Source organism: Jatropha curcas, chromosome 2 (genome assembly GCF_041381405.1).
Source record: "Jatropha curcas cultivar XTBG-Jc1 chromosome 2, XTBG_Jcur_1.0, whole genome shotgun sequence".
Lineage (NCBI taxonomy): Eukaryota > Viridiplantae > Streptophyta > Magnoliopsida > Malpighiales > Euphorbiaceae > Jatropha > Jatropha curcas.
In genome coordinates, this window is record NC_143152.1 from 1,252,406 (window position 1) to 1,380,399 (window position 127,994).

The following is a 127,994-nucleotide window of genomic DNA, read 5'->3' on the forward strand; positions in this document are numbered from 1 at the left end:
GAGTATTTATTATAGGTTATGCATATGTTTATATGCCTAGAGAGCAATTGGCCGTTTCTGTGTGATTTGTGTCATAGCGTCAAGGTCTTATATTTGAGCTGGACTTTGAATAAGTCTATATATACATAAAGAGATAGTAAAGAAAAAAAATTACTAGTTAGAATTAGTCTATCGGTTACAACCTGACTGGACTCGATTTCATGTTGATAAAGCCAATGCAGGTAAATTTATGTTGTATTTATTTGAATAAGTCAATGCATATGCCTTTAGATTAACATTTGTTTATATTAGATTTATTATAGATTTTCAAAAAATAAGATAATATATTATGCGGATTGCCAAAAATGCATCTTTACCATTTGGCAACAGTTCATTTATTAAGAAATTGTAGGAAATAATAATTGTATTTAATAAAAATAAAGGTTAAATAATATTCCTTAATTTTATCAAAATTGCAAATAATTTTGAACAAAATAACTTCAAAGAGACAACATAAAAATTAATGGAGAAAATATATAAAAAAATAATAATAATCTCCTGTCTATGTTCTTAATGTCCTTACGCGAAGTTGACTTGGACTGATTCTTTCTTTTGGATTCAACCAATTATAAGATGACATAGACCGTAACTATTTTTGTCTTAATTTGCAAAATCATTTTTGTTTCATATTATTGACTCCACAATTTCGTCGCAGACGCGTTTTCATTCATTTTTATTGACTCTATCATATTATATTTATATTTATAAATATATTGTTCGACTTATAAGACCATCGAAATATTTACGCTCACCAACAGATCGAAAGAGAATTTTTTTTTTTATTGCAAAAGAGATTTAAAAGAATAAAATAACACAATGAATTATATAATACAGAATATTTCTCATTAGCTCGTTAAATAAGTAAAAATTTTTGTGACGCAAAGGACTCGTATTTGAAGCCCCACTGGATTATCTATCAATGGCAAAAGTAGGAAGTGGCCTTGTGAATGCATGGACTGGCTTTAGAAACTTCTATTTTTATTTGCTGATTTCTTCACCCTTGCCGTATGGTTCGGGCGGAAAATGATTTTGGTCTTTCAACGAAAGATTTTGAGTAATCCATGCATTTAATTTATTCTTTTTTATTTTTTTGGCATAATAAAAAGACATATAAAATTTACGAAATGTTGAAAATCTCTCATGAATTATGACTCTTCAGAATTTAAAATTTCATATGGAAGATAAGACTTTGTCAAATCTCTTATTTAAATGAATAAATTTTTTTTTAAAATTTATTGATTTACAAAAATATCATTATACTCGTAAATTTATTAACACTTATATCAAACAATATAATTAAGTTTTACAAATTTATAGAATTTTAGTAGTTCAAAAGAAATATAAACCTTCTCTGAGTTAAAATTATTCAATTTCAATAGAAAAATGAATTATGTTATCGCAATAGCAATTTTTATTTCAACAATCTCATTACCTTTAATAAATTTCATAATTTTTAAAATTTTTAATCCAAAACACTATTTTTGATATTCTACATTGATTGGAAATTAAAAAATATAAGTAATGGAATATCACATTAGATGACAGAAGAATTGACTTATGTTAAAATTTCATATCTGTAAACAGCATATAAGTGATGGAAACCAACTATCCAATTGGTTACTGACTAGCCATTTTGATAATGACTGAATTTGGTCACAAACGCAAGTTTAATTCTACACACTCAAACCCCATTGTCTTATGCCAATTCCTTTTTATTAGTTAAAAATTATAACAATTGCCTCTATAGGAAAGTAAATTTGTTAGCAACCTTGTAAAATATTGTATGCCACGGAACATAATATAATAAGTGTAGTTCTCTCTTTATTTAATAAATTAATAAAAATTCTTTAAATTGAGATGACTCGAATTTATAATCTTTTACTTCCAACATCAGTGAAAATACCATCATACCTTCATAGCATTAATGAATAGTTAATAAAGAGTCAAAAAGTATAAATTTGTCTTTGAAATTTACGCTATTTACCTTGTGACACCTTTAAATTTGCGAGAACCTATCATGCTTATGAAATTGGATATTTTAATAGCAATCATACACATTGTCCGAGTAAAAAAAAAAAAAAAAAAAAAAAAAACCATTCATACTCTTATTTGTCTAAATTGTTTTTGTTAGATCGGCAAGTTGGTGGGTTTGGACATTGGTTTTCTAACTTGCGGTTAAGTGCAAACAAAGATGAGAAAACGATTGATGGGTTGTCTTTCACAACATTAACGTGTTGGATGTGATATTTGCAATATCTATCACGTCTTCCTTTATTTGGAAATTTTTACTTTTGACTTCGAACAAAGAGTTCAGAAACAGTAAATCAATAACAACATTTAATGGATCTTATAGTGTGTTGATTGATGAGTTTGAATTTAAATTTGAAATTTGCTGAAATTGCTAGTGGTTTTGAATAGGACTAAGTTAAGATTGCTTACAAAACATTAATGAATAATATGGTGTCGTTTTAGGGATGAGAAACAGGTTTACCTTGTCCTAGAGGAACTAATTCTTGTTATCCATTTGTTATGGCCTTTCTTTCTGTTTCCTTTATCCAAAATCCGTAAAAATAAGACGAGTTTGAAATTAAAAGATGTTGGGCCTTTGTTTTGTGTTATGGGCTGGTCCTCTTTATAATTCAAAGATGTTTCCATAATTGGGCCTTTTAAGTAATTTTCAATTTCACTTCAATTAATGTAAATATAAATAAGGAAAATACTTGCATATGGCCTACTCAAATTCATTATCATTTTAAAAATTGGCACTTTTTTTTAATAAAATTACATTAATATTCTCTTCGTGTGCCAAATTTTTTTATTAGATTAGCTTAGGAGTCTTCTGTTTTAACCTTATCCAACCATTTATTCGTTCGAACAATAATAAAATAAATTTATTGAATATTTATCAGACTTTGCAAATTAAATTTTGTCTAATTAGAAAATTTTATTTTTACTTTTAGATTTAATAATTCAATAAAATGAAAATACAAATTTATCTCTTATAATTATAAAAATCTTTTAATCATTCAGTAACAAGCTTTTGATATCAAATTTTAATTATTATCTTCAGTTATAAATTCAAATACCTTCTCTTCCTCCTATATATATATATATATATATTTTTTTTTTTTCTTAAAATACTAATCCTTCAAACAGAGTCAAGAAGTTTAGTTTTTTTTTTTTTTTTTTGGCAAAAGAAGAGCAAAACAAAAAGCAGAAACCTATCTAAAAAAACTAATGCTACAAGCGTTAGTCCAAAGAATCAAAAACAATGAATTAAGACTAGCTTCTCAAATGAATAAAGAAAAATGGATGACATGCCCCAATTTAGCCAAATGATTAGCCGCAGAATTAGCTTTACGAAACACACGATGGATAGAACAATTCCAATCACGAGTCATCAACCTCTGAATATTCAAAATAAAAACAATGAAAGGATGAGTAATAGATAACCCTGAGCAATAGAGTCAAGAAGTTTCTTTATTTCAATATGGATTCGTCTACTTTTTTAAACATGGAATAAGACCTCTCAACTACAAAAGAAAGGAATCAACATTACATGTGAAAAGAAAGAATAAAGAATGTTCTTTTAGGCTTCATTTGCTTCCAAGAAATTATTTTCTTTTGATTTTTTTTATATATTTAGAGTATTTAAGAAAATCAGTGGATTATTATTGAAAAACATTCTATTTTTTAAGAGAGAAAAATATTTTCAATTTTGATAAACTTATTATAAAAAAAAACTCATAAATACACACCAATTGATCCAACCACCGGTCACAACTAGCATCATGATTAATAAATTTTCTATATTTTTTTTCTAATAAATAAAGTTTGATGAAAATGAAACTTGAAATTTAATATCATAACATTTTAAAGAAACGAGAGTATGAATAAGATCACAATTAATTGATAAAAAATATTTAATTTTACAAAATAAATTAAAAAGAAAAAAAGTTGAATGGCACAAGCAATCACAAACCACAAGAAATGGTTACTAAATGATTGACATATTTTAAGATTTTCTTTGAAGTGTTTCATACTTCAGCAAACCAATCTTAGAATCTGCAATATTATAGGCCAGGAATCAGTCTAACAAGCAAGATGTTACGACTTATTAAATATAGTAATATAAGATTTCATTTAGTGAGCCATAACATAATATAATTAAAAATAAATAAATAAATATACATAATAAACATATATTAAAAATATTTTTAATTATATTATATTATATTTTATTACTGTTTACAAACAAAAGTAAATTTTTTAAATTATGTAAAATTATATTTAGTAATAAAACATTTATATTGATAATAAAAAAAATCATACTATTATTCAATTAACAATGAAATTATTAACATTGCTTGTCACTATTTCATTTACCAAATCTCCTAAATTATTGTTATGACTATTTATTGAAAACACCATAAAATAATTATTGCACCATTGCCAAGATATTACAATTTCTCTCCTTTTCTTTTGAATCTCAAAATTAGTGTCATTTGTAGTTGAAAGTGACATATAAGTATTTACTTTCCTGCCACTATTTGAAACCATTAAACTCAATCATAAGCCACCATTGTCTTTCACATGATCACACCTCTTTCTTTCAGCTACCAAATTGGATAATAATGAATTAAAATTATCCCAAGTTGCATTTTATATTTTAATACATTAAATAAAAAACATTATAGGGTTATTCCAATGAGCAAAAATGAAAATGTTCCTTTTTTTATATTACTTAGGGAAGAAACTTAATGTTGATTATAAATTAAAAAAGAGCTTTATCAATTTAAATGATTGAAATAAGATACTATAAGTATGACTATAAAATATATGTAATATTTTATAAATATAAGTATGACTATAAAATTACTTGGAAAGCACGTTTAATAGCCTGCAACTTTTAAAGCAGTATTTAGTATTTTGATAGAGCTAAAATACTATCTTAATTAATTTTAGTATTCGGTAATACAATATATGTCTTTAGTGTTTAGAGGTTGAGACACTGTTTCATTAAATTTTATCTTCATTAATTTTATATTTATTACATTTATATTCATTACTTGTTTTTAACTTGTTACTTGAGTTTATACTTTTTTTCTCGTTTATATTAAACAGCTAATCAAACAGTTATATTTGCACCGAATATTTTTTTTCTAAATCGCTATATGATCAAGTAACCACTAACAGTAAATATTTAACAGTTAACTACCGGTAAAACAATCGATAGTTATTAAAATAGCTAAAAATTAGAATAGCTAGAATTATCGAATACCCCGAGTAAAAAAAAAAAAATAATAAACCGGGAACAATTTTAGAAAAATTTTATTTGTTAAACCAATGGTTTGTGCGACTAATCAAGTTAAATTACAAAAAAATTGAATAAATAATAGCAAAATAGGGAATTGGGATTATTTGAGGACTAAGCAACTTATTAATGTTGCTTTTGGTTCTGATCATTGCTCCTAATTCCGCAAAATTAACAGCCTCGATTGCGGCAACTTTGCCCTTTCAGGTAGGTGGACCCCGTATCTTGATAAGATTTGCAATGATACGCTCATAACTAGCGCGTGATTAACAAACTCAAACGGCCAAGTCACCGCTGAAGATGCCACGCAACTACGCAAGGAAGACGAAGCTGGGTCAAGAAAGGCGTGCTTTCTACGGACCGTACGCTGCATTAGATATGAAAATGAAAAGCGAAGAAGAAACATCAGAGCCTGCCACCTGCAGCTACACTGGAACATCCTTTGTCCACATTTATTTTTTTAAAAACATACTAGTAAAAAAAGCATATTGTTTGTTAGTCTTCCTGTCTCTCGAGAAAAATGTAAAAAAAAACAGAGGTCTCTTGATCAGTAACAGTAAAATTAAGAGTTAAAAATATTAAATATATATGAAAAAACTTATATTAAATATAAATCTGTTATTAGTTTCATTCGAATTACTATAATGACAAATCTTTATATTAAAAACTTAATGACATCAGCAACATCTAAGCTAATTTTTTTTTAAGGGCATTAGAGTCTTTCAGCTATATTGAACATTTTCCGAAAATTGAATGCTCCAAGTATTGCGGCTTCTCTTTAAATATTATAAAAATTTGATTTATGTGGTACCTTTCATGCTAAGAAAGCAAAAAGAGCGCGGATAGGGAAATTATTAAAGATAAGGTATTTTGATTCAACAATCAAATTCACACTAAACAAATTTTAAAGGGTATTTTCGACTTTCTATTCTCATGCTTAATTAATGATATTAATTAAACCAAATAGTTTGCTTAATCCAATTTGGAACTTCTGTTTATTACTTATTCACCACCTCGCTCTCTCTCTCTCTTTCGTATCCTTTCTGTCTTGTCCTTTGTGTGTCACAGTTCACTTCTCTCTCTTTCTTTCTCTTTGCTCAATGCATAAAAGAACGAACCACCGTCACCACCACTACTCCGATCTCTTTCTTTAGAGCAAACTACTTATTCAACAACCAAAAATGCGGGCTTCATTGCCCTTCTTGATTCTAGCAGTGCTAGTGTCTGTGTCGGTGGTTAACTGTGCCAGTGTTCTTCCTTTGGAAAGAATTTTTCCTTTGAACCATCCGGTCGAACTCGACCAACTCAGGGCTCGCGACCGGGTCAGACACTCCCGTCTCTTGCAAGGTTTTGTTGGTGGCGTTGTCGACTTCCCAGTTGAAGGCTCTCCCGATCCATATCTTGCTGGGTAATTTTATCTTATTTGATTAATTTCTTCGTTGGTTTTTTTCAACTTTTTTGAGCTTTCTTTAATGGTTTGGATTTTAGTCAAGTTTCTTTTTCATTTTTTTTTTTTTTGCCTTTTCTGTTTAATTTTTATCAGCCTGTTATCATTTAATGCTATTTGATGAATTTGCATTGATGGTTCTGTTTGGAAATTGTTAACTTCGACTCAGGTTTTTGTTTTCCTTTGCTGGGTTAGCATTTATTGAACATCATTTTCTATTTACGCATTACGTATAGACATGCCTAACCTTCAAAATGGTATGGGTATTGTTTGTAATTTTGCACATTTATAATCAAAGGTAGAGTAAAAGCTGAGAAAAAGGAAATGGATTTTGGTTCTTATTGGCTTGAGTAGGCAAAGATGGATTCTTTACTTTCTTAACAGTTTCTTTGTAATAAAAATAGTAATGTCTTTGTGAATTCAATGAGTTTGGTATCATAGAATTTATTGTGATTTTTATGATCTGAAATTGATTGGTTTTGATGTTATTTGTATCGTTATTGACTAATTTTGTTTTCGCTGTTCTTTCTTGCGGTGCCCTTTTCACTCAGGGTCAATGGATCTTCAAATCCCTTGTAATATATCTGTCTTGGTTCTCCTCTGTTTTTGTGCTGTTTGACGCTCTCTGTAGGATGAGACTGGTTACTTTTGTTTTTTTTTTTTTTTTTTAGTGCTTAATCGTTGTGATAGACCATATTCATCAATTCTTTTTTTTTTTTTTTTTGGTTTGTTTAGACTCTATTTCACAAAAGTGAAGCTGGGCTCTCCTCCAAGAGAATTCAATGTCCAGATTGATACAGGAAGTGATGTCTTATGGGTCAGCTGCAGTTCCTGCAGTAATTGCCCTCAATCTAGTGGTCTTGGAGTAAATCTTTTTCCTTTACGTTCTTATTAGCTCTTGTACCTGATGGAATTCTTGTAGACTAAGAAACTCATGTACAACTTTCGTACTCTGCATTTAACAGGTTCAGCTCAATTACTATGATGCTGCTAGCTCAACAACTGCTTTGCCAGTCCCATGTTCACACCCTATTTGTACTTCAGAAATGCAAACGACAGCAACTCAATGCTCTCCGCAGAGTAATCAGTGCAGTTACTCATTTCAATATGGAGATGGAAGTGGGACGACAGGCTACTATGTATCTGATACATTTTATTTTGATGCTGTTTTGGGAGAGTCTTTGATTGCTAACTCTTCAGCAGCTATTGTCTTTGGGTAATATTTTCTAACTCGTACAAGAGTTGGAGCTGCAATTAAAGGGATTAGTAATCATTTCTACATTTCACTTTATTATTTAATAAAGTAGATCATAAGGAGATAGCATAGAATTGATATGTTAATTTAGTTGCATCAATGGACTTCATAATAAGCCATGGTATTAACCAACAATGTGAGTAGCAATTTCAGCACTAAATGACCGTCTTTTTCACATGATCCATTACAATGTTATAACATGCCACCTAACTTTTATCTTATGTTTCTCTTAGATTATGTTGGACAGATTTTTTTTTTTTTTCAATTTTTTGTTACTTTTAATCTTATTGTTCTGGATGATGGTGCTGGAAACAGATGTAGCACCTTCCAATCTGGGGATTTGACTAAGACGGATAAAGCAGTTGATGGAATATTTGGGTTTGGCCAAGGTGATCTCTCTGTCATATCACAGTTGTCATCCCATGTGATAACACCCAGAGTGTTTTCTCACTGCTTGAAAGGACAGGGGGGCGGTGGTGGCATTTTGGTTCTTGGTGAGATTTTGGAGCCGGGCATAGTTTATAGTCCCCTCGTGCCATCACAGTATGTTCCTCATAACTTTTCTACCAGCCTGCTTTGCTTTATTCTTTGCTTCCAAATATGATCTTATTTTTGTGAAGCATTCAATTCTCACATTATCTGCACTTGGGGTTGCATTCATGCTTTCATGATTGATATGTCATCTCCTTATGCCTGTTTCATGCGATAGGCCAGATTTGGACTTGAGAGACTCATAACCACTACCCAGCTCTTTACCACGCAAGTTGTTCCTCATTCATTCAAACCTATTATTCTGACAGTCACAAGGTGGAATTACACTATACTGCCTCTTTTGTTTTGGCAACTTTAAAGCCTTCTCTTGGTTGTTTCATTTTGGCGGATTTAACTTTTCTTTAGCTCATTGAATTTTGCAAGGACCTTGAGAAAGGAATATTATTTCTCATGTTTTAAGGTCATATCCACCATAGAGAAGACTTTCTTCTGTGTCAGTTAACTTGTATAATGTTTTATTTTTGGTTGGGATGCATTGAATTTAAGAAAAGGGTACTGAAGCCCTTATATTTGGTTGTGGACATGAGATGCCCATTTGTTATAGAACTAAATCATATAGATAATGTTGGATAGCAGCCTCGGTGTTGAAAGTTGTATTAGAGATAATTTTCAACACTCAAGTGATGGAATTATGTAGTTGAATACCACATTGGGGCTTTTCATTTCTGTGGCACATTCTCTACTTTATGAGGGTATCCTTACTTCTTCATATAAGCTTGCCAATTCTTTGGTTTTTTTTTAAGTGCTAGCATAACTCTGAATATTTTCAATGTATCATTTTGTTTTTCACTTTTCTAGCACTTGTATTCTTCTTGATTTGCAATGCTTCAGTTACAATTAGAAAATGTGAATATTAGTTTTACAGTAATTTAACTGCTTTCTCAAAATCTTCAGGCCTCATTATAATTTAAATCTGCTGAGCATTGCTGTCAACGGACAATTGTTACCAATTGATCCAGCAGCATTTGCAACATCAAATAATCGAGGAACTATTGTTGACTCTGGAACAACTTTGACATACCTTGTGGAAGAAGCTTATGATCCTTTTGTCAGTGCTGTAAGTAATTTGCTTTTAATGTGCTTACAAGTTAATTGATTAAGGGAATTAGATCAAGGTCTACCATTTTGAACGAAAGCTCTGAGTTACAATAAGCAGTACTGCATAATATTGTACTTTTCCATGTTGATGGGTTAACTCTTTAGATGAATGGAAAATGCTGAAACAAGGCTGTCATTTATGATGAGGTCCAGCCGTCCAGGTTTACAGTTATTCTGTCAAAAGATTCAAGCTGTGTGGATAGACAATAGTAGATTAATTAGCAGATATTTTTTTCAAATGGCTTTCATCTTGCTGTGTTTGTGAAGTCTATTTTGCTTTTTGTGTTCGCAGATAACTGCTGTGGTCTCACCATCTGCAGTTCCCACAAAATATAAAGGAAATCAATGTTATCTAGTCTCCACCAGGTTCATTTATCTATCTTATTTCAAGTAACTATACGTAGTTATGCTTGACAGAAGAAAGGTTTTCTGATCCTAAGGCTCCCCCCAAATTCTTCCCCTGGAGAACTAAATAGAACTTATATTATTTCCTGTGCAGTGTATCTCAAGTATTTCCTCCCGTTAGTTTCAATTTTGCTGGCGGTGCATCTATGTTGTTGAAACCGGAAGAGTATCTTATTAGTCTTGGTTCCTATGTAAGTTGTTCCGCTTTTCATCTTTTTATTATTCATTTTCTCCAACTATTGAATTAGAAATGCTTTTATTGCTTGCTATATTAATTTCATTTCAGGAGCATAATAGATCACAATTTTGTTGTAGCAGGCTGGTGCTGCAATATGGTGCATTGGTTTTCAGAAGATTCAAGGAGGAATAACAATTTTAGGAGGTTAGATACTGGATCTGGACTTCTATCTATGACCGAAGTGTACTAAAACAGGTTGGGGCTAGATTCAATTGGCTCCAAACCCAGAATAGTAATATTCCGACAGCAATATATAGCATGTGACAGAGTAGTAATGTTTCAACAGTTTGATAATTTCATTTCTTGCAGTTGCAACATACTTATGTTCTTTTCCATTATTGAATCACATATCTTTTCCTAAGTAAGTTGCAGGAAGAAGCTCATTCACTTGCAGCTTTTGTTTACAAGCAAAAAAAATGAAATATAATTATACATTTCAAAATGCCATTATTCATATCTTTTAACTTCTAAATTGTTTCAAGTATAATTATCTTGTTGGTTTCTTCAATTTGCAGATCTTGTCCTAAAAGATAAAATTTTTGTGTATGATATAGCTCATCAACGGATTGGATGGACTAACTATGACTGTAAGTACACCTATACCTTTCTGTCTGTGGTGTATGAATCCTTGCCTATCCCCCTATCAGCATGTACCTCTGATATTTTTTATTCTCATCTGTCAGGTTCATTATCTGTGAATGTCTCTGTACCTTCTAGCAAGGACTTCATCAATGCAGGACAACTGAATGCGAGCAACTCGGCAAGGGACATGCTCTTGAAGCTGATACCTCTGGCCATTATGGCTCTCCTAATGCACATATTAGCATTAGTGGATTTCCAATTTTTGTAATTTAAGCCGCAGGTTTGAAGTTCTATTCTTTATGGTATTGGAATTATTGGCCTAGCTGGCTTTTATTTAGCGGTCGGCTATGCATGTGGATTTACTTGGATTACACTTGTAGCTGTTCAGGCGTCTATTCTTCAAATGGGGGAATTCAGCTTTTTTCTTGTAAAGGGAAGGCTGCTGGAATTGTAAATTATTGATATCTGTGATATTGGGTTGGGTGCTGTAGTATTATGTTGTTGTTAAGTAGAACAAAACATTTTGTCCCAGGAGAAAACAAGTCTTCTATGGTGACAACTTTTGGGATAGATAGAGATATATAGAAATGATAGTGTCCATGCTAGTATGTTTCTTTTCTTATTTGCTGCTTCTTTGTTACTTCTTGGATAACTTTAGAAGTGTTAATAGCTGTATGACTTCTGTTGAGGATTGTAATACCTTTTTTCTCTGATTAGTGATTCCTAAATGAAATGCACAAAAGTTGTGAATCTATCATATTTTGCTTTTTAGCTTTTAGTGAGTTAAAAGCCATTATGTTGTTGTATTTGATGATGGAAGTGATCATATTGTATGGATCAAATCAAAAGGAGCTACGAGAGATGCAACATGGACACTCAAAAAGGACTTTTCCTGCTTCGAGGATCATTATCTTTTGTTGTTTAGGTTAAGGATTGTCAATTTTATGCTTTGTCGTAGTGATATTAAATGATTTTCTTCTTCAAAAAATTCCATAAGAAAGTATTTTAAAATTTTTCCAAGACCTATATTTTGTTTTGTGTTGGCATTAATTTGACCAGAGCAGATTGAGAACAAGGGATTTCATATAGTTGCTTCCAATTCGTTTAGAATAGGATCACATTTCTAAATTGGGGTATGTGAGGTCTACATAATATACGACCGTACCATTTTAGACATTTTTCTCTCGATTTATCTCTAATTTTTGTTACTTGCACCTTTTGTCTAATGCGATCATTTCTAATCTTGTTCATCTCTTCACATACCCATCTTAGCATTCGGCATTTGCATCCGCATCTTCGCTACATTCATCTTGTTAACGTGTTGGGTATTCAATACCTAACATTCACTTCCATATAGTATTGCGGGTTTCACCACTCTTCTACAACTTTTGTATTATTTATAGAGACTTAATATATTATTTCACTCCCAACTTTAGGTTTTATTGCAATTTCACTCCGATTTAAGCATTATATCAATTTTACCATGAACTGACTTTTTTTTTTACAATAGCACTCTAAATTATAATTAGAACTTAAATTGTGGTAACTCATAAATTATAATAGACTTATTTACCTTTATTACTTTATTACTGTGGTAACTCATAAATTTTACTATCAAGCTCGCTTGTGGTTTCATTAGCCCACTGGCTTGCGAGCCTCATTTCAAAATTCAAAATTTGACTTATTTAAATTGACTTGGCCCAGCAGCTCATTAGGTTGTTAAATAAATTAGAATGTGTTTTATCTAAGCCCACTTTCAAATAGTGGTAAGTTTCAAATTCAAGTCTTTGTCCATATTTTTTTTTATTTCTATTTAATTATGTATTGACCACATTTTCTTTAAATTACATAGTCAGGACAATAAATTTTTCTATATAAAAAAACCTGTTACATCTTAAAGGGAAAGGATGAAAAAAATTAACCAAATTGGTAATATAAATTTGGTGTTTTGTCTTTCCAATTAGTATGTGAATTAATTAGCAACTAATTAACGTACGAATCCATCACCAAGTCCAATTGTGGAAGGAAATTTTCAAAAGAATTAATTAGCAACCTAAATAACGTTTGTGGATGGATATTGCCAGTAGGATTCTTGCTGTTCTTGCACTCTTGTTTGGTTCATCCTAGAATTGAAAATGGAATCCAATTTTTAAAGTAAAAATGGAATTCTCTCTATTACAATTATTTTTTTCAAATTAAAGAGTCAAGATGAATAATACTCCTATTATGTAGTCTGCAGAATTATTTTGACCAATTGGTCATTCAATGAATTAATGAGATATACTCAACTTTTGATAATTAGACCGCGTATTGTTCAGGTTATAGTTCATCTGTAATAGCTAGTTAGCAAACAGTATCAATTACTATGGTAATATTTTTTTACTTTGTGGAGAAATGATAATACTATTATTATTAATATTAATTATTAATTATTATTATTATCATATTATTATTAGAATGCAAAAATCATTGGTACATAAAAGGACACGTTTCCGCTAAACGAGGCGAGTAGTTTGGTTGAAGTCTGGCTATAAAATATGCCGATAAATACTGTAAGACTAGTGTGTGAAAGTTTTTCTGGTACAACTTCGACGCAGTCTTTCAGCCCTTATATCAGGGCCCCACTTGTCATTCTAATTCTATTTGAACGTTTTCTTTCGCACGTGTGTATTTTTCTTTTTCATTCGCAAAATAGGTACGTGTCACCTTAGCAGGCAAAGGCTTTTTTTTTTTTTTTTTAAAGAGTTAATTTAAGTTTTAACCATTTACCGGTTCATCAATTGCTAGCCGGTTGCATATATTTCCTTAGAGAGAAAAGGTATATATTTATAAGGTGTCAAGCTTGATGCTTTTGTGCCTCTTCCATGTTTAATGTAGTGTCACTATATTTAGTCATTAGTGGGCCTCTATTCATGTTTTTTCTAGTTTAAATATTTCCTCCGACTGGTTCTTTGATATATATATTTTTTTTCATTTTCTTTGAAATCTAATAAAATTAAATTTCACAAAATCAATTTATGGATGAAAAAGATTAATGTATGTAGCTCATCATATGAAGCCATTAGTTTCTAATACTTGAATTAATTTTTTAAAAAAATAATCATGATTTTTTTATCAAATTAATGTAAACAAATATATTCTTTAAGTAACTTAATTAATTTTGGTATACATAAAATGAATTTTTTTAGACAATATACCTAAAATGATCTAATTATACATCAAAAGATTACTATGGTAGACTAATGGTCATAGACTCAAAGTATGCTTAAACGTAAGAAAGCAAATTATTTATTATCAAACGGATGTAGATTGATTTTACCTTTTGACTTATAAGTTCAGAAATTAATTTTACTTGAATATTATCTGGGCCGAGTGCAATATGAACGAAAAAAATCCCATTTATACATAATTCTTAGTACAAATATATTTTAGAATTAAAAGAAAATACCTTTACAAAATCAAGATAGCAATATTAATTATTTCATTCTCATTTCACCCTTATTTATTTTATTTTCTTTTGATAAATTACTAGTATTTTTTTTTTTTTTTGTATGGAGTTGAGGTGGTTGAATTATTTTAGGAGGGAGAGGAAGTAATATTTTTTTCAGAAAGGAAACTGAAGTAGTAAAAGGTCACTCCTGTGTTTTTCGTTTCAACTGGAAGTTATAACGACACGCTGGAAATGCGCGTGATAGTTTCTCAAGCTTGAAAAGCATCCTAGCAGCAAACGGCCCAACCTCCCGCGCCCATGCAAAATCCCCACACGCCACACCAGAACACACAACGCCACACTACACACCACCATCTCTCTCTCTCTCTCTCGTATCTCATTCTCTCTATCTTTCTGTAATCTCTCGAAAGGAACAATTTCCTTTCTTTCCATTTCCTTTTCCCTATCTCCTTTTCCTTCCTCTCATTAATCACTCGTCATTTCTCTCTCTCTCTCTCGTCCTTTTATAACCCCAAAAGCACTAACAAACAACAGAAACAGAAACGCCACTCTCTCTCACTATTTTCTCTCTTCATCGGTCTCTAGACTCTTTACGTTCACTCTGTTGTTTTTCTCTTGCGTTTTTTATTTGTTATTTTGGAATTTCGGTAACTGCATTTTGTTGAACCGGAAACTGTACTAATGGCGGTTCCTTCGACGGTCTCGGCGGCCGGTACGGCGTCGCTGTACGTTGGGGACCTGCACCCTGAGGTCACTGATGGCGTGCTTTTTGATGCATTCTCTGAGTTCAAGAGCCTTATTTCCGTTCGCATATGTAGAGACTTGTCTACTGGCAGGTCTCTCTGTTATGGTTACATCAACTTTATCTCTCCACAAGAGGGTAATATATCTCTGTCCTTGTATATGCAATGCTTATTATCATTATCATTATTATTATTATTATTTCTTTTAGAAGTAATGTGATTGATTTGTGATTGTTGTTGTTTTTGTGGCTTTTGGAATTTTCTGTTCGGTTCACTGGAATGGAATTGGAAAATGCTAAGTTATTTGAGCTCGGATTTTGTGGTTTTGAGATTTCTGTTTGTTTGATTGTTTTTTGACTTCTAAAATGTAGGAGGAACAGGAATTAGAGGTTTTAGGCTTTATTAGATTTTTTTTTCTCAATTGTGAATTGTTCATTTGATTTATTCTTTGTTTGAATTTTGGCTTTTTGCAAGTGTGTAAGTTATGTGCCTGTTCAGAAAAATTTTGGAGAGGAACTTAGTTATAAGCTAATTTTATTTCTTATCTATTAATTTTTCGAAATTTGTTTCTGAGATTTATCATCCATATGTCTCTGTTTGATTGTTGGAATTTCTAGAAGTGGTAAAAGTTCATTGAAAAAGAAAAGGACTATCGCTACATTGAACTTTGTACTACCATATATTAACAATTAAATTAGCTTGGTTCGTTAAGTTGAATAAAATGTTTAGTGCTAGAAATATGTCATATGTGGAGGACTTTGGAACTTGTGGATGATAGAATATTGCTGATGTATTTTTGTTTTTATGTTTTTATTTTATGGCCTTCATCATGGATATTCTCTGCTGATTTTGTTTAAGCCAGTAAAGCGAAATTGCATTTCTAGTATTGGTAGATATATTATGAAGAACTAATCATAACCTTTGCTGATGCAGAAGTATTAGGTTGTTTGTCTATTAAAATGTTGTTTATTTATGAAGATATGTACTGTAATGTAGGTGTTTATTGCTTTCTCTGCAGCTGTACCTTTTCTCATCTGTTTTAGTAATATTATATATTATATATTTTAAGGCATCATTCATAATGAAGTTTTCTGACAAGTATGATGAAGAGGAGAAAGTTTCATATCTATGTTTCATCCGTCTTAACTTAGAAGGAAATATTTTGAATTTGTTTAAATTGTTCTTATTTAATATTGCTTTCTCTGATTTGAGTAGCTATCTGGGCTATTGAGACAAAGAATCACACTCCCTTGCTTGGAAAGTTGATGAGAGTCATGTGGTCACACCGTGATCCTGATGCAAGAAAAAGTGGAATAGGAAATGTGTTTGTTAAGGTATCTCTCTTTTTCTTTATTGAAGGTACTTGGAACTGAGCTACTACTCCAAGGTTCCTCCTTTTCCTAGTGTAATTTTGAACAGAAACTAATTGTTTGGTTTATACTACAGAATTTGAGCGAGACAATTGATAATGTGGGGCTTCAGGATTTATTTCGTAAATTTGGGACTATATTATCTTGCAAAGTTGCCACGTTTGAGGATGGAAAGAGTAAAGGCCATGGCTTTGTTCAGTTTGATTCAGAGGATTCCGCAAATTCTGCTATTGAGGAGCTAAATGGTTCCATTGTTGGTGATAAGCAGATGTAAGTGCTCCTCTTTTCTGTGTGCCAGGTCCAAGGATTATTTTCCTATTAGTTTCATTGTGGTTTGAATCATGGTGCAGATATGTTGGAAAGTTTGTTAAGAAGAGTGATAGAGTTTTGCCTAGCCCTGATGCTAAATATACAAATTTATATGTGAAAAACTTGGATACTGAAATAACGGAAGAGGTTCTGCTGGAGAAGTTCTCGGAATTTGGGCAAATAGTTAGCCTGGTGATTGTAAAGGATGAAACTGGAGGCTCAAGAGGTTTTGGCTTTGTCAATTTTGATAACCCAGATGATGCCAAACACGCTATGGAAAAAATGAATGGAACAGAACTAGGTATGTTGCTTTGACCTTAATTGAGAATATGGAACAATTTCACAATATTGAAAGATCTTTTGCTTGAGTTGGTAGACAGTTGTCTATATGTTCTTTTGATCTGGTTTTTTGCTTATGTGCGTTTTTTCAATACTTCAATGTTGGGATTAGTTACTAATTCTAATTTGTATGCCCTTTTATGTTTCAATGTGTCTTTTGAGTAGGTTCAAAGATTCTTTTTGTAGGAAGAGCACAAAAGAAAGCAGAGCGTGAACAAATTTTGCGGCGCCAGTTTGAGGAAAAGCGCAACGAGCAGATCTTGAAATACAAGGTAGGGCTATGTTATTTGTTCCTTAACCTAGGACAACTTAAAGATTTCAACCTGATCATCATATGGTTCAAATGTTGTGTGTGGCTAGACAGCAATCAAATCCTTTGTCATGCAACAAAATAGCTATAAATGATCAACTTGGGAAGTGATCTGATATTATTAGAGAATAAATCTAGGTATGATTAAAAGTCCTATAGGAGACTGTTAAATGTAATGAAGGAAAAGTATTTAATTTTAGAATTATTATGATAGGATTATTTGACAAATCAGGAAATCACTTGTCGGGGTTAAGTCAGCTGGAGTTGACATCAGCTTGGAAGAAGCCAATATGTTATAAGACTGAGAAGAGAAAACATGACAGGAGTTTTACAATCCTATTTATAGACTTTTACTATTCTTGATTTAGAAGCTTCACAAAAAACTTATTGCAGTCATTACATAGCTTCAACTCAAGACAACGGTGATCTCAAACCTATGCATTCCAGATCTCTCCTAACTACTACAACACTATTATAGAATAATACGAAAATGCAAATTATAGAAGTCATGGGTGAATAGTTGTTCTACATGACAAAGGTTGTCTCCGTTCTTCTTTTGAGCAAGTAATAACTATGCTTGAATTGCAGGGCTCAAATGTATATGTGAAAAACATTGATGATGATGTTGCTGATGAAGAGCTGAGACAACACTTCAGTCAATGTGGCACAATTACATCTGCAAAGCTTATGAGAGACGATAAAGGGAGAAGCAGGGGGTTTGGATTTGTATGCTTCTCCAGCCCTGAGGAGGCCAATAAAGCTGTGAACACTTTGCACGGTAAGTTGAGAAGCTTATAGAAATGTTGAGAGTCCTGGATATGTACTCTGGTAAATTTTATATTCAGTGCCAGTCTTATTAGAGAAATTATGTATCCAACCTGCAATTTTGGTTTCTATTGATTTATGGTTTACTCTCAGGGACAAGGGAAAGAAAGAATTGTGACTTTCTCTCATTAACATATCCTCAGTTTTTGGGATGAAAACAGATATCATGTGCCATTAACTTTAACTCACAATACATTTCTTTATCATGTTGTACTCATTTACTATGCATGATGGTGAAAGAAGATGAGCAATCTATGATTCCAAAGGACCCAGACAGTTAATATTCAGCTTGCTTGTGCTCTTAAGAATTTTACAGGTTCGTGGACACTGGTCTGGCAGATTCTTGTGCTCATGACCTCAAGTTCAATATCTGTGATATATGAATTTTTGCAACAATTATGTGTGTCAATAGTGCTTCTGAAACATATTTAGGAATGAGGCCAACAATTCAGAAGTATACCTACTGTTTTATGCTACTATGAAAATTAATTAAGCAGTTTCTAATGTTTGGTTTGTTTATTCTACAGAGATGAGGCAGGAAAACTTATTGACGTGATGATGTGTATAAAAATGTAAAATTAAGTTTTATTAGATTTGGAAACTTTAGGAATTGTTCTATTGTATTTCAGAATGGTGCTTTCACCAGTGTTTTTCTTTTATTACAATGATATCTAATATGATTTGATATTAGTGAATTCTCTTTCTTAGAATTGCCTATCATATCTCTTGCTTTGGCATTCAACAGGACACTTGTTTCACCGGAAGCCATTATATGTGGCTATTGCTCAAAGGAAGGAAGACAGACTAGCACAATTGCAGCTGCAGTATGCTCATCGGATGGCTGGATTAGCTGGACCCTCCAGTTCTGTTATTCCTGGTGGATATCCTCCCCTGTACTACGCAGCTCCTTCTGGTGTTGTTCCACAAGTACCTCAAAGGCCTGGGTTGATGTACCAGCCTTTAAGCATGAGGCCAGGATGGAGTGCTAATGGCTTTGTACCTCCAACCAGACCGACCTTTCAACCATCACAACTTTCAGTTGTAAGTGTTTGTTCTGATCTACTACTCAATAATTCACTATTAAAGTTGCATGCTCTTTTTTCTTCTTCTTCTTTTTTTCTAATTTCCCTATTCATTGTTGTATTGTTTCCATTGTATAAAGAAGTCTCTTTGCTGTACACTCTTCATTGTACAAACAAGTTCTTCTTTGTTGTATCCTTTATTTGGTGATCAGAACTACTGATATTTCTGGGGCTCCTCGATATTTTTCTTACAGACGTCTAATACTCAAAGACAACACAAGCAGAGCAGAGGGAGGATGAATGGACATGTTTTTCCACAGGGTGGTAATCACTCTATCCCATATATTCAACAGCCTGGGCAACCACTAACTTCATCAAAAGATTCAACCAATCAGGTTTCACCCCTTTTTAACTCCTATTTATATGCTCGAGTTTTATGCTGGCTTTATGTTCTACTGGATATTGTAGTTTTATCAAATGCTCTGCTTAACTCTTGACACTTATTATCTTTAGTATTGGGTTCCTGTCTAATAGATAGCATATACCTGAAAGAACTCCATACTTCCTTGGATGAGATGGTGAGATTATGAAACAAATAATGATAATTTTCAGTTTTTATGACAAAAGACAGTTAGAATTTGTTCCTTTAGAGGAGCTGGCAGAAAGGCAGAGTGAAAGTCAAAAACCATAATTTTAATAAACACTGAAAACCATGAGTTACTCCATTATTTGGGTTGAGTAAATGAAATGCATTTGGTTTAGTCATTGCAATGCCATATATCTGGCATGTCTATCTATATAAATTCCTCATGGTCATCAAATTGAGATTCGAATTGAGAATAATAATTCTTGTTGTTATCTATTTCAGACACAGAAAAAATGGGGCGTTACAGTTATAATCGAGAATTGAATCTAATAGTAAGATTCAATATAACTTGTTAGAATTAATTAAAAATAAAACATATACATTTATGCATATGTTTCTCATTAATTTTATCAAAAGATACTAATAATCTAATTGCAAATAATGTATTTATGTAAATTTCAATCCCAAATCATGTACTAAACATAAAATGAAAGAGAACCTAATGACTTGTATAGTTGCCAAGTTCAAAATATCAAACAATTAAGTTAAAATTTTAAAACAAAAACAAAGTAAAATTATCAAGCCATTAAATTTCCTATCCGAATCCATATCCATTTATTATCATTTCCAAATTCAAGCATTTCATCATCTTCATCTTCTAATATAACTACATCCTCTTGCTCTTCTTCTTCTATATAGACTTTTCCACTTTTTTGTTGGGTATGAGAATTGTTGGACATGAGAATCGACTCGAATCATAAGATTTGAATGATTCATGCTTAATTTTGGTTTGCCCATAAGATACGAATCATTCAGCATGAGAATTGAATTGTATGATTCGAGTCGCAAATAGTAAGATTATGATAACACTGCTTTTTTCTTAAAAAAGGACAGGTAATATGCATGCAGTATCAATGCATTAAACCCTAATTTATAAGCCATTTGTCTGCAGCGTACTGGGCAGGCTAAGTATGTACCAAATGGCCGAACACGGGAGGTGGGAAAAGGATCTGGAGTCTCTTCTACTGTTCTCAATTCTCTTGGTCCTGTATCTGAAGGATCAGAGATGCTGAGTAGCATGCTTGCTGCTGCATCACCTGAAGAGCAAAAACAGATTCTAGGGGAGCGGCTTTACCCACTTGTCCAAAAGCACAAGGTAATGTTGGTTACAATAAGTCAATAATGATTAGTTCTGGAACGCATCTTGAAGTTCATTTTTTTAAGCATCTAAAAAATTGTTTGCCTTTTGTTCCAAGATTTTCTCCTAGTTTGCTAATTATTACCAATTAGTTTGATTTTTTGTGCTTTTAGCTTCCTTTAAGCCAACGAGGTTGTGGTCTACTAAGTAGTAAATGACTCAAGGCTGAGCCTTGGGAACAGTGGTCCTAGATCTAGTCTCATTATTGGTGATTATTATTTCTTGTTAGTTCTTAGTTGATAATACGTTTAGATAAGTAGTTTGTGGAAATGTATTTTGGCGTATTCTTTATTATGATGTACATGTTGAATTTGATCTTTGGGAAAAGGATAAGGAACTGGTTTGCCTTTTGGGGCAGCCAAGTGGAGGCTCTCTGATGATTATAAGAGATGTTTAAGCTCTATATAATACAGTCCACGTGTCCTTTTGGAATTAAATTAAAACACACGAGGGATCCTTCAAATAAATTCCTTAAGTTATTTTGAATTTGTTCTCAGATACTAAGAAAAATCAGCCTTTTCTCTACCAACCATAAATTAAAGGCACCGTTTATATCTTTGGCTGCAGCCTGATCTTGTTGCAAAGATTACTGGAATGCTTCTGGAGATGGACAACTCAGAATTACTTCTATTGTTGGAGTCCCCGGAGTCTCTAGCTGCCAAGGTGGAGGAAGCTGTGCAAGTGCTCAAGATCTCAAAGACAAAAGTATCTGGTCAAAACACCCTTCATCCGACGACTTACCTCTCTGCTGAGGTTGCAGTCAATTGAATAACGGCAGTTAAAAATCTAGAGGTTATGGTGCAGCTTGGCTCCTCCAGAGCAAAATTTTTGATGCTAGACATTAGTGAATCTTCTTCTCTTTTTCTGGAGTTAAATAGTACATTTAAAATTTACAGTTCAGGATTTTATCAGTTTCATGAAATATTATGTTTTGGTCCTTGTAGAGGTCTACCGGTAAGAGAGGTCCGAAAACTCTCTTATTGTGGTAGTAACATTAGTAGCAGAAGCAAGAAACAAGGTTTTTTTGAAGCCAATTGCTCTTGCAGTTGAATTTATTATTTTATTATTTTATTATTTGCTTTTCTTGACTGGATAGTTTTTCCTGATTGCTTCTTGATGTGTGATACTTCTGTTGCACAAACTCGTGCATCAACCTAGAAAAAAGGCACATTTGAAAATGAAGATCCACATTTGCAGGTAGTTTCTGAGATGCCTTGAACTGAGGTAGCATTTGATTGCTGCTAGGGCCTGGGAATGTAATTTACACTAACTGGAATTGCTTTTTAAAAGTGGATTCTTGAATATGCGGATTCTGAGAATATGATACCGTCTTGTTTGGTTCCAGATTTTGTTGTAGACTGTATTTTCTTTTTCATTTTTGAGAATGTGAAAGTGAAAGATAAGTGAAACTATGTTTTGATTGTTATGTACCATCCAATTTGTACTAGACAATAAAAACATGAAACGATTGTGGCGTCTATGCTTAATACTAAAATAAATAAATAATAAGCAAATAACTCCCACACAATACATATATGGTCCACATGCCTGTGTTGTGTGTATGCTGTTTTCTAATAAACAATGTAAATGTAAATGAGAGTTATTAAACGACAATGCCACTTGAAGATCAATGTAGTCTTGGCCGAGGTTCCAAAACCAAAATCGAACCAGAACAAAATTGGTGATTTTGGTTGTCTATATAAGATAGAGAATTAATGATAAGTTTGGTTTGGTTCAACTACAACAAGAACTGTGGGACCGATAAGTTCCTACCGTTTTTTTTTTTTTTTTTTTTTTGTTTTTTTTAAATGAAAACGCTCGTTCTTTTAAAAATAATTTAACGAATTTCAATAATTTCTTTAAGAATTGTAAAATATTCAATTAGGTAAATAAACAAATTAGTAATAGGAATAAATTAAAAATAGACTTCTAATGTTTTTGAACGAGGTTTAGTAGTTGTTATATAATTTAAATTTATTATTTTTATATTTGTGAATTTTGATTTTTTTTAAAAAAAATGAAATAATTAGATTTGTACTCAATTAATTACTTAGTAAATTAATAATCTTAAATTTCTTTGAAATTTTGATTGAAAATAGAACTTCGACCAAGGTTCGGTTTGAAATCAAAACCGAAACCAGAAACTCGGAGCTTTCTCTCGCATTACAGAAGACGCATAATCACGAAGAAAGCTCCTGTCTCTCTCACAAATGGGGAGTAACAAGAACAAGGATACGTCGTCGTCCTCGAAACGAAGGAGAAGAAAATCTGACGACTCAGACTCGGACTCAGACTCCTACGAGTCAGATAGTCATGACTTATCACCAAGGAGAAGAAGAAGTTCTAGCAAACGCCGAGAGCGGAGTCGAAGCCGAAGGAACCGAAGTTATGACGAAAGCGATAGTAGCGGTAGCGATGATCGTGGGCGGAAGAAGAAGAGCTCGTCAAGGAAGATTACAGAGGAAGAAATCGCCGAATATCTCGCGAAGAAAGCTCAACGAAAGGTAACATTTGCATTCCTCTAAATTATGTTTGTTTTTTCGTAATTTCTAGGGTTTTTTTTTTTTTGTTTACTGGTTTTTGATTTTTCTTTCAGGCTATGAAAGTTGCAAAGAAATTGAAGGCGCAATCTGTTTCTGGATATTCTAATGATTCAAATCCTTTTGGCGATAATCATCTAAGCGAGAAGTAAGTAGTTTCAACCTCAATTTGAACTCGCACTATTATGAATTTAATCAAGTTAGTAATAATGCTTTTAACTATACTAAATTGCAAATTAGGGGCTTGAAAAGTTAATTATTGTTGAATGGAACTGAAATTATCTGTGTTGCAGATTTGTTTGGCGGAAGAAGATTGAACGAGATGTCATCCAAGGCGTGCCGCTTGACATGTTTTCGGTTAAAGCTGAAAAGCAGAAACAGAGAGAGAGGATGGTACGGATATATTGAATTGGTTGATTGTGGTTTTTCATTCATTTTCTACAATTATTGGGTTCTAAATAAGCCATGTAACTGATTGAGGTTGCATTCTATTATCTGATAAGATATTGCTATAGTGCTTTTTTTTTTTTTTTTTTTTTTTTGAAGAAAAGATTTTATTCATAGTGATTAAACATAAGTGATTGTTTCTCAAGAATTTTTTTGGTGGATACCATAAAAGTTTGTGAAATTCATTTACAAATCAAATATTTATGTTATGGTATAAATGAAAGTTTATTTGAAATTCCACATTTTAATTCTTTGGAATCAGTTGTGCTTGGACTTAATTCTACCAATTTGGTAGAATTTGCAAATGAATTCTGAACTTAAAAGGAATATAACTACTAAAGCTAATAAATCCCAAGTACAAGCTAGTAAAGCTACATATTTAGAGTGAATTCTACTGCAGACTCAAACGTGAAAATTCATTTCCAAATGAAATGAATTCTATATGGATTTATTCCAAACACTCTAAATTAAGCTTTTAATGTTGCACTGTTTTCCTGATGTATTTAGTCTTTAAATATTATGAAATAGATAATGTGGTTGGTTTATCCACTTCTAACAACCTTAATCAGTAAGTTGTTTCAGTACTGCTATAATTCAATCTGGTCATGTTTTTACTGCTTGTTTACCAGTGTGCATATAGTTTGTATCATGAGGCTTGGTACTATTTCAGTACAGAGATCATGCCTCAGAGACTTGGCAAAAAAATAGACTTACAAATAATGGCAGTTCATGCTGACAAATTTATGTCAGTTGACAACAATAAATTCTATTGGTTGTTGAACAAGGTGTTTGTGTATGTGTTTGGCTGGTTATATTAAGTTTATCGTCTGTAGATAGCATCTGTTAGTCAGTGATCGCCTATATGTAATATCTGTGTGTTGGATGATTTTCTTATTTCTTGTCATGTCCCTATCATGGCTCTTCAACTATGGGGGATCATCTATGGCAATGAGTATGGTGTATCTGTGCTCTTGAAACACACTGGATCCTAGTGATGTCATACTTCATATGATCTCAAATGCTTCAATTTTATCATGCAGGCAGAGATTGAAAAGGTGAAAAAGAGAAGAGAGGAAAGGGCACTTGAAAAGGCACAACATGAGGAAGAAATGGTAAGCAAACCTGTGGTAAAGCAAAAATTTTATTATTAGAATCTGTTGGCTAAAAAAATTAATCTGTCTTGAAACTAGCAAAACTAATTCTTAATGATGTATTATGATCTCCGTTAGTAGTTGATGTTTGGATGTATTTTGGTTTATCAACTGTATTTCTTTCTGTAGGCATTGTTGGCTAGAGAACGTGCAAGGGCTGAGTTCCAAGATTGGGAAAAGAAAGAAGAGGAGGTACATTGCTAGCATTTCATTTCTACTTCACTTTTTCGTTTTTTAGTCATCCCTGCTTTGCCATTTTTCTGTTATTTGTTAGTATAAGATGCTAATGAAAGTTCAATCTACAGTTTCACTTTGATCAGAGCAAAATCAGGTCACGTATCAGACTGTGTGAAGGGCGAGTGAAACCTATAGATATTTTGTCTAAGCACCTTAATGTGTCTGATGATTTGGATATAGAAATAAATGAACCATACATGGTTTTCAAGGTAAATGTGGAATACATATTTTTTTCTTCTTTGTGCAGTTTATTGCCTTTCCTCCTTTGCTACAATGAATGACCAGTGATAGCAATTTTGATTATTATGTGGTAGCTATTGTTCTTCTATTTGTTTTTAGTTATGATTATGATTAAAGCTTACTTTAGCTGACACTAACTTGTAAAGATAATTATCTTGCAAGAATGTCCCCCATCAAGCTGTATCTAAGTTTTGTAGAACAAAGTTTTTAATTTATTGATGAATTATTAGGTGATTAATTGTTTTTAGCTGGCTAGATATGGGAAACTGGTTTTTTCTGTCCAATCCAGTTATTTACACAATTATACATTTGCATAGACTACTTTCAGATTTGAGTAAATGTGTTAAATATTTTCTTCCAATTATTCACTCTGGCGCTTTTGGTGCATCATGCAGGGTTTGACGGTAAAAGAGATGGAAGAGCTTCGTGATGACATAAAAATGCATCTGGATATGGATAGGGCAACTCAGACACACATTGATTATTGGGAGGTACTATTGTTTTCCCTTTCTTCACTTGTTTTCATTGATGTTACTATAGTTCTTCATTCAAGTTGTAATGTGAAATATCATATTTGACTTTTTCCCCCCTGCCCCTCTTTCTCCGCATTCTCTTTCTCATGTTCAAATGCCTGCACAGATTTCCATGTTGCAAGCTTGATCTGTTAGATATACTTGACTAAGTTCTCAGTTTAATTGATCAGAAGATACCACCTGAACATTTATGAATAGCTCGTTGGAGAGCTGTGGCATTTGTTTGAAATTGTTGATGTTGTTCTAGAATTAAATAACGGCTGGACACTAATTTAACGTGCAATTTCAACAGGCACTTTTGGTGGTTTCTAATTGGGAGCTAGCTGAAGCTCGGAAAAAGGATGCACTCGATCGGGCTAGGGTGCGTGGAGAAGAGCCTCCTGCAGAGTTGCTTGCAGAAGAAAGGGGTCTGCATTCTAGTATTGAAACAGATGTTAGGAATCTCTTGGAAGGGAAATCTTCCAGTGAGCTTGAGGCATTACAGTCCCAAATTGAGTCACAGATGAGCTCTGGCACCGCGAAGGTAGTTGAGTATTGGGAGGCTCTTCTCAAACGACTTCAGATCTACAAGGCAAAGGTACTTTTTACTTGAATTTCCAATGTACATTGCTGTAATCGCAGAGTTGTTTATAGGTGTTGTCCTTACATTGAATTGGTGCAATTACAGGCTTGTTTGAAGGAAATTCATGCTAAGATGTTACGCAAGCATTTGCAGCGCCTTGAGCCACCTTTAGAAGGTCATGATAAGCTGGAAAGTGATCAAAGTGTGAGGCCTATAGAGGAGGACAGTGAACATGATATCAAAGGTATGTGCTCTTTATTGTTTTTGTGAAATGCTGGTTTCTTTTTACATAGTTGGACCAAGCTTTGGTTAACCTTGTTTGGATTGTATAGATGCCGAAACATTCTCTCCAGAGCCTATGCCAATGGAAGAGACTCATGAGGCAGAAGAAGCAGGGTCATTTTCTCCTGAATTGCTACATGGCGAAGATGATGAAGAAGCAATTGATCCTGAAGAAGATAGAGCCATGCTGGTAAATATTGTAACAGCCCCAATGTTGAGCATGCAAGTGCAAAACATGCTTCTTGGTTGGATGCTGACATTTTTTATTATTAATAGGAAACAAAACGAATGGCTGTGCGAGAGGAACAGCAAAAACGAATTCAAGAAGCCATGGCATCAAAGCCACCTCCACCAGATGAGAACTTTGAAATGAAAGCCATGAAAGCTATGGGTGCCATGGAGGAAGGTGATGCAGTATTTGGATCTGGTGCTGAAGTAAATCTGGATTCGCAGGTACCTAATTTTGACTGTTTACCTGCATTTTAAAAGAGGGACCGTTCTGTTGTGATTTGTCTTTAGAGTTGTCTTCAGCTATCCTAACACGTTGATGTGGTTGCCAGGTATATTGGTGGCATGATAAGTACCGACCAAGAAAGCCGAAGTATTTCAACCGTGTTCATACTGGATATGAATGGAACAAATACAATCAGACTCACTATGATCACGACAATCCACCGCCAAAGATTGTGCAAGGATATAAATTCAACATCTTCTACCCAGACCTTGTTGACAAGACAAAGGCTCCCACTTATACCATTGAAAAGGATGGAAACAGTGATGAGACCTGCATTATAAGATTTCATGCTGGGCCACCTTATGAAGATATAGTAAGTTCTTAATATCAAATAGCAATTATGCCTCATTATTTATGTACTTCTTATCATTTGCTGACATGTAATGGTATTACAGGCATTCCGGATTGTAAACAAAGAATGGGAATACTCTCATAAGAAAGGATTCAAGTGCACGTTTGAACGTGGAATTTTACACGTTTACTTCAACTTCAAACGCTATCGCTACCGGAGATAAACCTTCGTTAATTTTGTGGTTTTGTTCTCTACTGTAAATTACTCCATGAAATTGTATGAAACAGTCGCTTGATTCAGAGCTTGTTATAACATTTTTATTTTACATAGATACAAAAGAGAAACCTTGTTTAGTGAACACGGGAACAAATAAATTTGTTACCAATAATTTTATTTGAGGTTAATTACAAAGACGTCGAAGATTAATTTAGAGTTGAAAGGAAAACTAATTAATCAGCTGGGCCCTATTGATTTTAACTTTTTTTTTTTTTTTTTGACATATTTTTATGCTCGGGCTAAGGTGGTATTTAGGTTTTTGGTGGAACATGATTGCTTTCTTCTTGCAATTTACTTTTTAATTTCAATTTTACTATTGATAAAGGGACAGACTAAGCACATCGTCCCCGATGGGAAGGGGAAACCATATGGTAAAACAACAGTAATGTACTCAAACTCTCGAAGTATTGTCTAGGGTATGAAATTAAAAATTACAAACGTTGTGTTTGGAATGAAATTTAGGATTTTAACATGTTTTAAATTCATATTCATTGATTTCACTAAAAAATTACTTTGAAAAATATAAACTCAATCCCAACCAAATCCAATAGCCATTATTATAGTTGCCGCACTTGAGAAAATGTGGAGGAATAGAAGCATTATTGCAGGAGCCAAGAACCATCACTAAAATATTTCATATTGCTTTTTGACTAATCCCATTCCTAAAAGTTTCTTTTTATCTTAATCTTTGTGTAAAATAACAGTCTCTTCTAATGGTATGTGTTTGTGTTTTATTGCAACTAAATCCTAATGGGTCAATTTTGTACTCAGCAAAATCACATTGCACTGTTATCTTGTTCTTACTATTTTCATCCATTCACCAGTTCAAAACTTCAAATTCATTATTTCTTGGTTACAAACAGAGTTTCCTTTGGCCAATGGAATCCATTTAGTGACACAATTTAAAAATTTTGTTAAAATTATAATACCCTTGTGCTGAAAGATTTTCCCATCTTTTCAAGACTCCAAGAAGCACATTTACAGCACAACACAAAAACATCTTTAAGCCTTATAGATGGCCTGAGTAAAAATATACAAACATAAAAGCTTTCTGCCACTGAAATAATTTGTAGCAAAGACCACACTTAAACATAAAAGCTTTCTACCATTAAAATTAATTTGTCATTGCCAAATTGGCTAATAAACTAGAGAAGAAAACAGGAAACGTAAAATAAAGAAAGGAAGGCTCCCCACTTAGATTTGTGGTGGAAGAATATGCCGTAAAAATCACAATAAGTGCACTTTGATGTTGATCTGCATCATTTGAGTAACACCCACATACATAGATCATAGATCACATATTATTACAGAATATGGAAGGAAAGAAAACCAAAAGAAAGGGAGAAAAAGAAAATCCAGTAATGCTTTTCCCATTTCAAAAAAGATGACTTGCTTTTTCTACACGGCTAGCAATTCTTACTAAATTCCAACAGATTCCAATTACCACATTCCAGAAATTCCTAATCTTTTGGATCAGTTCATACTTTCTGCACAAAGTAAAGAATCTCATTCCAACCTTTCTTGCTCGTTTTCCATCCACTCACATCCATTCGGAATCTCCTTAGCTTCTATTGGCTACACAAGATTAGAGTCCTTGGTCCCATCATTTCAACAGCTTTTCCATATTCGCAACTCCTACTTTGCTACTTGAATATTCAAAGACCATAATCATCCATGACATAATATTTTAACTGTTAATTACTCTGGAAAACATCATAGGTTATTCATATACTATCACTGCTAACCTCATTTGAGACCTTAATTTTCTTGATCTACCATCTGAATTATGCATTCAAGTCGTTGAACTACATCTTTCATGGTAGGTCTATCTACTTTCCTCTCCCGCAGACAAGCTAAGGCAAGCTCCGAGAAGAGCTTTATGCTTGTTAGTATATTATCTGAGGGATTCTTACTGAGTAGCTGCTGATCTGTGACTTCCATGATAGCACCATTTTTTGCTTGTTGGCTCACATAAATAGCTAGGTTGACATGGTCTTCATCTCGTAAGAAGTCGATGGCTTTCTGGGAAGTTAAAAGCTCAAGCAACACAACTCCATAACTATACACATCACTTTTATCAGTTAACTGGTAGTTGCAGTAATATTCGGGATCCAAGTACCCTAACGTACCTTGAGCACAAGCTGAGGCATGGCTCAGCCCTGGCTGTGCCAGTCTGGAGAGACCAAAATCTGCAACTTTGGCATTGTTGTCATCGTCCAGCAGTATATTTGTTGACTTTACATCTCTGTGGTAAATGGGACTGTATGCTCCAGAATGCAAATAAGCCAATGCTTCAGCAGTTTGCAGAGCTATTCTAAGCCGTGTCCTCCAATCCAGAAAGGTAGAAGACTTGCCGTGTAAATGGTCATAGAGTGTTCCATTAGAAATGTACTCATAGATCATCAAAGGCTGCTCGCCTTCAACACAACAACCCAAGATTCTAACCAAGTTCTTGTGATTGACTTGAGTAAGTATTCCAACTTCATTGAGTATTTGTTGGGTGCTTTTGACATCTCCTACTTTTGCAGACTTAATAGCCACCACAGTTCCATCTTGAAGCTCACCTTTATAGACTTCTCCAAAACCACCACTCCCCAAAACCCTGTCTTTGGAGAAATTATTTGTAGCTTTCTTTACTTCTTTCAACTGGAACATCCTTGCTGTTTTCCCACCATTGCTTGATCTTAACATGTCTTCTCTTGCTTTGGCAAGCTTCGCTTGTTTAGCACTTGTCGAGAACTTGTGTAAAATAAGTACAACAATTAATGCAGCTACAGAGACAAAGAAGACTACCCCTATCGAGACCTTTAAACCGAGGATAGCCTTCCTTTTATACTTCTTTTTCTGGCAACTTCCCCGAATATGGTTCCATTGGTAGCCCCTATTGCAAAGGCAACGAAATAGGCCTTTTGTATCAGCAGGTAAACATTTTGAAGCTCCAGAGCAATCAAGCTGTGTCCTACAAATTGGTTCAAATGGAGAAGCCCATTGAATTTCCAGCCCCTCTTCCCATTGACTTGCAGGCTTTTCTGGATCCAAATTAATGATGCTTCTAAATGCTTTACAACCTGAATTATGAAGTCTTATCTTATATGCAGAAGGCATTCCACCTGCAATGAAGGTGCAGCAGGGGTCAAGACTGCTGGCACACTGGAGTGATCGATTTTTGTCAACATGTCCGGAGCTATCCAAGTAACTGTGACAAAGACTAGAAGGAGTGCAATTGAGAGGAGAGACAAAAAGCCGGGGTGAACAGTTGAAGAGGAAGATTGTGTTTGATGAAGTGACATTAAAAGGGAGTGTCGCGTTTAACCAAAGGCCCTCACTCACCTGCATGTCTTGAGTAACACATGTGCCAAACACCCATGGTGATGGTTGCACAACCATGCGTTGAAATGAGGCCATAATTTTAAGTACAAGGTAAGAACTTCCATTCACAGTATCAAAATAAAGTTTATGAGATTGGGGATCACAACGGAGATGATAGTTTGGGTCACCACAATTGGGACTTGTGCTTAGAGGATATGGAACTTCAAAAGCGCCACAGTTTGGGCAGGTCTTCTGGGGAAAACAATAGCGGCTAAAAAGAAGTATAAAACAAATATGGCAATGAAGGGAATACATTTTTGGAGTAGGTTTAGTTGTGATCATCTTGCTTGCGCAAGAGGAAGATCAGTGGAGAGTAGTGGCGCGGAGAGGAATGTAGCTGGGGTATATAAAAGCCTAGAAGAAGAGAATAAAGTGGATGAATGATAATAATATGGAAAGTGGTTGCAGGAATCTATCTGAAAGTCTCAACCTTTCGGCATTTATTGGATTGGTGGATTCCTCTTGTATGAGGTTCTCAAGCATGGAATTTCTAGCCTTGTCCTCTATGTAAGAGAAGCTCTTTGAAGAAAAAGCTAGGTATTGTCTTGTGGCTCTTCAAAGTCTGCCCTTTGCACTACCACCATTTCGATTTCCTTTCCTCTAATAAACTTACATGTGGATGGCACACCCAAGGGTTACTATAATTGGCAAAAGGTGTCGTGGGATCCTCCAAAATGTGGGACCCACACACATTTGAAAAAGAAAAAGAAAATAAATTAGTTTTTTGTTTGTTGGAAAAAAAAAAAATAAAAAGTAAAAAAGTTGGCAGAGGTTGGCAACTCACACACGGCTCTCACATTACCTCTCTCCTATAAATAGGAGAGGATTGCTTCATTTGATACACAACCAACCGAGAGAACCATCTCAGCGTTAGAGAGTTTTTTAGTTTTAAGAATGGGTTCTTAAAACTAAGGGTTTAGAAAATAGTGAAGATTATCGGGGTGTTTTTGGAAACACTTGTGAGTGCCACTATTTGTATTACTCTCTTTGTAAGCCTATTATTTTTAACAGTAGAAGAAATATTCGAACTTGAATGGGCCAAATTTCATACTCTAATGTTCCGTGGACGTAGCCCTAAACAGTTGAGGGTGAACCACGTAAATTTCTCGGTGTTCTTATTTTTTATCTGACATTTACGGAAATTATTTAATTTTTACAGTAGTTATTATTTCTGGTGGATTCGATCGTCAATATCTAATACGAAATTATTGGAGGTATATGTGGTAATAGTAATTTTATTTTACTTTTACCGCAGGCATTTTTCCGCGGGCCCCACTCGGGATCAGTATAATCCGAACAAAAAGCATGCACAAAGATAATGTGCAATTAAACATAAAATAGCATCTCTTTGTTAATCACAAAACAATTAATAAAGAGCATAGAATTTTAGATAAAGACATATAGAAAAAGGTACACCGAAAAAAATGAAGAGAAAGAAAAAGAAGAGACCGATGAAGATAATAGAAGAAATAAGTCAAATGCACCATAACCAGAAGGAAATGGATAATATATTTGTCATCCTCATCTTCTTCTGATCACTTTAAAGTTCTCAAGGATAAATGAACTGAACATCTTTCAGATTTAAAATATTTGAGATATGTACTATGACATTAACATTCTAACTCTTTTACACTCAATAATGAGTAGCATGAAGCTACATGCCAAGGAATAGGAGAAAACTCATAAAAGAGTATACAATTGTAGAATAAGGTAGAAAGTAGTATTCATGAAGTTTGTAAACACACTTACAATGATATCAGGAATGTGCTATCATTCTAAGCGTGCAGGTTTCCTTGCCTTCAAGTGCCTACAACTGAAAATATGTTCGTGGTAAAGTTTGGATCAGGACAGCTATCTGGTTGTCCTATATGGCTCTTGGCTTCTACTTGCTTCATCCCGGTTAACAATTGCATTAACCTTCAATAATTTTTACACTGGACCTGCAAAATGAATTAATGGCTTAGACTAACTGCCTAAGTGATGTCAAAAATTATAGTATGCTAGGAAATAGAATATGACATTTCCCGGCTCAATCAGGAATGATAACCATTTGGGCTTCTATACTTACCCAAATGGGTTTTGTTTGATGGCCAGCAGTTCAACATCTAACTGCATTTCAAAGACATAATAATTACATAAATCAGATATCAACCAAAAGGAAATAGCAAATGGTTGTGCCAGAAAAATCTGGACAAAGACAGATAACTCAATCATGCAACATCTAGGAATGGACAAAAACTTCATTTCCCTTAGTTAAATGCGATTAAGGAAACAAAACACTGGCTCGTGAGTGAGAAAAAACCCTTTGGAACAAGGAGACTATAAAAATATTTTGAAGTTCCTGGACCATTTCGTATCATTTAAATTAAAAGATATCTTGTCATAAGATAGAAGCTTGATGGAAGTTGATTAAGTCACCCTTTTACAGAAAATCATATTATAAGCCAGCCTTTTTATAGAATTGACCAAGTTGAAAATGCAGCTGTAGACTGAAAGGAGCAAATAACATGAGCAAAGATACAGAAATGGCTATTTCTGGACAGACAAAAGAATGATTTGCATTTTATCAAATTACTAGAACATAATTGATTGAGATGAAAAGTGGTGATAAATATAAGACTGTTATGCCAACTTTAACTGCATAAATATTTCTTCGAAAAATTAAAGCCATAGCGATCCCATCTTTTATTATTAATACTGAACTAAAGGAATGTCAGATGCCAGGATATGAAAAAGGTTGCATTGCTCAATTAAAAGATAACATTAAATTGGCAACCAATAAAGAGTTCTCTGACAAGAGAGACCTTCAAAGAATCAATTTTACAGTTGCAACTTGTACCCCAGATTCAAGTGACTACTAACTATGAATGAATTGTTTAGAATTCTTCTCTGCTATAGATGCACAATGCTCCTTTTCAACTAAATTCTAGAAAATAAGTGGCAGAAAAGAAACCATAATAAGATGTTGGCGCTCCTATATATGATTTGTTATCACAATAAGAAATTGAGTTTTCAGCATTCTCTTTCTTTTCTATGGCTTGCTTTAGGAATCAAGCATTGAACAACTAAATTCAATAAGATGACATGCAAATGACTGCTGCAGAAAAAGAATGGAAGCTATCAACTTAATAATTTTTAAATAGTAAATCATTTAACTAGCCAAACATCATTTGTTATGACTCAGATGCTGCTTTTATTTCACTAATTTATGAGTTGCGGGTGATCAAATTACCTTCAGATACATAAAGAACCAAAGGTCCATTTATTTTCCAGGTGAAATTTAAATATATCTTTTATCTTAATAAAGCAAAGGAAAGCATAAACCATTTACCTCTATTATTGCATTTGGAGGAATTTCCTGAACTCCCTTACTTCCATATGCTAGCTCAGGAGGAACTATTAATAAGCGCTGCAAGATAGTTATTATTCAAGTATGTTATTCACTTTTAAGTTTGCTATCAATTTTGAGTCAATATTAAATTTGGCGGTCATCGAAGTTAGCTTACTTTTGACAGAGAAAGCAATAAAATTCCACCAACTCCCTTAACTATGGTTTTCTCAACTCCCTTACAGTTCTTGCCATACAATTGTATGGAACAAAAATGTCAACCACAAATCATTGAGACTAGCATATATTTATTTTTCCTTGGAAGCTTACAGTTCAGAGGATATATCTACATGATTGCTACGGGCCAAAAGAGCAATTTCTTTAACTCGCACAATTCTTTTTTCCTTAACTTGTAAAATTTTCATTAATGAATTACCAAATCCCAAATGACTGCTTGATCTCTGAATAACTCCCATTTATATCATACACAGTATTCTCAATGCAAAATACCAGCAATATATATATCAGAAATTACTCTCACCTGCCCTCCTACACGCATTCCTTCAACGCCAAGGTCCAATCCTTTAAGGACTGTTCCCCTCTCTGATTGGCCCACATCAAATCCATAAGGCTACAAGAATTCGACAAAGGGAAAGAACTTAGAGAATTTATATCAGAAGATGACTGAGATGTTGATGCTATACAAAAACAGGTGCCTATTAAACATGTTTGTAAGTGCACCACTATAGTGTAGATTTACCGTTCCACCTCCAACACCCATTCCTTGTCTGCTAGTCATGAATGTGATTCCCTTCCATTTGGCAACATAGTGGACCTAAAACAAATATAATTGCATTAGCCATGTTTGGATATTATAAGGTAAGGTAACATACAACCACAAATACATGATATTGTGATATTTGAGTAAGGAAAGAAGTTGTAAGTTATTTCTTGGATTCATAATGCAAAAAATTCCATTGAAAGATGTTTGACAATTTGACTTGGGATGACTTAAAAAGCTGAAATTTATACACCACAACCATACTGCAACCCTGGATCCCTTCTCAGCCTTGAGTCCACCTCCAACTTTCAAATCATAGTACCTGAAGAATTTCTTCATCAGAAATTGCAGAATCATTGTTTACAAGGAAAGATAGGTGCATAAAACATAAATAAATATTCTACACTTGAAATTATATATCAGCAGCAAGCAGAACAAAAGCTTGTTAGATAAAAGTAAGACCAATTTATCCAGTACCATCATATGTTGATTTATAAAAATCTTAACAATTTCTAGCCGAAAATTAGTCTTTAAAGTAACAAAAAAAAAAAAAAAAATCTGCAATTGTATCGTCTAAGCTCTAGTTTTCTTTTTTAATTTATCAAAAAGCCAGAACTAGTCAAGATACAATGCTTCACCTATTTGTAAGATTTCATAGAAGGTGAGCTACTCTTTAATGTTTGGAACAAAAGGAATCATAATGAAAATGTTTAAACCAGAATTAAAACTAAACACACAGTATGAAGGACAGTGAATTGTATGTACTAACTTCAGACCATTGGGGAGGGTTGTGAATTCACTCTCTGGTATTTTTGATGCTCTCAGCTGCAAGGAATCAAAAGATTTGCAACATTAGTAACCAATTTTAATTCACTAAATATCTAGTGAGCCAAAATCAAATGTAATATAATACAATAAAATGCATTTTGATTATATTACATTATGTTCCATTATCACTCAGCAAACGTGGCCTAACATTAAACAGATCACCTCAAAGAAGAAGGACTTACAGCTCTTCTACTTGTGCTAGCAGCCTCAGCCACATCACAGGCACGAATTCCAGCAGCTGAGTTACAATTAAAACATGTACACTAATGAAACTGAGATAATGAATTAAGTTAAAGAAAAAAAATAACACAAAGCCACAGGTAATAGGACAATAGGATTATTAATAATCACATAATATAAAAATTATTCCAAATATTCAAACTTTCCACAAAATGAATTCTTTTCAAATGCAATTCTAGTAATAAATTTCAAGACCCAGTTGGCCAAAGTGGAGTAATTCAATGCCATGGAAAAAAGAAAAGGAACGTACTTTAGACATAAGCATAAGCAAAATAGAAAGGCAAAAAGTATGTATAATAAACTAACCGGTTGCAAGTAAAGTAGCAATCAGTGCCCTCCTTCCTTCCAGTGAGGTTGGTTCCATAATCTCGTCAGAGGAAGACAATGTGCAGCGACATGGCATTACATCTAAACTCCGGATAAATGATCTCCTCCCTTCAATTCAAAACAAATTGTTAGCTTTTTAGTGAATCCCAAAATATGCTTATGCATAATATAAAAGAGAAGGAGAAAGATTAATTACTTCTAATGGCAGTGAAGAGGAGAGGCTTGTGGATGAGATAAGGATTGTATTGATGGCAGGAGAAGAGGCAAAGTTCCATTGTTGGGTTGGTTAAGAGTGACAGTTAGGAAGTGAAAGAGAAAAGAGAAAATTAGTTGCTTTGCTCTATTTGGTTTTGCTAATCCTAGAGAAAGAGAGAGAGAGAGAGAGAGGAGGATAAGTTTGGTAATATCATCCACATATCAGCCATTTTAGGATGTATCTTTTGTTCAGAGACTGAATGAGGAAGGTCCAATTAGAAAGATGGGTCATACCAAGTATTAATATCTCATATTACCAAGTTTTGGCCCAAACAACAAATCATATCATTCAATTTCAATAAAAATACACTTTTTATTTATTTATTTAATTGCATATGGTATTGTTGGTCACTATTTGTTATTTGAGAATTAAAATTTTTAGTCATGTACTAACATATTCATGCCTTAATTCTTGGGAAACTATCATAGAGAAATAAGATCATATAATTATTATTAGCCCTAGAAGAAATATGATCCATTTAACATTATTAACCTCAGAAAGGAAGCAGTTTCACGTACTGCATGTTACTGTGTTAAACCTATTTACAGTAATTATTTTCATGGTGTTGAATGCATAAAGTACACTTTTTCTTATTTAAGAAACATAAACAGAATTAAAGAAATTCTTGATTAAGCACTAGAACAAGACCGTCTTGCATGAATAAAATGATCTTGCTCTGCCTCTTCTGAAACAGAAAACCTTCCAATGCATTTGATTTCTTGCTGTTCTTTCTCATCTGGCTTTAATTTCATATGGTGATCATTCCCTTCTACCCATCTTTTAATCTTATGAAGTAACTTTTTCCTTTTTGAACAACCTTGAGCTTGACTTCTTGTTCCCGCATCAACGAAGGATTCATTTCTTTTCTGCTCTAATCCATAATTGCTAATCTCCCCACCAGCTGCATCAAGTTCAAGTTCCAAACTTTGCTCTTTTTTCTCCTCCATTTGTTGTTCTTGTTCATTACTTCTCATCAACTCATGCCTTAAGCATGCATTAGTCCATCTTAAATAAGTAAGATCTGCATTTTCAGCTGCTCTGTCTCTTCGTAGTTGTTCTATCTCATTTACAATCTGTTTGTGATCTTCCATTGCTACACTTTCTGCATCAACCTGCAAAATAAGCAACCAAAAAAAGTATTTATTAAGATTATGCCAAAAAGACCTTTATTTAACTAGCAAGGAAAAATATAAAATTAGACCTTTGCTGTTGAATTTTCTGCAGCATTTAGTTTTATCAGAAGTCCATTCTTCTCCTCCTGCAATTGATTGACAATATCCTGCAATTCCCTAACTTCATCCTCCATTTTCTTAATAATAGTTGTTCTTGTTTCTAGTTCATCATAAAGTTTCAAGATTTCTCCTTCTGTTGCTTCAATCTTCAAGTTCTTTTCTCTTATAACACGCGATTGATCTTTCACTTTCCTTGAAATCCTCTTTGCTTTCCTTCGAAGAATCCCATTTTCCATTTTTGCAAATTGAAGTTGTTCAAGAATTCTTAAATACTCTAAAACAAGATTATGAACTCTTTCTTTATCTGCTTCAAATAATGAAATTTCCCTATCCAAGAATTCAACATGAGCACTTTCCAATACTAACATGTTCTTTATCTCAATTAATACAGATTCTTGCTTTTTCATTTCCTGATATTTAAGAAATTGTATTTCCAGGTCTCTCTCTCTCTCTTGCAGCTCTTCAATTTTTCTTTTAAAGCTTAATATTTCTCCTTCAGAACTGAAAAACTCATTAGAACTTGTGATAGTTTGCTCTTCATTTTCTTCTACAGAATTATTATTAACACCATGATCAAAATTTTCTTGATGATCTCTAAATTCCTGATCAGAACCAATGGTTTCTAAGGAACTTACCTTGGTTTGAACAGAAACTATACTTCTTCTTGATATTATCCTAGCAGAAACAATACCAGCAATAGATAGAACCAAAGGTATTCCAGCTTTCAAGAACAATGGCTTGATCATTGCCTCTGTCTTTGATGATGAGCTCTCCATGATTTCTTTTTTCAACAAGAACTGCTATAATCAGAAGAGCAAGAAACTCAATTATATTTGGTTAGTTGAAAATGGAATTTATGGCTTGTTTTTGTTGTATAAAAGAAAATTATTTTACTAAAATTTAAAAATGTTTCCAGGTTCTTTTTAACTTTAGGAGTTCATATGGCTTTTCCATTCTTTAGAGGGATAGTGGGATTGTATTGTAGCTTTTTGACTACTATTCTCAATTTATTTTTTATCATGGAATTTGGAATCTAATTCTTTTTTTGGTGGAATTAAGCTGCTTTGAAATGATGATGGTTCCCTTCAGACAACGCAATATTATGTTAATATTTTCAAATCAAATATACCTTGTCCATAGATTAATCTGTAGACCAAGCCCATAGATTAGCCTTCAAGTCAAATTTTTCTCTTGTTTCTTTTCCTTATGCCTAAAGAAAGAATATTATTAATATGAGTCGCCTCATTGAACATTAAATTTAATAGAGTAATAGCATAATAATGAATCTTATATATATATATATATATATATATATAAGTGTCCATGAAATTGTTTGATCATATAAAAATTATTAGCAATAAAAATTAATGAGTGATTTTTTTTTTAAAAAAAAAATTCATAGGAAGGCCCAATGGGATTGAATTGAATTATATGAAACAATATTGTCTCATATTTATATGAGATGGTCAAGAATGATTTCACGTCAAATGTCCAATTACTTACACGTTGGATCGTATTCTACTATTCTTGAACTTGAATGGGCCAAATTTAAGAGCCTATGCAAGCCCAAGCAAATAGAATTATCATATGGAGAACTTAGGCCCATTTTTCGAAATGGGCCGAATTGGATGGATATTGGACTTTGACTTAAGTCCAACATTTTCTTCTTTTTTTTTTTTTTTTTTTTTTTTTTTTTTTTTTTTTTTTTTTTTTTTTTTTGAGAAAGGAGTTAAGTCCATTACTTTACCATTAATAGGAGTTGGGTAAATTTATTTGATTTAAAAGATTTAAAATTAAAATTAGGAAAGTATGAAGTCTTAGAAACTTTACAAAATTTGGCCCCCAAGTCCTGAACATTTATTTGTTTATATTGAATTTTTTTTTCCATTTAACACTATTTTATGTACATGACTCGATATTGAGCTTTAAAGCCTTTGTAAAATACATGGTTATGTATAAAAAATAACACCAATTGCTTATTTCTAACAAGATAATTTTTACAATAAGATAATTTACAAATGTTTTAAAATTTACTAGGGGTGTGGAGCAACGGCCTCCGTTCCCCTAATTTTAAAAATTTTCTAAAATTTACTTTATAAAAATATAGAAAATGTTACTTTTTATTTATAAACTAATAAACTTTTTTAATTTGAATTTTTTTTTCGCTCTCCCTGTATATTTTTAATACTTCCGCCACTGAATTCCTGAGAAAAAGAAAGAGTCAGCTTTTCCCACGCATGCATGCTATTGTAATTGGTAGATTGCTTGCGTGTCAGGTAAGCAACTCCACGTTTTGCATAAGCATTTTAACAATAGGTTGCCTTGCATGATAGGTAGGAAATTTCTGGTTGCTAAATATTGTTTTAGTGTTTATAATGTGAGGAATATTAATTTTATGTATATATGAAATTAGAGGAAAAAAAGTGAAATTCTATTCTTATACATAAAATTAATTAATGTAGTATTTCTATGTCAAGTGAAGCATTTCACGTTTCTAGATTAAAGGAAATTAATCTTTCTGATCTATTAGTATTAATAAATTAATTTAGAAATGAATTTTTCTTATTTAGTGCGTTTATGTTAATTTAATTATATTTGAAAAACTTGGAATTAAAATTTTATTTATTTTTATTTATTGAAATACCCTTGACATAATAATTTATAAGAATAAATAATAAAATATTGATTATATTTATCTTATACAAAACAATAAATATACAGTACCAAAACTATGTGGGTCAAATATTATTTTATTTTAAACTTTATATTAAATATAAATTTTAATCATAAAATAGAAGGGTATGAAGAAAATGGTAATTTTTTTTTATAAATATTTTGAATTAAATTCATTTAGAAATTTCACGTTTATTTACGTTCAAAATATGTAGAATTAAAAATTCATAGAAGTGAACTTTTTTTTTTTTGGTTTCAAACATAAAAATTTGGTTCTTCTAAATAAGGATTTAGTGTTTACAATATCGGTAATAATAATATAAATATATATGAAATTAGAGAAAAAAAAAAAAGCGGAGGAAAAATGAAATTTCATGTATATAAAACATTCTATTATTTCTATGTTAGGTAAGGAAATCAAACTCAATCAAACTCCTTAAAGAAGAGTAATTTGAATTAATGTTTAACTCATTTTTTTCATCTTAAATTTGATTTAATTCTAAAGTCAAAGGTGAAATGAATTTAACCAAAATGAAATTATATACAAGGGTGAGTGTTCGGGTTGATTGAATCAAAATGAATTGAACCATCTCTGACCAAATAAATTTTAGACAAAAGCAAACCAAACTGAATAGCATATATAATATAGAATTAAAAAGTTAACTAGTTCAGTTTGATTTTGATTATTAAATTTGAAATAAAATCAATTTTGAACTTATTTTCCGAGCCAGTAATAGTTGAACCGAGTAAAAACAAAATTCAATCCCCTTTGTTAAAAATTAAAATTGAATTGATCATCTATAAATTAAACTAAATCGAATTAGATCAGTTCAGTTTAACTTTTTACATTTTTACTGAAATTTACTCACTCTTAATTATATAAAATCCACTCAATACTTTTTAATATTTATAAACGACATATAAATATTAAAAAAATTGTGTATTTAATATTAATTTCAATATTTATCTTAAAAAAGAAAAAGAAAAGAAAGTCCACCTATGGGTGGGTTGTGGTAAAAAGGAACATATTCAGAAGAATTACTTGATTTTCATTATTTTTACAATTGTGAATTGAATTTTGAAAACATAAATTACTTATTTTAATTAGTATGGAGAGGTTAAAATTGTCTTTTTGATTTAGAGTTCAATAAACAATTGAGTGGGTGGTGGTGGCTGTTGTCGTATATTCAACAAAGAATCAAACATTTTTAGGAAAATAATTTAATAGTAGCTATCAATAATTTATTCCTTCGTCTCTTTCACTGAATTTGTTAATACTGAATAGGCAGATGCATTCACCTCACTTGTTTTTCTTTTTTTTCCATAATAGACTTAAGCTATTAATTTGTTTTTGTTCACGTGATGCACGTGATAAAATTTTTGTGGAATAAGGCAAGTCACCAAATTAGGAATTTAATTTTTTCAGCAATACAATTAAAATAATTTTAAATATTATATTTTTAATAATTTACATTTCGCTATTTACTTAAAAATTATTACTTTTGTCTCTAAATTTTAATATTTATTCAACACTTTATTTCTTTTAATTTAAGTTGTATTTTTCATCAATGGTGTTACATGGATTGAAATTATTGATATTGAAAAATATAAATTTTGTATATCAAGGTAAATCTAATTTTTGTAATTAACTCAATATTTAATCATTTTTTTAATCAGCGATTGGAATATTAATTTTATTCAAAAAAGAATAGAGATAGAAAAAAAATTATCAAACCTGAGTAAAACTACACCCAAGCAAACAGGCTAATCTACCCACATCTGAGCTCAGAAAGACAAAAGAAAAAAAAAAAAAGAACAATAATAATAACAGACCTAGAAAATATTTATTTTAATCACTTAATCAGATTAAAGTAACAATAGATAATATTTATTTTCAAAAATATTTTAATTAATGTTGAGACCACACATGTGATGCACTTGCAACTCCAAAAGAATATATTTTGATTGATAAATAATAATGTGAACATCAAGTACAAATATACAATTAATTATTTATTTATCAATAATTGTTAGTTATTGACTGCAAAGTACAGAAGTGAAATATTAAATTCAAAAATTCTGAACACAACAGAATTTTACTATTTTTAATTGCAAAGGATTAGCACTCTAATCACAAAAAAATAATACAATGTGACTCTCGAGTCTCGATTTTTTTGTCTCACTTTACATATTTTGTTAGGATAATTTTTTATTATGACGGGCCGGATCCGGGTCTAGGGCAAAAACATTGTGGCCTATTTGGACCGTAGTACCCGGTTGGATTTGAACTTAGACATAGCATATGCAAGCTCGATCGAACCTGACTAATCCTTGCACTTGTAGGGCGGAGTAGTATTTGGTTCCATTTACAATTCGGTCAAACCGAATGTTTCACGTCCACGCACATGCAAATAACATTGGAATTCATATGAAGGCAAACTTAAACGGGTCATTTTCTGATTCACATCAAAAACTGCCCCAACAACGGCGAGGAGAGACAACAACCTAAGCTCTACCAAGGTGGAGGATGAGGACCATTATTTAGTGTTGGGATTCTAACTGATTTCGAGTGGGGCCCGCGAAAAAATACCGGTGGTAAAAGTAAAACAAAAATTATTATTACCACATATACCTCCAATAATTTTGTATTGGATATTAACGACCGAATCCACCAGAAATAATAACCACGGTAAAAATTAAATAATTACCGTAAATACCAGATGAAAAATAAGAACACCGAGATTTACGTAGTTCACCCTACAAGTGTTATGGGCTATGTCCACGGGACAAAAACTCCGAATAATTCTTCTACTAAAAATAGTAGGTACAAAAGAGATTACAAAAATAGTGGTACTTTAAGTGTTTTCCAAAACACCCCAAAAATTACAATCCTCACTATTTTCTCTCTTTCCCAATTTTGGGAACCTTTTCCTAAAATTTTCTACATTCAATTGTGTGTTCCTCTTCTATTTTGTTTTTGTACATAGTTTAGGAATATCCTTCTCCTAACCGAATGGATGCATTAATCATGCGTCCATTTTTCCTTCCTATTTTCTTCATTCAAACATGTGTGGGTCTCACACGTTTGAATCTCTTCTTTTTTTTTCTTTGACCAACAATAAAAACGTGTTGTTTTATTATTTTTTTTCAAATGTATGTGGGTCCCACATGTCGGAGGGACCCCACAACAATTCTCCCCCTTCCGACTACATGGTGGAACTCTCCGTTCTTGTCGCTTTGACACACACATTGCGTACATCAAACTTCCGACCGCTGAAAAATATGAAACATTTGACATATCTCATTTTTCTTTATCCGTTGATGGGTATGATTTCTTACTCAACTTGAAGTGAGCGGCAAGCGGAGTGCTTATTGGTTTAGCATTCTTCATATTGAACCTCTCTAGAACTCGTTCAATACATTTTTTCTGTGATAACCATAACCTGCAGGACTTTCTGTCTCGAATAATCTCCATTCCGAGAATTCGCCTTGTCGATCCCAAATCCTTCATGTCAAATGCTTTTGACAAATCACTCTTTAACTTGCTAATCATGTGTGCATCTGATCCAACGATTAGCATATCATCAACATATAAGAGAAGGATGATAAATTTACCATCAGCGAATTTCTGGACATATACACAAGGATCTGCATCTATCCTTTTGTATCCTTGATTCACCATGAAAGAATCAAACTTTTATACCATTATCGCGGTGCTTGTTTCAACCCGTACAAGCTCTTCTTCAAGCGACAAACCATATCCTTTTTTTCCCTTGACCTTGAAACCTTCTGGTTGTTCCATATAGATTTCTTCCTCTAGATCTCCATGCAAGAATGCAGTCTTTACATCAAGCTGCTCCAACTCAAGATTCAAACTGGCTACTAGACCTAGCACAACTCGAATAGAACTCATTTTCACAACTGGTGAAAAAATCTCATCAAAGTCAATACCTTTCTTTTGAGTAAAGCCTTTGACAACCAATTGAGCTTTGTATCTCACTAGGTTGCCATCATCTTTCTTCAGTTTGTACACCCATTTGTTCTTGAGTGTTCTCTTCCCTTTTGGAAGTTTCACCAACTCATATGTGTCATTCTTTTCAAAAAATTCATCTCTTTTTGCATGGCCTTTGTCCAACAATCTTTATCTTTGCAAGATTGCACATCTTGGAAGCTCTCTGGCTCCCCCTCATCAGTAATCAAAATGTAATCAGAACTAGGATACCTTGTAGATGGTTGGCATTCTCTAGTTGACCTTCTTAACTGAGGTTCAACTCCTTCTGGTGGAATGGGGTTCTCTAGCTCCCCCTGTTCAAACACCGTCTGCATCACTGTTATCATCTACAATTGTCTCTTGATCCCCTATGACTGGCTCTTCTTCTTCTCGTTCTGATTCTGGCATTCCTCCTCCTGTGGCATCATCTGTAGGAATGCTTCATGGTGTAATGTCAACAACACCATCACTTGTGGATTCTTCACAAGTTGTATCTGCCACGATCTCATTCTCTTGGAATACTACGTCTCGGCTCCGGACAATTTTCTTTTTCACTGGGTCCCACAACCTATAGCCAAACTCTTCGTCTCCATAACCAACAAAAGTGCAAGGAATTGACTTGTCACCAAGCTTTGATCTTTGCTCCTTTGGAACATGCATAAATGCCTTGCAGCCAATACCCTCAGATGAGAGTATGAAATATTTCTACCTATTTAGACCTTCTCCGGGATATCAAAATCCAGAGGTGCTGAAGGTAGTCAGTTGATTAGGTAAATAGTAGTATTGACAGCTTCTCCCCAAAATGGCTTAGGTAAGTTGGTCATTTTGAGCATGGATCTGACTCTCTCAACAATGGTGCGATTCATCTGTTCAGCAACGCCGTTGTGTTGAGGCGTACCGGGAATTGTCTTTTCATGCCTGATACTGTGCTGACTACAATAATATCTAAACTCCTTAGAGATATACTCACCACCATTATCCGTGCGCAAACACTTCAATGCCACTCCAGTGTCCCTTTCCACCATCGCATGGAATTACTGAAAGTGCTTGAATACTTGGTCTTTTGTGCGTAACAAATATATCCATGTTTTTCGTGAGAAATCATCAATGAAGGTTAGAAAATATTTACTTCCTCCAAGTGATTCTACCTCCATGGGACCACATACGTCAGAGTGTACAAACTCCAACTTGTTGTCTCTCCGTCTAAAGCTTTTCAAAAATGAGACACGATGTTGCTTCCCAAATAAACAATGATCACAAGGGTTTATTTTACCTTTGGCTAATTTATGAGGGACTTCTTAGCCAACATATTCAACCCTTTCTCACTAACGTGCGTTAGCCGCTTATGCCACAAATGTGGTGAAGCATCATCTACCACTGTATTCAGTTGTCCCGCGCATATTATTGCGTGCGTCTTATACAACGAGCAACATAATTTTCCTCTCGCCACCACCAAAGACCCTTTGGTGAGTTTTCAATTACCGTCACCTGTATGATGGTGATAGCCTTCCTTCTCCAGTACACTCACAGACAACAGGTTCAACAGAAGATCGGAAATATGTCTTACATTTTTAAGTGTTAATGTGCACCCGACACTTGTCTTTATGCAGATATCACCGATTCCCACCACTTGCGAGACACTATTATTTTCCATTTTAATAGCGCTAAAATCTCCTGCTTTATAAGTGAAAAAATATTACCTTTTTGGAACACAGTGGTATGAAGCACCAGAGTCTACTATTCGCTCGATATCTGCATCTCCAACATGACAGCAATCTGCATCATGAGTGACTAAAGTCACCTCACCATCTTCTCCTAAGACTGTAGCAGATGTATTTCTGTCATTCTCCTGTCTTCGATTTGCATGCTCCTGTTTGAGTAAATAACAATTTCTTTTGAGATGACCCTCCTTACCGCAATGGTAACATTTTCTCATCTCTCTGGACTTGGTTCTACCACTTGACTTTACATGCCCTCGACCTCTACTCTTGCTCCGGCCCCTATTCTCTGTGACAAGGGCTTGTGAACTGGTACTAGCAACATCTCTTCTTTGTAGTTCTTCATTGAATAATCTATTCTTTACTATAGACATTGTTATCGCACCATTTGGAGCTGAGTTACTCAATGATACCACAAGAGTATCCAAACTATCCGGTAGAGATCCCAACAGTAGGCATGCTTGCATCTCGTCATCTAAGGACATACTGCTAACTTCTAACTCAATTACGAGTCCTTCAAAATCGTTTAGGTGTTGTGTAATTGATCGTCCCTCTGACAGCTTCAAGTTCATGACTTTACGAATCATGAAGACTTTTCCTTGAGCATTTGTACCTCGTACATATTCTCTAATTTCTTCTAGAGAACGTGGAAATCTTTTTCATTTCTCACGTGATTGTACAGGCTAGCATCTATCCATCGGCGTATTGTACCCAATGTCTGCTTTTTTAATTTCTCCCACTGCTTTTGTTTCATTTCTTCCGGTTTTGCACCGTCACCTTCAATTAGATCGTACAGATCTTTGCAATTGAGGTAGTCCTCCATTCTGGATTTTCACATTGAATAATTCGAATTCGTCAATTTGATCATTGCCCCGTCATTAGCTATGTCGAATTCTGTATCTGACAAAAATTTACTATTCACGAAATTCACTATTCATGTGAATAGTAACTTTGTACAAAATTGACGGAATTTACCAACCAAAGGCTCTGATACCAGTTGTTGGGATTCTAACTGATCTCGAGTGGAGCCCGTGGAAAAATACCGGTGGTAAAAGTAAAATAAAATTACTATTACCACATATACCTCCAATAATTCTGTATTGGATATTGACGATCGAATCCACCAGAAATAACAACGGTAAAAATTAAATAATTACCGTAAATACCAGATGAAAAATAAGAACATCGAGATTTACGTGATTCACCCTTCAACTGTTATGGGCTATGTCCACGGGACAAAAACTCCAAATAATCTTCTACTAAAAATAGTAGGTACAAAAGAGATTACAAAAATAGTGGTACTGCAATTGTTTCCCAAAAATACCCCAAAAATTACAATCCTCACTATTTTTTCTCTTTCCCAATTTTAAGAACTTTTTCCTAAAATTTTCTACACTCAATTGTGTATTCCTCTTCTATTTTGTTTTTGTACATAGTTTAGGAAAATCCTTATCCTATTTATAGGAGAAGGGGACGCGTCGTTAACGCATCCACCAAATGGATGCGTTAATCACGCGTCCATTTTTCCTTCCTATTTTCTTCATTTAAACGTGTGTGGGTCCCAACGTTTGAATCTCTTCTTTTTTTTTTCTTTGATCAACAATAGAAACGTGTTGTTTTATTTTTTTTTTCTTTTCAAATGTGTGTGGGTCCCATATGTCAAAGGGACCCCACAACAATTAGTGCATATTAACTACGTACATTGGGTCTGTTCGTTTGTAGCTGTTAACTATCTAATTTCTTAATTATCATTTTCAGTCTGCTAAGTAAAATTAGCTATTAGCATTTTAGTTGTTAGCTATTTTGAATAGTTTTTCATATAACGCTAAAAGCTAAATATTACATTACAAAAGTTAATTTTTTACAAAACACTACTTTAATCTTTAAAAACTAGTTTGAACATCATTTTACTAAACATTATAAAGTACAGCGAAACGCTAAAATCTATTTAAAAAGTTATTACCGAACACATGCTTCATCAAACGTTAAAAAGAATAACGTTTTATAATTCGCTTATTTATAAACGTTATACACCAAGCACTATTAATAGTAGAAATATAGTTGTTCTTAATTTTTGTACATATATATATATATATATATATATATATATATATATATATATATATATATATATATATATATATATATATTTTTGTGTAAATCACCGGTATCTGAAATCTATGATGAGGGACATACTAATTTTTATAATTTTATTTTAATTAAAAACCAAAATATGATTTATTAAACTGATGTGTTGATAAATATACTATTCATTTTAATAAATTTTGTATGTTATATGTTTAAAGTTAAAGAACTAATATTAAATATATAAACAAACTGAGTAAGAAAATTATTCTTAAACTCACCCAAACACAAATAAAAATAGCTAATACTTCCTCTATTCTTTTCCATATATGTCACGACCCATTTCCGTGGGCCGGACCGGCACTAGGACCTGGGTGGGCTTAAGGCCCCCGAAGCCCGTAGTAAGCCTAACTTATTTAAATTTCACATTCTATTCATAATTATGGATTCAGGCCCATTAACTTATTATACATATGCATCCAAAAATACAGTTCATATATTTAATATGGACTTTTATTATTTATTTACAGCCCAACTGGAATACAATTGCGGAACTCTACCTTTACATTCACATCGTTATTTCTATCATTAACAGTCTTTTATAATAAGTGTTTCCACTCCATAGGTGTGACATCCTACCGAGTCGAGTCTTAGCATAGAGTCGAGTAGTCGAGTTGAGTCGAGTTGAACCAAACCCGGTTGGGGTAGAATGGGTTATAAGTGGAGTTACTTGAGTGAGAGAAAAAGATCAAAGTATAAAGGTTAGGATTTATTTGCACTAAAACATACAGCTTGGGTCTTTAGTAGTCACCTGTTAACAATTGAGGTACCATTTAGAACTTTTACACACAAAGTCATGGATCTTTTAGAGCTTACCCGTAATACCCATTTCACTTTCCCATTTTCATGTTTATCTTCATCTTCTTCCTTTCCTCTTCCACCTTACTTTCAATTTTAATGGTAGTCAAGCCTTAACTTCAACTTCTCTTTTATCCAAGTAAGTAAACCTTCTTGAAGTTCATAATTGAATCATTTGGTGTTATTATTTTAGAATTCATAAGAATTCTTATTTATAGGTGAAGGGAGTTCAAAGAGTGTAGAAAAAAGAAGCTAAAGAGGAGCTCAAGCTTTTGGAGTAAAGGTTTGATATCTCTTGTTATTTACCATTTTCTTTGCATGAGAAATTGTGTGGTGTGTTGCTAATGAGACATATTGCTTTATGTTGAGTGGGAGGACTAGTAATGGTGAGAAAACAGGGGAAAACAGGGGAGGTATTGAACAAATGAAGTGAATATTGAGTTTATGTTGAAACAGGTTTTGCTGGAAATTTTACCAGTAACTTCATCTTGAATTTGACCCCATTTAATGATGGAATTAGGAAGTGTCATATAAGAGTTATTTGTTCCTTTATGTGTTAGCTTTACATGGGTTTTTGAATCATCCAAATCGGAGTTGTATATTGAGAGATATGACCAAAAGAGTACAGACAGTGCAGGCTGGAAGCGCGCGCGCGAATTGCATGATGAGTTCGCGTTGCCTTCTCGCGCTCGCGAATTTGAACTACGCGCTCGCGACTTGTGCACGCAAACTCTCTGACTTTCATTTGGCACATCTCGCGCTCGCGACTTTGAAGTGCGCGCTCGCGTACTTGGCCCTTGGCCTGTAAGCGCTCGCGACCTTCATCGCGCGCTCGCGAATTTGGCCTGGGAACTCACTGTCTCTCATTTGGCACTTCTCGCGCTCGCGACTTTTAAGTACGCGCTCGCGACTTGTGCCCGATAACTCACTGTCTCTCATCTAGTGCATTACGCGCTCGCGACCTTGCAAGGCGCGCTCGCGACTTGTGTTTTCATGCACTTTTGGACTTCTTTTTCAATGCAATTGTATTTCTTTGCTTCACTTATATGCCTCCAATCATTTTAACATCAAATACAACATTAGAACATGTATCAAAACAACATGCAAGCATGCAAATGATGTGAAATCAAATATACATCAAATATACATTAGAACATGAATTAGTTATGACCTATTTATATGATGTTGTGTTATCTTATTGACATACCAACATTATGCTCCATTGAGGTTAGGTAGAACCATGTAGATAAGGCTATGTCGCGACATAGGATAGCAGATCTGCACCTCATACAGTTTGATACTCCGGCTACAGGCCGTTGAGTGGATATGATTATATATGGGCCATAGCAGCCAAGCATACAGTATTCATCCAGTTTCATACAGTTTTTCTTATCACTTCGGTTTCACTATAACCTTATGGAGCCATACAGATATCTTGACATAACATTTCATGAAGTATATAGTATTACAAATAGTACAAAAGATAATCAAGGTATCATGAAAGTATCATGATGGGTGTGCTTATATGTGCCATATGTGTTTACATGGTTCTTTCTATACATGTATGTGCTTAATTGTTTCTTTATATGTTGAGATATCCACTGAGCTTTATTTGCTCAGCGAGTTACCTGTTTAACTCGCAGGTTCTGAGTTTGGTCAGTAGAGAGTCAGCTTACAACTGCTGCAGTTCATCTGTAGAAGACTCAGTCTTCAGGGTAGCTACTCATTTTAATGTGTATCTTTGTCTACCCTTTTTATGGCATGTACAGGGCACTCAGTTGGGCCCATTTCATTTTGTAAACTAGTATCATGTTTTGTAAATTAAATTACATTATTTTTGTATATAACATCAGCAAGCTATTATATTCAACATACATTATGATTTCAGCATGTCAGAACATAAAGTCAACCAGTTTGTAACGTCTCGACTCGGTTTATTCGGGTTTACGGGTGGACCGGGAAGGGGTGTTACAATAGGGGTTTCCTTCCTTTCTATTACCTGGAAAAAAAAATAGGTAGGCAGGGGTGAGCGCCAAACTCAATGAGTAGGGTTAGATAACCCTCTCACCCCACACAATCACACAAATGCTGAAATATTTTATTAGTCACCGAATAATTTTATGATCATGCAATGTCACACAAATGACAATACAACAGCAATCACAGTTATTATCACCTTCATTTAATCACATCACGTGGAAATTAGTCAATGGCACCACCTGAATCCCCAACGAGCCGTCCTCACACATGGCTCGCCCTCTCATACATGTGCACCAGGGAGCCGATCCCCCATACGGCCAACTGGTCTAATCCTCACTGACCAGTCCTCTCATTGTTTTTCCATTCTCTCTTTTCTTTTCCATACCAACAGGAGGCAACCCGGTGGTCTCCATCCAATCTAGATCATCAAGTGCTCACAACAGGAGGCCACCTTGCGGGCTACAATCAAATCTAGATTATCAGGTGCGCAACAACAAGAAGCCATCCTGTGATTTTCCATATAATCCATATCATCAGGTGCACACGGGGGCGCCGATCTCCCATTTTTCCGGCCAACGGTCAAATTCCATATCATATCATATTCAGGATCCATATCACAGACCATCCTCACAAATCCATGGTGGTCCACGTCATCCCAATTCCACACAAACAAGGCACAGTATATTCATAGCACAAGTAATCAAACAATTTTTAATATCAACAAACAGTGCATCATAATATGGCAATTCAACAAAATAATGCATGATAACATTTAGCCGTGAATGCATGAATGCAGGCGGATGATACTAGTTATCTAACACTACTCACAGTTCTTTATTGTCCTTTAAAAGGACTGCCTTTTTAGCCACATGCTTCCAGCTTTTGTCCTCGCATTTTGGTATTCTATAAACCTTTAAAATAAACAAGAAAATTCTAAATAAGAATTTTAATTCAAACAATTATATTTCACATTCATTTATTTATTTTGGTTACCGGTCATTTAATTCACTTGTTATATATATGCATATATATCTGAGTTCTCTCATTTATATAAATAACTATTCTAATTTATAACCTTTAGATAAAATCTCTAATTATTCGGTGAGGAATATTGTTTAATGATAATTATAATATTGTATAATATTTCTTAATACCTAAAATTTTAATCGTCACTACTTATTAAGAATATGATTAATTTAAGTCTTTATTAAGTGCTTTACTGAAAATTCGGCAGCATTTCCTTTACAAACTGGACTAGCCAAATTTTACATAATCCACATGTCAACACATAGCCCATCCATCGGTCAATTCACATTAACTCATTTCGTCCGCCATAACCATCATTCATTCTTTCATTCAATTCATAGTCTATTCATCGGGCATATTCTTAATCAAATTAAATTCTCATTATAATTAATTATTCTATAACTATTTACTTACTAATAAAATTTCTAAATTTTACTTACAATATTATTAGCTAGAAATTTATTTATTTTTTTTGAAGAAAGCTGGAATATATTAATCATCCAAACTTAAAATAGATATTACAAAGGGAGGGAAATCATGTGACCACTCCCCCACATTCGACAATGTTCTAGATGCTTGGGCAAGCCCATGAGCAACCTCGTTTGACAAACGATAAATGTGCCTAAACTTAACTTCACATCTAATCCGTGAAGAAATCTGACAAATAGAATTGATAATATCACCAAATACAGTACCATCCAAATAAGACTTGTCATTTAGTGCATTTATCACCATCAAGTTGTCACTTTCGACAACTAATTTGCTCCATCCTTTTCCTTCCAGCCAGCTTAAAGCTTCTTTGATATTTCAATACTGATCTTATAGTTATAATTAATATTCATGGAATATATTTAACAATATCCAATTTAATTTATTTAACTACTTAATTAAATTTATTAATTAATTATCTCGGGATTTATTCAAAAATTGCAAATTAAGCTTTAGAGTGTACCGATCGAAAATCGAATTTGATTTCCGTGATCCGCGCGAAGAGGAGAACATTCTGCCTTTGAAGTCCTCGCCGGAGCCTCGCCGGCCGGTCGACGGACCGCCGCCGCCGCCGTGCACGGTGGTCGAAAAATTCAAATCTTCACCAAAATTAACAAACAATATATCATTTTATTCGTTTCGATGAGAGGATCACTAATATGTATTCAAATCAAGGTGGGTGTGAACTATTTGGCCGAAAATTGACCGGAAAGGTTCGGTGATACCCATTTTGGGTTTTCCGATGCCGGCTATTACAGTCGACGAGGAGGCCACCAAATGAAAGAGGAAGAAGAGAGGAGTCGATCAACACCTACCTCGACGCCTCAAGTCATCGGAAACGATGGGAAATCGCTGGAGAAGTTGTTGCAACGGTGCTAAATGTTTCGGTTGAGATTTCTCTCAATCCGGGCTCAAATTGCGCAAACCAAAGTTTAAATAGAACTCCTTGCGACGAGTAGATATTTTTAGAGTATCTATTTGCCGAATTTGACTGCCGGTGGTCGGAGAACGAGAAGAAAAGGGGAGGGGGATTGTTGAGAGAGGAGAGCGAGAGAGAGAGACCACTGAGTCTCTCTTCTCGTTTCTCTTTTCTTTCTTTTTTTTTTTTCTAGAATTTTCTAATTGGTGGATGGGGTTTGGGTCGATTCAAGTCTGGTTTGATTTAAATCATGGTTTTAGCTTGGTTTTTCAATTGATTTATGGATTTTTCATCTGGTTTTCGAAAAATTAATTTGATTTTTGGGTCCGGTTCAATTTATTTGATTATTTTGTTCAGTTCCGTAATATTTTCTCAATTTATTCATAAAATATTAATAACAAAGATATTTAATTTTAGGCTGATTAATTTATATAGTAGTTACATATATATAGACACATTTTTTTTTCGATTAACAATTAGTGTTCCATTTTTTATTTTTCATCGAAATTTTAAGTATTACCCAAACGAAAATTCTAAATAATATATTTTTGGGCTTGGGCCCAATTCGTAAAACTTTGGGCTCAATTAGAATTACTCGGTCTTAACAGCCCATATTATCATAAATCTTGATTTTTGATTTAATGAAAATTCAAAAGTTTTGAAAATAAAAATTCGGGGTATTACAATATATCTCAAATTATAGGTCGTTTTCTATTTTAAGAGTATAATTATTAGAAACATATAAGTAAAATTTATTATTAAATGGAGTATTAAATAAATTTTCTTAATTTATATAAAAAAATATAAATTCTTTTTTAATTATTACCGGCAATTATATCAATTTGAAAATGAAAATTTTCGCGTTGGAGTTACTTTTATTATAAGAGTTTTTACCAATTTAGTAAATTAAGAGATAGATATTTCCAATATATAAACTGTAACGTTAATTTGGCGTATTGGACGTGTGAACTGTGAACTAATAAAAAAATAGTTTTAATAGAAATAGACAAAAATTAAATAAAAAAATAAATATTGTCATAACACTTAAAGATAAGTAACACTCAAACCCCAAACCAAACAATATAAAGCCCAAAACGGCCCTTTTATTTTTTCGTATTGGCAGCTGACTAACTTTGAATTCTTAAAAATAGTTACAGAAACAAAAGCCTCCATTTCTCTCACTTCTTTCTTTTTCCATAACGAAATGGAGGCTCTCCGCCTAACGCCGTCGCAATCGCCAATCCTCCGTCCAAACCACCGGTTCGAATTGGCTCCACAAACACTCTCTCGATCTCACAGGAATCCATTTAAGTCGTTCATCAATGCCGCTATCTCCAAACATACGGCAGAGGTCCCTCCTCCAATGCCTACTACACCATCGCCAGCACGGCCATCCCCGACCTCTGCCGCCTCTACTGTTTCCTCTCCTTTGAAGAAAGTTTCTCCCAATTCTCTCCAGTATCCGTCTGGTTACCTCGGAGCTGTGCCGGACCGTACAGTTCAGGATGTGACTAATGACATAATAAATGCTATGGGATATTTGACCAGTATATTGTCGTCTAAGGTTTATGACGTGGCGATTGAATCTCCTTTGCAGTTCGCTCCTAAGCTTTCAGAAAGATTGGGGGTTAAGGTTTGGCTTAAGAGAGAGGACTTACAGCCGGTAAAGCTTCCATCTTTTTCTATTTGTTTCTAGTTTTGTGACTTCTCTCTCTCTCTCTTTCTCTCTCTCTCTCTCTCTCTCTCTTTCTTTTTTGGTTTTGTTTAGGTGTTTGTAGCTCAATGTATTTTGAATTGATTCTTTTGTTTTTGGGAAGACAAATATGAAATATTTGTTCTTGTTGTTGCAATTTTGATTATAGTTTATTTAGTTACTTCTTGAAATAATATGAAATATTTGTTCTTGTTGTTGCAATTTTGAGTATAGTTTATTGAGTTACTTCTTGAAATGTGATAAACTTTCTCTTTTTGGGTTTTTGGCAGTTATTGGAAGGATGCTGTTTTTTTTTTTTCCCTGTCTGCAAGTTTTGCCTAAGTTGAATGATCCTTGATCATTGTTGGATGGGAGCTTTTGTCTTGAGACAATCTTTTGACGACTATATTTCGTATGTCATTCTAAAATTTTCTACTGAACTAGAGTGTCTTATTTAGCTGTTTTCCGGTGATTAATTTCAGTGGTGATAGCATTTGGTGTGCTCTACATGGATTTTTTTTTCTTTTTTAAATTTGTATTGCTCTTGCTTATGAACTTGTATTTCACTTTCTTACTTCAAAATTCCTTTTCTGATTGGAAATGTGCTCAATTAGTGGCACAATGTGAGGTTAAATTTTCAGATTTGTTCTTAATTTTAGAAAATAAGCTGCCTTCATATGCTGGTTGCATTAGAATCAATCTGTACTTTTCATGCATTTTATGTGGGATGGGATTGCTGTTTGACATTTGAGTGGGGAAATATGCATTTGCTGATAAGTTCTTCTACTGTTTGTTTCCATAATCTGGTTCTCAGGTATTTTCATTTAAGTTGCGTGGAGCTTATAATATGATGGCAAAAATTCCAAAGGAACAGTTGGAAAGAGGGGTTATCTGCTCATCAGCTGGAAACCATGCTCAAGGTGTTGCATTAGCTGCCAAGAGACTAGGCTGCAATGCAGTGATTGCTATGCCTGTAACTACTCCTGAAATCAAGGTACACTTCTTTCAATTGCATTTTTATCCTTCTATAATGATTCCATTAATTGAATTGGACTTTTTCCCCTCTCACAGTGGCAATCTGTTGAGAGGTTGGGTGCTACTGTTGTTCTAGTTGGGGATTCTTATGATGAAGCACAAGCGTATGCAAAAAAGAGGGCCAAAGAGGAGGATCGAACATTCATACCTCCTTTTGATCATCCCGATGTTATCATGGGACAGGGAACTGTTGGGATGGAAATTGTGCGTCAGATGCAAGCCCCACTACATGCGATATTTGTGCCTATTGGCGGGGGTGGACTAGTAGCTGGTATTGCTGCCTATGTAAAGAGGGTTAATCCTGAGGTCTGTTGGTGATTACGCTAGAATTTTCATTTACTGTGTTATTTTTGAATTGTTCAAAATGCATAAGTATGTTGTAAATTATGTGGGCACTGTACTTTTCTACGCATATTGATTCTGGGAGAAGTTTCATGGGTTCTAGGATTTTTGTATTTATGAATACCATTAACTTGATAAACAAATGCAGGTAAAAATCATTGGGGTGGAACCCTCTGATGCAAATGCAATGGCATTGTCCCTACATCATGGTGAGAGAGTGATGTTGGACCACGTTGGAGGTTTTGCTGATGGTGTGGCTGTTAAAGAGGTTGGTGAAGAAACTTTCCGTTTGTGCAAGGAATCGATAGATGGCGTGGTTCTTGTAAGCCGTGATGCAATTTGCGCCTCTATAAAGGTAAGGCTTCATTCTAGTTCCAAGGTTTGCACGACTCTCAGGCTACATTTAGTGCACGGGGTGGAGTAAGGAATAAAATAGAGAAATGAATGGAATTAAAATAAAAATAGAAATTCCAATTCCTATAATTGATATGCAGCATGGAGTGGGAATTTTGATTTCATTCCTTTGTTTGGTTATAGCAACGGGGGAGGAATGGAATATGGAATCATTGAAAAAATCCAAAATAAACATAAGCAATAATTTTACTATGATTTGATTTATTCAATGAAAATACATGAAAATTATATATAAAAAAAAAAATTTAATTCCCAATGACTTTGACTTTTGTTTTCTTCTCTCACATTATTTTTTTAGGTTTATTTTCCTCTAATTTGTTTTTTATCTTTTACCACAGATAAAATTTATAAATCAATATGATTTTCAAAATAATTTTTTATGAGGTTATTATTATTTAAAAATGACAACAAAGTTTATTGTTCAGCATATGAAAAAAAAGGCATATGTGTTTATTTGAAAAAATGAAAGGGATAGTAAGCCATTTGATCAATTTCGATCCCCTCAGGAATTTCTACTCCTGATACATTTCTTTCTATTCCTAATTCCCCTCATTTATGCTGGTGAATAATGGATTGTGGAATTGGGATTCTCTTTGCCTTGACTTCCCGTCTTGCATTCAACTTACCTTAATTTACTGAGACATATCTGGAAATTTTAGTCCTCTATAGAACAGTGTTAACCATAAAAGCTGGCACAAAAGAATTGAATCGATAGAGAACATATTTCATGTGTTGCAGGACATGTTCGAGGAGAAAAGAAGCATTTTAGAGCCAGCAGGTGCTCTTGCCCTTGCTGGAGCTGAAGCATACTGCAAATATTATGGCCTTCAGGGCAAAAATGTTGTGGCAATAACCAGTGGCGCAAATATGAACTTTGATAAACTGAGGGTTGTGACTGAACTTGCCAATGTTGGTAGGCAACAGGAGGCTGTGCTTGCAACTGTTATGCCAGAGGAGCCTGGGATGTTCAAACGTTTTTGTGAACTGGTTTGTCTTCATAACTTTAATAACCTTCTTGTGGGGTAATTGTTTTATTCTGTGCTAAAAATGATTTGGGTGGCAGGTGGGACCCATGAATATCACCGAGTTCAAATACAGATGTAATTCCGAAAAGGAGGCTGTTGTTCTGTACAGGTTAGTTTATTGGATTCATGAGTTACTAGAAAACCTTGTTCATTTTGTAGACATATCAAAGCATTATACTATGAACAAAAAAACGATTACTATAAAATAAAATATTCTGTTTCTTCTAAATAATTTCGAGTATTGTTATTAGTTTGCTATTTGATAGTAAAAGCAACAGCCCTTAACTCTTTGTGATGTTTTTGTGCAGTGTTGGCCTTCATACAGTTTCTGAAATTGAAGCATTACAGCAACGGATGGAGTCTTCTCAACTGAGAACTTACAATCTTACATCAAGTGACTTGGTCAAAGATCACCTGCGTTATTTGGTAAATATATTTTACTGAATTATTTCTTCTGTAGACTGCTTAGGTGTGACATATAGCATGACTACGAGCTGACTCTTGGATGGTCGATGCTCATTTTTTTTTTTCCATGTGTACTATTTCTGAATATATTATACCTTATTACAGCAAATTATCTTTGATTTTATGAACCATAATATTTGAAACAACCTCCTGCTTTCTCTTCTTCCTTTCCATCCTGATTCCTAGTCAAATAGTTTTAATCCACCCTTGCCCCCAGCCTAAAGCAACCTCTTTCCTTCCCCAAATAATAATTGGAGAACAATTATAGTGTGTAGACTAAAATTTCTTTAACATTGCATTAAGCGTGTGCATTTGTGGTGTAAGAGGAGGCATGCTGAATCTCTACTCTGAAGTTCCATTAAATGCATTTATTCTTGCAAAATTAGTAAACTGAGCCTATGTAAAATTTTGTTTGCATAGTTAAATTTTGATTGTAACGCTAGTTTGTTATGTACCTCTTACAGATGGGCGGTAGATTGAATGTTCAAAATGAGGTTCTTTGTCATTTTGTTTTCCCAGAAAGACCTGGGGCTCTCATGAAGTTCTTGGACACCTTCAGTCCTCGTTGGAACATTAGTTTGTTCCATTACCGTGGGCAGGTTGGCTTTAAACCTATTGACATTTCAATTGTCTTGAGGCATTTTACCTGAAGTGCAAGCCATATTAACATTTGTGGATTTTCTTTCAAACAGGGTGAAACCGGTGCAAATGTGCTGGTTGGAATCCAGGTTCCTGAACATGAGATGGACGAGTTCCATAGCCGTGCCAACAGTGTTGGGTATGATTATGATCTTGTAACTGATGATGATAACTTCCAGCTTCTGATGCATTAATTGGAGCTTCCCTGTGATTTTTATATCAACTTGAATATCTTACTATGCACAACAACCAAAAAACTTTTTTGGTGTGTAGAAAGAAAGCACCAATATGTTTGCTATCTTGTGAAAGAAAGGGAGTTGATATGCTTTGTAGTTCTCTTGCTATCATCTTTGTAAAATATATGATTAGGGTTCACAACCGCACTGCACATTTGACTAGCTTCTAATTTAGTTGAATTATATATTGTGCCTTGATTTAAGGCACTAAGTTGTATATTTATGAAGAGACTGACAGGTGAAATTTTTTATCTGGACTGCTATTATCTATAACATAACCTATGTGAATGCAGTGGCAACCTGAAATCTATTGTCCAAAGACGAACACAGCATGTTCACTGTTCATTTTTACTAGTCTGGAGATATCTCTATGCATATAATTGCTTCTATGTGATTTTTCGTTTGTTATTTGTTTCATTCTCTGTTCCAGGAGTACAATCCTGATTCACAGGAAGAAGCAGTACTCTCAAAATAGAGATTCTGTCAGTGACTTGGCAGCGCATGTTGTACAACTGTTGGTCTGAGAATTTGTGGTTGGAGAGTCAGAGCTCCATCTCTGTAGAAGACTACAAAAATCCTCTGTATTTAGGCTTGGCCCTTTGCAATTTATGCCCATTTTTAATGAAATTAGGTTACTTGCCTTCAAGAAGACATCAAAACCTAAAATGGATCTCCAGTAATAGGCTAGAAAACCAAAGTAGAGAGTTCAACAACCTAAAAGTTCTGCTTAATTCATACAAATCATAAAAACATAGAAAACGAAACCTGCAATTCATTACAAATCAGGGTGACCAAGTACATTACAAAAGTAAAAAACACCATAGTCCCTGAATTATATCTTAGTTTAACATTTTTGTCCGTCTTCAAGAAAGGAACTAAAATTAACATATGATACCTTTTAACTTCCGATTCAAACTAACTATGGAGTCCTTTAATCTCTCTGTATCGTTAGTTAAACACATTCTTTGGAATTTTAAAATGGAATGACCCAATGGCAAGTTTAAAGTAAAAATTAGAGAAATCACTGTGATTTTTTTAAAAGTAGATTGAACAAAAATGTTAATTCAAATATAATTTAAGGATACAGTGTCTTTTACTCTCATCATTTCTACTAATTTATTCTTTTGGGTGATGTATCTGGGTTTCTTCGTAACATGTTTCTTTGGTTTTCACCTAGGAAAGAAAAAAAAAATAAATAAAATAAAAGAGGAAAGAAGGCTCTGGTACAGACATATGCAAGCCATAAAAGAGTATTTAATAAAACCTGTAGAGCTCCCGAAATTTTGCAGCAACATTTAAAAGCTGAAAGAGTACAATATTTCATTTACACTGCCTCAATATATATATATATATATATTCATAATATCCTACATAACATGTACAAATTTGCGTTCTGTAACTCTTTATGGATTTGAGGTACACATTAATATGAGCTGATTCTTATTGTATCAGCCTGTGTTCTTGATCAGTGTGTTCTCTCTCTTATTGTATTTAGTATTTATTTTATATTTATATTTATATCATAAGTTATACAACAAAAATAACTTTTTCATTTCATCTAATAGTCTACACAGTCACATAATTGTCAAGAAATTTGTGATATTTTACTTTTTATTAGAGGGTCGAATAAACCCACACCGAGTGATTTGGCACCCAACAGAAATGCAAAGCAGTTCTCCTTCATAATGAGTTTCTCCATGTGGCAGTGTTATCATTAAAGGGTAAAAAACCATTGACCCTTCTTGTAAAGATCACTTTAATGCTCTTCCCTTTTCTTTTTTTTTGAAAAAATATGCTTGATCTGTATTTATGTTACCTAGCTTGAGAAATGTGTGAACAAAGAAAGAAAAATCAATTTAATTCTGCTTGATACGATATGGAAGATAATGCTAATTGTGAAGGAGGGCTCATGATTCATGCACAACATTACATGTAAATTTGAAAGTAAAAAACTTATCTCCAAGTTTTTTAAGCTCCTTTTTTGATTAATTTTTACATATCATACTAAGTTTATTTATCTTTATTCGTAGATAAATTATCATATTAGAATCAGAAGATTCGCAAAAACATATATTCTTCTTTAATAGTCTGATTGCGGAGATTCAACTCTAATGAACAAAATGGAAGTAAATTCACTTATCAAATCAAGCTCACGAAGAGAGTTAGTTTACACTTTCTGTTAGCACATCACTTACGTATAAACATAGCCATTAAAGTTTACACTTTTAGTTAGCCTAATAAGTACATTAACATAGAGGACAAAAATCATGGAACTTCATAGAGTGCTAAACATGCTTCTTCCCCGTAAAGTAAGCAACTTTATTGGAGCCATACTCTTTAGGACAGTTATATATCACTTTTGACCATCATTCACTGCTATTCCTCTTCTTAAATTCTTCATCACCTCCCTCTTCTCTTCTCAATTAACTCTTCGCTGTCTCTACCGATCAGAAGTTAATTTTTTTTTTTTACCTTTTTTTGAGAAGAAGAGGAAAGGAGAAATGGGGTTTGCATGTAGTGGTGTTTTGTGTACTGCATTTTTGCTTCTTGTTTTAGTAGCTTCAGTAGTTCATGCAGAGCCTATTGTTCCTGCCCTGATAATCTTTGGCGACTCTGTTGTTGATGTGGGTAATAATAATAACCTTAATACAGTTGTTAAGGCAAATTTTCTTCCTTATGGAAGAGACTTTGTTACTCACAGACCTACTGGAAGATTCTGCAATGGAAAGCTAGCTACAGATTTTACTGGTAAAATAATTTCTTCTTCTTCTTCTTCTTCTTCTTCTTCTAAAGTTGCATTCTTTTGATTTTCTTTTTGTTGATGCACAGCTGAGTACCTTGGCTTCACCTCATACCCACCAGCTTACCTTAGCCAAGATGCCAAAGGAAGCAACATTCTTACTGGTGTTAACTTTGCCTCTGCTGCTTCTGGTTTTTATGATGGCACTGCTAGGCTTTATGTAAATATTGAAATCTCTCTGCTCTCTCTCTCTCTCTCTCTCTCTCTAGTCACTCTATTAGAGATTTATTGCGCCAAATTGAGTTAATATGTTAAAATATTTGAGCCTAATTAAAAAACTCGAGCTCCACTGAGTTTTATTTGACATGCTTAAGTTCAACTTGATAGAAAGTTCAAAATGCAGAGCTTCGCCCAGTTTGGCTTAATTAGGTGTAGATATAAATTTAGTTATTAAATTCAAAACTTTAGTTCGAGCTTAAATCAATAAATGCCATGAGCGAGTATCATAATACTCGAACTCGATCTTCGCTCAACTTTCAACTTACCGCTTGAATCGAGTTGAATTTGAAATATTTTACATGTTTAGTCTGAATAGCTGGATTCATTTATTTATTTACTTGCCTGTTTCTTGTGGATTCTGCAGGGGGCTATTGCATTGACCCAGCAGTTGAATTACTACAGGGAATATAAAAGAAAAGTTGTGGATATGGTAGGACAAACCAAGGCCAATGACATATTCTCCGGTGCTATCCATCTTCTGAGTGCAGGGAGCAGTGATTTTATTCAGAATTACTATATCAACCCCCTTCTTAATGGAATCTACTCACCAGATCGGTTCTCCGATAATCTCTTGACATACTACACTGCTTTCATTCAGGTATGGTATAATACACTTTGCTTCCTCACAAATATTGGAAAACGAAAACAAAATCTGGAATGATTGGTTAAAGGCAGAATAAACTGCCATCGGTTGAATCTATCACAAAAGTCAGCACAAAATAAACCTGCCTATATCACAAGAGGGAGATTACATGCAAACATACATCAATAGCGTGATTTTGATCTGAAACATATACATGGATTGAGTTCTTTTGTTTTGATGTAAGCATTGAATTCGATATCTAAAAAAATGAGACGTATCCGGTTTTTTTTCCCAAAGAACAAATTTTTCTCTAACGAGGATTGTGCTGAACACAGAATCTATTTGAAATGGGAGCAAGAAGGATTGGAGTGACAAGCCTACCACCAACTGGGTGTTTACCTGCAGCTATTACCCTCTTTGGTGCAGGAAGCAACCAGTGTGTTGATAGGTTAAACCAAGATGCCATTTCCTTCAACAATAAATTAAACAGCACCTCAAAAAACCTGGCGAATAATCTCCCTGGTCTCAAACTCGTGGTCTTTGATATCTACCAGCCTCTCTTGGATATGATCTCGAAACCCAGTGACAATGGTATTGTGCCTATTCTGCAACAACTAGCTAGTCAATATGATGCACATTTTCATATATATATATATATATACACAAAGATAGACTGGAAAATTCTATTAATTTTTGAGTACGATGAATGCATTGCACATAAACATTAATTCTCGTGTTATAATGCATTTCTCTCACAGGGTTCTTTGAAGCAAGAAGGGCTTGCTGTGGAACTGGTACACTAGAGACCTCAGTGCTCTGCAATGAAAGGTCTGTGGGAACATGCACCAATGCTACGCAATACGTGTTTTGGGATGGATTTCATCCTTCTGAAGCTGCGAATAAGGTCTTGGCTGGTGATTTACTTGCACAGGGATTTGACCTCATTTCTTGAAGCAGCTCCCTCCACAATTGAAACAATTTGCTACTATTTTGTTCCTTTAATCTTCTTATATATGCTATATAAATGAACATAATCAGAAATATATAGGTAGTTTGCAGGTTGTGGTGTAACCTCATAGTTATTTATGTTTTAGTAAGAGAATTATGGTTGGGTGTGAGTGCTTTAATTTGATCAGTCTGTGCTGTTGAATCCCAGTTGTTGAATAAAACCAGTTATTCATCAAAATCTTCTATGTACAGAATTTTCATCTGAAGCATTTTTAACCTCATTACTTTGTCAAAATGGGATAAGACAAAACTAACCAATTTTTTTGGAAATTTTCAACCTATTCAATCATCTAGAGAGCTTTCATTTTAAACCAATTCCTTTTTGTTTTTGAAAAGAGAAGTCATTTCTCTCCACAAAGTAGCATTTCACCTCTCAATGCTCATTCTGGAGCACTGCCTCGGTTACCCCCCCTCCAATACCTCTTGTATCTTTTCTTCCTAATTTTTGTTCTTAGAAATGTTTCCTCTAATCTTTTTCTGTTCTCTTCCCTTTTTTTTTTCCAGCCAAGAAAAGAAAACAGTTCAGTGCATGAGATTGTTTTGGTTATCTCAAACTTACAAGGCATAGCTAAGAAATTGAAACTTGATGCTGTTTAACTGATCTTATGCAGACCTATGTGAGAAATTATCAAGGAAAAAGATATTCTAACTACAGATAGAAATTGTAATCGGTTGTACTTTTGTATAGATGTAAAGATTTAGGAACACAAGGCAAAATAATCACCTGATTGCAAGAACGACAAAAGATCCATAAATCCCTAAGAAAGTTCAAATCCAGTGTTGGAACTGATTGCATAAAGAAGTTTTGCTCTCAAAGTGCTTGCACGTTTGTATGTTGGAAGCTGTAGCCATCCGAGACATGAATAAAGCACAGGAACATCCAAGGTTAGATGAAAAATAAACAATATAGACTGGAATCTAAGAGAAAAGATCCTGGGTGTCATTGTTCCTTGCATCAAGAATACCTTGAGAGTGTTGTAGCATGTAGAAGCTGACGGAAGCCGATCCACATCCTGTCCTCCGATTGTTGCCCAAAGAGAGGCATCACATGCAACCTAAAAATCAAATTCCTAATTTTCAATTCCACTTATGATGAATTTAGGGCTTTGTTATCCTTTCCTCTTTTTCTTTGTTGTTTTTGTCCCCTTTTTTTATCTTTATTTTCTTTATTAGAAAAAGAAAAGAGGGGAACTGTGAGCATGGGTTAGAAAGAAAGGATGTATAAATGATAAAAAGAAACCTGCAATAATTCATAAAAGCATCTGTCTATGTCTTGCAAGCATGAATCAGTTACAGAGCCATTTTCACAACTGACAAACCAATCACAATTCTCAAAGCAACCCCACAATATAGTACGGGCATGATGCATTTGTATAGAAGGAAATATCAAGCTAAACTTCATTAGTCTACACACAAGTCCAACCTCTAGAGAAGTATAGTTTTAAGGCATCAATTTTGTTCTGCTCCAGTATAGTCACTCGTGTGGTGGACGAATTCATGCAGAAGGAAACCCATTCATTACTAGTCCAATGCTGAGCATACACCGCGTTCAAAAAGAAAAAGACTGAAGCCTGTTCAATTTATTTTAGACTACTTTCAACTAACTCCCAATGCTCATGGCATTCTTTTTGTTCACCGTGTCTATAGTGACTAGCATAAGTACTTTCTTTTTACTTTGCAATATTTCAAAGTTAAAAGGATATATTTTGCGTTGCATAATACACATCTTATTCACCATTTCCTCGGCAACAATACACAACAAGAAACATTATACTAAACCATCCAAATAGCATCTCAAGCATTAGGAAAATCTTGAAGCAGTACTATCAGAAGACACCAAAATAAGGTTAAAAACTAGATACTAAGATTTGAAATTACCCAGATGGTCAGACAAGGAATCAAAATTCAATTGCATGTTTCAACAAGCAAGGTAATCAACCATATCGTTTTTCTTTTCTAATTCAAAAGTCACAACCAAATAGACCATTAATCTAATAGTTCCAAAATGCCACAAAATATGAGATCAAGACCATACCTTATGAATGGTAAAGGATGGCTGCAAGTGTTTGAACCCGAGTAACGGAGCTCGAGAACAGCTGGTCACAAACTTAAGCAGCAAGCATCTTTCATTTGGTTGAAATCCTCTAATTACCTGAAACATTTTCAAAGAAAATCCAAAACAAAAGGAAATAGATTAAACAATGCACTTTTCAAGATATCGAGACATGCAACCTTGAAATCAGAATCCATATAATCTACTTCGAGATGGAATAATGAAAATGGTGCTTACTGCAGGCACAGCTATCATAACTGAATCATTCCTTTTGTTATAGATGTGGAATCTACCTGGGTTAGGGAAGTAGGAGATGGGTGGAGGGCCGGAGGCAGCCCATAGAGAAGCAGCAGAGTAGAAGAGAGTATGTATGGAAATGTTCTTTAAACTATCATAAAGAGTGAAAAAGATACAAACATGCTGACGAAGAAAAAATGTATTGGAGGTCTAAACCAGATTAACACCAACATAGAAATATTGCAAATTTTGATGACATTAAGTTTTATTGGCAATTAGATAGAGGAGCTGCTAGCATTACAGAACCTCACACAATTAGGACATTTTCCAGTTACCATTATTTAAGTTTTCTCCTCTAAGCAAGAAACTTTTGCATCCTTAATTCTTTCAGAACAGTTTATTTAATATTCTCCTCCTTCCATTAAATAGATGTTTACTAAGTTAAAAAGATGACAAATTAAAAAAGTTGAGGCATAAAAGGTTAGATACGTGTGGATATTCATAAAAAAATGAGTTTTAAGCACAAGGAAAATCAAAAATTTTAACTCCAATTTAGAGTCAGTACCTCCCAGAAAAGTTTGATTGTCCTACTCCCCTCAGAGTAGCCACCTGTGTAACGTGTGTTATTTCTTAAATCATCGACATCAATGTCAAAGTCACCACCTGAAAGTAACTGAACAAAATAACCTGGGTTGGAATTGGAAGAAAAGAAAGACAAAAAAAATTCAGCAGAACAAATTTTTTAGAAACCATGTTTGCAGTGCCACTGTAGTTACATGCAAAGTAATTATCATATCGCATAAAAATTGAAAATCTAGACTCATACAGAATGGAAATGGAAGTCATCCATACATTCCATTCCAAGAATTGCACGAATTTATGGGAGATACAAAAATATCATACAAAGTTGGATTTGGTGTAAAGAGAGGAACCAGGTCTGTTAGGATTTGAACTTCTTGCAATAATGGGAATTACCTTTTATAGAACTCCAAACAAACTATGCAACCATAGCTAAGTTAAGATACAATTACAAGTATGTTCTTTATTTCATTGCAAATAGTGCTAGTCAGCTTGATAGATGCATGTATTTCAACAGCCTAGCATTGCTTTTCCTTCAGCTTAACAGCCTACTTTTCTTCTGGAAGTAATTGACAGAAGACCAGTACTTAAAACATATAACTTTATCCTTTCAACTTCTTTTTAGGTTAACCCAGGCAAATTCTGAACTTGAAATCACCATTGAAACCAATATATACAAAACAAGGAGGGACCAGGGCAAGCGATCTCAAATCAACAAATAGAAGTACAAGAAAAAATACCTGATTGAATTCCATTGCATTAAATAACTTTAACCAAGAAGGGGATATGACATCTGTCAGTCCCCTGTAAAATGCATTTGAAAATGGCAATATCTGCAATTTGAACAATTAGTGTAAGGTAAATCAAATAAAAAAGGTGATGTTATTATAGAATTTGTGAAAATAAAGTAACTAGATACCTGTCGATTGAGTTTATAATCTGCCATGGCATGAACATATTGCATCTTGTTCTCATTTGTCACACAGACATCCTTGCCACCAGGTTTAAGCTCAAAAACATGCCGTTTACCAAATGATTCTTCTGTAACTGTGAAGTCCAGAGAGAGATCCTTGAAATCACCATCATAATGCTGTAGAAAAAGCAGGCAGTAGGGTAAATAAATAAATTAAAGGGATCTGTAAACTTGTACATCTAGATTTGCAAACACACCTAAAGAAGATATTCAAAAGATAGCCAAAAATCCAAATAATCAAAGAAATGATAAGACTTCCAAGCAATGGAAATAGCTCAACCATGCAATCACTAGTGCCTTACTTCCAACAAACCAGATGCAGTCAGCAGGACCCTCCACATCTATGCAATCTTAATCAAATAGATTCTAATATCAACTTTTCTTGTTCCAACATTCACCAACATTTTCTATTATCTTCATACTTTTTATTCCGGCCCAGAAATCTATTCAGTAAAGCATAGAAATTCAGTTACTCTCTCAAAGTGCTTCCTGCAGCTTGTTTAGAACATAATAAGTCACCTGACAATAACAATATAGCAAGTCTCGACCTCAACAAGCTAGAATTATCTTATAAAGCCATAAGCATATTAATAAGTTGATTTTGTCAACAAGGACTTAGTAGATGTGGGGGCGGGAAAAGTATAGCTGATAAATAAATAACAGAATAAATAAAACCAAAGGGAGTTGAACTGATCGAGATAGTTTACCTTCACATACATGAGATTCCTGTACAGCTCTGGATCAAGTGTTGATAGTTCATCAAGAAAGCTATATCGGCCTAAAAGCTTTTGTACAAAAACATGTGAAAAAGAGTAATCAAGCAATATGCCTTCATAAAGAGCTTTTCCAACAACTCTTCCAAGAAATTCAATCATCTGGATACCATTCTCCAGATATCTTGCAGTTGGATTGGGGATCAGAAGTCTGTCTGAGGTTGATGTTTGGGAGAATAGGCCATACCTTAATTGCATGGAAAAAGTTAAAACACTATTATGTCATGAAGTAGATGATGAAGAAAAGAAAGCTTTTTATGTAGAAATGCTAGAAAAACTTACTCTGGAGAAAAGGCTGCTTTTGATATATCAGTCAGAAACTCCTTTGATAATCCACCATAGTCCAAGCCAGCCTCTGGAATGCCACATTCACTAACAAAAGAAACGTGAATGGATGACTTCAGTCTTGATCCAAGAGTATTTAATTGACGAAATCCATCTTCAACAATATGACCCCGACGAACTAAAATCTCAACTGCTCGTGAACCAGGTCCAGTTATTTCACCAGCCATTTTTCGTGATACTTTGTCCATGTTGATAAACTCTCTAAACATCTGAACTCTGCGAATATAAGATAGTGAATGATATCAAGAAACAACCATCTCAGCATGGAAGAAAAAAATAAAACAAAACCAAGCAACGTCAGCAGAGTAATAGACTTCAAAAGTTAATCAAAATAAAAAAATAATCCATGGGAAAAGAACTGCCATGAGAATAAGGATAAACAGTAGGGGACAGTAATAATAAACCATAAAAGAGATGATTTGACCTGAGAGAGTGAGATCCTGTAAATCATTTAGCAACAAACCAGAAGAAAGGGAAATTATCATGCAACTAATAACTTAAGAAAAAGGTCTAAGGACAATTTTGCCTTCATTAGGATCCTTATTTAGGGTAAATTGCTAAAATCTCCAACTTTTGTCTGAACTTATACTTGAATCCTCAGGTTCTTAAAAGATGAATTAAATGGTTCTCAACCGTTCAATTTCCCTGCACTTAGTTTTTCTTTTTTTAAATATATACACTTTAGTCCCTACTCATAACAATATTTTAGTAATTCAATTTACAAATGAAGTACCTTACTAATCCCAAAAAAGTTAAAAAGTGGACCACTAATATATTATTTCATCTAAAAATGAGGGATTAAAATGTTACTATATTTAAAGGTGAGAAACTAAAATCCAATGAAAGGACTAAAATGTAAATTTTTCCTAAAGTAAAGGGCAACTTAATTCAATTTCAATGTGAATTTCATTAAATGCTCGGGGCCTGTAACTTACTCTTTTTTGCATGGAGCAGATTGTAATAAAGAGAATTCCATTAAAAAAAAAAGAGAAAAATGCATCAATGCAGAAAGCGTCGGGTCAAAGTTCTCAACAACAAATCCCAACTTGCAGCACAAAAGTTTAATGCAAGCAGTAGATGAGAAAAAGGTACAACAGCTATCAGGTATCTCATGCTTACCTTTCTTCAAATGGATATACATGTGGAGTAATAGTGATTACAGAACCGATACTTGGAACAGTCAAAGCATCATCTGATTTTATATTAGATAAAATGATTTCATGCGTTCTCGCAGCCACTTGAATTGGGGGTCGGCTCTTTCTAGCAGGTGAAAGCCACAAAACAGGGGGGCAAAACTGGTGCCTGCAATCCCTTTCATATATCAAATGCAAGCATCTAATCGCAGAATCCATAAGTGGTCTATTCTGCTGAACTGTATTTTGGGCCAATCCATTGTAAACCAATGTATTGAGCACTGAAGCAATTCTTCGTTGCTCCTCCAGCTTGAATGGGACCTGACTTGTACCATGAAATGCAAAACAAGTATTGTAGAGCACTTCATATGATCTTGTGATTGAAAAGAGAAACTGAAAAAAGAAGCATAAGAAGAAAAAACAGGTTACCTGTCTTTCATAAAACTCAATGTCATCAAGAACTAAAAGCAAGTGGGAATATGTGGCACAGAACAGATGAATCAGGCATGAAATATCTTTTGGAATTTTTTGTGGACCAAACCTCAATGATTCTACATCCCAAATATCTTGCAATTCTTCATCTATCTCACCAGTTTGCCCACCAACTCCATCTGTATAATCAACACCCGTTTGGGACTTGCCAGTAAATTTATGAAGCACATTAGCCCATCTATTACCTCCTTCCTTATTGAGCTGCTTGTGTTTTTTCTCAACACCCCCATCTCCCTTGTTCCCTGACATTTTACTTAAGGAAAGATCATTATCAGCAGATATTTCTCCCTTTCTAGGAAAAAGTAAATATTCCAATGCTTCCCACAAAGTGACAAGATATCCAGGAGTGAATGATAGCATATTAAGAACAGGCAATGGCCCAAGTGAGGGATTCAAGATTGAAAATATTCTGAGAAAGTAAGAATAGAAATATGCAATTTCAACCAGTTCCAACTTCCTTGAGTATTTTGCATTTTGAGCAGTCGAAGTCTCATCTATATCAACATAGGTATCGGTCTTTGAGATTGCCAAAAGTTTTGTAAGATGCCACTGCTGACAAACAGGCCTCAGTAGGTCCACATAAGACATGTTTAAGGCAAATGTATTCTCATTGTCATATAAAACTTTACCAACAAGCTCTGCAGGAGTTTCAGCATCACTCTGAGGAAATTGGTTCTCCTTTTCAGTCCATCCACCATGGTCAAGAAATGACAATAAGCTCTCAGCAAGCATGATCACAACGCGGACATAGAATGCATAGTCTAGACTTTGATTGAGAGGATCCAAAAAATCATTCTCACTTCCTGTAGATAGGCAAATAATGTTTGCAAGAGCCCAACCTACTGGTGGAATCACCTTGGAAGAATGCTGAATTTTCAACTGATCCATCTTGGACATATCTGTTAATATATTATCTCTCAAAATCTGTCATCACCTGCCAAAGTTTGATCAGTCCTCACGTGTTTGAATGATATAGTAGTCTATCAAGTTGAATTAAAGAGAATTATATTCACTTAAGTGCCACAAGCAAAAAAAGATATAATGGAATATCTTCACATGATAACTAATAGAGTTGGATGACTCATTTATAAATAATATATCAGCCAGCACACATCTGCTGGCAAGAATAACAGAAATAAAAGGCATTTAGTAACATGTCAGACCACATACTAGTTATTGGCACACTGTAAAAAGATTTAAAAATTTTAAAAAGAAAAATAAACGTATATTCCATGCATACATTGAATAAAATACATCAATAAAGTTTAAAATTCATACTTACCTAAAATATATGATCCCTTATTGAGTGGGTCATACCACTGAAAAATCCAATTTTTTTTCACCCTCAATTAAGTAACCACCATTCCCAAAATGCTTTAAGATTTGACAACTAAATGGGGACTCATGTCGTTTAATTTGGATAAACAAGGAAATTATTAAATAACTTGTGGGCAACTTTAAGAAGCCACCCCAGGAAAGTTAGAAGATCAGAAATTTGTTAAAGTGTTGCAGAACTAATATCAAGGATGATAATTCCAAATGGCTACATAAACAATTGCAGTTTGATTTAGACAGGCATGCTCCAAGTTGACCCAATCTGCTGGATATAATTTATTAACATTGCACTATAGTGACATAGGATGTATAATAAGAGAAAAAAAAAAAAAAAAAAAAAAAAAGAAGCTCTGCCACTAATGCAAACAGACATGCCTACATTGCAACATTATATCCCCAGTAATTACATGTCAGGCCAGGCACATAAGACTATCGATTATAACTTTTCGGTCTGAATTGGCAAAAAAGAAGTTTCAAGGGTGTTTCCCACCTCTGAACCTCAGAAACAGAAGAACTGTATTTTCCAAATCAAGTTCTTTGTAGACAGGGCAAGGTTATAGTAATCCTCGCATTACCATCTGGCAAAATGCATGACCATCTCCCAAGCTCAATATTAACAGAATCATTTGCTAAGAAGAAAAAAAATGACCCAAAGCACATGTATAATCACTAAGCAGTTGGTATCAGCTGCTTATAAAGTACTGCATAGGAAGCATGTTCACGTGTAGCATATACATTAGAAAAGATAGTAATTAGCTTTAGCTCAAATTTAATGAACCTTACCAGTAGAGTCTGAAGGCATTGCAAGAGAATAGACCTGTGCTTCAAAGCAGAAACAAGAACAGCTGGTAGACGTTGAGTGAGACTTGGAATTGTAAGTAGAAACAGACAGTACTGGACAGCAGCAGAATGCATGTCCGGCGAATCAGGTCCAGTTAATTTGAAGCTTGTTGCATGAAATGGCCGTAAAGCTAATGTTATTGCAGTTGCAGTAATCAAGAATTTATTATCTGTTTGGACCATACTTTTTGTTCGTAAATTATTAGGAATATCAAGTTGGTTAATGTATTTTCTGATAGATATGTAAAGACCACTTTTAGGGCTTGCCATAAACCTAACCAAATCATTTACTGCTATAACTGCATCTGCAGGACTATCATCGGTTATGATTTTCCACCCCTTCAGATCAGTTAAGATGGCAAGGAAACGCATTGCAAGAGAAGTTAGAACAACAACATCTGGTCTCCTAGAATGAGATTCATCACACTCAGCAAGGATAAATGAGCAGAGACAAATCAGCTTCTTTGATTGATATCTCCATGTTCTTCTCTCGTCAACTGTACCAAGTGCTAGGGAGCAAAAGTTCTTTCTTGAATCTACCCTTAAAAACAAGAGAGAGGACATCAGCTGTTTATAGTGGCAGGTAAACTAACAGAAACAGAGAGACAGGTCAAATGACAAATCGTCCCTTGTACAGTATAAATTAGGTCCTATAAATTTCTCAATGAGTAAAAAGGCTGCTTTCATGATCTTAGGATATTCTTGGGCTGACAAGAATACCAAGCAACTCAGATTGGGGGAGAACAAAAAGCTTCAACTTTATGTGTTTTCGATGGTCTAGGTTGATATTGGATAATAAAAAATATTTCTAGGGCAAAATTGCAATATATTGCTAGTTTTACTGTTTTAGTTTAGTTAAATATTTCTGAGGAACAAGTTAGCACAAACTAATATATCTTGGCAGATGCCAGATTGCCATTATATGGTCGGGCAAAGCATCTACATCAATGAACAGTTCATCGCCAAGGAATCAAAAGGATAAATTTTGGGTAATCAGGTGCCAGCTGTATAAAACTAATATATTGAGACTTATTTACCTGATTTATTACAAATTCAACATATGCAACAAGATTGCTAAGCAAAACCAAGAATGCATGAGAGCATATTTTCCAAGAAGCAATTGGATCATTTAGGAAAAAAAAAAACTGAATAAATGATCAAATCCTATATAAAGCATGGAAAACTAACGTACCTGTAGAAGTTATGCTCTCCAGCAAAATCTTGAAGCAAGTTTGCATACAATTAATATCCCTGATGCAAATCTTCCCATGTCGAGTTGATAAACATATAACAAAGAAAAGGAAAGGCCTCAAGACCTTGTTGGAAACCCAGCTAGCAATTATTGTACCATCGTGATGATTCAACATGTTTTGCCATTCTTCTTGAAGCTGCAAAGCTACTTTTTTGGTCACACTATAATGCCTCCAAACTCTCTGTAAATAAACATCCACCACCCACCCAAAAAAAAGGGTCATCTTCACATTCTAAACCTCAGCTCAACTTCTAACTTAGAGAAAAAGAAATTAAAATTAAAATTTTCTACTTATCCCATCACATTCATTACCCTGTTCAAGCATCATTACCAAGTAACCTCCTTTCTTTACCATCAAATTACAATACCCAAAATAAAAAAAAAAATAAAAATAAAAATAAAAAAACATACTTTACCATCAAATCATAATACCCAATATTAAAAAACATAAAAGCAAGCAAAATTAACTTTCCTAATAATAATACTAATGAAGCTTAGACAGTTAATTATCACATGTAATTACTTCTAATAATACCTCTCAAATAACCTGTACCTACCTGTATAAAGATAGCAGAAGCAGTAGTTCGTCTAGCATAACTACGGAGCTCCCTTTCATGAGAGACTTTCTCAAGAAGGGCATCCCTTGAAATCTCTCTGGCACTTGCCCCTCTTAAGGACACCTAACCATCCATTTTCAATCCATATTAACACAAACTCATATAACAAAAAATACAATTAAAGTAGGTATACAAACATTTCAGTGCTAATTAACGTTCAATTACTTAATTTTACAGAATCAAATTATAAATTTTAAATTGATCGACCGATTCTGGTTAGAAATTTTAAATTGACCACAAAGTGAAAGAGGGGCACCTGATGCTTGCGAGGGTCGTCCATGGAGCTAGTAAGAGTAAAGCATGATCGAAAAGGTAAAGCTTGTCGACGTCAAAGAGAGTGTTGATGGCTGACTTTTATTAGTCAGTTTACCCAGAGTAGTTTCGACAAAACGGACCGTAAAAACAAATTGAATTGGCTAAGTTCGATTTGGTTTAGTATTTTTTACATTCGATTTTATTTTTATTTTAATGATATTTTATTCTATATACTTTTTTTAATTCAGACAATAAGTAAATTTTATCAAAAATAATTGAAATCAAATTATTTTCAAAAAAATAAATTAAAATCGACTTCAACCGAATTAATCGATCCCGTAGATTTTTTTTTTTTTTTTTTTTTTGAAAAAGAGCTGAAATAGTTCAAAATATATTAATCAAATCATGCTGGTAAACATCAAACATAGGGCATGAAGCTAAAGTTGTCCGCTTCAACCTACCGGACATAGAAATGACATTGTTGTATAATTGAAAATACCAATCAGATTTAAAAGATTAATTTGCTAATATATTCAGAAAACAAACTCAAATACTACGAAATACTTATTTTTTACAATGAAAGAAAGATACTTTGAACTTACAATCATTAATTAATTATTTTCTATAATGAAAAAAAAAATACTTCGAATTTGTTAGATAAATTAACTGTTTCGATAACTGTGAACTTTGATCTTTGATCAAATCTGAATGCCAAAGCTTTTATCAGAATTTTTTTTTAAAGCTCATGTTTGGTAAATTAAAGGCAAACTTTAACATCGATATTGGCTTTATATATATAAAAGAAAACATAAAAAATAGAATAGAATAATTAAAATGAAAATCAAAACAAGTGGTTTTATTATTCTCAAGTATAATCTATCTAAACTGAACTTAAATATTGATTAGTTATTGCCACAAGCTTTTAAACTCTTTATATTAGCGTTTTGAACTAGTTTTTAAACATTTAAAATAATTAACAGCTACCGCAGATCCATAATATCTAATTATTCATTTAAAATATTCTCAAAATCTCATTCAAACAAAACAATCTTCTCAAAACACATAAATAACCACATTTCAAATTATTTAAATTTCAATTTTAAGAATCAAAATATATTTGAAATCTATTTTAAAATTTGATTATCTTTTCTTTAGTTTTTATCATTTCATTTCATTTGGGCTATAAATTCTCAAATTTTCTAAATTTCACTTCCTCTCACAAAAATGTCTTCTTCCCATTCTTTTGCCATTGTTATTTCATCCTTGGCTATTTTTTTATCTCTTATTTCCCATCCTTGTGATTCTTATGTGTCCGAGGACACCAGGTCAATCATAATTGAAGATGACTGGAAACTCATAATCTCCGGTTCTATCCATTACCCTCGCAGTACTCCGGGGGTAAGTACTTCTGGTTTTTAAGTAATTTTCACCATTCATTTTATTTATATATTTTTTATTTCTTTATTTATAGATGTGGCCAAGTCTTATTAGAAATGCAAGATTAGGAGGCCTTAATGCGATTGAGACCTACGTTTTTTGGAATGCACATGAACCACAGTATCGTCAGGTATTTTTTTTTTTTTTTCTAAAAAAATTTCTCATTTAAATAATTTATTAAAAATGTATTAATATATATATATGTGTGTGTGTTTTTAGTATGATTTTACCGGGAACCTTGACTTGGTGAGATTTATCAAGGCGGTTCATCAAGAAGGGCTTTATGTTATTTTAAGGATTGGACCATATATTTCTGGCGAGTGGAGTTTTGGGTAATTATAATTTTTATAAATTAAATTGATTTATAATGTCGTTGATTTTTATTTTTATTAATGTTTTCTATTATTATCTATCAGGGGGTTACCAGTTTGGTTGAAAAACATGCCAGGCGTTTCATTTAGAACAAACAATACAATTTTTATGGTAATTTTAATTACTATTTTTTTATTTTTTTATTTTTTTTTCTGTAAAATATAATTTTGTTCATTTTTTAATTTATTTTTAATAGGATGAGATGAAAAATTTCACAACATTAATTGTGAAAACACTGGAAGACAATGATCTTTTTGAAGACCAAACAGGACCTATAATCATTGTTCAGGTTCAATTTAATAAATTATTAAAATATATTTTTTACTATTTTGATTTTATACAGTAATATTAACTTTTATTTTATTTTTTTTTAAATATAAAAGATTGAAAATGATTATGAGATTGTGGAAGATAGCTATGGAGAAGCTGGAAAAGCATATGCACAATGGTGTATTGATCTGGCTAAAAGTTTTAATCTTTTGATCCCTTGGATCATGGGCCAACAAGAAAGCTATGATGTGGTATTATACGTTAATTAATCCTTAATTTTATTTAATTAATTTTAACAATTATTTTATAAACTAATTAATTCATATTTAATATTTGTCAGTACAGATCGCTACTTGCAATGGCTGGTACTGTGACCAATGGTACCCTCCAAATCATAAAAAGGATACAGATCCAAAATGGTGGATTGAGAATTGGACTGGCAGGTTGCCTTTTTTTTTTATTATTAATTAATTTTTTTTATTTTATTTTCTTCGTATATTTTTTTTCTAATAATCCAAAAAATTAAATTAGCTATAAGAAATGGGGAGGAAGACAAGCCCATAGAACTGCCGAGGATCTTGCATTTTCTGTTGCTCGTTTCTTCCTAAATGATGGTAGTTTGGTAAATTACTATATGGTTAGTATTTATTTTTTTTACAAAATATAATTTTATTTAATTTAAGAATATAATTTTTAAAAACTAATTATTTAATTTCCCATTGTAGTATCATGGTGGTACCAATTTTGGTGAAACCGCTGGAGGTCCATATGTCACCACATCATATGATTATGATGCACCACTTGATGAATATGGTAAGAAATTAAAACTTATTTTTTTTTTATATTTTAATTAATTTTAATTTTAATTTATTATAATTAATTAATTATTATTATTTTAAATTTATTAGGTAATCCTAATCAACCCAAATGGGGACATCTTAAAAACCTTCACGAGGTATTATTTTCTTTAGGGATTAATCTTATTTTTGGTGACAAAACAGAGGTCAATTTGGGTGGCAGTATAACGGTAAGTTTTTTTTATTTTGTTTATACAAATAATTTTTTTTATCAACAAAAAAGAAAAAAATGATATAATTTTCAATATTATCTAATTTATATCTTAATTCCTTTTTTTTAGGCGAAGATTATCTCTTACAAAGGACAAAGAAGTTGTTTCTTTTCGAATATATACGACGATGATAGTTTTATTACATTCGAAGGGAATGAGTTTTTCCTTCCCAGTTGGTCTGTTAGTATTTCTCCTGATTGTAAAACAGAAGTTTACAATACTGCCAAGGTAATTAATTATTTTATAAACAATAATTAAGTTGTTTAATTATTTTAATTATAGCTAATAATTATCATAATTTGAATATTATATATAGGTGAATGCACAAACATCTATTATGATGTACAGACCGATTCATCCTCTCGGTAATAACACTCCTTATCAATTGGAATGGGAGTCGACACCGGAACAAATTATTAATATTAATAGATATGGAAATCTTGATAAAGGAGATTTTATTGCTTCTAATTATCTTTTGGATCAGAAAACAGTAACTAACGGTACCAGTGATTATTTGTGGTTATTGACACTGTAAGTTATTAATAATTTTATTTTATTTTATTTTATTTTAATTTATTTTTTAAAATTATTTATTTTATTTTATTTTTTATGCAGTTATACTCATAATTCCACTGATCCTGAATGGGTCAATAAGGATATATTTCTGCAGGTGCATACGTTTGGGCCTGTGATTCATGCTTTTGTAAATACAAAATTCTTTGGTAATTATTAATTTTTTTGAGATATTATTCTCAAATTATTAATTTTTCAATGACTAATATAAAAATCAAATAACTTTGCAGGATCACAAACTGCAGAGGATGGTAATTTTGATTTTCAATTTGAGACAAAAATTCATTTATTGGAAGGAATTAATCGCATCGTTTTAGTTAGTGTTTCTGTTGGATTACCCGTAAGTAATTAATAACTTTTTTTTTAATAATTTGTTCAGTGTATTTTCCATTTTATAATAACAAATATTTTTTTATTATTTTGTTTTTATTTATTTTGTGTAGTATTATGGTGCTTCCTTTGAAAACCTGGGAACTGGAATTGTTGGACCTATCAAAATAATTGCAAGAAGCAAAACTGGAAACGATTCTGAAGTGATTAGGGACATTTCAACAAATAGATGGGTTTACAAGACAGGATTACATGGAGTAGATCTCGGATATCAAAGTCCTATACATTGTTATAGAGCCAATTGGTCTTCAGCTCTCGAAACTAATCGACCTTTCACTTGGTACAGGGTAATACATATAATTTCAATCTTAAAAAAAATATCTCATTACATTATATTTCATTACGGCTCACCATAGCATATTTATTTATATACAGACAAATTTCTATTATCCTCGAGGAAACAATCCTGTCGTGGTTGACCTGAGCGGAATGGGAAAAGGAGTTGCTTGGGTTAATGGAATTAATATAGGGAGATATTGGACTAAATATCTTGCCAGTGAAGAAGGTTGTGACTCTAATTGTGATTATAAGGGAGAATATACCAGAGAGAAATGCAATACTGGGTGTGGAGAACCAGCACAAAAATACTATCATATCCCTAGAGGTTTTCTAAAGCCACATAGAAATATGTTTGTATTGTTTGAAGAGTTAGGTGGAAACCCCCAAAATGTTCAAATCCATACAGTTACTGTTGGTAAAATTTGTGCATTTGCTTATGAAGGGAGTACTCTGGAATTAGCTTGCACAGGAGGACATAGCATTGCTAAAATTAGCTTTGCTAGCTTTGGTAATCCTCAAGGTAAATGTGGAGAATATGATATGGGCACTTGTCATGCTTCAGATTCCATGGAAGTTGTTCAACAGGTAAATTTATAGTTTTTGAATTTTTTTCGATCATTTTAAAATCTTACTCGCACTGAGTCGGTCTTTAAGAGATAAAGTGCTCCCAGTAAATATTTACTTTATCTATGAGGATGACCTCATGTTTAAGGAGAAGAGTGCTGAATTATTCATTTTAATTTTATTTTGGGTGTTCATTTTTTAATAATTGAATGGGTTTTTGTATTTGCAGGCTTGTCTTCTCCAGAAAAAGTGCTCCATTAATGTTGATGTAGACCATTTTGCTCAGTTACCTCAGGATTGCAAAACTAGATTTAGTTATAATCTTGCTGTTGAAGCTGTTTGTGACTATACTTAGGACTTCTTTAGCCATGAATAAATTTGTGGTGGCACTTTTATAAGTTAATATTATAAAGTTTAGATTTTTATATATTTTGCTCTCTCTTTTTTCTTATTTATATTTCAACCTATCAATATATATATATATTAGTTTATAGTTTAACTTTGATTATTAATAGAATTTCACAAGGAATGAATATATATTCTTCTATTAAAAGAATTAAAATATTGTAAAATCTAATTAATTTGGGTTCGATTAGAAGCGAAAGTTAGAGATGATTAATTTTTTTAATTAAAAATTAAGAAACGTAAATCAAATATATTTAAAATAATGGTCAAAATTATTGGTTATTTTCACAACTTATTATAAATTAATATAAGATATCTCTAATATAATGATCAATGCAACAAATTACTATTTTTCACGCAACAAATCATTATTTCCATCTCAATTGTTACAGTGAAACTCCTTATTAGTTCAAATAACTAGAAATTACATCCCAAAAAAATAAAAACTAGAATAAACATAAATTAATCACACAAGAAAAAGAAAATAATTCAATATCTCCATTGGTTAAAAATTTCATCCCTTCTTTTTTAAGGTTTGCCTTCCTTATAATGTAAAAAATAAAATAAAAAACATATTTTTGTGTTAATAATTAATTATTAATTAGACTCCAAATTGCTAGTTTAATTTTGTAAAGAGGACAGTAATTATTATGAAATAATCTAAATTTCTATTTGAACTTACCACTATTTAAAATATTCTCATATATACCCACATTTCAAATTATTTAAATTTTGGATACATAATAATATAATCTGAATTTATTTTAAAAGTTAAAATCCTATCCTTTCTAGTTCTTCCTCATCTAATCTGTGCTATAAATACAGCTCGTTTTTCTTCACTAAACACTTAGATTTTCCATCCTTCAGCAAAAATGGCTTCTTCTTCTTCTTCTTCTTATTTCGCCATTGTTAGTGGACTGAGCTTAGCTATTTTTCTATCTCTTATTTCCCATTCTTTTGCTGTCACTTACGACAATAGAGCTATTATAATCAATGGAGATAGGAAAATCATAATCTCTGGTTCCATCTATTACCCTCGTAGCACTCCTGGAGTAAGTAATTTCGTTATATTAATTAATTACTATAATTTTGGTTTTAATTATGTTTAATTACCATTTATTTAATTTATATTTTTTTTGTTATTTCTTTACTTTCAGATGTGGCCAAAACTTATTAAACAGGCAAAATTAGGAGGTCTTAATGCAATTGAGACCTATGTTTTTTGGAATGCTCATGAGCCACAACATCGTCAGGTATTATTTTTCTTTTATTTTATGAATTTTGATATCTATTTGATTAATTAATTTTGTATTTTTTAGTATGATTTTACAGGGAATCATGACCTGGTTAAATTTATCAAGACGATTCAAGACGAAGGGCTTTATGTTTTTTTAAGAATCGGACCATATGTTTGCTCAGAGTGGAATTATGGGTAGTTATAAATTTTGAAAAATTAAATTAAATTTTATATATTTTGTTGTTTATTATAATTCTTTATTATGTATTACATTATTTCAGAGGGTTTCCGGTTTGGTTGAGTAGCTTGCTAGGAATGCAATTTAGAACAAATAATGTAGCTTTCATGGTAATGTTTATTATAATATTATTTATCTATTCACTTTAATATTAGATAATTATATTTTTCTAAAATTTAATTTCGTTTTTGTAGAATGAGATGAAAAATTTCACAACATTGATTGTGGAAATGATGAAAGACAACAATCTTTTTAAAACACAGGAGGACCTATTATCCTTGCTCAGGTTTAATTTAAATTGTTCAAATTTTTTTTAATTAATTTTGATTTTATTAATTAATACTAATATTTATATATTTTTTTCAAAGATTGAAAATGGATATGGACGGTGGAAAATAGCTATGGAGAAGTAGGAAAAGAATATTTACAATGCGTTGTGCGGTGACCACTCACGTGGAACCCACACATTTTGATATTTGTGGTGGTGTTCCCACTCATGTGTGGGATCCATCCGCTTTGAAAATAAAAAAAAAACAAAGAAAACGTGTTTTATGCGCGTTTTCCTCTCCTATAAATAGAAAATGATTTGCTTCATCTCTCCACACCAAAATAATGATAGCAAAGCTCTGAGTTGTTTAATTTTATGAAAGGTTTTCCAAAATTATGGGAGAAACAAACAGTGAGGAAACACTTTTGAGTGCCACTGTTGGTATGAGAGCTTGACTGTTTCAGCAGGCTGTGGGAACAACACTACCAATATCAAAACGTATGGGTTCCAGCTGAGTAGAGCTGACTGTTTCAGCAGGCTGTGGGAACAACACCACCAATATCAAAACGTATGGGTTCTAGCTGAGTGGATACCGCCACAACAAATTTTCCTGTGTTGTGGCGGTGCCCACTCAAGTGGGACCCACATATTTTGATGTTGTGATTGTGTTCCACTCAAGTGTGGTACCCACACATTTTGGAAAACAAAAAAAGAGAACACTTGCCATGCTATAGATTCTGTGGATGTTGTTCAAAAGGTAAGTTTATGTTTCCCTTTTTATATTTTTTCAAATCTTTGGTGTGTTTATTTTCTAATAATTGGATGGTTTGTGTTTGAATTTGCAGGCCTGTCTTAACCAGAAAAATTGCACACTTGATGTCAATATAAACAAGTTTGCTCTTTTACCTCAAGAATGGAGACAGATTTTCAGTTATAGGCTTGCTGTTGAAGCAGTTTGTTAGGATTTCTTTAGGCAGGAATAACTTTTGTAATGATACTTAGTTAGTATTATAAAGACTGAGTTTTTTTTTTTTTATATATATATATGTCTTCTCTTCTTTTTATTTTCCCCTAATATTTCAATATAAGTTCTCCATTTTCAACTGGAAAACCTTAGCGAAAATCATTAAGATAGCAAGAAATGAATTAATGGGCTTTAATGGCAGTTTTCACTGTCACTGATTATGGAAAAGTTTTACTGTCAGCAGAACTTTCTGTGGCTTCTTTGAGAAACAAAAGCCAGACGCAGCTTCCATAAAATGCCGTTTTCTAAATAATGTAGTTGGTGCTTGATATATAAACGCGTGAGGTAGTGTGTAAACGATTAAATGGTTTCCTTTCGCTATACAATTTCCGTACTTCAATAACTCGAAAGCCGAAAGGTCCAAACTTTTATGTGCGTAGGTGAAAAATAACGCGATTTGTGTCTGGCGTAACTTCATGGCTGCCCTCTCCAGCATATCTCCCTTGTTTTTATCTCTCAATTTATTTAATTTCCCTCCAAAAGAACCATTTCTCTTTAAACCAAAGCTACATAGTCGTCTCCCTTACTTCTCTACCTTCAGAAATCAATCCGTACTATTACCTGTCTCTTCTGCACTAATTTCCGCTTACGTCAAACTGGGTGTTGTTGTCGATGCTTATGCGGTTTTCAAGCGCCTCGCTAGCCCAGATGCAGTGGCTTAGTACTTTAATCTCGGGTTTTGCTATGGTGAATAAAGGGAATGAAGCGATTGTGCTTTTCTTTCTAATGAGGAGTTCAGGTATTGAGGTTAACGAGTGTAGTTTAGTTGCTAGTTTAATTGCTTGTATTAGGATTTTAGAATTAGAGGTGGGTTTGCAAGTTCATGGTTTGATAATTAAGCTAGGGCACTCAGAAAGCACTTATGTTGCAAATGCTTATGTGATTAAATTGTTCGATCAAATGCCTCAATGAGATATTGTAATGTGGAATACTGCAATATCCAGCTTGGTCAATCAATGGTTATATGAGAAAGCATTACGATTGTTTCGGCATTTGCACCTAACTACTGGTTTTAGAGCTGACCAGTGCACTCTGTTGGCGGTGTTGGCTGCCTGTGCTGGTTGCCATGCTGCGATGGGAGGTAGAGAGGTTCGGAATTTGTGCGGGGATTGTAAGTTCTTGAAATATGTTTCAGTTGTCACCAGGAGAGATAATCTTAAGGGATACTTCTGGTTTACATCACTTCTCAAATGGACATTACTCGTGCAAAGATTATTGGCGCTGATTATTACTTGCTAGCTGAATATAATTGAGCTGCAAAACAATGGATGCTATTAAACATGGTACAATTTTCTATTTCTTTACCCTAATTATTTTCATTTTGATTGTTAGTTTCATAACATATATGTATATAGATATGTAAATTCTCCAAATTTGGCTAAGCAGCAGTGAATACATGGATTGTTTTTCTTCCAACGGTTTCTTCAGAGACATTAATAAAACACTTCTTCTGCTTAAGACAGGCCTGCAAATCGAACATAAACAATTCAAATGTAATTTTTTGATGTCCCATCACATAATAATTCCCCAAAACAAAACCAAAACAAACAGGGTAGTGTAAAATCACCTTCTGGACAATTGACAAAACATTTTCAGAATAACAGTTGCCTTGACTGAAAGATGCACATCTGCCATTAACACGACCGAAATTAGCAAATTTGATTTTTTTGATTCTCTGTCCACCTTGGCAACTTATTTCCAGTGTATGTCCTTCATCTGCATGTGCACAAATGTTACCCAATAGTAACACTCTGGATTTGAATATTGTCTGGGTTGCATCCTAATTCTTCAAACAATACTAACGCATTATTTTCTGGCCTTAACCAATCTCTAGGAAGATGATAATTTATATTTTATTTTTTTATTATTTTGGAAATTAATTTATTTTTGATGGATTTGTGTAGTTATTTCCATAATTCTTCTGAACTACAATGGAACAAGAAAATAATTATCAGTGTGCAAATTAATGGACCTATTGATACTTTTGTAAATGGAAAATTCATTTGTACATAATTACGTTTTTTCTGTTTCCTTTGATATTTTATTTTCAATTAATACGACAACAAAATTTAACTTTTCGGATCTCAAGTTCACGAAATGTTGTTATTATGACTTTTAAGGGCAAAAATTAATTTGAAGCATTATCAATGTTAATTTTTTTTTGTTTTATTCATTTAAAAAAAAAAAAGGTCTAAGGAAACAAAAAAAAAAAAAAAATGTAATTATACAGTAATGAATTTTCCATTTACAAAAACAACGAGGGACAGGTCCATTATTTAAATTATAACCGCATTTCAAATTATTTAAAATTTTGATAGATATAATATGATTTAAATTCATTTTAAAAGTTCAAATCCTATCCTTTCTGGTTTTTCCTCATCTCATCTGTGCTATAAATACAGCTCATTTTTCTCACTTCACTCAACACTTAGATTTCCCATCCTCTCACAAAAATGGCTTCTTCTTATTTTGCCATTGTTAGTGGATTGAGCTTAGCTATTGTTTTATCTCTTGTTTCCCAGTCTTTTGCTGTCATGTATGACGATAGAGCAATTATAATCAATGGAGATAGGAAACTCATAATCTCTGGTTCCATCCATTACCCTCGTAGCACTCCTGGAGTAAGTAATTTTGTTATATTAATTAATTACTATAATGTTGGGTTTAATTATGTTTACCATTCATTTCATTTATATTATTTGTTATTTCTTTATTTGTAGATGTGGCCAAAGCTTATTAAACAGGCAAAATTAGGAGGTCTTAATGCAATTGAGACCTATGTGTTTTGGAATGCTCATGAACCACAGTATCGTCAGGTTTTTTCTTTTTTTTTTTTTTTGGATTTAAACATTTCTTGTTTTTATAGATTCAGATGTCTATTTTATTAATTAGTTTTGTGTATTTTGTGTTTTCAGTATGATTTTACTGGAAATCATGACTTGGTTAAATTTATCAAGATGATTCAAGATGAAGGGCTTTATGCTATTTTAAGAATTGGACCATACGTTTGTGCAGAGTGGAATTATGGGTAGTTGTAATTTTAGACAATTACATTAAATTTATATTAATTATTATTATTATTATTAATTCTTTATTGTATATTACATTCTAGAGGATTTCCGGTTTGGTTGAGTAGCTTGCCAGGAATGCATTTTAGAACAAATAATCCAAGTTTCATGGTAATGTTAATTATGATATTATTTATTTATTCAATTTAATTTTTAATATTTTTTATCATGGTATTAAAATTAAAATTTTCTTTTGCAGAATGAGATGAAAAATTTCACAACATTGATTGTGGAAATGATGAAAGACAACAGTCTTTTTGCAACGCAAGGAGGACCTATTATCCTTGCTCAGGTTTAATTTAAATTGTCCAAATCTTATTTAATTAAGTTTGATTTTATTAATTAGTACTAGTATTTATATTTATATTTCTTTTTCAAAGATTGAAAATGAATATGGACAAGTGGAAAATAGCTATGGAGAAGGAGGAAAAGAATATTTACAATGGTGTGCTAATCTGGCTCAAGGTTTTAATCTTGGTATCCCTTGGATTATGTGTAAACAATCAGATGCACCAGCTCCAATGGTATTTAATTTTATGTTAATTAATTTTTTTTTATAAGGATAATAAATTTTTTTAAAAAACAAAAACTAATCACATGTAATATTGTTAATACAGATTGCAACTTGCAATGATTGGTACTGTGACCAATGGGACCCAAAGAATTCTAATGTGAACAAAAATGTTCCAAAGATTTGGACTGAGAATTGGACTGGCTGGTTGGTTTATTATAATTTCTTTTGTTTAATTAATTAATTATTTTCTTCGTGATTTTCTCTACTTATCCAAAATAAAATCAGGTTTAAGCATTGGGGAGGAAGAACACCACACAGAACTGCTGAAGATACTGCATTTGCTGTTGCACGTTTCTTCCAATTGAATGGTACAATGCAAAATTACTACATGGTTAGTTCTTTTTTTTTTTTTTTTTTTTTCCTTCCTTTAAAATATAATTTTATTTGAATGGAAATAAATAATGTAATGTTTAACAAAAAAAATTATTTCTGTTGTAGTATCATGGTGGTACCAACTTTGGTGAGACAGGTGGAGGTCCATACATCACCACATCATATGATTATGATGCACCAATTGATGAATATGGTAAGAAATTAAAGTTAAACTCTTTAATTAATTTCTTTTGTAATTAATTAATTTTCATTTCAATATTAATTTTTCATTAGGTAATCTAAATCAACCCAAATGGGGTCATCTTAAAAACCTTCACGAGGCACTCTATTCTATGAAGGATCATATAGTTTATGGTGACAAAACCGATATCGATTGCGGTCAAAATAAATGGGTACGTTAATTAATTTATTTTGTTGAAAATTGAAAATAAAATTCATCATATATCTTAATTTTACTTTCATTTATTTTTTTAGGCGACCATTTTCTCTTATCAAGGAAAAAGAAGCTGCTTCTTTTCAAATATAGATTATAATGACCAGACATTAACATTTGAAGGGGCGGACCTTTTCCTTCCCGGTTGGTCTGTTAGTTTGTCTCCCGATTGTTTCCATGAAGTTTACAATACCGCCAAGGTAATTAATGATTAAAGCACTGTTAATTATTTAATTAAGTAACTAATGATGATTATCATTTGATAAATAGGTGAATGCACAAACATCTGTTATGGTGAATAGGCCAATTCATCCTGTGGATGAAGACGACACACCTTATAAATTGGAATGGCAATCCACACCTGAACAAATTGTTCATATTAATAGAAATGGAAATCTTGACAGTGGAGCTTTTGTTGCTTCTAATGCTGTTTTGGATCAGAAAACAGTAACTAATGGTACCAGTGATTACTTGTACTTATTGACACTGTAAGTTATTAACACACTAAGTTTCTTTTTTTTTTTTTTTCTTTAATTCCATTTTTTATAATTGTTTATTTTTTTTTTATTTTTTTATGCAGTTATTTTCATAATTCATCTGATCCTCAATGGGTCAATAAGGATATATTTCTCCAAGTTCGAACAAATGGGCCTATTATTCATGCTTTTGTAAATAAAAGATTTGTGGGTAATTACTAATCTCCAAATCATATATTTTCAAATTACTATTTGTTTAATGACTAATGAAAAATCAAATTACTTTTGTAGGATCTCAATATTCTGACTATCATGGACACCTTGATGACTATGGTTTTCAATTTGAAAGAGAGATTCGTTTAGTGAATGGAGCTAATCGAATTGTTTTAGCTAGTGTTTCTGTTGGATTACCTGTAAGTAATTGCTCAACTTTCCAATAGTCATTTAATTTAAATATTTTTATGTTTTTTACTTTTTTATTATCACGATTATATTCTTTTTTTTTTTTTTTGTGTGTTTTGTGTAGAATTATGGTCCTAACTTTGACTACTGGGGATGTGGAATCGTTGGACCTATCCAATTAATAGCAAGGAGCAGAAATGGCAGTGAACCTGAAGTGATTAAGGATATTTCAACAAATAGATGGATTCATAAGACAGGATTACATGGTGTAGACCTTGAATATCATAAACTTCTACATCGTTATAGTCCTTCTTGGTCTGCTATCCCTCAGATTGATCGACCTTTCACTTGGTACAAGGTAAGACACATGTATATATTTCATTATTTATAAATGTCTCTAATTGCATTATACTGCATTATGGTTCACCATACTGTGTTTATTATATATAGACAAATTTCTTGTATCCTCATGGGACCGATCCTGTCGTGGTAGACTTGAATGGAATGGGAAAAGGAGTTGCTTGGATTAATGGCATTAACATAGGGAGGTATTGGCCTAAAAATGTTGCCAGTGAAGAAGGTTGTAGCATTTTTTGTGACTACAAGAACAAATATGACTCTGGTAAATGCAGTACTGGGTGTGGACAACCAACACAAAGATATTATCATATCCCTAGAGACTGGCTAAGACCAGACAATAATTTGCTAGTATTGTTTGAAGAATTCGGTGGCAACCCACAGAATGTTCAAATCCAAACAGTTACTGTTGGTAAAGTTTGTGCAAATGCTTATGAATGGAATAAATTGGAATTAGCTTGCGCAGGAGGACACAATATTACTAAAATCAATTTTGCTAGTTTTGGTAATCCTCAAGGCAAATGTGGGGATTACAGTCCAGGCAGATGCCATGCTATAGATTCTTTGGATGTTGTTCAAAAGGTGAGTTTATATTTGCCTTCTTTCTTCTTTGAGCAATTTCTTCTTTCAATTTCTTCTTTGGATGTGTGTTTATTTTCTAATAATTGGATGGTTTGTGTTTGAATTTGCAGGCCTGTCTTAACCAGAGAAATTGCACAATCGATGTCAATATAAACAGTTTTGCTCTTTTACCTCCAGAATGCAGACAGATTTTCAGTTATAGGCTTGCTGTTGAAGCTTTTTGTTAGGATTTGTTTAGACGTGAATAAATTTGTAGTGACACTTTCGAGTTAATATTATAGAAGTTCGATTTTTTATGTCTTTCTATTGTTCTCTCTCTCTCTCTCTCTCTCTGTTTTTTCCCCCTAATATTTCAATATGCAAGTTCTCCATTTTCAACTGGAAAACCTTGGCGAAATCACTAAGATAGCAAGAAATTGAATTCATGTCACTGTCAGCAGAACTTTCTGCGGCTTCTTTAAGATAGAAACGACAGACGCAGCTTCTATAAAAGGTGCCGTTTTCTAAATAATGTAGTTCGTGGTGCTTGATATATAAACTTAGCGTGATAAATGGTTTCCTTTCGCTATACAAGTCCCGAACTTCAATAACTCGAAAGCCGAAAAAGGTCCGAACTTTATGTTCGTAGGTGAAAAATAAACAGATTTGTGTCTGGGGGTTAACCTCATGGCTGCGGCCACCAGCTTGTCTCCCTTATTTTTATCTCTCAATTCATTTCATTTCCCTCCAAAAGAACCATCTTTCTTTAAACCAAAACTCCATGGTCGCCTCCCTCACTTCTCTACCTCCAGAAATCAATCTCTACCATTACCAGTCTCTTCTCTCTCGAATCCCCAAAACATTGACACCCTTTTCCCTTTAAGCTCTTTAGGTTCCTCTTACATTGAGACTGACGATTTATCCAATTTGCTTCGCTTGTCTGTGAAATACTCTAATATCGACCTTGCTCGAGCAGTACATGCTGCAAGTGTCAAGCTTGATGAGGATACCCAACTCGGTAATGCTCTAATTTCCGCTTACGTCAAACTGGGTTTTGTTGTTGATGCTCATGGGGTTTTCAAGCACCTCTCTAGCCCAGATGCAGTGGCTTATAGTACTTTAATCTCGGGTTTTGCTAAGGTGAATAAAGAGAATGAAGCGATTGTGCATTTCTTTCGAATGAGGAGTTCAGGTGTTGAGGTTAATGAGTATAGTTTGCTTGCTATTTTAATTGCTTGCATTAGGATTTCGGAATTAGAGCTGGGTTTGCAAGTTCATGGTTTGATAATTAAGTTAGGGTACTTGGAATGTACTTATATTGCAAATGCTTTGATGAGTTTGTATGATAAATCAGGGTGTTTTGATTATGTGACTCAATTGTTCGATGAAATGCCTCAAAGAGATATTGTAACTTGGAATACTGCAATATCCAGCTTGGTCAATCAGTGGTTATATGAGAAAGCATTACGATTGTTTCAGGATTTGCATCTAACTACTGGTTTTAGAGCTGATCGGTGCACTCTGTTGACGGTGTTGTCTGCCTGTGCTGGGTGCCATGCTGCAATGGGAGGTAGAGAGGTTCATGCTCATGCCATTAGAATTGGATTAGAAGCCAACTTGAGTATTAACAATGCAATTATTGGGTTTTACACTAAGTGTGGGAGTCTAAAGGATGTTCTGGCCGTGTTTGAAAAAATGCCAGTAAAGGATATAATTACTAGAACACAAATGTTTATGGCATATATGGAATTCGGGGTGGTGGATTTGGCTGTAGAAGTATTTGAGAATATGCCCGAGAGGAATACTGTTTCTTGTAACGCTCTTTTGGCTGGATTTTGTAAAAATGGTGAAGGATCGAAGGCATTGGATTTATTTCTTAAGATGGTCCAGGAGAGAGTAGAATTAACTGATTTAACTCTGACTAGCATTGTAAATGCTTGTGGAATACTAATGTCATTTGAAATTAGTAGACAAATTCATGGGTTTGTCACTAAGGTTGGTTTTGGATCAAATGCCTGCATTGAAACAGCTTTACTTGACATGTACACAAGGTGTGGAAGGATGAAGGATGCTGACAAGATCTTTCGCAGTTGGCCATCTGATTGGGATAGCTCAATTATCCGGACATCAATGCTGTGTGGCTATGCACGAAATGGGATGCCAGAAGAAGCAATTTCTCTCTTCCACCAAAGCCAATTAGAAGGGGCAATAGTTGTGGATGAAGTTGCATTGGCTTCAATACTTGGTGTCTGTGGGACTTTAGGATTTCATGAGATGGGAGAGCAAATCCACTCTCATGCTTTGAAATCTGGGTTTCTAGCCAATGTAGTAGTGGGAAATTCCATAATTAGCATGTATTCCAAGTGTTGCAACATGAATGATGCAATTAAATCTTTCAACATTATGCCAATACATGATATAGTTTCTTGGAATTGTTTGATTGCTGGCCATCTCCTTCACAGACAGGGAGATGGGGCCTTAGATGTCTGGTCAAGAATGGTGAAGGAAGGCATAAAACCAGATTCGGTCACTTTTATTTTGATTATTTTAGCTTATAGACATACTAACTCAAATTTAGTTGATGACTGTCGTAATCTTTTTCTTTCTATGAAAAAGGCTTATGAAGTTGATCCCACTTCAGAGCATTATGCTTCTTTGGTAAGTGTTTTAGGATATTGGGGTCTCCTTGAAGAAGCAGAGGAAATGATCATTAAGATGCCCTTTGAGCCAGAGGCTTTTGTTTGGCGAGCTTTACTTGAAAGTTGCAGATATCACTTGAATATGAGTATGGGACTACGGGTTGTAAAGCGTATAGTTGCCATGGAGCCACAGGATCCATCCACATATGCACTTGTCTCGAATCTGTATTTAGCTTCTGGAAGGTGGCATTGTTCAGAATTGGTCAGAGAGGATATGAGAAAGAAGGGTTTGCGGAAACACCCATGTCGAAGTTGGATTATTCATCAGAAGGAAGTCCATTCATTTTGTGTAAGAGATCAATCTCATTACCAGACAAAAGATATCTATAGTGGGATAGACAGACTGATCTTGGAATGTCTAAAGCTCGGTTATGTGCCGAATACGAGCTTTACACTTCAGGATGTAGAAGAGCATCAAAAAAAGGAATATTTATTCTATCACAGTGCAAAATTAGCAGCAACATATGGACTCCTGCTGACCAAACGAGGAAAACCCATTCGAATTGTGAAAAACATTCTTTTGTGCGGGGATTGCCATATGTTCTTGAAATATGTTTCAGTTGTCACCAGGAGAGAGATAATCTTAAGGGATACTTCAGGTTTTCATCACTTTTCTAATGGACATTGCTCATGCAAAGATTACTGGCGCTGATTATTACTTTCTAACTAAATATAATCGAACCGAATGATAATGGATGCTATCAAACATGGTACTATTTTCTATCTCTTTACCCTTGCTATTTTCATTGTGATTGTTAGTTTCGTAACATACATGTATATAAATAGATATGTAATTTCTCCAATTATGGCTAAGCAGCAGTGAATACATGGATTGTTTTTCGTCCAGAAGTATATACATAATTTCTCGTATTTTGGCTTATGAACTGAAATGGTTCATAAGCTAAACCTTCTTTATATTTTAGGTTGAAGAAGCTTGGATATGAATTCAAAGATAATCAATATTTTGAAGATAAAAATTGAAGTCAAATAAGTTTTTTTATCCATTAAGTACCTAAAACTCGCATATTCATTGCTTGCCAAGGCTATTTTATTATTAGAAGTCATTAGAGATTGCCTTTAAGGTGAATTTGACATTCTTTTTCATTTGTCTTTTCACCCAAAATGACTACTTTTCTTATTTTTTTTTCTTTTTCATTAAAACAGGTGGTTTATGTGGTAAAGTAGTAATAGAAAATGTGACTGAGCAGCAGGAAGAAAGAATGCAAGGGGAGATGGAAATATAAAACCTTGCTATTAACTCAGTGTGGGAATCACAAATGTATTTCTATTCAAAATATGTCTTAAACAAAACTAACAAACAGCCTCAACAACTAGCCTATAAGTACATATCCTTGTACAATGTAAAGGCCCAAAGGTCTCTTCAGACACATTAATAAAACACTTACTTCTGCTTAAGACAAGCCTGCAAATCAGTCATAAACAATGATCAGATGTAATTTTTACAGAAAATTAGAATAGTAATTCACGAAAAACAAAACCAAAACAAACAAGGTAGTGTAAAATCACCTTCTGGACAATTGACAAAGCATTTTCAGAATAAAAGTTGCCTTGACTGAAAGATCCACATCTGCCATTAACATCACCAAAACTAGCAAATGTGATTTCTTTGATTCTATGTCCACCTTGGCAACTTATTTCCAATGTCTGTCCTTCATCAGCATGTGCGCAGATTTTACCAATAGTAACACTCTGGATTTGAATATTTTCTGCGTTCCCTCCTAATTCTTCAAACAATACTAACACATTATTTTCTGGCCTTAGCCAATCTCTAGGAGGATGATAATGTCTTTGCGTCGGCTCTCCACACCCCGTATTGCATTTCTCCCTGGGCTTGTAGCTTCCTTTGTAGTCACAGACAATTGTCACAGCCTTCTTGACTGGCAAGATATTGAGGCCAATACCTCTCTATATTAATGCCATTAATCCAAGCAACTCCTTTCCCCATTCCATTTAAGTCCACCGCTACAGGATCTGTTCCTCCTGGAGTAATGAAATTTGTCTGCAAAAAACGAACATATTATTTCACTATCAAACCCTTCAAAATATTATGTTTAGTTTACACATTTAAAGCCAAGTGTACTTTGTACCAAGTGAAGGGTCGATTAATTGGACGATCTAAGTTAGACCATTGATGAAGGTGCTTTGGTTGAGATTGGTGATATCCTGCATCTTCACCGTGTAATCCTGTCTTAAATACCCACTTACTCGTTGAGATATCCTTGACCGCTTCTGGTTCACTGCTATTTTTGTATGTTGCTATCAATTTGATGGGTCCAGAGAATCCATAACCCTAGCAAAATAAAAAAGAAAACAGGAGTGAAAAAACACCTAAATTTAGAGAGTTTTCAGGAGGGAATTGACAGAGAAACTTACCGCAAATCCTACAGTTGCACCGAGTAAGGAGATTCTGTTATATCCATGCTTCAAATTAATTTTTGCTTTGAAAGTGAACTCACAGTGACAACATTGCGCCAATTGAGATCCTAAAAGTTCATTTTTGTTATTGTATTAATTGAAAAAGAAGTTATGTACCGCTAAATTTTCCATTTACAAAAACATGAAGAACTGGTCCCTTAGTTTGCACGTTGAGAAATATTTCCTTGCCATTGGTCCATTCAGGTTCAGACGAATTATGAAAATAACTACACAAATCAATCAAAAATGAATTAATTTTCAATATATATATATATATCTATTCAGGTAATGGAGAGAGCCTGAAAGTACTAATTTTCTCTGCCCATCAATAGTAATGTCTCTACTATCATATGAGATTTGAGCAAAACAAAGTGAGCTATAAAGCTCCGTTTGTTTCTGTAAAATAACTTGTAGGAAAATATTTTTATAATTTTCTGTTGTTTGGAGCGTTCAGGAAAATACTTCAATGGATTTTCCTAGTCAAATGAAAATTAAGTCATTTGTTAAGGAAATCAACTTCTTATTTTCAAGAAAGTAAAACATTTTCCGAATATTGACGAACCTTATAAATCCGTATTTTTTAATTTATTAATCATCATAGTCACTATCACCGGTCACCATTTACCACCGGCTATCACCACCGGCCACCTACGGCTTTCATAATTTATATACATATATTTTTTTGCATTCTTTTCATTTTTAACAACAAAAATTTTAAATTATAAAATTTCTATTATTATTAATGTTTTTATGCTCTTTTGAGATGAAGATTTTAATATTTTTAACTAATTTTCAATATTATAACCAAACAACGGAAAATAAGTCAATTCGAAAATATTTTTCAAGAAAAATGTTTTCCATGAAAATAATTTTCAGCAAATTATTTTCCTGTAAATTATTTTATGGAAACAAATGGAGTCTAAGTGACAGAAAAATAGCTAAGCTAAATGCAGAAAAAATGACAAAAGAAGAATTCATTTTCAGAACCTAAGTGTTAAGTTAAATTAGAAAATTGGAACTATATTTTTAGCATAAATAAAATGATCAAATGGATTAGATTAATTTGAAAGATTTCAATATTTAAATGTTTTTTAAATAGATTTCTTTGGATAATCAGTGATAATAATAAAGTTCAAATGATTTGAATGGATCTTTTAGTTGATTTGCAAAATGGATGACATTGGAGAAATTCAATTTTTTTTTTAGGAAATTACAATTTTTTGATCGAAAAGATGCCTTCATTAATCAATTTCAGAAATAAGAACCTCAACAGTACACGAGCAATCGAGTCTCGTCTCTAGAAGCTAGCATAAAAACAAACCTGTTGCGTAAAACAATGAGTAGCCTGATTTGCTTGTCTCCCAACCCAAGCTAAAGATATATAATCTGCTTGTTGTAATGAGCTAACAATTCAAACCCGTTTTATTCTAAAAAAATAAAAATAAATCCGTTTCAATGTTAGTTTGTGAAAACTATTTCTAATTAATGGGTTTTGGCTCAATGTCATAGTATTTAAATTGCTGACAGAGTGGTGAGATCATAAGTTGAGACTGATGGGGCCGCGCGTACCCTCATCCAACCCCGGATTAATATAATATTGTCCGCTTTGGACCAAGCTCTTACGGATTTGTTTTTAGACACCTCCCAAAAGACCTCATATTAATGGGTTGGGTTTGAACCATTATATTTTGGTTCCTCTTCTCACATTTGTTCAATGTGGGACTTGGGAGGATATCCCAAAAGAGACCTTCACATAATAATTTAGCTATAAAAAAAGGCTAATGATATATATATATATATAAAAAGGTTTGAATTGTGTTTTTTTGTAATTTTAGCCGATTTTTAAAATTTTGATAATTGATGCTTCAAATTTTTTTTTTCATTGCAATTTCAATCGCTTCGTTATACAGTTGTTGATATCATCATTAGTGAGCTCCAAATTTTGACACATGTATGCTATATTATCTCATCATGTTTTAAAAACAAAACTAAATAACAAAAAAAAAGTTTGAACTAATTAAAAAGAAATTCAATTGCAACCCTAATTACAATTTCTTTTGGTAATTGTAAAATAAGAGATATCATCGAAACAGGGAAGTGATATTTATTAAAATTGCAAATATAAAATATTTTCATTCACAAATAAAATTATAGAGAATTGCTTTTCTGGATGAAATGAAAATTAGATTCATGTAATGGAGATATTTTAGCCTGAAAGATGTGTCGCTGTGAAATAAGAATTAAATGGAATCATGGCGGCGTCACACTATGTGAAGTGGGTCAATTGACCCTATTCAAATTTTTAAAAATTATTTATAAAATAAGATTAAATTGGTAAAAAATTAAAAAAATATATACTAAATGAAGAATTTTAGAGTTTTTAATCTAATTCACCCTACTAAAAATCAAATTAAATAAAATGACATCGCTGCTATAAAATATTTATAGCTCCACCATTAAGTGGAATAGAATTGACTAGCTGGTAGAGTCGTGAAAACGCTTATTTCTTTCATATTTTAGACACAGAACAATATAATACTGTTGAAACATGGAAGAATTTTTATACAATTAAGAGCTGTAATCCAATTTAGAACAGACATTGAATTTGTGTTTTTAATCTTAAAGGGATTGAGGTGACTTACCGCCACGATCAATGCATTGTCGGTAAAATTATATATATTAAAGAACAATATTTATTGTAACACCCCTTCCCGGTCCACCCGTAAACCCGAATGAACCGGACCGAGACGCTACAAATTGGTTGACTGTATGATCTGACATGCTGAAATCATAATGGATATTGAAAATAATAGCATGCTGATACTGTATACAAAAATAATGTACTTTATATTTACAAAACATGATACTAGTTTACAAAATGAAATAGGCCCAACTGAGTACCCTGTACATGCCATAAAAAGAAAAAAACAAAAATACACATCCGTATGAGTAGCTACCCTGAAGACTGAGTCTTCTACAGATGAACTGCAGCAGTTGTAAGCTAACTCTCTACTGCCCAATCTCAAAACCTGCGAGTTAAACAGGTAACTCGCTGAGCAAATAAAGCTCAGTGGATATCTCAACAAATGAAGAAACAATCAAGCACATACATAGATAGAAATAAGTATGTAAACACATATGGCACATATAAGCACACATGTTATGATACCTTCATTACCTTGATTATCTTTTGTACTGTTTGTAATACTGTATAATTTATGAAGTGTTATGTCAAGATATCTGTATGGCTCCATAAGGTTATAGTGAAACCGAAGTGATAAGAAAAACTGTATGAAACTGGATGAATAATGTATGCTTGGCTGCTATGGCCGATATATAATCATATCCACTCAACGGCCTGTAGCCGGAGTACCAAACTGTATGGGGCGCAGATCTGCTATCCTATGTCGCGACATAGCCTTATCTACATGGTTTCTACCTAACCTCAATGGAGCAAAATGTTGGTATGTCAATAATATAACACAACATCACATTAATAGTTCATAACTTCATAATTCATAATGTATATTTGATTTCACATCATTTGCATGTTTGAATGTTGTTTTGATACATGTTCAAATGTTATATTTGATGTTAAAATGATTGGAGGCATATAAGTGAAGCAAAGAAATACAATTGCATTGAAAAAGAAGTCCAAAAGTGCATGAAAACATAAGTCGCGAGCGCGTAATGCACCAGATGAGAGACAGTGAGTTATCGGGCACAAGTCGCGAGCGCGTACTTGAAAGTCGCGAGCGCGAGAAGTGCCAAATGAGAGACAGTAAGTTATCGGGCTAAATTCGCGAGCGCGCGATGAAGGTCGCGAGCGCTTACAGGCCAAGAGCCAAGTACGCGAGCGCGAGATGTGCCAAATGAGAGTCAGAGAGTTTCAGGTGAAAGTCGCGAGCGCGTAGTTCAAATTCGCGAGCGCGAGAAGGCAACGCGAACTCGTCATGCAATTCGCGCGCGCGCTTCCAGCCTGCACTGTCTGTACTCTTTTGGTCATATCTCTCAATATACAACTCCAATTTGGATGATTCAAAAACCCATGTAAAGCTAACACATAGAGTAACAAATAACTCTTATATGACACTTCCTAATTCCATCACTAAATGGGGTCAAAATCAAGATGAAGTTCCTGGAAAAATTCCAGCAAAACCTGTTTCAACATAAACTCAATATTCACTTCATTTATTCAATACTTCCCCTGTTTTCCCCTGTTTTCTCACCAATACCAGTCCTTCCACTCAACATAAAGCAAGATTGTCTCAATAGCAACACACCACACAAATCTCATACAAAGAAAAGGAAAAGAACAAAAGATATCAAACCTTTGCTCCAAAAAGCTTGAGCTCCTCTTTAGCTTCTTTTCTCTACACTCCTAGAACTCCCTTCACCTATAAATAAGAATTCTTATGAATTCTAAAATAATAGCACCAAATGATTCAATTATGAACTTCAAGAAGGTTTACTTACTTGGATAAAAGAGAAGTTGAAGTTAAGGCTTAACTACCATGAAAATTGAAAAGAAGGTGGAAGAGGAAAGGAAGAAGATGAAGATAAACATGAAAATGGGAAAGTGAAAATGTGTATTACGGGTAGGCCATCAAAATCAAAGGATTTGTGTGTAAAAATGCTAAATGGTACCTCAATTGTTAACAGGTTACTACTAAAGACCCAAGCTCAATCTTTTAATACAAATCAATCCTCACCCACATGCTTACTCTTTTTCTCTCACTCAAATAAGTCCACTTAAAATCTCATTCTACCCCAACCGGGTTTGGTTCAACTCGACTCAACTCGACTACTCAACTCTATGCTAAGACTCGACTCGGAGTAGGATGTCACAATTCTCCCCTCCTAAATAAAAACTTTGTCCCGAAGTTTACCTGTTGTAAACAACTGCGGATACTGTTGTCGCATGGTGTCTTCAGATTCCCAAGTTGCTTCTTCTGTCTTATGATTCCTCCAAAGAACTTTCACCAATGCTATTTTCTTGTTCCGCAATTCCTTAGTTTCTCTGGCTAAGATCTGAACAGGTTCTTCTTCATAAGTGAGATCCGGCTGAATTTCAATCTCTTCTGCTGATAACACATGTGATGGGTCTGATCTGTATCTCCTTAACATGGATACATGAAAGACATTATGAATTCGATCTAAGGTTGAAGGTAACGCTAGGCGATAGGCTAATGGTCCTACATGTTCAACAATCTCGTATGGACCAATGAACCTAGGGCTAAGCTTACCCTTTCGTCCAAACCTTAGGATCTTTTTCCATGGTGAAACTTTCAGAAATACCTTATCACCCACCGAGTACTCAATATCCTTTCTCTTTAAATCAGCATAAGACTTCTGTCGATCACTTGCTTCTTTCAGCCGTTTTCTGATGATTTCCACTTTCTCTTCTGTTTCTCTAACCAAATCTGGACCCAAAATTTTCTTCTCACTCAGTTCTGTCCAACACACAGGTGTCCTACATGGTCTACCATACAATGCTTCATATGGTGCCATCTTGATTGTCATAGCCCTGACCTGGTCAGTATTGTCCGCTTTAGGCTTTGCAACCCTCACGGATTTGTCCCTCAGGCAGGCTTTGCAACCCGCCCAAAAGCGCGCTAACCAAGTTAGAAGCTACCCCTCTTATGTATAGATCGTTTACCCCGTCCTTAACCGATGTGGGATTTGCCTAAGGTGTGCTGGCCTTGCCACATACACCCCCCTTGGGGACTCAGCGTCCTCGCTGAGGTTTGCCCCACCACCGGCCAGAGGGCACAGGGCCGGCTCTGATACCAATTGTCATAGCCCTGACCTGGTCAGTATTGTCCGCTTTAGGCTTTGCAACCCTCACGGATTTGTCCCTCAGGCAGGCTTTGCAACCCGCCCAAAAGCGCGCTAACCAAGTTAGAAGCTACCCCTCTTATGTATAGATCGTTTACCCCGTCCTTAACCGATGTGGGATTTGCCTAAGGTGTGCTGGCCTTGCCACATATTGTCATGGCCCTTGACATGGCTGAATATTGTCCGCTTTGGGCCCTTCCGTACGAGGTCACCCTCACGGTTTTGTTCTTGGGGGAAATGGGAAACTTCCCAGGAGGTCACCCATCCTAGGATTTCCGTTAAGCGAGCACGCTTAACCCTGGAGTTCTTCCAACTCTCCAGCCATTTCACCACCAAAACGCGTCCTACCATTCAGGGCACCACCCCTCTTATGTATAGGACCACCCCCTCGTACTTAACTGATGTGGGATTTGCCTAAGGTGTGCTGGCCTTGCCACATACACCCCCCCTTGGGGACTCAGCGTCCTCGCTGAGGTTTGCCCCACCACCGGCCAGAGGAACGAGGGTCGGCTCTGATACCAATATAAACATGTCACACCTTACCCTACTGTAAGACATGGCATGTCGCCCGTAATATAATTAATAAGCACTTAATTCTTATAAATGCTTACTAAGTATACTACAAGGGACTTAATCCTTTTAATTCCTTCATTTTTATATCTTGTAGCAAAATAATTTAGTTATTAAATATATATAACTTCTTTTGGTAGATATTAATCTCAATATAATTTCTTAAACATATTATAAAAAAAACATAAAATAAAATGGTTCCATAACCCATAAGTCCATGGATGATTTAATTACATATTGGAGTCCTGTTCAAATCTTAGATACATAATAGAAATTAATTACTTTAATAGACTATAAATTTTCAAATTCATACAATCATAATTTACATGAATCTGCTCAAATATACATAAATGATCTGTTAATGTTTAATACATCATACATATTCCAAAAGAAGTCAAATATACAATAGCTACATCAGTAGCATACTATCTACATCAAATAAAAATGATCCTCTCTTGGTTTTTTTTCCTTTCCTTTACCTGCGATAGTACAAAAGCAACTATCGCTAAGCATATGGCTTAGTGGTGTACTAATAAAAATAATAAGGAATGACAATTCATAAATCCACCATGGTAAAGAAAATAAGAAACAAAATAAATCAATACCATTTAAATCATCAATTCATAATATAGTCTTTACAGCTTTTATAGAGTCAATTCTGAGGGCCATCAATGTCTAATGTGCACATCTAGACCTGCTATCTACAACCTCAATCTGTGATATGATTTCAACAGAAGAGGGAGCAATCTACAACCTCAACATGGAGGGAGAATTTCATATCAATCATATATCATCTAGTGATGATATCCATGTTCAATCGATCGTAATATCAACTTCAACAAATGAAATGATATTCGGGGTAATAACCATATCTATATCAGCTGTAAGACTTTTAAACCATTCCATTTATGTACTAATATCAAAATCACAATGGACAACATTTCATTTCACAACCACTGCTAAAAACATTTAATCACGGCCACCCCTCATACTACAGATATCAATTGGCCAACGTCCTCCTCTTTCACAGTATAAGAATCATAAAATTCATTTACAAATATCATTCGGTCGTATGCTTTCAAAATAATCTTTTTCCTCTTTAAAAACTTATGAATATAGTTATAATTCATAAAGCAAATCCATTGAAAATATTTTGCAAAATCAATTTCATTTTGTTTAAATAAAAGTAGGAAAGGAATAATATACACTAACCTGAACTAGATGGCTCCCCTAGCCCTTTTCCTCTAGTAATCACCCTCTCCTCAACTCCCTTTCTCTCAGCAGCTGTAGCATGATATTAATACTCACATTAAGATCATACTACACAATGTACACACATGCACTTCTATAAGAATGTAAATTAAGCATTAGAATGTAGTCTCATGCTTTTTCTTTCATTTTCACTATACTTGTCCAAGTGTTATATGATCTGAGTTTAAGCATGAAACACTTCATATCCAACACTTAACCACATCCTAGACACAAAATACTAACAACGAAAACAATAGAAGTGAATAGCATGCTAAATTCGTTCAAGGTTTATGAAATGCAGAATTTCAGCATTTGAGTAGCTGGCATTGCGTTGACTATATCTTGAATTCCCCATATTCAATTGCCCTGAAATTTTGACAGCATGTTCCAAACATCTTAGGGTACTGTTCTGGAAAATTTCATAATTTTTAAAGAGGAAAAAGATTATTTTGAAAGCATACGACCGAATGATATTTGTAAATGAATTTTATGATTCTTATACTGTGAAAGAGGAGGACGTTGGCCAATTGATATCTGTAGTATGAGGGGTGGCCGTGATTAAATGTTTTTAGCAGTGGTTGTGAAATGAAATGTTGTCCATTGTGATTTTGATATTAGTACATAAATGGAATGGTTTAAAAGTCTTACAGCTGATATAGATATGGTTATTACCCCGAATATCATTTCATTTGTTGAAGTTGATATTACGATCGATTGAACATGGATATCATCACTAGATGATATATGATTGATATGAAATTCTCCCTCCATGTTGAGGTTGTAGATTGCTCCCTCTTCTGTTGAAATCATATCACAGATTGAGGTTGTAGATAGCAGGTCTAGATGTGCACATTAGACATTGATGGCCCTCAGAATTGACTCTATAAAAGCTGTAAAGACTATATTATGAATTGATGATTTAAATGGTATTGATTTATTTTGTTTCTTATTTTCTTTACCATGGTGGATTTATGAATTGTCATTCCTTATTATTTTTATTAGTACACCACTAAGCCATATGCTTAGCGATAGTTGCTTTTGTACTATCGCAGGTAAAGGAAAGGAAAAAGAACCAAGAGAGGATCATTTTTATTTGATGTAGATAGTATGCTACTGATGTAGCTATTGTATATTTGACTTCTTTTGGAATATGTATGATGTATTAAACATTAACAGATCATTTATGTATATTTGAGCAGATTCATGTAAATTATGATTGTATGAATTTGAAAATTTATAGTCTATTAAAGTAATTAATTTCTATTATGTATCTAAGATTTGAATAGGACTCCAATATGTAATTAAATCATCCATGGACTTATGGGTTATGGAACCATTTTATTTTATGTTTTTTTTTATAATATGTTTAAGAAATTATATTGAGATTAATATCTACCAAAAGAAGTTATATATATTTAATAACTAAATTATTTTGCTACAAGATATAAAAATGAAGGAATTAAAAGGATTAAGTCCCTTGTAGTATACTTAGTAAGCATTTATAAGAATTAAGTGCTTATTAATTATATTACGGGCGACATGCCATGTCTTACAGTAGGGTAAGGTGTGACATGTTTATTTGTCCAAGTGTTATATGATCTGAGTTTAAGCATGAAACACTTCATATCCAACACTTAACCACATCCTAGACACAAATACTAACAACGAAAACAATAGAAGTGAATAGCATGCTAAATTCGTTCAAGGTTTATGAAATGCAGAATTTCAGCATTTGAGTAGCTGGCATTGCGTTGACTATATCTTGAATTCCCCATATTCAATTGCCCTGAAATTTTGACAGCATGTTCCAAACATCTTAGGGTACTGTTCTGGAAAATTTCATAATTTTTAAAGCTCATTTTCATTTTTAAATGACATAATTATAGAATCTGAAGTTCAGTTTTTCTCATGCTGAGCAGCCTGCATTGATTTACTTATAACTCCATTTCCTTTTATCCAACGGCCTTTAAATTTTAACACGACCTACCCAACATCTCAGCCTATCTCCATATCAAATTTCATAAATTTTGGAGTTCATTTGCTTAGTCAAATAGGTCAATTACAGAAGCTGAATTTCAGGCAGCCCAACTGTAACATGTCCAACAATAATTTATATATGTTTAAGCATTCTCACCTCACTTCCAGCACAAATTCATGCAATCCAACTCTTCTATTACTTACATAACATCATAATATAAGAATATCAGAATTCCTAGTTCATGGCATATCAAGAACAAACTCAAAATCATCCATCTTGGTGACTTATGCAACTTAGACTTTGAATTCATGCATAACTACTTTCAATCATCTTAAATCACCTTAAAATCACTTCTCATCACTTCATCTTCACCAAATCAGATTACACAAACAAGCACCTCACTTCAAAGTTCATGGAATTCAAAAAGTAATCCATAGAAATGAAGGAGGAAGTGAAAATAACTAACCTTTTCTTAAGAATTACTTGAAAATTCTTTGATTTTCACCTTCTTTTTGCTTGGTTTTGACTCAAAACCCTCCTCCTCTCTTCTTGAATGACCTGAACTGCAAAATGGGTGGTAAGTGTCGTGCTTCTCTTCACTTCTTCATAAAAATTATATAATAAACTTTATTAAAAAATTCCTTCCATGTCCTTTAATTGCAAATTGCACTATAATCCTCCATTTTGTTTTCCCTTCATCCTTTGGCACTCTAATCTTTTTAATCACTTTACTTTAGTCCTATTAGGTATAAACCAAGTGTATTTAATATTCTAAACTCCACTTGGTAAAAATCGTACGGAAATTACCGTTTTTCAGGCTTTTCAGGTAAAATCGTGCTTTACCGAGAAGTCATTCATCTTTCAACTCATTTTTGATTTCCTTTAAGCTTTCACATGGATTTGTAAAGATCAATTAATGTTTCATTTAATTAATATTAATATCCTCAATCTATAGTGTTTCCCATTATTTTAAGTTTTCCTTTTATTCGGATAACCGAATTCATCGAAAAAGCTAAAATAGAAAGAACTACAAAATTAAGGATATTACATTGATGCTTGATTGGTAGCTGTTGTTGTAGGCAAACTCCATGAGAGGTACATATCTGTCCCAACTGCCTTCAAATTCTATAACACATGATCTCATCATGTCTTCTAGAATTTGAATGACTCTCTCTGATTGGCCATCTGTTTGAGGATGAAATGCAGTGCTGAAATGCAATCTCGTCCCTAATGCTTCCTGCAGTTTACCCCAAAACTTCGATGTAAACCTTGGATCACGATCCGATATAATAGATGATGGAACTCCATGTAGTCGGACTATTTCGCTAACATAAATGTCTGCTAACTTGTCCAGAGAATAGTTCATCCTGACTGGTAGAAAGTGTGCGGACTTAGTTAATCTGTCCACGATCACCCATACTGCATCATGCTTTCGCTGCGTCTGAGGTAATCCAGTAACAAAATCTATCGTGATCTGATCCCACTTCCATGTTGGCACTGTTATTGGATGAAGTAACCCAGATGGTAGTTGATGTTCTGCTTTTACTTGTTGACATGTTAAACATCTTGTTACAACATTTCCGATATCTTTCTTCATGCCCGGCCACCAATAGTCTTTCTTCAAATCTTGATACATCTTGGTACTACCTGGATGCATTGTATATGGACTGTTATGAGCTTCCTGCAGAATCTTTTGTCTAAGCTCCCCTATCTGTGGTACAACAACTCTGCCTTCATAAAATAAGACTCCACTGTTATCCAATCTGAATTTCCCACCATGATCTTCCTGTACTTGTTTTACCCATAGTGCTGTTTGTGCATCTTTCTTTTGTGCCTCTGCAACTTCCTGAACCCAAGATGGCTGTACTTGCATCTGTGCTAGAATAACTCCCTACTGTTGCAACTCCATGCTAATTCTCATTGCTCTCAAAGCAAACAATGATTTCCGGCTAAGGGCATCAGCCACCACATTAGCTTTGCCCGGATGGTAATTAATGACATAATCATAATTAGCCAGAATCTGCATCCACTTCCGTTGTCTTGAATTCAAGTCCTTTTGTGTCGGTAAATACTTTAAACTCTGATGATCTGTGTAAATATAACACTTTTCACCGTACAGATAATGCCGCAATACTTTGAATGCTAGAACAATAGCTGCCAGTTCTAAATCATGGGTTGGATAATTCAATTCATGTGGCTTCAACTGTCTGGAGACATAAGCTACCACTTTCCTGTCTTGCATGAGTACACATCCTAACCCAATATGAGAGGCATCACTGTAAATCTCAAAAACTTTACCTGACACTGGCTGAGTCAACACTGGTGCTTCAGTCAACTTTTTCTTCAAAGTGTCAAAACTCTGCTGACACCTATCATCCCATTGGAATACAACCTCTTTCTTCAACAATCTTGTTAAAGGTGATGCAATGAGGGAGAATCCCTCTACAAACCTTCTGTAATAACCGGCTAAACCAAGAAAACTTCGAACTTCTGTGACATTTCTGGGTGGTCTCCAATCAACAATAGCTTCAATCTTCTTAGGGTCCACTCTGATACCCTCCGATGACACCACATGTCCTAAGAAAGAAACTTCTTCCAGCCAAAACTCACACTTACTGAGCTTGGCATACAGCTGTTTATCCCTCAATGTCTGAAGTACAATCCGCAAATGTTTATCATGTTCACCCCTGTCTCTGGAGTAGACCAGAATGTCATCTATAAACACCACCACAAACTGATCCAGATATGAATGAAACACGCGGTTCATGAGATCCATGAAAACCGCTGGTGCATTTGTGAGACCGAATGGCATGACTAGAAATTCATAGTGACCATATCGGGTCCTGAATGCAGTCTTAGCGATATCTTCTTCCTTTATCCGCAACTGATGGTATCCCGACCTAAGGTCGATCTTAGAAAACACACCTGCACCTTTTAACTGATCAAACAAATCATCGATTCGAGGTAATGGATACTTGTTCTTGATTGTCAGTTTGTTCAGCTGTCTGTAGTCAATGCACAGTCTGAATGATCCATCTTTCTTCTTTACAAATAACACCGGTGCTCCCTAAGGTGATACACTGGGTCTGATAAAACCTTTATCCAATAACTCCTGTAGCTGAATCTTTAACTCTTTTAGCTCTGCTGGTGCCATTCTGTAAGGTGCAATTGATACTGGTGCTGCTCCAGGATAGACATCTATGGTAAACTCCACTTCCCTCCTTGGTGGTAACCCTGGTAACTCTTCTGGAAATACATCTGGATAATCACACACTGTTGGTATATCTTGCACTTCTGACTGTTCTTTCTCTGCTTGTAATGCACATACCAAGTATGCTTCACAACCCTTCTGAATTAATCTCTTTGCTGCCATGGCTGATATCACATTACCCAGAAACTCTCGCCGCTTCCCGACTACTGTAATCTCTTCCCCTGCTGTTGTATATAAGTCACCCTTTTCTTTGCACAATCAACTATAGCCTGATGTCTGAATAGCCAATCCATACCCAGAATAACATCAAATTCTCTAAATCGCAACTCCATAAGATCTCCTGGAAACTCTTTTCCATGAATAACAATTGGACATCCTTCGACCACTGTATGAGTTTGTACTACATCTCCTAATGGATTAGTAACCAACATACCCTGACTCACATATGCAACTTCTAACCCTTTAACCCAAGGTTTAGGTACACTAATGTATGAATGAGATGAGCCAGGATCAATTAAAGCATAAACTGTATGATCACATAAGGAAAACTCACCAACTATTACATCTGGAGCTTCCTCATCTTCTCTGGCTCGCATAGCATAGACCCTGGCTGGACCTCTAGTATCAGGTCTGTCCACAGTCTCTGACTGCTGTCTCTGCCCTCCGGAGCTCTCACCTCTACCTCTGCATGTTATGAACTGTGTAGGAACTTTTGCCCTCTTCGGACAATCCTTCTTCTGATGGTCTAATGCTCCGCATATCCAACATTTACCAGTCATCAATCAACAATCTCCACCATGCCGTCTGCCACAATGCTCACAAGGTGGAAAAGTATAACCGGCTGACTCTGTACCTCTACTGGTGCCTCTACCAATTCCTCTGCCTGAACCTCGACTACCACCAGCAGAACTAGCCACAACTGATACCGCTGGCATGTTAGCACCCCCTAGCTGCGCCTTGGCTAAAGGAAGGTCTAGCACTAGCTGAACTACTAGCACCTCTGAATCTCTTGCTTTCTGACTGATAGGTACTGGGTGCACTCTGAGTTTGGTCTCTCCTCTGCTGAGACCGCTGGCGTCTGGTACGCTGACTGGCCTGAATGCGCTCTATCTCCTGAGCTGCCTCTACCAAAGCTGAGAACTCTCTGAATCTGGAAGCTACCACTCCCATCTGAATCTCATCGTTCAGGCCTTCCTGAAACTTTTTACACCTCTCGGCTTTTGTAGCCACTATCCCCTTACCATACCTGCTGAGCCTGGTAAACTCTCGCTCATATTCGGCAACTGACAGTCTGTTCTGCCTCAGGTATAAGAATTCTTTCCTTCTCGCATCTAGGTAAGCCTCTGTGATGAACTTCTTCTTGAATTCATCCAAGAAGAATTGCCATGAACGCTGTTCTGCTGATACCCGCTGCTGAACAGTAATCCACCAGGTATATGCCTCATCTATGAGCAATGATGTGGCACAAACCAACTTGTCCTCTGGTGTACATTGTAATTGTTCCAGGACTCTCGATGTCCCATCTAACCAATACTCAGCTCTTTCTGGACTGTCATCCTTGTTAGCACTGAATTCTTTCGCCCCATATTTCCGAAGCTTCTCTAGTGGGGGCTTTCTTTCTCTTTCTACTACTATTGGTGCTTGAGGTATCACCCCTGCAATCTGTCGAAAAGTATCTGCAAGTTGCTTTAACAACACCTCTTGACCTGGAGCTATTGGAGCCTCACCCTCCACTAGCCTGGAGGCGTGTGACTCACTCTCACCTTCCTGTGACATCCTCCTAAAAGAATAACAACTGCTTAGTTCATCAGGGTAGACATGGCATGTACACTAGACTGACTTATGCATGCAAGCCCGAGGAAACTAAACCTAGGGCTCTGATACCAAAATTTGTAACACCCCTTCCCGGTCCACCCGTAAACCCGAATGAACCGGACCGAGACGCTACAAACTGGTTGACTGTATGATCTGACATGCTGAAATCATAATGGATATTGAAAATAATAGCATTCTGATACTGTATACAAAAATAATGTACTTTATATTTACAAAACATGATACTAGTTTACAAAATGAAATGGGCCCAACTGAGTGCCCTGTACATGCCATAAAAAGAAAAAAACAAAAATACACATCCGTATGAGTAGCTACCCTGAAGACTGAGTCTTCTACAGATGAACTGCAGCAGTTGTAAGCTAACTCTCTACTACCCAATCTCAAAACCTGCGAGTTAAACAGGTAACTCGCTGAGCAAATAAAGCTCAGTAGATATCTCAACAAATGAAGAAACAATCAAGCACATACATAGATAGAAATAAGCATGTAAACACATATGGCACATATAAGCACACATGTTATGATACCTTCATTACCTTGATTATCTTTTGTACTGTTTGTAATACTGTATAATTTATGAAGTGTTATGTCAAGATATCTGTATGGCTCCATAAGGTTATAGTGAAACCGAAGTGATAAGAAAAACTGTATGAAACTGGATGAATACTGTATGCTTGGCTGCTATGGCCGATATATAATCATATCCACTCAACGGCCTGTAGCCGGAGTACCAAACTGTATGGGACGCAGATCTGCTATCCTATGTCGCGACATAGCCTTATCTACATGGTTTCTACCTAACCTCAATGGAGCAAAATGTTGGTATGTCAATAATATAACACAACATCACATTAATAGTTCATAACTTCATAATTCATAATGTATATTTGATTTCACATCATTTGCATGTTTGAATGTTGTTTTGATACATGTTCAAATGTTATATTTGATGTTAAAATGATTGGAGGCATATAAGTGAAGCAAAGAAATACAATTGCATTGAAAAAGAAGTCCAAAAGTGCATGAAAACATAAGTCGCGAGCGCGCCTTGCAAAGTCGCGAGCGCGTAATGCACCAGATGAGAGACAGTGAGTTATCGGGCACAAGTCGCGAGCGCGTACTTGAAAGTCGCGAGCGCGAGAAGTGCCAAATGAGAGACAGTAAGTTATCGGGCTAAATTCGCGAGCGCACGATGAAGGTCGCGAGCGCTTACAGGCCAAGAGCCAAGTACGCGAGCGCGAGATGTGCCAAATGAGAGTCAGAGAGTTTCAGGTGAAAGTCGCGAGCGCGTAGTTCAAATTCGCGAGCGCGAGAAGGCAACGCGAACTCGTCATGCAATTCGCGCGCGCGCTTCCAGCCTGCACTGTCTGTACTCTTTTGGTCATATCTCTCAATATACAACTCCAATTTGGATGATTCAAAAACCCATGTAAAGCTAACACATAGAGGAACAAATAACTCTTCTATGACACTTCCTAATTCCATCACTAAATGGGGTCAAAATCAAGATGAAGTTCCTGGAAAAATTCCAGCAAAACCTGTTTCAACATAAACTCAATATTCACTTCATTTATTCAATACTTCCCCTGTTTTCCCCTGTTTTCTCACCAATACCAGTCCTTCCACTCAACATAAAGCAAGATTGTCTCAATAGCAACACACCACACAAATCTCATACAAAGAAAAGGAAAAGAACAAAAGATATCAAACCTTTGCTCCAAAAAGCTTGAGCTCCTCTTTAGCTTCTTTTCTCCACACTCCTAGAACTCCCTTCACCTATAAATAAGAATTCTTATGAATTCTAAAATAATAGCACCAAATGATTCAATTATGAACTTCAAGAAGGTTTACTTACTTGGATAAAAGAGAAGTTGAAGTTAAGGCTTAACTACCATGAAAATTGAAAAGAAGGTGGAAGAGGAAAGGAAGAAGATGAAGATAAACATGAAAATGGGAAAGTGAAAATGTGTATTACGGGTAGGCCATCAAAATCAAAGGATTTGTGTGTAAAAATGCTAAATGGTACCTCAATTGTTAACAGGTTACTACTAAAGACCCAAGCTCAATCTTTTAATACAAATCAATCCTCATCCAGATGCTTACTCTTTTTCTCTCACTCAAATAAGTCTACTTAAAATCTCATTCTACCCCAACCGGATTTGGTTCAACTCGACTCAACTCGACTACTCAACTCTATGCTAAGACTCGACTCGGAGTAGGATGTCACATTTATAGTATTATTCGTTTAATTTAAAGGGTAACCGCTAAAAGAAGTTGAGAATTGATTCGTTGCACGTGAAGTGAAGTAAGTGACGGATCATCAACTTCCATTTGTTCCTAAATTTAGGACGTGTACGAAATTACCAGATTTGTCAACATTGAAAGCTGGCGGTTAGGCTTCAGTTCCGTGTAGTAATGGTGAGAAAAAAAGAAAGACAAAAACAAATTGTTGAATTAAATGAGCAGAGGTGCCTTTCTCATTGCATTAAATATTTTCAATTTCTATTTTAAGAAAAAAAGACTCACTTCCAAACCGAATTACTATTACTCGATTTAGTTTTGATTTCGGTTTAAAATTAGAATCAAACCAGTGGAATTAGAAGGTAAAGGGAGGGGGCTATGAAAATTTTTTTTTATAACTTATGCTGTAAAATAGTAAAATTTTTTCAAATTTTCTTATTACAACAATGAAATTTTTTTTTTTTTGCCTTCATATATTTGAACATTTTTTTTATCCAATTTTTATTTCTAGCTCTGCCACTCTCTCTGGGAGAATGCCACATTTGAGAAAATAATTTGTTTTAAAATATTTGTCACGTCTATGATTTTAAGGAATAATAAATATTTTATTTTCATATTTACTCTTTATACGACCAATAATTCTTCGATTTAATTATTTTCTTTTAATATTATTTAATTAAATATTTTATCATTTTTAATAATGCTTTAATAATTTAATAAAGTCAATGCTTTAATATATTATCATTTTATCATTTTTAATAATGCTTTAATAATTCTTTCATAAAGTTAATTCTTTAATAATTCTTTAATATATTATCATTTTTATCATTTTTGATATGTTCTTTTTTAATAATTCATATTATTTTTATTACATAATACTTGTCACATTTGAGAAAATAATTTTTTTAAAAATATTTGTCACGTCTATGATTTTAAGGAATAATAAATATTTTATTTTCATATTTACTCTTTATACGACCAATAATTCTTTGATTTAATTATTTTCTTTTAATATTATTTAATTAAATATTTTATCATTTTTAATAATGCTTTAATAATTCTTTAATAAAGTCAATGCTTTAATATATTATCATTTTATCATTTTTAATAATGCTTTAATAATTCTTTCATGAAGTTAATTCTTTAATAATTCTTTAATATATTATCATTTTTATCATTTTTGATGTGTTCTTCTTTAATAATTCTTTGAAAATTAATAGTCAATTTAAATAAATTTAATAATTTTTTTAATAAACATTGAAATTTCAAATCTCACGGATATCATGGAACACTGGAGTATGCAACTCGAACTTGTAATTTCCAAAAACACATCAAAATGATAATCTTTACCATTTAAAGTTTAAACATCACATACTTGCCTTGTCAGGACTAAATTATTAACCCTGCCAAAAATACAAAATCACTGCCATTCATCCTTTCCTTTCCCTTCTATATTTGACCAAATCCGGGGTAATAAAGTCATTCTTTCTACAAATTTTACTCTTAGGACACTATAAACTCCTGTCAAAACAGGCAAGCACAGATTCACCACTCTCAATAAACATTGCACTCGCTTTCTGAACCGTTCATCTTGACAAAATTCCACGTGGAAGTCTCAACAGCGCTTTCGGATAACGCTTGTTCGGGACAATGGCACTGAAGAGAATCAGAAAACATTGATGAGAGTTGATCGGTGACCAAAGAAGGGTAAAATCGAAAAGAAAATATTTGCATGAGAAAGCTCCAGTCTGGAGGGGACGATAAAGAGGGGACGACGCTTGGCATGAGACTGCAACCAAAGCTCACCAATTGTTCAACTTTCTCTGCTGTTTACGACAATAATAATGATAATATATTATTATTATTGATCTTTTTTATTTCATTGTTAGAGACAGAGAAAGTTCTATGTTGGTATAGTAACAGCTGCAAGCAGATTTAACTCTAAAGCAATAGCTAGGGATCAGAGTGAAACAATGGAGAAAGGTCATGCATGGAGGTTTTCATCAACATCAATTAACCCTTTGTTGTTTATGGTGCCATTGATAGTGGGTTTTGGTTTTCTTGCTCTTCTGGGTCCTAAGTTTTTCAGTTGGGATTCTTGGCTTTTGAGTTCTTATAGTGGTTCCGGTTCCAATATCAACCTTACTTATTCTCTGCCATCTTCACATGCAAAAATGGCGGTGGTTCCGGCGGTGGATACCGGTAACAATTCTGCCATTAATATCTCTTCTTCTTCAGTTGATGTTGAGGTTAAAGATATTGAAAAACCTGTAAGCATTTATTTTTCTTTAAGCATTATTCTTTTATATATATATAATAATTGTAAGAATGTTTGGTTAATTATTCTTTATTATTATTTCCCCTCTCCAATTTTTCTGGTTTCTTTCTTAATTAGAATTGGATTAATTCCTTGTTTTTCAAAATTTTTGGCATTCTATTTCTTGTCTTGGTCTGGTTTGTGGTTTGTTAAAGAAAAGAAAACAGAAGACAGATTGTGCCTCAGAAACAGAAACAAGGGAAGATGAGTCAAAATGAAGTCACAGTAACTTTTGCCTTGAAAATATCAAATACTAAGAAACAGAGTGTTCTGTACTTCTTTTTAACCATTTCTTTTTTTTTCGTTTCCTAGAAAAAATAAAAAAAATTGCATTAAACTTGCGCCTAAGGTTTTGTAGGCGCAGCGGTGGGACAAGCTGAGCAAACATTCTCCCTTAAATTAATTAGTGTTTTTAGTAAACTGCTACTTAATGTTTTAATTAATTAATTATGATTTTTACTGATATTAATTCAAATGGAGTTACTTCTTTCTTTTAATTCATTTGTTTTGAGTTTAATTTACTGTAAATTAATTAATATTTCCAGAAAGAAAATGCAACCATATTTGCTAGCTTGAAGAATGCTTCTTCTTCAATTGATCTTTCCATCAAAAGCAAACATCAAAAAGAGTACTATTCAAGTTTAGAAAGGCTTGAAGCTGGTCTCCAAAATGCTCGTTCTGCTATAAAAGATGCTAAAAATGGAAATCAAACACTAGAGGACCCTGAGTATGTTCCTACAGGCCCTATGTACTGGAACTCTAAAGTCTTTCACAGGTATTGCTCAACTCCTATACAATTGTTCCGGGTATATATATTGCTATATATGTACATTGCCATTTTGATTTATCCTTGAACAAAAACTTGTCTTTTTGCCATTACAGGAGTTACTTGGAAATGGAAAAACAGTTCAGGGTTTTTGTTTATGAAGAAGGTGAACCACCAGTGTTTCATAATGGTCCTTGTAAGAGCATATATTCTATGGAAGGAAATTTTATTCACAGGATGGAGATAGATGACCAGTTCCGAACCAAAGATCCTGATAAGGCACATGTCTATTTCCTTCCCTTTAGTGTGACAATGATGGTTCGATTTGTCTATGTGCGTGACTCGCATGATTTTGGTCCTATAAGAAGGACTGTGGGAGACTATGTCAGTCTCATTGCTGGAAAATACCCTTTCTGGAATCGAAGCCTCGGCGCGGACCATTTCATGCTGGCATGCCATGATTGGGTAAGTCCTCTTAATTTCCATTGCAATTACATTTGCTGGTATTTTTCTATTTATGTAGATATGAACAATACGCCCAATTTATTTAGTATATAGTTTCTTAAGCTTGGCAGGATTGGACAGTTTTGTATACTGAAGAATTACTTAATTATCTAATTTTGTGCATTAATGGCATAGTATCAAATTGGAATATTCGAAAAAATAATGTTCTAATTTAAGTGTATTTTCACAGGGGCCAGAAACTTCATTTTCTGTACCTTACCTTGGAAAAAACTCAATTCGTGCACTATGCAATGCAAACACATCAGAGAGATTCAATCCTATCAAGGATGTATCCTTCCCAGAAATCAATCTCCAAACCGGTTCAACAAAGGGCTTGATCGGCGGACCATCTCCATCAAAACGGTCAATTTTGGCCTTCTATGCCGGAGGGCTTCATGGCCCTATTAGGCCAATCCTTCTTGCACATTGGGAAAACAAGGATGATGATATAAAAGTGCATAGGTACCTTCCAAAAGGCGTATCATACTACGAAATGATGAGAAAAAGCAAGTTCTGCCTCTGTCCTAGTGGTTACGAAGTTGCAAGTCCTAGAGTCGTTGAGGCATTCTACACGGGTTGTGTGCCAGTGCTAATTTCAGACCACTATGTACCGCCTTTCAGCGATGTTCTGAATTGGAAGTCATTCTCCGTTGAGGTTCCGGTGAGCAAAATCCCCAACCTGAAGAGAATCTTGACAAGCATATCTCCAAGACAATACATTAGAATGCAAAGAAGAGTACAACAAATAAGGAGGCATTTTGAGGTAAATTCTCCGCCTAAGCGGTACGATGTTTTTCATATGATTCTTCACTCTATTTGGCTTCGAAGATTAAATGTTAGGATCCATAATGATCAAGTAGCCATTACCAGTTGATTGAAGAGCATATCTTGTTTAATAGGTAATTTAGTTTAGGGAAGTACTTCAGGAATACGTGTGTGTAATTAACAAGGACATGGAATGGAACTACTGCGATTCTCTTATATATGTATAGTCCTTTTTGCAAATGTTGATAATTCTCTTATTTATTTATGAATTTTGCTAATTAATTTTCAGAAAAAGAAATTATAAGTATGTACACCTGTAAATTATCACCATATTGTGTAGACAATCTTGATTGAAGTGGTAAACTATTTCAATTTCTGTAAATCCTATAATGTAAGATATAAGTTCGATTCTCAAAAAACGATTGAACGTGAGATACAAATTCAATCCTTGAAAATTCTGCAACGTGAGATACAAGTTCGATTCTCTTCTGCAACGTGAGATACAAGTTCGATTCTCGAAAAATTAAGGGTAAAAAACTTATTTTGGCTCAATGCATATACATATGTGAATGAAAGATTTTAGAACAATTCCAAAAGTTTATGGTTTTATTGTTTGTTAAGCACAAGAAGTAAAATGAGTTGATATTTATTTTATAACCTAAAAAGAGGTGAGAATAGGATGAGCCAACTATAACAAATAAACTTAGTTGATCGATTGCATTCATGCCTTCTATAGTCTTTTTGTCTTCATCATCCAAGATCAGAATCCATGAATTAACATGTAATGATGACTTAGGTCTATTCAAGCAGTTAATCTGATTTATGAGATAAAATTGTATTTTTGAAGTCGAGGTGATTTTCAAAAAGATTGAATCGATTTATATACCTTATATTTTGTAAGCAATTACATCCCTTTTTAAATTTTATTATCATTATTACTTTAATCATGTTATATCCTTAATTTTTATTTTAACTTATTAAATAAACAGTTTAACTTAAATATTATTTCTATATTAAACACTTTAATTTATAAAATTAGTTCAATTAGACACTTAATAAATATTTTTTAACTTAAATATTTTTATATTAAACACTCTAATTTGTAAAATCAGTTCAATTAAATACTTAATATATAATTAATAAATATAAAAATTGTTCAAAAAATTTTACTAACTACACATCAAATTAAAATTTTATGTAAATTAAAAATTTTAAAAATTATTTCTATTAATATGGAAAAATAAATAATATTATTAAAATTTATAAATTTAAGGACACTGGTTGGCAAAGGTTATTAACAGAGGTCAGGTGATATGTCATTAACAAAAGTCAGGTGTTACTATAATAAAATTGCAAAGTTATGAAGTGGATTTTTTTTTTTTTTTTTTTTCCCAGCTTCTGTGAACACTGATACGTTTGTATTTTAATCACATCAATCAAAATATTCAAAACCTATACTTTGCTTCTGTACTATTCAGTAAACTTTTGACCACTTTTTCCGCCGACCGGAGTAAGGCTACATTCCCACGTGGCACGACACGTGTAATGCAACCACAAGAATATAATCCACGCCACAACAAAACTCCGTTTCTTCAAGAACAGGTCATTCTTATGCATGCATGAGTGCCTTATGTCACCCACTCCTAAACATGCAAACCATATCGTGTCACATTTTTATTACAATCTCCACCACGTGGCACTGGTTCAATGACCTTAGTATCCACGTTTCGCTTTCCGAATATTCAAAATATAATCGATATATATGTATAAGATTCTTCTTCTAATTCCAAACCAGTGAATCATATAATCAAGCCTTAATATTTGTTTTCTGTTTGTCTTTCAAGTAAATCTGCAATCTCTGTTTCAAGAAAGAAGCTAATTAATGGCGTCCAGGCAAGAGAAGGTGGACAAAGCGGAGGCAGAAGCGTGGCAAGCTGCGCGTGATCTAAAAGATGCTAATAGAGAAAAAGAATATGAAGAAAGGGCAAAAATGGAGACAGACCTGCAACAAGAAGAAAGACCAGGCGTTATTGGGTCTGTGCTAAAGAAAGTTGCTGATACCTATGAGCATGCCAGAGAAGCTGTTGTAGGTAAAAGCCAAGAGGCTGCTGAGAAGGCGAAGGAAGCCAATTATAAAGCAGCTGAGAAAGCAGGAGAGACTAAAGATTACACTGCAGAGAAGGCGGCGGAGACGGCAGACGCAGCTGCAGGAAAATGGGACGAAACAAAAGAATCTGCAAAAGAGAAGGCGGACCAGGCAAAAGAAAAGGCCAAAGAAACGAAGGACTCGACTACGGGAAAGTTAGGTGAGTACAAAGATTATGCAGCTGAGAAGGCGAAAGAGAGTACAGAAATGGCGAAGGGAAAGGCTGGAGAGTACAACGATAGAGCTGCAGAGAAGGCGAAGGAAACGAAAGATTATACAGCTGATAAAACTAAAGAAGCTGCAGATAAGACCAAGGAAAAAGCAATTGAAACAAAGGATTACACTGCTGATAAAACTAAAGAAGCTGCAGAGAAGACCAAGGAAAAAGCAATTGAAACAAAGGATTACACTGCTGAGAAAGCTAAAGAAGGGAAAGAAGGTGCAGCTAGTAAGCTTGGTGAACTCGCTGAATCAGCTAAAGGAGCAGCAAGGAAAGCTATGGACCTCTTCGGTAAGAAAGATGAAGCAAAAGAAAAAACATCAGAAACTAAAGAAGCAGCTAAGGTTTGACTTCCGTGTTCAATGCCTCTTGTGTGCATTTTAATCTTTTATTTTGCTCTAATTTTAACCACTAGATACATTAGTGTTTGCCTTTGCCTTGTATATGTAATTGCAATGGAATCTTATATTCGGAAATGCATGTTCTTGTACTTGAATGTTCAGGAGAAACTTGGCGAAGCAGAGGAGGAAACTAGGCGGAAGATGGAGGAGTTGAAAATGGAAAAAGATGAGGCAGAGCAAAAAGACATTGAAGCTGAAAGGTAAGAATTTGGTTTTATGTACTTGATTTCGATTTTCAATCATTTCTGATGGTTGTTCTTTTGGATTTTTGGTTAGGGGAAGTGCAGCAAGGGACAATATTTTTGAGAAGGCAGGATTAGGGAGCATCAAAGACTCCATTAAAGGGAAGCTTACAATGCCACGGGACGTCGTGGGAGAAACGTGTGCTGCACGTGAGCATGGAGGCACAGGAAGAAAGGAAGAGGTGGTGGTTCTTGAAGAAACACCAGCAGGAACCGTGGCATCCACCCTGAAAGAGTCTGATCAGATTAGTGCTCAAACTTTCAACGATGTTGGACGGTTAGATGATGAAGGTGTTACTCATCTAAAGGTCGTCCACCGTTCAGACAATAAGTGATAACGTCCACCGAATTCACGGTGTACTTCCTACTTCTTTTACTTTTTCACTTTTACACCACCATGTTCATTAGTAGCTTTTTGGGCCTTCTTGTTGTGCTTTTTTTTTGTTTTGAGTAACTATAAACAAAGCTTTTGTGGGCTTGTTTGCCCTTCTGGATCTTATGTGCCTAATCTTATATGGATAAGATTGGAAGGTTATCATCTCTGTGAGTTTGTATTGTAATTTAATGGTTGTGATGTGAGGTTTAACAAGCGGACGTTGAACTATTTAACGCTCAGTAATTGCCCATTAATATTCGATACATTTTGATGTCTGCCACCCTTCATTCAATTCAAATCATTTTCAGCAATTATATCTGGATTAATTCTTGCAGAACCCATATGGTCTGGCCTCTGTCAATTTCAATTCCTGCAATTAATTTTGAGGCTGAACCATTTGGTTTTGAGTATCATATATATATAGGAGTATGGTGTTACGACTGTCAGAGTGAGAAGGGCTGTGATATCGTCCGACTCCCAGTGGGATGGTCGCTGAATTGTAATAATGTCGTCTTTAATGAAGATTGGAGAGTTCATATTTCTTTCATGGTTGTATTAGAAGATGAAATTCATCCATATCTTATGGCTCTAGGTTGCGGGGAATATACAAAATTTGATAAATTTCATCTTAAAACTCAATTTTAATTCGTTCTTGTGTATCCTTTTTAACTGAAAAAGAGGAATTTTAATTGGTTTAGGTGCGTTCTTTCTTTGATTTAATTAGGTCGGTTTGACAATTTTGGCAGTTATATTTTAATCAGGTTGGTTTAACAATTCAATTCTGTCACGATAATTGGTCCGCCGGTTTTATTCTTATCATTTGAGAGGTATAGATTCAATAATTTAGGTATAGATTCAATAGTTTTACACGCATAATTTGATTTGAGAGGTACGGAAGTTGGTCCATGACGATTTACATTAAGAGATATGGATTTATGAATTTACATTAAGAGATATGGATTTGAGAGGTGCGGGAGTTGGTCCATGACGATTTAAATTAAGAGATATGAGTCTGGTGGGGAGTTGGTCCATGACAATTTAAATTAAGAGATATGAGTCCGGTGGTGATTTTACAGGCATAATTTGGTTTTGAGAGAAAATGGAGTTGAGCCTTCGATTTAAAAGGTATGGGAGTTAATCCGTTACAATTTTATGTTGAGAAGTATAGTTATGATAATTAACGAATACGTAGGTTCGGTAATTTGACATACATAAATTCGATTTGAGATGTATGGGAGTTAATCTGTGGCGATTTTACGTTCTCGTGACATGAGTTTAATCCGTGAAAATTTTACATAAAAATATTTAACACTCAATTTATAGTTATAAATTAGTCCGTTACACTTTTAGATCGAGAGAGATTTGAACATTCAATTTTGTAAATTTTACATTGAGAGAGATTTTAGCATTTTAGCATTCGACTTTGTAGACTTTTTTTTTTTTTTTGTGCACCATTTAATTATAGTATATTTTCTCGAGTGATCTGAAAATTGGTCCGTTGATTTTTAGCTGTAAAATGGATTTGTTTTTATCGGATTTAAATTTATGACCTCATTGATTGTTTAACTCCTTTAGGTTCTGTGCTTTTTGTTTTTTTGACAATTATAAATCGTTGCATTCAGTGATTATAGAAGAAAAGCAATTCAAGCATTAGTAGAATTCAAAGTAAAACACAATCTGACACTCCAATGTCCTCTAATCAGGGAAAAACCTAGATCTTTGTAGTAATAATTTGTCCACGTATGGTGCCTATTTTGCCATTTAACCTCCCTTTTTTAGACCACCTACCTACTTAAATAGAAATTAATCCCCTCTTCTCTTTTTCTTTTTCCAATTAGGTTAACTATAATTAATCAAAATATGAAAAGAAAAATTGATTTAATTACAGGTTCACCTCCACGGAGGCGCAGATCCAGCCAGAAATCTTGTTCTCGCCTATCTCTTCGACCAGAAGACGACGAAAAGACGTCTCTCTTTCGCCATTGAAGACCAGACAAAAAGAAACGACAAATATTTTCCTAAAGAATCCAAAATAATTGGTAGGCCAAAACTCTTCTATGTTTTTCTTATGCTTTCTTCGCTTAACGCCATTTTTTTTTTTTTATTTTATAGTTGTTGTCTTATCCTTGCGATGTTCATTGCATGCCATTTTCAAGAACAAATTTATAAGATTCTTTAATAATGTATCCTGTTTTTCTCTGAAGGAATTATTGTGTCTATGGAAGCCAGAAGTTTCTTTAAGCGTTTATAGAAGAATCTAAGAGTATTTAATAATAATGACAATACAAGAATTGCATTTAATTAGAATTAGGTTTTAATCAATTAATATGGCAATAAAATTAAAAAAAAATAAAAGGAATTCTGCGCAGTGTTTACATAAAAACGCATTCATTTATTATTAATTAGATAATATTTTGATTCAAAAATTATATATAGAAACACGAAATTCATAAAACTTTTCATGAAAACTATTTTGGTGTCTTATTTTCCTTGTATGCAGTCATTTTGGAACTAAGATATTATAATTACGTCTTTAATCTATGGAAATAATTTCAAGTTAGGTCAGTACAAATTCTTTATCTTTCTTGGAAAGTATATGTATGACATGATTTCGAAAACAGAAATTGAGTATTCTTTGAAAAATATAAACTAACTTCAATAATTCACTCTATCAACATCATTTCTTGAGGTATCAAATATAAAACGTCATCGTTTGTTGTTTAATATTGTTTTTACAACTGGTCCTGGTAATAAGATCTAGATACCGGGTTCAATCCTAAATAAACACGCTTATGAGAAGGAATGAAGAGCTTTAACTGTGACTCGAGTCAGATTAATTAACTTCTGATAATAGGGTTCGGATACTGATAATTTACACAACAAAATATTGTCTTTATAATTATCATTTTAAGAGTTTTTTTTTTTTTTTTCATATTCGCTACATTAAATCTAATCAGGCTCGTGCTATGTCAAGACTTACAAAGGGAGACTTCTAAAAAAAATTTTCTCTACTCGTGAAGCTCGAATATTCAAAACAATCATTGGTAAGAGTTCTGTTATTCTACGCGAACTAACATTTATTTTCTTGGAGAAACTTATTAACAGTTATTAATATACAAAGAAAAATAGATAAATTAATATAAATTGATGCTAACATTCAGTATGTAATATATTAATTAAAGGCCTATCTATTGACACGTGTAGCGAAACAACTAGCTAGAAATATTATATATCCCCATGAAAATGAAATATATGATGTATCAACACGCGGGTGCTCTATCACTAATTGATCTATATTCAAATTTTGGTTGATAGGCATACATGTTATATCGGGATCTAGTTTCAATGGATAAAAGGACATATAATATGGCTGAAACATATAAATTAAACACTTTAATCTATAAAATTTATCGATGTTCTTTTCACAAAAATTTTTATAAAATTGTATTTTCTGCTTAGCTTAGATATTTATATTTAAATTTAAAGAAAATGACATGTACTTATGGTTTTAGAGATTTATGAAACTGGCTTATTGGAGGAGGCACTATATTATAATTTATATTTGTTGTGCATTGACAAAGACAAACAGTCATGTGATTAATTTGATAATAACTTATTTTTTTCAAAAAAAAAAAAAAAATTATAACTTTACCCAACAGACATCCTTACTTAACAAACACATGCATGTCTAAGAAACCATTTGCCTAACAAACACACTCCATCACTTCAAAAATAATAATAATATTAATAAGAATATTCTATTATATGTTCCTTTCAAAAAAAAAAAAAAAGAATATTCTATATGCATGATCTATGTGGCTAAAACACAACCGTATTTAAAATTTTATAAATTGCTTGAAGACTGGTTGAACAAGTTTAAAATGTCATATCATCCCTTGGAGTCATACTATTTTTATATAATCATTTTTATTTCATAACCTCAGATTTTTCTTAAATAAATATTGAAATTATTTTTAATTTCTTGTCAAAATATCAAATAGCGGAAATAAAATATTAAGTACTTAAAAAGCTATCAAAAAAATTAATATAGTCAACTTATTAAATATTTTGGAACAGAAATTAGAATCAATTGGATTCTGAATTTAAATCTTTTAAATTATTTAAATTGATTAAATTTTTTACCTTTCAAAAACATATTAAATTTCCTTATATAACATAAAAATTAAATGACTAATTGAGGGATTTATGCTATCTTTTACCTAAAAATTTGCAAATCTTTTTGCATTTATTTTATTCATAACATATTTTTGTTTTCAAATATTTTATAGTATTTATTTTGTTTCCTTCTATAGAATCGTGTTGAATTGAAATTGCAATTCATAGGTTGATCATTGTTTTGGTTTTGTACATCCACGTGTAGCAAAATAATTCCACATCAAAGCACACGTGTCTTTGTGTCTTTGTGCTACCTATGATTTGATTGCCCACATCCCTATCTAATCAGCTTGTCCTTCTCAATTTCACTTACCAAAATATACAAATATAGCATTCTATTTTTATATAGAATTAAACTATTTAAAAAAAAAAAAAGTCTAGTTTCCAAATTACTCTATGTGCCTAAAATAATTAAGTAACTCCTTTTCGTTATAAATTCCTACCAATTATAAAAAATTATTAAATATTTATTTCTCATATATATGAAAAAGAGAAATTATAATATATTTTTTCATTTATTTAAAAAATATATAAATTTTCCACCACCTTATATGTTATTAAAAAATAAACAGTACCATTTTCTATCCATTACATTATTATGTTGATAAGGTTAAACTATCCTAATTAATATATTGAAATGGTTAGAAACATCCAAGGTATGTATAATTATATTTTGGAAAATAGAATCATACAAAACAAAACAAATTTCACAAAATATTTTTTTTTCAAATTTACTATTATTTCTTGCTATCTATATGGGTTAAATTAGTACATTTCTATACTTATCAAATTTCTTTTTTTTTTTTTTTAGTATCACATTTTTTATTTTTCAATTAAAAATGGAGTTGATATTTTAACTTTACGAGTACATGAAAAATAAAATACATGAAATTGAATAGTATTTTAAAATAAAATTAAATGGTTTAAATTCTTTAATCTTTAAAAAGTAATAGAATCGAGAAAATTTCACTTATAAATTATGATTCTTTTTTCTTCTAAAATAGTAAAGTTATGGCTATATAATGAAACTTATGAATTTCATAGATTTTAACTTATTTTAATTAAATAATATATTTTTGATAAATTCATAAAATATTTAAATTCCGTTACTCAAATTTTATCTATTGAAACCATTTTAGATTGTTGACTTAAAAATGATTTAGTCAATTATACATAACTTAATTTAAAATTAAGGTAAGATAATAAGTTTGTTAAGTATTTTATTATTACTTTAAATGACACCCAAAACGAAACGGAAATTAATACTCTCGCGGGAGGATTTCTCGTTTGGCCACTGTAAATGCATGTGAGTGTGAGACTGAGACCTATCTCTGGTATAAAAACGACAAGGACCCTCATGTTTCTCCTCTCTGTGGCTCTCTCTGTCTTTGTACTTTCCTTAACAACTTTTCCTTCGATTGTTAATTTATATTATTTATAATCATTAGTTCATTGCATTAACATCTTTTTCGTTCCTGTTCACAGAAAGTAACGTATATTCTCTCATAACTCTGGTTTTCTTAGCTCAGAGATAAAGCTTGAGCCTTTGAGCGTCTTTGTATTCTTCTCTTGGTTCTGCTCTATACTTGTATCATCCGCCGCGGCCTATGGCACAAAGAAGATTGCTGTTCCATTTGCTCACTGGTCTTTCTCTCGCTATTGCCTTTGAAATCGTCTTCGCCGACCCACATGTTAAAACCCAATCAAACTCCACTGTTCTCGGTTTGTCGTTGACGTCCAACACAGACAGAGTTTGGCCGGTATGTGTTACGGTTACCGGCGACATGTTACCTTTTTCTGTTTATATGTGTATTTATAAAGTTTGGATTTTTATTTTCTTGTATTTTGGTTGGTGCAGAAATTGGAGTTTAGTTGGAGACTAGTGTTGGCTACTGTGATTGGATTTCTTGGATCTGCATGTGGAACTGTGGGTGGTGTTGGTGGTGGTGGCATTTTTGTTCCTATGCTTACTTTGATTGTTGGATTTGATACAAAGTCTGCTGCTGCTATTTCCAAATGTATAGTATTTATGTTCTTCCAATCTGTTTGTCAATAGAGTTTTAAACTACTTTCTTTTTTTATTTCTTTTTTTTAAAAAAAAACTGAATAAAGTTCAAAACTTCTTATATATCAATCAATTAGTTCTTAAAAGCTAGAAAGGCAAAGGTCAAAAGGGATTCTAAAAAAATCATGGGTTATGAATCTGAATCAATTTTTCTTTTTTAGTAAATTAGCTTTGCCCCATTTTTACTTTTATCGAGTTAGTTTTTTTTTTTTTAGGATTAATTGATTTCTTATGTTTTTTGGATGGCTGCAGGTATGATAATGGGGGCATCAGCATCATCAGTTTGGTATAATTTAAGAGTGCCTCATCCAACAAAGGAAGTGCCCATTATAGATTATGATTTGGCTCTTCTCTTTCAGCCTATGCTTATGCTTGGCATCACCATTGGTGTTTCTTTGAGTGTCGTCTTCCCTTACTGGCTAATAACTGTCCTTATTATCATCCTCTTTTTAGGTACACTCTGCTCTTTGCTCTTCTTTATGTTTAAGCTATTTGTTATTTTTCTGATTTCTTTTGTGTCCAGGTACCTCTTCCAGGTCTTTCTTTAAAGGCATTGAAATGTGGAAGGAAGAGACAATCTTAAAGGTAATTTTCATAATTTAATGTCAATTGAAACTAATAATTTGTTGTCTTGCTTATAAACTCTTTCTTAAATCTTCAAATTGCAGAAAGAAATGGCCAAGCAACAAGAAACTATTGTTAACTCTCGTGGGGAACGTAAGATTCAATTCAAGGTCTTTACCTTTATAAATAATTATTACTAATTATTATTTGGGATATTGAACAGTATGTTGTGTTATTTTCCTGTGATATGCAGTTCTGATTGATACAGAATATGAGCCATTGGTTCCTAAAGAAGAAAGAACAGAATATGTAAGTAATTAAAGTTGTTCACTTTATTCAATTACCATCTTCAATGTGCTTGACCTGGATCCAATTTCTTTTACTTTTTCTAGCAAACAGTTTGTTTCAATCTTGATTGGAATAGGCTTTTGGTGCTAGTAATTGTTTGGGTTTGTTTCCTCTTCCTTCAGATTACCAAGGCAAGTACAATCTCTTTCTTTGTTTCTCTCTAAATGATTGAATGCATCCATGTGCTTATATTCTATTTTATTTGTCTGGCAGAATGATGTGGCAGTTTGCGGTACATGGTACTGGTTGATCTTTTCTTTGCAGGTAATATAATACTAAGCAAGATTCTTTATACATATAAAACAATTTATTGTTGTTAGTTGGTAAATCTATTTTTGTATTCTCTAAATATTTTCTGTCTTGCAGTTCCCTATAGCATTGGTAGTGTTTGGATTTGAATCAGTCAAATTATGCAAAGAACACAAGAAGAGAATTAGCACAGGCAACACAGAAACAATTTGTGAGGCTTCTATTGAATGGACTCCAATGCATATTGCCTTTTGTGCACTCTGTGGAATATTAGGAGGCACTGTTGGTGGCCTTCTCGGATCTGGTGGTGGGTTCATTCTGGGTCCATTGCTCTTAGAGATTGGAGTCATACCACAGGTTTAATTATTATTTTCTCTTTTAATTATTACTTAAGCATCTAACAATTACTTACAATCAAATCATTGACTAATTGTAAATTATTAAACAAGCAATCACGCTTTCTGTCTTATTTCTTCTTTTCAAGTTCCCTTCATTAATATATTGATGTAGAATGTGCGGCGGGGAAAATTTCTCATTTGCTAAACACTGACACTGTTTTTTTTTTTTTTTTTTTTTTTTTGAAGAAAATGATTGTAGTAAATATTTCTGTTTAAAGCTGTTCTTTTTCTCTCTAGAACTAATTTTGCATATATATAAATAATTTAATTATTATCCAATGCATGAATGCAAGAAATTTGTATAGTAGAACATATCATCGCACCTTTTTTCTTTGCTTAAACTTTCTTCTTCTTCTTCCCAGAACTAATGCCAGATAAAACTTTAACTTCTTTATTTGAAATTAATTTCTTTTTTTTCTTTTATTTTTTTTAACTGATATCACAAATATCTTTAATTTGCTGTAGGT

The 127,994-nt window shown here is 33.6% G+C and overlaps 17 protein-coding genes and 3 long non-coding RNA genes across 31 annotated transcripts in view; 12 read left to right on the top strand and 8 right to left on the bottom strand.

Annotated features, from left to right (window-relative positions):
* LOC105642319 (UDP-glycosyltransferase 73D1) overlaps positions 1–51 on the bottom strand; it is a 1,736-nt gene extending 1,685 nt beyond the window's left edge. The window contains exon 1 of the mRNA XM_012227121.4: positions 1–51. This exon is cut by the window's left edge and continues 1,685 nt beyond it. The gene's annotated coding sequence lies outside the window, so the exon portion shown is untranslated.
* A 6,302-nt stretch (positions 52–6,353) lies between these two features.
* On the top strand, positions 6,354–11,684 carry LOC105642320 (Eukaryotic aspartyl protease family protein). 6 transcript variants are annotated; one of them, XM_037636454.2, is made up of 12 exons: positions 6,354–6,761; positions 7,352–7,375; positions 7,536–7,665; positions 7,766–8,016; positions 8,371–8,598; positions 9,502–9,664; positions 9,998–10,071; positions 10,205–10,301; positions 10,426–10,492; positions 10,864–10,935; positions 11,032–11,210; positions 11,311–11,684. In XM_037636454.2, the coding sequence occupies exons 1-11, from the start codon at positions 6,535–6,537 to the stop codon at positions 11,196–11,198; spliced, it is 1,500 nt and encodes a 499-aa protein (XP_037492382.1). In that variant the 5' UTR covers positions 6,354–6,534; the 3' UTR covers positions 11,199–11,210; positions 11,311–11,684. The 6 variants fall into 6 exon arrangements, with proteins under 6 accessions (XP_037492382.1, XP_037492383.1, XP_012082512.1 ...); XM_037636455.2 differs by having other exon boundaries at positions 11,319–11,684; XM_012227122.4 differs by having other exon boundaries at positions 6,355–6,761; positions 11,032–11,684.
* A 3,006-nt stretch (positions 11,685–14,690) lies between these two features.
* PAB7 (poly(A) binding protein 7) lies at positions 14,691–22,171 on the top strand. The gene is made up of 10 exons (XM_012227128.4): positions 14,691–15,261; positions 16,340–16,458; positions 16,571–16,764; positions 16,845–17,104; positions 17,308–17,414; positions 18,041–18,230; positions 19,023–19,318; positions 19,554–19,694; positions 20,838–21,041; positions 21,651–22,171. Exons 1-10 carry the CDS (start codon positions 15,063–15,065, stop codon positions 21,849–21,851), a joined length of 1,911 nt encoding a protein of 636 aa, XP_012082518.1. The 5' UTR covers positions 14,691–15,062; the 3' UTR covers positions 21,852–22,171.
* Positions 22,172–23,215: 1,044 nt separating this feature from the next.
* On the top strand, positions 23,216–28,311 carry LOC105642322 (cactus-binding carboxy-terminal, cactin). Its single transcript, XM_012227130.4, has 13 exons — positions 23,216–23,587; positions 23,680–23,771; positions 23,917–24,016; positions 25,111–25,182; positions 25,351–25,413; positions 25,527–25,667; positions 26,094–26,189; positions 26,524–26,808; positions 26,899–27,037; positions 27,126–27,265; positions 27,352–27,528; positions 27,636–27,902; positions 27,985–28,311. The coding sequence occupies exons 1-13, from the start codon at positions 23,294–23,296 to the stop codon at positions 28,102–28,104; spliced, it is 1,986 nt and encodes a 661-aa protein (XP_012082520.1). The 5' UTR covers positions 23,216–23,293; the 3' UTR covers positions 28,105–28,311.
* A 1,083-nt stretch (positions 28,312–29,394) lies between these two features.
* Positions 29,395–32,209, bottom strand: LOC105642323 (wall-associated receptor kinase-like 20). Its single transcript, XM_012227131.4, is given in 2 exon segments — positions 29,395–29,914; positions 29,916–32,209. Coding segments are annotated over 2 exon segments (1,926 nt in total). The 5' UTR covers positions 31,809–32,209; the 3' UTR covers positions 29,395–29,881.
* An 873-nt stretch (positions 32,210–33,082) lies between these two features.
* Positions 33,083–37,484, bottom strand: LOC105642324 (FKBP-like peptidyl-prolyl cis-trans isomerase family protein). 2 transcript variants are annotated; one of them, XM_089717925.1, is made up of 10 exons: positions 37,227–37,484; positions 37,010–37,138; positions 36,646–36,701; positions 36,405–36,460; positions 35,906–35,957; positions 35,615–35,689; positions 35,396–35,485; positions 34,858–34,935; positions 33,595–33,635; positions 33,083–33,466 (listed from the first exon to the last, which is right to left on the bottom strand). In XM_089717925.1, the coding sequence occupies exons 1-10, from the start codon at positions 37,303–37,305 to the stop codon at positions 33,439–33,441; spliced, it is 684 nt and encodes a 227-aa protein (XP_089574051.1). In that variant the 5' UTR covers positions 37,306–37,484; the 3' UTR covers positions 33,083–33,438. The 2 variants fall into 2 exon arrangements, with proteins under 2 accessions (XP_089574051.1, XP_012082522.1); XM_012227132.4 differs by having other exon boundaries at positions 35,900–35,957; positions 37,227–37,482.
* A 227-nt stretch (positions 37,485–37,711) lies between these two features.
* On the bottom strand, positions 37,712–39,532 carry LOC105642326 (CHUP1-like protein). The gene is made up of 2 exons (XM_012227133.4): positions 38,488–39,532; positions 37,712–38,398 (listed from the first exon to the last, which is right to left on the bottom strand). The coding sequence occupies exons 1-2, from the start codon at positions 39,292–39,294 to the stop codon at positions 37,916–37,918; spliced, it is 1,290 nt and encodes a 429-aa protein (XP_012082523.1). The 5' UTR covers positions 39,295–39,532; the 3' UTR covers positions 37,712–37,915.
* Positions 39,533–51,262: 11,730 nt separating this feature from the next.
* LOC149498005 (uncharacterized) lies at positions 51,263–54,413 on the bottom strand. Its single transcript, XR_016319456.1, has 4 exons — positions 54,154–54,413; positions 53,802–53,937; positions 52,652–52,734; positions 51,263–51,842 (listed from the first exon to the last, which is right to left on the bottom strand). It is a non-coding gene; the product is annotated as an uncharacterized LOC149498005 (long non-coding RNA).
* Positions 54,414–55,360: 947 nt separating this feature from the next.
* Positions 55,361–60,412, top strand: OMR1 (L-O-methylthreonine resistant 1). Its single transcript, XM_012227134.3, has 9 exons — positions 55,361–55,920; positions 56,765–56,944; positions 57,022–57,291; positions 57,476–57,682; positions 58,480–58,728; positions 58,805–58,875; positions 59,075–59,192; positions 59,696–59,830; positions 59,924–60,412. Exons 1-9 carry the CDS (start codon positions 55,462–55,464, stop codon positions 60,062–60,064), a joined length of 1,830 nt encoding a protein of 609 aa, XP_012082524.1. The 5' UTR covers positions 55,361–55,461; the 3' UTR covers positions 60,065–60,412.
* A 2,076-nt stretch (positions 60,413–62,488) lies between these two features.
* LOC105642329 (GDSL esterase/lipase At5g03820) lies at positions 62,489–64,894 on the top strand. The gene is made up of 5 exons (XM_012227138.4): positions 62,489–62,854; positions 62,936–63,066; positions 63,490–63,723; positions 64,044–64,299; positions 64,467–64,894. Exons 1-5 carry the CDS (start codon positions 62,608–62,610, stop codon positions 64,658–64,660), a joined length of 1,062 nt encoding a protein of 353 aa, XP_012082528.1. The 5' UTR covers positions 62,489–62,607; the 3' UTR covers positions 64,661–64,894.
* UPL7 (ubiquitin-protein ligase 7) lies at positions 63,835–75,738 on the bottom strand. Of its 4 annotated transcripts, none has more exons than XM_012227137.4 (15): positions 75,602–75,738; positions 75,286–75,408; positions 74,669–74,909; positions 73,420–74,012; positions 71,239–72,225; positions 70,796–71,130; positions 69,614–69,892; positions 69,266–69,518; positions 68,505–68,675; positions 68,326–68,418; positions 67,572–67,679; positions 66,752–66,868; positions 65,682–65,771; positions 65,441–65,558; positions 63,835–64,308 (listed from the first exon to the last, which is right to left on the bottom strand). In XM_012227137.4, exons 1-14 carry the CDS (start codon positions 75,623–75,625, stop codon positions 65,475–65,477), a joined length of 3,498 nt encoding a protein of 1,165 aa, XP_012082527.1. In that variant the 5' UTR covers positions 75,626–75,738; the 3' UTR covers positions 63,835–64,308; positions 65,441–65,474. The 4 variants fall into 4 exon arrangements, with proteins under 4 accessions (XP_012082527.1, XP_012082525.1, XP_020538145.1 ...); XM_012227135.4 differs by having other exon boundaries at positions 63,835–64,313; XM_089717752.1 differs by lacking the exon at positions 63,835–64,308 and adding an exon at positions 64,586–64,724.
* A 1,083-nt stretch (positions 75,739–76,821) lies between these two features.
* Positions 76,822–80,981, top strand: LOC105642401 (beta-galactosidase 15). Its single transcript, XM_012227219.3, has 17 exons — positions 76,822–76,998; positions 77,072–77,167; positions 77,257–77,369; positions 77,454–77,520; positions 77,606–77,698; positions 77,793–77,930; positions 78,025–78,122; positions 78,211–78,316; positions 78,405–78,492; positions 78,588–78,706; positions 78,818–78,976; positions 79,065–79,279; positions 79,364–79,470; positions 79,552–79,661; positions 79,765–79,998; positions 80,087–80,575; positions 80,784–80,981. The coding sequence occupies exons 1-17, from the start codon at positions 76,825–76,827 to the stop codon at positions 80,907–80,909; spliced, it is 2,532 nt and encodes an 843-aa protein (XP_012082609.2). The 5' UTR covers positions 76,822–76,824; the 3' UTR covers positions 80,910–80,981.
* Positions 80,982–81,831: 850 nt separating this feature from the next.
* LOC119369777 (beta-galactosidase-like protein) lies at positions 81,832–83,664 on the top strand. The gene is given in 10 exon segments (XM_089718038.1): positions 81,832–82,011; positions 82,117–82,212; positions 82,279–82,391; positions 82,478–82,544; positions 82,629–82,686; positions 82,689–82,720; positions 82,803–82,818; positions 82,821–82,870; positions 83,382–83,459; positions 83,548–83,664. Coding segments are annotated over 10 exon segments (807 nt in total).
* Positions 83,665–86,140: 2,476 nt separating this feature from the next.
* Positions 86,141–90,247, top strand: LOC105642331 (beta-galactosidase 15). Of its 2 annotated transcripts, XM_089717586.1 has the most exons (17): positions 86,143–86,347; positions 86,447–86,542; positions 86,642–86,754; positions 86,839–86,905; positions 86,994–87,086; positions 87,175–87,318; positions 87,412–87,512; positions 87,594–87,699; positions 87,807–87,894; positions 87,975–88,093; positions 88,176–88,334; positions 88,405–88,622; positions 88,715–88,821; positions 88,902–89,023; positions 89,137–89,370; positions 89,463–89,951; positions 90,062–90,247. In XM_089717586.1, the coding sequence occupies exons 1-17, from the start codon at positions 86,180–86,182 to the stop codon at positions 90,176–90,178; spliced, it is 2,541 nt and encodes an 846-aa protein (XP_089573712.1). In that variant the 5' UTR covers positions 86,143–86,179; the 3' UTR covers positions 90,179–90,247. The 2 variants fall into 2 exon arrangements, with proteins under 2 accessions (XP_089573713.1, XP_089573712.1); XM_089717587.1 differs by lacking the exon at positions 90,062–90,247 and having other exon boundaries at positions 86,141–86,347; positions 89,506–89,643.
* A 139-nt stretch (positions 90,248–90,386) lies between these two features.
* EMB175 (Pentatricopeptide repeat (PPR) superfamily protein) lies at positions 90,387–94,532 on the top strand. 2 transcript variants are annotated; one of them, XM_089717585.1, is made up of 2 exons: positions 90,387–93,339; positions 94,412–94,532. In XM_089717585.1, exon 1 carries the CDS (start codon positions 90,618–90,620, stop codon positions 93,279–93,281), a length of 2,664 nt encoding a protein of 887 aa, XP_089573711.1. In that variant the 5' UTR covers positions 90,387–90,617; the 3' UTR covers positions 93,282–93,339; positions 94,412–94,532. The 2 variants fall into 2 exon arrangements, with proteins under 2 accessions (XP_089573711.1, XP_012082529.1); XM_012227139.4 differs by lacking the exon at positions 94,412–94,532 and adding an exon at positions 93,794–93,924.
* Positions 93,917–95,156, bottom strand: LOC110010394 (uncharacterized). Its single transcript, XR_002285370.3, has 4 exons — positions 95,024–95,156; positions 94,738–94,940; positions 94,157–94,649; positions 93,917–94,052 (listed from the first exon to the last, which is right to left on the bottom strand). It is a non-coding gene; the product is annotated as an uncharacterized LOC110010394 (long non-coding RNA).
* Positions 95,157–102,683: 7,527 nt separating this feature from the next.
* On the bottom strand, positions 102,684–105,266 carry LOC149498006 (uncharacterized). The gene is made up of 2 exons (XR_016319727.1): positions 105,169–105,266; positions 102,684–102,757 (listed from the first exon to the last, which is right to left on the bottom strand). It is a non-coding gene; the product is annotated as an uncharacterized LOC149498006 (long non-coding RNA).
* Positions 105,267–113,291: 8,025 nt separating this feature from the next.
* Positions 113,292–116,582, top strand: LOC105642332 (Exostosin family protein). Its single transcript, XM_012227140.4, has 4 exons — positions 113,292–114,260; positions 114,853–115,082; positions 115,190–115,538; positions 115,768–116,582. Exons 1-4 carry the CDS (start codon positions 113,964–113,966, stop codon positions 116,449–116,451), a joined length of 1,560 nt encoding a protein of 519 aa, XP_012082530.1. The 5' UTR covers positions 113,292–113,963; the 3' UTR covers positions 116,452–116,582.
* A 1,534-nt stretch (positions 116,583–118,116) lies between these two features.
* Positions 118,117–119,891, top strand: ECP63 (embryonic cell protein 63). The gene is made up of 3 exons (XM_012227141.4): positions 118,117–119,052; positions 119,212–119,309; positions 119,386–119,891. Exons 1-3 carry the CDS (start codon positions 118,225–118,227, stop codon positions 119,684–119,686), a joined length of 1,227 nt encoding a protein of 408 aa, XP_012082531.3. The 5' UTR covers positions 118,117–118,224; the 3' UTR covers positions 119,687–119,891.
* Positions 119,892–125,304: 5,413 nt separating this feature from the next.
* LOC105642334 (Sulfite exporter TauE/SafE family protein) overlaps positions 125,305–127,994 on the top strand; it is a 3,739-nt gene continuing 1,049 nt past the window's right edge. The window contains exons 1-10 of the mRNA XM_012227143.4: positions 125,305–125,663; positions 125,762–125,921; positions 126,221–126,421; positions 126,492–126,553; positions 126,637–126,685; positions 126,786–126,841; positions 126,925–127,011; positions 127,094–127,144; positions 127,247–127,486; positions 127,993–127,994. The exon at positions 127,993–127,994 is cut by the window's right edge and continues 92 nt beyond it. Of these exons, the coding sequence (XP_012082533.1) occupies positions 125,511–125,663; positions 125,762–125,921; positions 126,221–126,421; positions 126,492–126,553; positions 126,637–126,685; positions 126,786–126,841; positions 126,925–127,011; positions 127,094–127,144; positions 127,247–127,486; positions 127,993–127,994 (1,061 nt within the window). The 5' untranslated portion in view covers positions 125,305–125,510. The remainder of the gene's footprint in view (positions 125,664–125,761; positions 125,922–126,220; positions 126,422–126,491; positions 126,554–126,636; positions 126,686–126,785; positions 126,842–126,924; positions 127,012–127,093; positions 127,145–127,246; positions 127,487–127,992) is intronic.

Excerpts from the sequence above, each read along its gene's own strand:
- EMB175 (XM_089717585.1), top strand. The coding sequence starts at position 90,618 with ATGGCTGCGGCCACCAGCTTGTCTCCCTTATTTTTATCTCTCAATTCA.
- LOC105642324 (XM_012227132.4), bottom strand. The coding sequence starts at position 37,305 with ATGGAACTTTGCCTCTTCTCCTGCCATCAATACAATCCTTATCTCATC. Across the intron at positions 37,139-37,226 it reads CCTCTTCACTGCCATTAGAA|GGAGGAGATCATTTATCCGG; the intron begins GTAATTAATCTT and ends TTTGAATTGAAG. Across the intron at positions 36,461-36,645 it reads CTAGCACAAGTAGAAGAGCT|CTGAGAGCATCAAAAATACC; the intron begins GTAAGTCCTTCT and ends GATTCCTTGCAG.
- LOC105642329 (XM_012227138.4), top strand. The coding sequence starts at position 62,608 with ATGGGGTTTGCATGTAGTGGTGTTTTGTGTACTGCATTTTTGCTTCTT. Across the intron at positions 62,855-62,935 it reads GCTAGCTACAGATTTTACTG|CTGAGTACCTTGGCTTCACC; the intron begins GTAAAATAATTT and ends GTTGATGCACAG. Across the intron at positions 63,067-63,489 it reads ATGGCACTGCTAGGCTTTAT|GGGGCTATTGCATTGACCCA; the intron begins GTAAATATTGAA and ends TGGATTCTGCAG.
- LOC105642401 (XM_012227219.3), top strand. The coding sequence starts at position 76,825 with ATGTCTTCTTCCCATTCTTTTGCCATTGTTATTTCATCCTTGGCTATT. Across the intron at positions 77,521-77,605 it reads CAAACAATACAATTTTTATG|GATGAGATGAAAAATTTCAC; the intron begins GTAATTTTAATT and ends TATTTTTAATAG. Across the intron at positions 79,999-80,086 it reads GACCTTTCACTTGGTACAGG|ACAAATTTCTATTATCCTCG; the intron begins GTAATACATATA and ends ATTTATATACAG.
- ECP63 (XM_012227141.4), top strand. The coding sequence starts at position 118,225 with ATGGCGTCCAGGCAAGAGAAGGTGGACAAAGCGGAGGCAGAAGCGTGG. Across the intron at positions 119,053-119,211 it reads AAACTAAAGAAGCAGCTAAG|GAGAAACTTGGCGAAGCAGA; the intron begins GTTTGACTTCCG and ends TTGAATGTTCAG. Across the intron at positions 119,310-119,385 it reads AAAGACATTGAAGCTGAAAG|GGGAAGTGCAGCAAGGGACA; the intron begins GTAAGAATTTGG and ends ATTTTTGGTTAG.
- LOC105642331 (XM_089717586.1), top strand. The coding sequence starts at position 86,180 with ATGGCTTCTTCTTATTTTGCCATTGTTAGTGGATTGAGCTTAGCTATT. Across the intron at positions 87,513-87,593 it reads ACTGAGAATTGGACTGGCTG|GTTTAAGCATTGGGGAGGAA; the intron begins GTTGGTTTATTA and ends AAATAAAATCAG. Across the intron at positions 88,822-88,901 it reads TGTAAATAAAAGATTTGTGG|GATCTCAATATTCTGACTAT; the intron begins GTAATTACTAAT and ends TTACTTTTGTAG.
- LOC105642322 (XM_012227130.4), top strand. The coding sequence starts at position 23,294 with ATGGGGAGTAACAAGAACAAGGATACGTCGTCGTCCTCGAAACGAAGG. Across the intron at positions 26,190-26,523 it reads CACACATTGATTATTGGGAG|GCACTTTTGGTGGTTTCTAA; the intron begins GTACTATTGTTT and ends CAATTTCAACAG. Across the intron at positions 27,266-27,351 it reads AAGAAGATAGAGCCATGCTG|GAAACAAAACGAATGGCTGT; the intron begins GTAAATATTGTA and ends TATTATTAATAG.
- OMR1 (XM_012227134.3), top strand. The coding sequence starts at position 55,462 with ATGGAGGCTCTCCGCCTAACGCCGTCGCAATCGCCAATCCTCCGTCCA. Across the intron at positions 57,683-58,479 it reads CAATTTGCGCCTCTATAAAG|GACATGTTCGAGGAGAAAAG; the intron begins GTAAGGCTTCAT and ends CATGTGTTGCAG. Across the intron at positions 59,831-59,923 it reads TGTTCCATTACCGTGGGCAG|GGTGAAACCGGTGCAAATGT; the intron begins GTTGGCTTTAAA and ends TCTTTCAAACAG.
- LOC105642326 (XM_012227133.4), bottom strand. The coding sequence starts at position 39,294 with ATGGAGAGCTCATCATCAAAGACAGAGGCAATGATCAAGCCATTGTTC. Across the intron at positions 38,399-38,487 it reads CAGAAAATTCAACAGCAAAG|GTTGATGCAGAAAGTGTAGC; the intron begins GTCTAATTTTAT and ends CTTATTTTGCAG.
- PAB7 (XM_012227128.4), top strand. The coding sequence starts at position 15,063 with ATGGCGGTTCCTTCGACGGTCTCGGCGGCCGGTACGGCGTCGCTGTAC. Across the intron at positions 17,105-17,307 it reads AATGAATGGAACAGAACTAG|GTTCAAAGATTCTTTTTGTA; the intron begins GTATGTTGCTTT and ends TCTTTTGAGTAG. Across the intron at positions 19,695-20,837 it reads CAAAAGATTCAACCAATCAG|CGTACTGGGCAGGCTAAGTA; the intron begins GTTTCACCCCTT and ends ATTTGTCTGCAG.
- LOC105642332 (XM_012227140.4), top strand. The coding sequence starts at position 113,964 with ATGGAGAAAGGTCATGCATGGAGGTTTTCATCAACATCAATTAACCCT. Across the intron at positions 114,261-114,852 it reads TTAAAGATATTGAAAAACCT|AAAGAAAATGCAACCATATT; the intron begins GTAAGCATTTAT and ends TAATATTTCCAG. Across the intron at positions 115,539-115,767 it reads TGCTGGCATGCCATGATTGG|GGGCCAGAAACTTCATTTTC; the intron begins GTAAGTCCTCTT and ends GTATTTTCACAG.
- LOC105642320 (XM_037636454.2), top strand. The coding sequence starts at position 6,535 with ATGCGGGCTTCATTGCCCTTCTTGATTCTAGCAGTGCTAGTGTCTGTG. Across the intron at positions 6,762-7,351 it reads CCCGATCCATATCTTGCTGG|GGTCAATGGATCTTCAAATC; the intron begins GTAATTTTATCT and ends CTTTTCACTCAG. Across the intron at positions 8,017-8,370 it reads TCAGCAGCTATTGTCTTTGG|ATGTAGCACCTTCCAATCTG; the intron begins GTAATATTTTCT and ends TGCTGGAAACAG.
- UPL7 (XM_012227137.4), bottom strand. The coding sequence starts at position 75,625 with ATGGACGACCCTCGCAAGCATCAG. Across the intron at positions 69,893-70,795 it reads GTATATCCATTTGAAGAAAG|AGTTCAGATGTTTAGAGAGT; the intron begins GTAAGCATGAGA and ends TTATATTCGCAG. Across the intron at positions 69,519-69,613 it reads AAAGCAGCCTTTTCTCCAGA|GTATGGCCTATTCTCCCAAA; the intron begins GTAAGTTTTTCT and ends CATGCAATTAAG.